The following is a 133,488-nucleotide window of genomic DNA, read 5'->3' as shown; positions in this document are numbered from 1 at the left end:
ACTTTGCTCATGATGGTTTATCAGATACCCGGAGCACAAGCTCCGTTTCATGGAAGGAGTGAGCCCAGGCGCAGCTGTCACGGGGGGAGAAGGCGCAGAGCGAGCCGGGGCTCCTTGCCGGTCTGAGTCGTGTGCCGTCTGTACTGCTGGGCCCTCGGGCAGCGGTCAGCTGGGATGGCTTTCCTCTAGGGCCCGTCCCTGCGGCCTGCGTGTATTTAGAGCAGCCTGAACTGTGGGCTGCTGGCCGGGCCTGGGGGAGGCCCCCTGGTTCCAGCACTGCCTTTCCTCGGCTCTGTAGTGGCTTCCTAGAGTGGGGACCCACGGCAGCTCCCCACGCACTGAGGCCGAGCCAGTTTTAGTGAGGCTCAGACACCAGGAACGTCAGGGCAGCCCCCTGTGCGCGGCCCGCGTGGACCCCCACCCTCTCTACCAGGCTGGGATGCTGCAGGGCATGGGAACGACTCGGGATGTTTTTCACCAGAAACTCTAATTTCGGCTTGCGAGTGTGAGTGGTCGTACCTGTACTTTCATGGAGACGCAGAAAAGCGTTGTCTCTGAATTTTAGGGAGGTTTGTTCTTTTTGATGGAGTCTCACTCTGTCCCCCAGGCTGGAGTGCGGTAGTGCAATCTTGGCTCACCGCAACCTCCGCCTCCCGGGTTCAAGTGATTCTTCCGCCTCAGCCCCCCGAGTAGCTGGGGTTACAGGCGTGCGCCACCAGGCCCAGGAGGATTTTGTATTTTTATTAGAGACACACCTGTGGGTGAAGGCGGGCCCGTGCTGAGGGTGGGTGCTCAGTTGCCCCCCGCTTAGAGGGCAGAGGTCCTTTCCAGGTGATGGAATGTTCTGGAGCCAGATAGAGGCGGGGTCCACACCACACTGCACATGTGCTGAAGGCCACGGAATTGTTCACTTTAAAACGGTAAGTGTTTTGTTCTGTGCGTTTTATGATAAGGAAATTACAGAGTGCACGGACCTCGTGGGGCAGGAGGACGGGCCGTCCTCCCCTTCCCCACTGGGGGACCCTGGTCCTCCTCGACCAGCCCCTACCTGCTTCCCCAGTCCTATGGTGGCAGCTGTCCCCTCCCCAGGCTCGGCAGCTTGCGGGGAGGGCCGGGTCCCCCGCCCACAGATGCTGTGCCAGGAGCCTATGGACAAACGTGGTCTGTGGACATCAGCCCCTGGCTAAGCCACAGAACTCGGAGAGAGTGGACGCCACCCCTAGTGTCCTTGTGCAGTGTCGGGGAAGGAAGCCACCACAGGGACGCACCTGAGTGTCCGAGCTGGTCCTGCGTCAGCTCAGGCGCTGCCCCTGCAAGGTCTTAGGAGCTGTGAGCCCCTAATGCAAGTCATTCTGATGCTGGCCGAGCCCCCACTCCTAGTGGGCACTCCACGGTCCCATTTACGATGCCACTGCTGGCCTGGCCAGGGTGTGTCCCTGTGGGGGCTGCCCCGGCTCTGAGGATGTCTGCAGCCCCCCAGCCTCCACCCACCTGATGCCAGCAGCATCTGTGATTCCAGATGGGCAAAAGTGTCTCACGTTGTCCTGTAGAGGCCTTGAGGGCAGAGACAGCAAAGAGCCGCGATGGGCACTGGTGCCAGTTCCGTCCGCTCCTCAAAGCCCTGCCTCTTACCAACGGCGGGTGATCAGCCAGCCATTTCTGCCTTTCCCCTCCCCCGCAGACTCTGTGCACCCAGAATGTGAGCGGCTGACTTCTGTTCTTCACCGTGAGCGCTTCCAGGAAGCATAGGGAAGCAGGATTCCTTCCTCCTCGTCCTCTGAGCGGGATGGCGGTGGCAGAGGGCGTCGGGGCAGCTGTGCTGCTTTGAGAGACTCAGAGGTCCAGGACCCACAGCCCCACCCTTCCCACATGGCTTGGTGAGCCTGCCCAGCCCAGCGGGAGGCCTCGGTTCAGGGACTGCTTCCTCATGTGGCAAGGGGCATGGCGGTGCGAGAGCTGCGAGGACCCACTGCCTCCGCACGAGGCCGTGCCCTCTGGTAGCTCGGGCTGGAGGGAGGTTTGCGGCTGCCAGACGTCTTCCTGCAGAGTCCCCGGGGAACTCTCCATTTCACTCACACTCCACGTTTTCATTAAGAGCCTTCACCCAGAGAAAATGATGGATGAGATTTTTTTCGTTGGAAATGAGCCCAATGAAATGAGCTGCCCCTCTCGGCTGCCAGCCTCACCCCTGCGTTCCTTCCCGAAACCTGCACTTCCCTGCCTCACTTCCCCGCAGCGGGGATCAGAGAAGGCTGGTTCACTCACAGCGGTGACAGGCAGCCACTTAAGGGAGGGTCGCTCGGGGCCTCTTCATCCCCTTCTGGAAAGCGCGTCCGATTTTTGTAGCTGAAAGCTGGCGACACATTTTCCCACGCAAGTGACATCAGTCAGATTCCTCATCCATCTCTCCGTCTCCCTCCAAGTTCTGGTCCTTCTTGATGTGCTCACATCTTCCCTCAGCCACTGAGATAGAATTTTGCGTTTGCCACAAAAGTGCTGCTTTTCGGCAGGGTGGGGTTTTGGGCTGCGTCTGCTGTGGCCGTCACTGTGTCTGTGGACGGTGAAATTCGAAATGAAATGGCATTTCTGACTACATAGTGCAAGAGGGAAAGGTCGCTCCATGCTGAGACGAGCTGAGACTGGCTGTGGCCCGTGTGTCCAGCGCGTCCGGGAACAGCGTCTGGCCGGGCAGATGCTGCTCACAGGATGCAGACCCCTTGGAGCTGCCGGGTTTCGAGGAATGTTGGTTTCTGCAAATTAAACCCCATGTGGACTGACTTTGGAGACGGGGTCTCACTGTCGCCCAGGCTGGAGTGCAGTGATGTCATCTTGGCTCACTGCAGCCTCTGCCTCCCTGGGCTCAAGCAATTCTCCTGCCTCAGCCTCCCAGATAGCTGGGACCTCCCATGCACACCCCAAGGCCTGGCTAACTTTTTTTTTTTTTTTTTTTTTTTTTGGAGACAAAGTCTCTGACACCCGGGCTGGAGTGCAGTGGCGTGATCTCGGCTCACTACAACCTCTGCCTCCCAGGTTCAAGCAGTTCTCCTGCCTCAGCCTCCCGAGTAGCTGGGATTGCAGCTGCGGGATGAGATAGGGGCAGTGGCGCCTGTGTCACCAAGGCCCCGGGGGACGGGGCGGCCGCCTTTTCAGCTCCCGGGGCTCGGCTGTGCCTTGCCTGTGGCCACGTGGCCGTAGCCTCTGTCTAGGTCGTCCTGTGCCGTCTCTTCTGGTTTTGGATTTCGGGTCTGTCCTGACCTCCCACGACTGTATCTTCACCGCATCTGCGGGGACTCGGGTGGCTTTCTGATCCGTGGTGGTCGGCGCGCTGTGCAGACCACTCTAGGGCTGACGATGTCTTGTCCCTGCATGAGAGACTCCACACACACACACGGGCCCCGTCCCTGAGCCACCGGGCTGGCCACCATCCCCTCCCATGACACCGCACGCCAGGCAGGGCACCTCCCGTGTGGCTCACGTGGCCTTCGGCCCGGCCTCTGTCCCGGGGACCGCACTGGGCTGGAAGGCGCTGCTGACGCGGGCGTTTTTAGATGAGCAGGAAGCTTCTGAGGGGAAGCTTTATTTTTGTTTAGTCCCAGCCTCTGGTTTTTGGAGATGGCCTTTTTTTTTTTTTTTTTTTTTTTTTTGAGACGGAGTTTCGCTCTTGTTACCCAGGCTGGAGTGCAATGGCACGATCTCGGCTCACCGCAACCTCTGCCTCCTGGGCTCAGGCAATTCTCCTGCCTCAGCCTCCCGAGTAGCTGGGATTACAGGCACGCACCGCCATGCCCAGCTAATTTTTTTGTATTTTTAGTAGAGACGGGGTTTCACCATGTTGACCAGGATGGTCTCGATCTCTCGACCTCGTGATCCACCCGCCTCGGCCTCCCAAAGTGCTGGGATTACAGGCTTGAGCCACCGCGCCCGGCCGTAGATGGCCTTTTAAGATTTGTTTTTGTTTATTATCTCGAAGACGCAGGAAAGCCCATGGGTGGGCTCCAGGAGGAACAGATCCAGGGATTTTTCCCGCTGAGCTTGGGGGTCTCAGAGGAGGTGTTTTGGCTGCACGGCCCTGGGGCTGCAGCCCCTGCCTGGGGCTGTGGGCCTGCGGCGGTTCTCCCGGGGCAGAACTCCTGCCTCTGCCTCCTTGGAGGGGTGAGCCCCACCAGGAGGAGGAGGTTGGCCTTTCTTGCTGGGCAGGTTTGAAAGGGGTCTCTGTCCACAGTCGCCATGGGTCAGGAGAGCCGCTGCCCTCCATCCTCCTGGCCCAGCAAAGGAGCTGGGTGCGCTGGGCTGCCCTGTTGACCCCCACAGGCTGCCTGCTGGGAACGGGTGTGAGGAACCCAGCCCCAGCACTGACCGGCGGGTGCCTGGGAAGGGTTATTCTTGGAGGAGCCCCTCCCCCGCCCTGTGGGTTTCTTCTCTGGGACACGGTTACTGTCCTGGCAGTTGGCCAGCATGGCACTTGCAGAGAAGGGCAGGGCAGCCTCTCGGCCCCTTTCTGCAGCCACGCCGCCCTGAGAATCGGGGGAGTGCGCTGAGCACAAGTGAGGACCCGGGGCCTCTCTGTCAAGCGGGGCCCCTGGGATTCGGAGACCCATCTCTAAGGCCAAGGTGGGGCCGGGGCGTTGACTAAATTCTTAGGGAAAAGCAAAATCAACACAAAAACAAATTGGTGAACTCAGCCACGGGTGGACCCCACCTGTGGACTCTCCCCGGCCCTTCCTGGGGCCTTTCCTCGGGAGACGCCCACCCTGCCCCGAGCCTCCGGTGGCTTCAAAAGCAAATGTTCCAGAGAGGAAGAGGAAGGGGCCAGGCAGGCCTGTCTCTGGGACCCTGCTCAGAGTGAACAAGGAGGCAAAGGGACTGGAGGGGGCGTGGGGCGGCGGAGGGGGTGTGGGGCGGGGGAGGGGACATGTTTTGGGGGAGGGGCATGGGTAAGGGGAGGGGCTGTGGACGTCGGAGTGTGGGGTGAAGCCACTGTGAGGCCACTGAGCCTGGTCACTCTTTCAAGAGAAGGATCTTGCTCTGCTGTCCTTCTGAAGTGCAGCGGTGAGATGGGGGCTCACTGCAGCCTCAGACTCCTGGGCTCAAGTGATCCTCCGGCCCCAGCCTCCCACAGTGCGGGGAGAACAGGTTTAGCTGTGGGGCGCTGGCGCTTGGAGAGGAGCTCTCAGGCCTGAGCTGACGGAGCTGGGAGGGCCGGCTGCGGGATGAACGGCGGGCACTGGTGTGGAGGGACAGGGCAGCTGCCACAGTGGCCTCTGCCCCAGCCAGTGCCCAGTCCTCGCCATCTCTGCCCTGGTGGTCTGAGCAGCAGTGACACCCTGTGCTGGCAGACACCCCTGGCCACCCCTTGGGTCTTCAGCCAGGCTGCTGCCCTGTCCCAGCCGTCCACCCTGCCAGACGCTTGTCCAGCAGCTCCGAGAACAGCTGCAGAGGAAAGTTACCTCCAGGAGTAGTTCTGAGACTGTCCCCTGGTGAGGTGCTGCCCCAGCTGTTTCAGCCTCGTAAAAGTTTATGTCCCCGTCAGGGGGCTCAGCGGGTGGGGACTGCAGAGTGTGAGGAAGGTGCCCTGTCAGCCGCCCTTTGTGAGCTGGCACCTCCTGCCACCTTCATGAGAGCAGCGGCTGCAGCCCCCGACCCCCTCCTGGGCTGGCTGTGCATGTGGATGGCTGCCCCCTGCAAGGGCGCCTGTTAACGGGGACTGTGGAACTGGGGGGGGGACTTGGGGCACAGGGAGCCGGGATTGGGTGAAACATCACTCCTTTCTGTGAAAAGACAGCGTTGGGACGACGTGGCTGGACTGTGTGAGACCGAGCGGGCGGAGCCTGTGTGGGTGAGAGGGGCCGAGGGCAGGTTGTGCCCGGCACAGGCTGGAAGTAGGGACACGGGTGTCCACTCGCCATCACCCATCCTGCCCGTCCCTCTCACAGACCCCTTTAGTCCTGGAACAGTGGGGTTGGGGTCTGTGCCTGGGATGGGGGAGGGCAGGGGGCTCGTGCCCAGGAGCTGGTGGAGGAATGCCCCTGCTCTGTGCTAGAGAAAGTTCCGCCCCAGCAAGGGTGCCGTCCACGTGGACAGCGCAGGGCCAGCCACATGGCGAGGCTGGGTAGGGGACAGCAGTCCCAGTGCCTCTCCCCAGAAGCAGCCTCCCCAAGCTGGGCCTGAGCCGAGGGCACTGCCCGGGTCATGTCAGCAGAGCCGTGGCTGGGCCCAGGGAAGGGGTCGGCCGACTCGGTGAGCTCCCGGCAGCTGCATGATTCAAACAGACCGAGCAGCCCGGAGAAGACCTAGCACACCCAGTACCCAGGGTGCACCGTTGAGGCAGGCTTGCCCGAATTTGTTTCATACGTTACGCATGAGCCTCTGTGTTTCCTGCCCACGGTTTGGGAGGAAGCAGCTGACGCTGTGACTGTAAATACTTCAGCGTCTCCCGAAGCGGGCGTAGTGCTGAATTTATTATGAGTAGTGCCGAATTTTGTCTAATGTCTGTTCCTGTATCTCTGAGAGGTATGCTTTTATGGTTTTTCTTATTGTTCCCGTTAGAGAACAAACCGAGTGAATTAGTCAACAGGTGCATTCATTCAAACACGAATCTGGGCCGGGCGCGGTGGCTCACGCCTGTAATCCCGGCACTCTGGGAAGCCGAGGCAGGCGGGTCACCTGAGGTCAGAGTTCGAGACTGGCCTGGCCAACATGGTGAAACCCCGTCTCTACTAAACATACAAAAATTAGCCGGGTGTGGTGGTGGCTGTCTGTAATCCTAGTTACTGGGGAGGCTGAGGCGGGAGAATTGCTTGAACCTGGGAGGTGGAGGTTGCAGTGAGCCCAGATTGCCCTACCGTACTCTAGCCTGAGTGACAGCTTTGTTTCAAAAAAGTGAACAAATTAATTAAAAAAAACCCATGTACAGTCAAAGCAGGAATGACATGCCGGGCGAGGTGGCTCACGCCACCATATTATAGTCCCAGCACTTTGGGAGGCCCCAGCCGGCCAGAGCTATCCTGAAAAAGATCAAAGCTGGAGAATCCCGACCTGCCCCTGAAGGACAGCGGCCTGCGGGTCCATTGCCGGCCGGTTCTCTTGGGGGAAGCCCGGCATTTTGACGCATCAGACACGTTGCTGTGCCGTCCGCCTTGTTCTCACACCCTGGGTTTCCCGTGAGCTGGAGGCTGAGCCACAGTCTGCACCCCGCACCCTCCGCAGCCATGTCCGTCCCGGGTCGTCCCACCGCCGACACCACGGCCACAGCCGCCCCTGCGTCGGGCGGGCCCCTCTCGCCCTGCGGTTTCTGGCATGGTTGCCCGTCATCAGTTTGGTCCCTCGGTGGTCCTGCGCCGTGGGCAGCAGAGTGGTCTCGCCTGGAACTTTGGAGGCCTCGTTGTCACAGGCTGATCTTTACTGGGGCCAAAATCTGTTCTCCAGTTCCCGACCAATTTAACAGCAGACTGGCTCTGTGGGACCAGACTGGCTTGGGGACCAGGCCGTGACTTGTGATGTGGAGGGAGGCAGGCGTGGCGGGGATGTGTGTGGCCCACCCTGCCCTCCCCACACAAACTCCTGGTTTCTGCCTGTGAAAGCCATCAGCCTCCAGGAGGGCCTGGGCCTGGGGCAAACCATTCTGGGGGCTGCAGCCCCCTCGGGCCCAGCTGCAGAGGACCCCACAGGTGGCAGAGCTGCAAGGTGGAGGAGGGCATCTGTCCACCCTGCTGTGGGCCAGACCCCAGGCCAGGACGGGGGCTGGGCCGGGCACAGGGGCTGCTTCTGGGCTGAGGCCCCCGCCCCGAGTAAGGTGGCCGTTCGACCTTCGTGTCGGGCCTTTGTCTGGGACACAGGGCTGTGGCCTCTCCTGGTCAGTGGTGGTGGCTGGCTTGTGTCGTTGGACTGTTTGCTCCCTCTTGGGGCCCTGGGAACAGTGGGGTGAGTTACCAGCCACGTGGCCAGACAGTCCTCCCGACACCTCGGCCTGCGTCCCTGCACCTCCAGCCTGGTGGTGCCTCGCTGTGCATACCTGGGACCTGGGGGGAAGCACAGCTCAGAAGGGGCTTTTCAGGGGTGACCTCGTGAATGCAAATGCAGGAAAGAGGGTGGCCAGGGACCGTTTGAAGGTCAGAGACGCCTTTTCCCTGGAGCATGTGGGAAATGAGCTCGGGTGGTCTGGAGGGTGTGTGATGGGGGTGGCACTGGGTAGTCCCCTTTTGTGGGGGCGCAGCTTCCACTGCACGGGGCTGTTTGTGAACAGGCCCAGGTGCTGGTGGGGCCCCTGCCTGGGCAGGCTACGGCCTGGGAGCCACATGAACTGGGGCCTCCCCAGCTGGAGCCCCCCCAGCTGGAGCCCTCAGGGTTTGCAACGGTGGTTCCTCAATCCGCTAACGTAGAATGTACGTCTTAAGTCGTAACTGGATGAGTTTTGACAACTGCTGTGCCAGTGACCCATAGCTCTGTCACCACGGAACATTCCCGTCACCCTGAACGTTCCTCGTGCCCCTCCGCAGGCAGCCCCCCAAGGGAACCATCGTACGTGTGTGTGTTTCACGGTAGGTGAGTTTCACCGTTCTAACACTTGCGTCCACTTTCCTCGTGCCATGCCCGTGACGGCATCCGTGCTGATTTCGTTCTTTCTGCTGTTGCTGATGATGTATTTATCCTTCCTGCTCCACTCGCCTGGCGTGCTGTGTGACGTGGAACAGAACCAGCGGGACGCCCGTGCTGCGCCTGCTCCCGGGGTGGACTTCTCGGTCTTTGCGCGTTAGGTGCTGCGAGGGCTGTGGGTTCTGGGGGTGCCTTTTATCAGTTTGAAGTTGTTTCCTTCTCTTCCTGATCCGCTGAGCTTTTATTATGAGTAGTGCTGAATTTTGTCTGATGTCGGTTCCTGTATCTATTAGAGGTATGCTTTTACGGTTTTTCTTATTTAGTCTTTTAATTTTTCTTTTTTTCTTTTCTTTTTTTTTTTTTTTTTTTGAGAGAGAGTCTGGCTGTGTCCCCCAGGCTGGAGTGCAGCGGTGCCATCTAGGCTCACTGCAACCTCCGGGGTTCCATTGCTTCTCCTGCCTCAGCCTCCTGAGTGGCTGGGATTACGGGCACGCACCACCACGCTTGGCTAATTTTTTGTGTTTTTAGTAGAGACAGGGTTTTACCATGTTGGCCAGGATGGTCGTGAACTCCTGACCTCATGATGATCCGCCCACCTTGGCTTCCCAAAGTGCTGGGATCACAAGTGTGAGCCACCGCACATGGCTGGCTGGTTTTCAGATTGAACCAGCCTTGCAGTCCTCACCCTGGGATGCCATCCACAGCCACTCAAGCATGGTGTCTAATACTTTGTATGTTCCTCTGATATTCCCAATTTGCTAATATTTTGCCAAGGTTTTGTTGCCTGTCTATATTCATGAGGGATATTGGTCTGTGCTTTTTTTTTTTTTTTTTTGAGATGGAATTGTGCTTTGTTGCCCAGGGGTGCTGGCCACACACTGCTCTGTGCCGAGTGGACGTGGCCAGGGCACATGGACTGGCTGGTTGTCAGTGCCGCCTGCAGGGCCTGGAACTCAGGTTCCCTATGTGAGCTGGGCACCTGGGGTTGGGTAATGCCCTGGGGGATCCTTGGCACTTGGCTCAGGGTGACGCCTGGGGGACACTGGACACTCAGGCCAGGGGGATGCTTGGAGGACGCTGGCCACACCGGCTGGGAGGATATCTGGGAGACACGGGGCACTCTGGTCAGAGGATGCCCTGGGGGACACTGGGCACTTAGCTAGCAGGGATTCCCAGGGGGACGCTGCCAGCTGTGCTGCCCTGCAGGCTGGATGGTGCTGTTGCCCAGAGCAGGAGGCTGGGCGCCCATGGGGCTACTTGTTTCTTCTGAGCAGCCTGGGTCAGGGGTCTGGGCTCGTGTCAGGCACACAGCCGTGCTGCCTGAGACCCGACAGGTGATTGTGACAACTGGCTGTCCTTTCAGGGTCCCAGGTGGGGGTGAGGGTGGGGCATGCCCAAGCTGTGGGTTTAATCCTCACCTGGCTGGCTCCCTGTTCCCTGTGGAGGAGCAGCCTGGCCTCTCGCAGTGGGGAGTGGTCTCCTTGCCCCTTGCTGTCCCCACCCCCAACCTGCCCCAGGGAAGAGGAGTCCCACTGACATCCGGCCCTCGGGGGAGCTGCCCACTGCTCTAAGCCAGAGGACCAACCCGAGGGGCGGATGCCCCAAGCCCAGGGCGGATGCATCCTGTTGTGGTTGGGCCGAGGAGCCCTGGGGGCTGTGTGGCCCCCTCCTTCCCTACAGCTCGGCCTCTGGCTGAGATCACTGGACTGGGGAGGGTCCACCCCAGGAGGTGTGGAGCCCTGTGAGGTGGCCACCGCTGGTCCTGGGACAGAAGGGTGAGGACTCAGGGACGTGTGGGCGGGTCCTGGCTGCTGACCGGCACCGCCTGGAAGCCCCCGGGCTTTGCTGCTACCCCAGAACCCTCGTGTCGACAGAGGCCCCAAGCCCATCCTGCTGGCAGCGGTACCTGGCACCACGCCCCGGGAGGCACGGCTCTGCCGGTGTTTGTGGAGTGAACACACGGGCCTCCCACCATGGGGGCAGCTCTGGGTAGGGGCTGGAGGCCACTGTGGACAGTGACCCTCTAAGGGGGTAGCAGACACTGTGCATGGACGGTCACAGCAGGATGGTCAGAGCGACTTGGGACTGAGGAGCCTTCAAGGGACGCCACACGTGCCCTGGATGGGGTGTCCACACCCCTGGGAGGCTGGACCCTCCTCCGGAAGAGGCTGTGAGTGCCACAAGGAGAGCTGCTCCCCAGGCGTCCTGTGGCTGCTGGAGGCTGACGCTCCCCCTCAAGAAAGCAAAGCCCTGGCCGCTTCCTCAGTGGGCATTTGGGCCTTGGGCCCGGAGGCTCCTCCCACAGAAGCTTGGCATGCAGGCAGCAGAGGCTGGACGCTGGGAGAGGGTCGGCCAGGCCGCTGTGGGCAGGGGCTTGTCGGGGTCGTGGCTGGTGTGTGGCCACCTCCGGGGTCCAGAGCACCCACCGGGCACAGGCTGAGCTGCAGGTTCCCATTTGCGAGCCACCTGTCCAGCCGATTTTGGTTTCCAGCACGGAGGTGTGAGCAGGAGTGCCCCGCCCTGGACCACGTGCTCACGTGTGCAGTGGGCGGCTGTGTGTACCCGTGTGAGGCGTGTTTCCACGCAGCTCCTGCGTGTGTGCACACATGTTCCGGCTGCCCCGGCCTGAGGGGGCGTCTCCGGCACCTCTGTGTCCTGGTGCCCCAGCCACGGCCCCTCCTCTTCCCTCCCAGGGAATGTGGGGTTTCTCTTGGTGATCCGGGCCCTTGGGGGTCTTCTCCCAGGTCCCTGCACGGGGCTGCCCAGGCCCCGCTGACCGGCCTCTGTTACCCCTGAACTCCCAGACTCACCTGGACCAGGGATGGCAGGAAGGGGCCACTTCCCTCCTTCCCCAGGCCCCTGGGGCTGGTCCTCTCAGCACCTCGGGCAAGTGAAAGAATGAACAGAAAGAACCGCTCGTACTGCCTCGTTTCAGGAGACTGGGGTCCTCACAGGCCTGGGGTGGCCTTGGGTGCCCTGACCCTGCAGCCCAGCCCCTAGTCCGGGCAGAGCCTTCCTCCCGGCGGGGCCCGAGCTTTTCTCACTGCCCGCTGTCTCGGCCTCTCCAGGGTCCCAGTGACCGTGCGAAAGGGGCAGCCTCTGGCTTCTGTGTATGGGGCATGGGGGGTGGGGGTGGCTTGCAGAGGCCCAGCCTGACCTTCAGTGTCGGGGCCTGACCCTGGGCCTCCAGTGGGGTGGCTGCAGGAGGCTGAGGAGATGGTGGGGCGTCCGTCTGGCTGCAGGAGGAGGCCGAGGGGGTGGTGGTGCTGCTGCTCCCGGGCTGTCTGAGGAGGGGCCTCCATGTCTCCTCTTGGCCTCGCCCGGGTCTTGGCACTCCTGGGCCTATGCCCCCCAGGGCTGCTGAGTCTCCCGGCCGCGGTGACACGTCCCTCCCAGCTCTGCAGGCATCCGAGTCTCTGGGTGTTGGGGCTGTGTCCTCTGCAGGCTCCAAGGACACAGCTTTCTGCCCCTGGCACCCAGTGCCCGGGTTGGGGGATCTGCTCTGACCTCCATCTTCACGGGCCTCATCCCCAGGTATGTGTCTGTTCCCTGGCTCTGAGAAGCCGTCTGGGGACCTGGGCCGGCTCTCGGTCCAGGGTGGCCTAATCTCACAGCCCTTCACTTACTCACGCCTGCAGAGACCCAGTTCCAATTAGGTCTCGTTCTGAGGTTCCGGGTGGCTGTGAATTTAGGGAGACACTTCCACCCAGCACAGCACCTTTGTTCTGAGGTCAAGGCCGACCCTCAGACCCTTCCCGGAGGAGCTGACACCCAGTGACGGGATGGAGGAAGGGAACGGCAGGGCCAGCAACACCTGCCCGCAGCCATGGTGGATGGACGGGTGGGTAGCTGGGGGTGGCACCCCTGGCCGGGTGGCAGTGACTCAGTGGGGGGCACCCCTGGGGTCAGGGGGTGTGCTGGGGCTCCCTGAGGACCGGCTCTGACCTGCGGGCTGTGCCATCCACCTCTGCCCGACAGGGCTGTGAAGGGGCAAGGCGGGCAGACGGGCCGGGGCCACAGGCTGCAGCTGTGTGGCACACAATGGGCCAGCCTTGGCGGGGAGGCGGGCCCTGATCCTGGCTAATGGGGCCTCGTATCCTTTGCATGGAGAAGAATTGTGCGAGTGTGGAGATCCTGTGGGGAGAGGAAGGCCACTTGATGGAGAGCCTTGAGCCCACCCTTTAAAGGAACAAGGCGTTTTTTTCACCCTTTTTTTCCATGTGGCTCAGACAGCTGGCTCCTTAAATATTAATCAGGGTCATTGAGATGCAAATGTGTGCCCGCCACAGAGAGCCCCGCAGCTGCAGGGCTGGCACCGGACGCCCCGGCAGCCCAGGTGCAGCCCGGACCGGAGCCGGGCGAGAGCCACCTTCCACGAGGACGGACGGGCACACGCACCCCTCGGCAGGAGCAAGGGTGGCGCAGGCCCGCTGGCTCTCGCTGGCTTTGGCAGGGGCTCGCCTGGTTTTCACTGCCCTTAAAACACAGTGTTCTGGACAGGCAGATGCCAGGACGCCCAGCTCTTCTGGAAGCCGTGAGGCTGGGGGAAGGTGCCTGTGTTCCCGCCTGTGGTGGGTTCCAGGGCTGTGCTTAGAAGGGCTGGGGGGCACCTGGGGGTGGACGCAGTGACCTGGCTGAAGGGTGGGGTGGCGCTCAGCCTCCCCGGGGTCGATGTCAGTAGAAACACAAAATGGTAGGGAGAAGGCAGAGACGCCGGAGCCGCGATGGCCCCTCAGTGCACAAGTTAAGAGAGTCTCCAGCTCAGCTCTTCATCATAAACTCACAGGAGGCTTTGGGGACTCAGAAGTGCAGCCCAGGCTGGTGCAGTGCCTCACACCTGCAGTCCCAGCACTTTGGGAGGCCAAGGTGGGCAGATCACGAGGTCAGGAGTTTGAGACCAGTCTGACCCACGTGGTGAAACCTGTCTCTACTAAAAGTACAAAAATTAGGTGTGGTGGTGGGCGGCTGTGATCCCAGCTACTCGGGAGGCTGAGGCAGGAGAATCACTTGAACCTGGGAGGCAGAGGTTGCAGTGAGCCAAGATTGCACCACTGCACTCCAGCCTGGGCGACACAGTGAGACTCTGTCTCAACATAGCAACATCACGGCACCAGGACAGGAGGCTGTCATGCTCCTGAGAGGTCAGAGAGGTTATCTGATTCTAACGGTTTCTGTGGGGATCGGAACATACACACAGCAGTATGCACAATCCACGGTGAGCGGAAAAATGTCCACGCCACAGGGTGAGCATCACCGTGGCCACCACAGGTCCCAAGCAGAGCAGCCCCCGTGGCTCCACCGTCTGTCCCCTTCCACGTGTGGCCATGGTTCTGGTGTGTGGGGCTGCCTGCTGTCCTGCTGCCTCTGAGCTGGGCCTTGGGCTTGTGACATGCGTGCAGACTTCCCAGTCGTGGCTGTGGTGCGGTGTGTGGAGGCTCCGTCCCCTCTGCCCTGGATGGCTCGTGGTCACTCACCGTCTTGATCTCAGGGCTGTGGCCCCCGGGTTTTGTGGCCCTGGAGCTGCCTTGTCCTGGTGCAGAGCCACGGGGCGTGGGCTTCGGCCAGGCAGACACGGCCCAGCTGCCCTTTCACCAGTGCTGTCTGCTCTGTCTCTCCCTGCATGTCGGCGGCTGTCGGAGTCCGGCCTGGTGCTGACACGGTTCAGCGCTTACTTCGGTATCCAGATCAACTCCTGAGGTGAGGTGGGCTCACACCAGCGGGTGGTGGCCAGTGGTGCATGACAGCTCCGTGCCGAGCGAGGACACGCTGGGGGCTTGAATCAGATGTGGGCAGGGGCGGTGTGTATGTTCGCATGTAGAGATGGAGTCTCGCTCTGTCACTCAGCCTGGAGTGCAGTGGCACGATCTCGGCTCACTGCAACCTCCATCCCCTGGTTCAAGCGATTCTCCCACCTCAGCCTTCCCAAGTAGCTGGGATTACAGGCGCGCGCCACCACGCCCAGCTAATTTTTGTATTTTTAGTGGAGATAGGATTTTGTTGTGTTGGCCAGGATGGTCTTGAACTCCTGGCCTCGGGTGATTCACCCACCTTGGGCTCCTGAAGTGTTGAGATTACAGGCATGAGCCACCGAGTCTGTCCCAAATTCAATTTTTTAAATCGTCATGGGACTCTTGGGTTTTCTCTGTCTTCGTCAGTTGTAGGGAGAGGGTTAGGGTTTGGGCTAGCGTTAGTTTTAGTAAACTGTGCCTTTTGTGGACTGCTTCTCATGTAATCTAGGACACCGAGTTGATCAGTATAAAGTTGTTCGTATATTATTGTACGATTCCTGTAGCTTTGCTGTGGAACTGTGGCGATGTCTCTTCTTGATATTGGCTATTTGTATTTTCTTCCTTTTTGCAGGAACGTTGCAGCTGGAGGTGTATCCTTGTTACTGCTGCTCTCAGAGCAGCAGCCTGGGATGCCTCAAGGTGGTTCTGTAACGAATGGGCCCTGGTTTCCTGCACACCTGTGTGATCCCCGAGTGATCTGGACAAGGCGCTGCCTCCAGCTGCCTCATGCGCTGATGGGGCTCAGTGCTTCTCCCTCCCTTTTCGGAGTGCTTTTTTCTTCTCTGTGGTTCAGGTGAGTTTTGTTTATCTTGCATCTGGCATGTCTGCTGGCTGCAGTGATGGGCTTTGCAGTAGGTTGCCATGGGGAGGTGTTTAAGGGACAACTTCCAGGTTAGGAAAAGGAAGAGGCAGGGGACACAGCCCCAACCAGCCACCCACCCAAGAAGAAAGAGGCTCGGGGCAGGGAGGAGGGAACAGGGAGGCTGGCCGTCTGCACACCAGCCTTCAGAGCTGACGGAAGCTTCCATGAACTTGCTTCCAGCAGTGGGCCAGTGACAGTCAAAGCGGCTGTGACAGCCAGTCCAGGGCTGGTTTTAAAGCTCTAACAGTCTGGACAGTGTGGTAGCATCTGGGCGGGTGTAGACCACCCGGGGTCAGGTGTAGACCCTGGAACAGTGAGCCGCCAGCCCAGACTCAGCAGGGCCAGCTGCGGCTCCCGGCCCTGCTCCCACGCAGAGCGAGGCCGCCATAGCCCTGCAGGGAGGGTGGCACCCTCTGAGACCCTCTGGTGCCTGGGCTCCTCTGCATGTGCTCAGACCTGGGGGTGGGCACGGAGGTCCCCATGCCTTCCCCTGCCTCAGGCCTGCGCTGCTGCTTCCCAGCACCCAGAGGTTTCCGTCCCTCCCGCACATGGTGCTTGGAGCAAGACAGGAAGGAGGGAGGTGGCTGGGCGGGGCTTCTTGCTGGGGAATGGGGGCCCAGCTGAATGCTGGGTGGTGCGGAGAGCCACCGGCCTGATGTGGGAAGGCCGTTCGCTAAGTGCTGTGTGGGTCTAGGTGGGCATCTGGAGCAAGCTGTCCAGGCGGTGACGGGCTGAGAATGGCCGGCATCTCCTGTCATTGGCTCACGCGGTCCTCGGTGATTTGATGTCTGCGTGTCTGTGACCTGGGCCGTCACCAGAGCCCGCAGGACCGTTGGTGGCTCTGCGTGGCACTTTAGGGGTAACCGGCATCCTCCAGGTGCCCCTGAGCCTCAGTCTTCAGTGGCTCCAGCCCCGGGCACGCGGCAGAGAAGGGACGAAGTGTATTCCCCGCTTGGCATCCTGAGTTCCACTGGCCTCTGGAGGGTGAGGCTCTGGCCCTGGGGCAGGGAAGCCCAGGGTCTCAGGACACTTAGGAGATTCTGCTTCGCTGTATTTGAAGACGTTGAGATGAGGCTGACACTTACATAAAATTAACCACTTAAAAGCCAGCAGTGTGGTGCATTTAACACATCTGCCACACGTGCAGCCGGCACCTCTGCCTGATTCTGGAAATTTCCATCATTCCCCCACCCCCAGAACCTCTGGACCCGTCAGTCATGCCTGTTCTCCCTGCCCCCACCAGCAGCCCCGAGTGTGCTGTCCGCCTCTTCCCTGCCACGTGGCCATGTGGGTTTCTGTGTCCACATGTTCCGGAGGTGGCATTGCCTGAGCAGTGTCCTCTGTGTCTGGCAGGTTCACCAGCACGGGGTTCTCGAGGCGCGTCTTCTTCGTGGCCGGGTAATGCTCACAGGTGACCACGCCTTGTCTGTTCATCTACTCATGGCCTTCTGGGCTGCTGTGAATGTCCCAGCGCAAGCATGCCGAGTCCCCGTCTCCAGCACCCCCCCCACCGGGGTCCGCGTGTGGACGTGGGGCTGCGGGCGCACGTGGTAATCCACCTACGCCGAACATTCGGAGGAATTCCCGGAGTCTCCACGTGGCCACACCGTTTTGAGGCACGGCAGGTGAGTCCCAAAGTGGAGCTTAGTCCGGGTGGGGTCTCGGCTTTGCACAGGAGAGTTCCATGTGAGCCAGACGTGGAAGGAAACAGCTTTACTGGAGAAGCAGGGTTACAGCCGTGGCTGTTCCTGTGGGGCTGGGCTACCCACAGACAGAGAGCAGCTCAGGGGTCACATCGTAGGCACCGTTTTTTTTTTTTTTTTTTTTTTTTAATTTTATTTTATGGAATCTTGCTCTGGTTGCCCAGGCTGGAGTGCAATGGCAGGATCTTGGCTCACTGCAACCTCTGCTTCCCAGTTTCGGGCAATTCTCCTGCTTCAGCCTCCTGAGTAGCCTGGACTATACGCACGCTCCACCACACCAGCTAATTTTGTATTTTTAGTAGAGACAGGTTTCTCCATGTTGGCCAGGCTGGTCTCGAACTCCTGACCTCAGGTGATCCACCTGCCTCGGCCTCCCAAAGTGCTGGGATCACAGGTGTGAGCCACTGTGCCCAGCCAGAAATGTCGCATTTTGATGAAGCCCGTTTATTTTCTCTTGTTGCTGGTGCTCTTGGTGTCATACCTGAGAACTGAATGCCAAATCCAATGTCACACAGATTTTCCGTGTTGTATTTTAGGAGTTTAATAGTTTGAGCTCCCATGGTTAGGTGTTGCATCCTGAGTTTTCTGTGTTAATTTTGTGTATGCTGTTAGGGAAGGGATCAGCTTCGTTCATTCCTTTGCATGTGGAGATCATTTTCCCAGCACTATTTGCTGGAAAGACTGTCGTCTTCCCATTGAACGGTCCGGAGCCCCTGCTGGAGGCCACCTGGCTGCAGGTGCAGGGTGATGGCTCGGGTCATTGCTATGCTCTGTCCGTCTCCAGGTCTCCACGCTGCTGCCACACTGTTTTGACAGGAAGCTTTGCTTTCTGCCACTGTAGGCCAGCTGTCACCATCTGTGATATTCTTAGGCTGAGCTAGAGCTCCACGCCCGTCCTGTGCCCTCCCCACAACCACCATTTTCCCAAAGCTTCCTGCCAAGATGGAGTCCTGGGCGGCCAGGGGCCAAGCTGCGGTGAGAGCAGCTGAGGGCCTGACCCTGCCAAGGAGGCTGTGCTGGGGACTCGGGCCTCCAGGTCACCTCTCTCTTCCCCAGGCCTGCAGCTGAGCCAGCAGACCCACGCTGAGGACCTGCTGCGGGACCAGGGGCAGCTTGGTGTTGGGGAGCCGGGGGCGGGGGTTGCTGTGTGGGTGCTGGCAGTGGCTGCTCCTGCAAAGGCCCCCCAGCCCTGACTGCACAGGGACCCCAGACATTTGGGGGTGATGGGCTCAGTGGGGTGAGGCCTCAGGGCCATCTGCCAAGGATTAATGGGGTGAGGAGAACCCGGCCTTGGAGGGGTCAGGCCTGATGGGCCCTGGGTCCGAGGAGAGTGCAAGCCATAAGCTCCAGCCAAGGCTGTCACGGCCTGTCCTCAGGTCACTTGTCAGCCCCAGGTGAGTGGGACTCAGGATCCAGCGACTCGACCCCCACCATGAGGGCCCCTCTGACTGCCGGGTGAGGGGTCTTCCTGAGCAGGGCTGGACTCTCAAGTGTCAGAGTCAAGGGCTCCCTGGAGTGGGTATCTGAGGCCCCTGGCTGAGTCCAGGGCCTCCCTCTTTTTGTGACCTTGGGGGGTGCCCAGGGGTGGTAGCAGATGTGTCCTTCACGGTGACATGCCCCCCAGAGGCTGTCTGAGGAGGGCAGCTCACACCATGGTCCCCAGGGGACTTCCTGCCCACAGGCCTCGGCCTGAGACGTGGGCACATTGGCCCCGTTGTCCTGGGACCCTCTGTCACACAGAGCACAGGTGGCACGGTGGGTAACCGTCTCTCACCGGCTCTGTGGGCTTCAGACGAGAGGGAAGAATCCGACGGGCCTGATGGGAGGGCGAGGGTTGTGATTCCGTGTAGAGGAAGTGTGCAGAGCAGGGAGGCCCACAGGGGAGGGAGGTGAGGGCTCTGGGGCTGCGCCGTCTGGAAGATGGAAATGCGCTGGCCAGAGTGAGTGGTGGCCGCATGGCCTCGGAGCACACTACACACCACAGGCTGTGGCCTCGTGCTGTGAGACTTGACCCCAGACGCCCCTCCAGTCATGCTGCCCGTAGGTCCCCTGGGAGTCACGGCTGCCGTCCCAGACGGAGGAGGAGGGTGCCTGCTCCAGGACTCTGCGGGCCCTTCCTATGGTTCCAGGACCGTGCTGTGGCGCCTCGGGGCTACCGGTTACCCCTACCATGAGCTCCTGTCCTGCCCCCCTGGCCCAGGACCTGCAGCCCCATCCCAGGGTCTCCGGGAGACCAGGGATGCACGGCTGCTCTGGGTCAAGAGGAGCCTGAACCCCAGGGCAAGAGGCCAGGGAGAAGGGGCTGTGGGATTGGGGGCCACATGGCAGGGCTCTGGGCAGGGGGCTTGCAGTGCTGCTGGCTCCTCCTGCCTCCCCGTGCAGAGGCCGGGTGGGGACACCCCTTAGCGCCAGCCCTTCCTGGGTAATGGGTCCCTTGCCTGAGCTGTGCCACAGGGCCCCGTCCCACCCACAGCAGAGTCCCTGGGACGGACCTCGGGGCCGACAGCTCCTCGTGGTTGCCCTGGCAGACTTGCTGGCTCCGGGCGCGTCCCTCTGAGGCCCCGTCTGTCCCTCCACAGACACAGGGCGCCCTGTTTCCCCAGGAGCTGGAACACGGGCCCTCTGTTCGCACCTGGCCAGACTCCCCCTGGGCGGGCCTAGGGGGGCTCCACACAGACCCACACTGTGCCTGGCCTCCTCTGCCTGAACCCGTGTTGTCCCCACCGTAGCCCCCACAGTGGCTCTGCCGTGGGCAGCGTTGCTCCAGGTGCAGTGGAAGGGGTGGGTGGCTGCCCCCCAGGCGGGGGGAGATGGGAAGGCCTCTGTCCTGTGGCGAGGCCCCCTCCTGACCTCTCCAGGGATGCATCCTGGGTGGGGGAAGACATAGCCACGCAGCTTTGCCCCCTTCTGCCAATCCCTGGCTGGTGGTTCTGCCACCAGCCCAGTTAGGTCTAAGGACTCCTGGGGCAGGTACTGGAAAGATCACCTGGCAAAGCCCCCTGCCCCCCCATCCCCCACTCACCCCTCAAGCCCGGGTACCACTGGGTCACCTGCTCCCCAGCAGTGGAGGGTGGGAGGGGGACACGGCCCTCACCGAGGGGAGGGAGGGATGAGGGCTTCTCCATCGAAGCAGTTTGTTTTGAAGCACTCGGGTCAATGGTACAGTAACAGGAGTAATAGAAAAATAAGCACTAGGTGCTGTTGTCCCCTGACGATGAAAAGGTGGCGGAGAGGCTGTCCTCCAATTCAGGCCTCGTCAAGGCCCCAGAGATAGCATGGTCCTAGCCTGGAGGGCTGGGCTGGCAACAGAGAGTCTGTCTGCCCCCCGCAGACCCCAGTCACCAGGGAGGAAATAGTCCAGAATGCACATGTGCGCCTGCAGGTGTGGGGTTCGAGGCGGCTCCAGGGGGTGGAGATGACGGTGAGGACAGAAGATGTCCATCCACCAACCCCACATCCTGGCCAGGCGCGTCCAGGTCCCCGTGGGGTAAGTGCTGGGCTGCCCCAGACACCACAGAGACTGGGCTTGGAGGGTCAGGCGGGGAACACACTGTGGAGGGGTGAATAGAAACCAGCCCCCAGGATGCTAGGGACCCCAAGAGCTGCGTGGCCTGAGGCTGGGGCTTCAGTGGAAACAGGTGTCAGGATGGCCACTGTTCTGACCTGGGGGGTTCAACAGCCCTAGGCTGGGCTGGGTGGACGGGAGAGCAGAGCCCCCGGAGGAGGCCAGGCTGCGGGGCCCCCACGGATCCTCTCTCCATGTCCCTCTTGGCGAGGCTGGGCCTGGATCGGGCCCAGGGAAGGGCAGACGTCGCTGAGCAGCTGCAGGGTGGAGTCTTCGCCTTTATTTCTGGTGCACGCCTAGAGGGGCTCGGGCAGAGGCTCCCCCCGGTCCCTGAAATAGGCCCTCAGCTCCTGCAGGCTGACTGGGGGGAAGTAGGTGCCGATCCTCTTCCGCACCCACCACTTGCCCTGTGCGGCGTGGCTGCCCCCGGGGCGGCTGAACTTGTATCGGTAGTGCTCTCCTCGGACCCACCTGCAAGGGGACAGTGTCAGCCTGGGGCCCCCCGAGGAGGGAGGGGCTGCAGGAGGAGCCCCCACACTAAGCACAGGCAAACCCAAGCAGCCCCCAGCAGGGCGACCATCCCCGTCCACACCCCAGCAGTGAGCAGCGCAGCAAAGCGGGGAAGAGAAGCCAGGGTTGGCGCGAGGCGGATACGGGGTGGCTCTGGGAGAGGAGACCCAGCAGGGACCACACGGCAGAGTGACCACCCGGGAAGGCCGGGGCTTCGTGGCTGGCACCGAGCAGGCCCGAGGCTGTTCCCAAGGCCCCATTTGAGTCTCGGGCGACCCTGGCCTGGGATGGTGCTGCCCACAGCGTGGCGGCTCCACCGTCAGGCCAGCCCTGGCTCGATGTGAACAGGGGTTTCTGTCCACGGGGCAGCCTGACGCTGCGAGGGAGCCAGGCCAGGACCCCAGTGCCTGAGCTGTGGAGACTCCGGCGGCCTGCTGTTCTTGAGCAGCACCCCATCTCCCCTGGGCCGGGGCAGTGGCAGGTCTCTCGGCTGAGCGCTGTGGACGCCCCGATGACTCCTGGTGACTGGGCCTGGCTTGAGCCCCCCCCCCCACCCCGGGCTTTGGTCCTGTGCTGGCAGGAGTCATCGCTGGGCTCTTGGAGGACGGGGCATTTTCTCCTGGGCCTGAGCCTCGGGATGAGATGAAGCCCCTCCAGTGTCAGGTTTGCTTGGCTGCCCAGGTCACCACTGCCAGCCCCACCCGTCCCTCCAGGCCCCTGCCCCAGTTGAGCAGCAGATGTGGAAGCTTCTCAGCCCCGAGGGCAGAGCTGGCCCCCAGCGGCTAGATGAGTGTGAGGATGCAACTGTCACAGGACCAGGGCCCCCGATGGCCCCTGGGATGAGCCCAGGCAAGTGCTGGTGGCTTCATAGCACCCCAGGGCCCGGGCCCGACGGTCTGGGGCGCTGTCATTGTCTGGGGCTTCCCTCGACCAGCACACAGCTGTGCCGTGGGGTGCTGGGTGGGGACCTTGGGCCGTGCCCCTTGGGCTGGGAGGGTGAGGACCTCTGTGCCTGCCCTCCCCCTCCTGGCTCTGGCTCTGGGTATGTGCGATGGATGACAGGTCCTCTCTCGGAGTCAGAACTGCCCAGAAAAACTGGGAAGGTAGAGACCCCCTGGGGCGGAGGGATCCCTGAGGCCCCTGATGGGAGAGAGGGATCAGCAGCTCCAAGAGGAGGGGTCGTGTCTTAGGAAAACCTGCCAGGCACTCAAGACTGAGGGCAGTGGGGGCAGCTGGTAGCTCCGTTCACTCCGGGAGGGCACTGCCCAATGCCCCAGGACCCCGGGGTCTTTCCTGGACACCCTGGGCCCGAGGCCGCCATGGCTTTTCCTGGCTCTGTGGATAGCAGTGGCCAGCAAGGGGACTGAGGTCAGGTGGCACCAGCCAGAGAAGTCATGCTGGACCCCACAGCTGCCCTCCGAGCAGCCCAGCAGCAGGCGGAGGGGCCAGGGGCTGGGGTGAGGGGGTGAGGGTGTGTAGCAGTGGTGGCAGCGTGATCCCCGCACATGCTCCTGGCCCTTGCTGGGGCGACGTGGAATCCACGCAGGTCCACCCTCTCCCAAACCTGCATTTAGCGGGCTGGGAGGGCGGGGGGGGGGTCCCGGGAAGGCCTCTGCGGTGGGGTTGCCCATCTTTCATTCCCACTCTCACTTTCTTCTCCTTCCCCGGACAGGGTCAACCCTGGGGGGACTGGGGCTGGTCTCTGACACCAAGAGCTGGAACAGCAGTTTGGAAAGGGTCAGAACCCTCTGTGCCAACTGGCAGGTCGGTGGGAAGGGGCCCCAGGCCCACAGCAGCCTGAACGGTTGCATTTCATTCCCACAGACAAACTACCCACGAAGGCCATGGCGCCGTCCCCAGCAGACTGCAGAGTGTTTAAAAGAGGGGATCTCCCAGCCTTTTAAAATTGGCCCACACTGGCACCATCTTGCCATCTTGCACAGCTGCAGTAGGGATCCCAGCCAGCGGCTGGACCCCGTGCCCTTCCACACCCACCCACCCCCCGTTCTGCTTCCTCGATGATTTCAAGAGCATCATCGGAGCGGAATCCTACAGCAGGTGCCCTCAGGACAGGGGCTGCTGGCTGGGCGCAGTTCTTGGCTTCCTCTGTCGTCCTCACCGACATGTCCCGAGGCGTGAGCGCGCCCTAGTGTGGGCGGTGGTTCTGCTGAAGGACAGCTGCGGTTTTTTTTTTTTTTTTTTTTTTTTTTGCAGTGTTTGCCTATTAAAGCTGCTGTAAACCTCAGCGTGGGTTTTTGCACGAACCTGGGTTTTAACTCTGGTCTAGATGCCCGTGGCAGCAGCTGCTGTGTCACGTGGTGACGTCCGGTTTTGTTTTTGAGAAGCCACACTCCCCTCCCAGCCACGCACGCGTGATGGGACTTCTCGGACTTGGTGTTGCTGTGCGAGGCGCCATTTTATTCCAGCCCCTCCGACGGGGTACGGTGGTTTCTCCCGGGGGGTCTCGCTTGCCTCCCTAATGACAAGTGTTTCTCAGGGGCCTCTGTGCCATCTGCGTCTTCGGTGGAGTGTCTCTTCCTGTGTTCGTTTTCTAATATTTCACTGTTAAATTTTAAAACTTCTTTACATAGTTCAGATGTTAGCCTGTTGTCAGATGTAGGCTTGCAAACGTTTTCTACCAGTCTGTAGCTTAAAAAGATGTTTCGTTGTCTTAACACGGGGTCTTTTACAGAGCAAATGGCTTTTAATTTTAATGAAGTTCTACTTACCAGTTTTTCCTTTTACAGACCATTCTTTTAGAATCAAGTATGATGGCTCTGCCTGGCCCAAGCTCCCAAATATTTTTTCCTGAAAAATTTCCCCAAAGATTGTATTTTTTTGAGACGGGCTTTTGCGACATCGCCCAGGCTGGAGTGCAGTGGTGTGATCTTGGCTCACTGCACCCTCCGCCTCCAAGGCTCAAGTGATCCTCCCACCTCAGCCTCCTGAGTAGCTGGGACTACAGGTGTGCGCCACCACGCCTGGCTAATTATTCATATTTTAGTAGAGATGGGGTTTCGCCATGTTGCCCAGGCTGGTCTCAAAACTCCTGAGCTCAAGCAATCTTCCTGCTCAGCCTTCCGAGGTGCTAGGATTACAGATGTCAGCCATGGTGCCCGGCTGTGGAGGCTGACTGTCTCATGTTCTACATGTAAGTCCGGGATCCACTCAAGCTACTTTTGTGTATGGTGTGAGACTTGGGCTGAAGGTTTTGTTCTGCCCACAAAAGGCCCGTGGCCGTGGAAGCATTTGTCCAAGGGGCTGCCTTTTCCCTGCTGGACTGCTCTTGGCACCCTGGTAAAAAAAAAAAACAAAACACAAACCAACCAGCCCCACCTCAGCCGGGCGTATTGTGTGGGTCTGTCTGGGGGTTCTCTGTTTTGTCCCATGGATCTGTGTGTCCGTCCCCTGTGAGTACCACACTGTACTGAGGGTTGTAATTATATGTCCTGAAACTGGGGAGAGTGATTCCTTCCGCTTTGTTCTTTTTCAGAACGGCTTCAGGTATTTTAGCTCCTTTCTCTTTCCATATAAAACTTGGAATGACTTGTCCTCGCCTATGAAAAACATGTTGCTGTGATTGGTTATTAGAAGTTGCGTTAAACCGTGTATCGACATGGAAGGAACGGTTGTGTTCACCGTGTTGACGTCCAGCCCTCGGACACGCTGTGTCTCCGGATGAGGCGTCTGCTGCTGTGTCTCAGCAGCACTGTGCAGTGTGCGGCACGTGTGAACATTCTGCTGGGTTTACATATAACGATTCACCCTGTGGAGTGGCTCTAAGTGGTATTGCTTATTTAATCCAGTGTCGGTGTGTTCACTGCTAGGACAGAGAAGTACTGTTGCATCATTTATGCTGTGTCTTCTGACTTTGCTGAACTCACTTATTTTTTTGACATGGAGTCTTCCTCTGTTGCCCAGGCTGGAGAGCAGAGGCGTGAGCTCGGCTCACTGCACCTCCGCCTCCTGGGTTCAAGTGATTCCCCTGTCTCGGCCTCCAGAATAGCTGGGATTATAGGCACCCACCCCCACACCTGGCTAATTTTGTATTTTTAGGAGAGATGGGGTTTCTCCGTGTTGGTCAGGCTGGTCTTGAACTGCCGACCTCAGGTGATCCGCCCGCCTCCGCCTCCTGACCTGCTGGGATGACAGGCGGGAGCCGCCACGCCTGGCCTCGCTTACTAATTCCAGGAGTGGTTTTGTTGGATTCCTCAGGCTTTCCTACAAAGACGATGGTGTCCTCTGGGAACAGGCACACCTTTGGTGCTTCCTTGGTGATCTATATGAATTTTAATGGAGTTCAATGTATCAGTTTTTCCTTTTACAGATCAGCCTTTTGGTAGCAAGTACAACAGCTCTGCCTGATTCACACCCTTGTCCTGCCGTGCCGTGGCGGCAGTCTGTCCAGTACCGCGCGGGATACCACGGTTAGTGCAGACAGCCTTTCTTGTTCTGGATCTCGGCGGCGGAGGGTGGATTCCTTCCCCGGTGGGGTTTCCACGGATGCTCTGCAGCCAGTTGAGGAAGTCCCTCTGCGTCTCTGTTTTTCCAAGAGCATAAATCGTGAATAGATGTGAGGTTTGTCAAGCGCTTTCCCTGCACCGATGGATACGATCGTGCAAATTACGTCTTCAGTTGGTTAACGTGGATCACATCCACTGATTTTCAAATACAGAACCATCTTTATCCCTGGAATAAACCTTACCTGGTCACGGTATGTTATATATTGCCAAATTATATTTAGTAACTTTTTTTTTTTTTTGAGACAGAGTCTCACTGTTGCCCAGGCTGGAGTGCAGCGGGGCTGTCTCAGCTCAGTGCAACCTCAGCCTCCTGAGTAGCTGGGACTACAGGCACATGCCACCACGCCCAGCTAATTTTTTGTATTTTTAGTAGAGATGGTGTTTCACCATGTTGGCCAGGCTGGTCTTGAACTCCTGACCTCAGGTGATCCACCTGCCTCAGCCTCCCAAAGTGTTGGGATTACAGGCGTGAGCCACTGTGCCCAGCCTATTTAGTAATATTGTGTTAAAAATTGTTGTGTCTATCCCTAAGGGATATTGGCTGTAATATTATTTTCTTATAGTATCTCCATATGGTTTTGGTATCAGAATCATTAACATCATAACATAAATTGAAGCTGGGTACAGGAGCTCATGCTTGTAATCACAGCACTTTGGGAGGCTGAGGTGGGAGGATCGCTTGAGCCCAGCCAGGGCAACATGACAAAAACCCTGTCTCTACAAAAAGTGTAAGAAAGAGGCGAGGCATGGTGGTGTGGGGCTGCAGCCCCAGGCAGCTGGCAGGCTGAGGTGGGAGACTCTGAGCTCAGGGGGTCGAGGCTGCAGTGACTCTCGTCTGTGACATTGCACTCCAGCCTACATGATGCAGTGAGATCCTGTCTCGAAAAAGAAGAAAAAAGAAAACATACATTGACGTTTTCCCTTCTCTTTTCTGGGAAACTAAGACTTCTCCAGTGAAACCATCTGAGCCTGGGATTTCTTTTTGGAGTTTAAAATTACAAATTCAGTTTTCCGTTATAGGGCTATTTCATACGTGGCTTGGAATTGTCTATTTCATGCGACGTGAGTTGTGGTAGTTTGTGTTTTTCAGAAATTGGTTTATTTGACCCAAGTTATAGATGGATGTTTGTAGAGATGTTTGTAGCATTCCCTTACTACTCATCTCGGGAATGCGGGGCCTGGACTGATACCTCTTTCTTCATTTCAAGACAGCCTCCTGCTGCTGCCCAGGCTGGAGTGCAGTGGTGTGATCTCGGCTCAAGCGATTCTTGTGCCTCAGCGTACCAAGTAGCTGGGACTGCCTGGCTAATTTTTTGTAATTTTTAGTAGAGACAGGGTTTCACCATGTTGGCCAGGCTGGTGTTGAACTCCTGACCTCGTGATCCACCCACCTCAGCTGCCCAAAGTGCTGGGTGACAGGTGTGAGCCACCGCCCCCAGCCTCTTCTTTCATTTCCGATATTGGCAACTGTATCTTCTCCTTTCGTCATTCTTACTAGAGGTTTGTTGATTTTATTGGTCTTCTTAAAGAACCATCTCTCTGTTTCAGTCAGTTTCGCTGTTTTTGGTTTCATTTTCCACTTGTTACTATTTTCTTACTGCTCCTTGCTATGAATCTTTTCCTGCTCACAGAATCCTGAGCTTAGATGATTTTTCTTACTTTTTAAGAGCTGGGGTCTTCCTGTGTTGCCTCATGGCAGGAGGCTGGCTTCACACTCATGGATTCGAGCAATCCTCCCACCTCAGCCTCCTGAGTCACTGGGACTACAGGCGTGTGCCGGCACCCAGCTGAGGCTGGATGACTGAGCTGAGATCTTCGCTCTTCGTTAACCTCTCCTGTCTCTTTTCTAACGTAGGCATCTCGTGCTTTCCCTCTCATCACTGGTTAAGTACATTCCACATGCAGTTAACAGGCATCAATATACCATGACATGTTACGCTTTTCACTGAGTTCCGTGGATGTCATTAGGGTGTTCTTTTATGTTCTGGCTAAATCTGCGTCTTGTGATTCTGTCAGCTGTTGGGGGAAGGGTGTTGGACCGTCCGAACATACTTGCTGATCTGTCCGTTTCTCCTTCACGTTTTGCCGACCCGTGCTTAGTGCGCGCACACTTCGGGGTGCTGCGTCTGCTTGGTGGGGTGACCCTGTTCTCACTCTCCGAGAATTTGTACACTGAGCGCTACCTCGACGTTGATACGATCACTGCTTTATTTTCATTACCATTCACGTAAGTTGAGTGTTTCTGTCCTTTTACTTTGAGCCTGCCTCTGCAGACGATCCCTCATGATGGTGGTTCAACGGATGGGTTTTCCACTTGGCAACGGTGTAGAAACTGTGCTTTGAGTACCTGTGCAACCACTCAGCTTTTCACTTTTAATACAGTATTCAGTGGATCGCGTAAGATACTCGACACTTTATTATAAAATAGACTGTGTGTTAGATGACTGTGCTCACTGTAGCCTCACGTAAGTGATCTGGGCCTGGCTGAGGTAGTGGGTGAGGCTGAGCTATGACTGATGTTTGGTATGTGTACTAAACGCAGTTTTGATTTATGTTTTCAACTTACAGTGGGTTTATCAGGGCCGAAGCTTTATACATATGTTTAAGTTACTATCTTCTTTTTTTTTTCAGACGGGGTCTTCTTGTGTCTCTGGCCGGGCGCAGTGGCTCATGCCTGTCACCCAGCACTTTGGAAAGATGAGGCGGGTGGATCTCCTGAGGTCGGGAGTTCAAGACTAGCCTGACCAACATGATGAAACTACTGTCTACTAAAAATACCAAAAAAATTAGCCAGGTAGTCCCAGACTGGAGTGCAGTGGCATGATCCTGGCTCACTGTGGCGTCAGCCTCCTGGGCAGCTGGGATTACAGGCACGCACCACCACGCCTGGCTAATTTTTGTGTTTTTGGTAGAGAGAGGGTTTTGCCATACTGGCCATTTCGAGCTCCGGACAAGTGAAAAGCCTGTCTCAGCTCCCAAAGTGCTGGGATTACACAGCACGTGGCCCATCGTTTAATCGTTTAGTCAGATCATTTATATTTAATATCAAGTCCGTCGCTGTACTTGTTCTTTTTCCCAACCTGCCCTCCTAGGGGTTTTGTAATTTCTTTCTTTTTTTTTTTTTTTTGAGATGTAGTTTCGCTCTTGTTACCCAGGCTGGAGTGCAATGGCGCGATCTCGGCTCACCGCAACCTCCGCCTCCTGGGTTCAGGCAATTCTCCTGCCTCAGCCTCCTGAGTAGCTGGGATCACAGGCACACGCCACCGTGCCCAGCTAATTTTTTGTATTTTTAGTAGAGACGGGGTTTCACCACGTTGACCAGGATGGTCTCGATCTCTTGACCTCGTGATCCACCCGCCTCGGCCTCCCAAAGTGCTGGGATTACAGGCTTGAGCCACTGCGCCCGGCCGGGTTTGGTAATTTCTTAGAATGCATTTTGATTTGTCAATAGGGCATTCCCGTGTTATCTCCTGTACAGGCTGTCTCCTGGCGGCTGCTCTTGGTACTGCATTCTACACATACAACGCTATACGCAGAGTCTGCTGATGTCATTTTATCAGCTCAAGTGAAGTGGGGACACCTCACCTCTCTATGTTCATTTCCAGTGACCTCAGATGCTTCCTCTACGTAAACTTGGGACGACTTCAGACAGTTTGATAGCCTTTGCTCCACCGTCAGCCATGACTGGGAACTCGAGGACGCCTGGCTGATGTCTGCATTTCTGTGGAGATCGGGTTTCTTAGAAATTTGGCGGATGTGTTCAGGGTTGAATTTCTTTGGGTTTTTCCTGTGGAGGGTTTACTCAGTTTATTGGCTCTGTAGGTTTGTTCCGTTTTCCGTTACGATTTCCTCAAGTCCACCTTCAGCCCTCGGCTCGCTCTTCCCTCTGGGATTTTGCCGGTGTGGATTCTGGATCTGCTGCTGCCGTCTCGTCGGCCCCCAGGTCCCGGAGGCTCTTGTGTTTCCCCAGCCTGCGACCTTGGTGGTGTTCCACTGGGTCCTTCCTGTTCTACATTGATTCTTTCCTCTGCATTCTCCATTCAGATGTTGAGTCAAACCGTCTTCTGTTGCTTTGCTGAGACCGTTTCGATCAGCTGTGTCTGCACCTGCTTACTGAACCCCTTTGTGACGACGGCTGCATCGCCGCCCGTGCGGAGTGGCTCCAATACCGCTGGCACCTTTGTGCTCTCTCACCTGTTGATTCCCTGAGTTCATCAGTTTCACATCGTCTTGGTTCTCGCTATGACAAGCGATTTTTCCACTGAAAACTCCACATTTTGGGTATTAGGAGATATTGGGTCTTATTTAAATCTCCTTCTGACATCATGCTGGTAGAGAAGGGGGTGGGGTCCTGCCTCATGACTGCCAGGTGGGGGTAGAACTCCAGTTGACACATTAGGGGTATTCCCTGCTGCTGCTGGGTAGGATGGCGCCTCCATGACGCCATGGCGGGGTGGCCTTGCCACTGCGGGGTGGTAGTGAAGGTTCTGACTCTCTGCTGGTTTTCACTTTGGACCACTCTGGAGAGGGAGGAGGTCCTCCTGTGGTCTCCACCGACACCATAGCAGCGGGGGTCCTTCCTGCCCACTGGGATGGAAATCTCAGCTTCCTGTTGGCCTCCTCTGGCAGCACCCCAGCGAGGGGAGTCCAGGCCCCTACCCCATCCCTTGCTGGGGCGGGTGGCCCGTGGTTTCTCCATGGTGCAGGCTGGAGTGGTGGTGACTTTCTCTAAGTTTTCTGCCTTCCTAGGCTGCTCTTGGCTGGCCCTTTACCAGAGAGCACAGACTTCTGTGGAGGTGTTTTGTGGTCTGTATCTGCTGGTATTACTGGGTTTCCAGCAATGAGGCGGAACAAAAACCCAGGCTGTCACCACTGTTTTGGGGCTGTGGCTCCGTCCTGAGGGCCCTGCTGCTGGGCTCTCTTCTCACCTTCAGCCTTGTTTCCACAGAGCGTCCAGGGATCCGCGTCTGCCCTGTCTTCCAGCTGTAAAGTCAGTGCTGTGCCCTGTCACAATGCCGCCTGCTCAGAGATGTGCTGTGTGGAGAGTTGGCACACTATTGACCCTTTCTAAGGGAGACTCTGGGACCCATGACATGGAACCGCACCTGCCCAGACCTGAGGAGCTGTTGCGGTGCCTCTTGGCTGAGAAGCAGATGATCCGATCTGCGCGCTCACCGGAAGAGGCTTCCCTCAGGTCTGAGGATTAAACCTTCCTCCGGGCTAGCTCCAGGGTCCCCAGGCACTGAGGCCGTGACCTGGAGTGGGGGCTGGGGGGACCTGAAGGGTGCCCTGGCGGGGGCAGTAACAGAGAAGACCTGCATGGAGCCTGGAAGGACGAGCCGTGGGGCCGGGACCCCGGTGGGCCTGGAGGGCAGCACCTGCCTCACGTGACCCTGTCTAAGGACACCGGCTGGGAGAGCAGCTACCCGCCCCCACAGGCTCTGGGATGAAGACTGAGGCCTGGCCCATGAGGAGGGACCCCCACTGCCCTATGCCCCAGCTCCCTGTACTGCTGGTGCTGGGGACGCACCTTGCCGGGGCTGCGTCCGTCCATCCCCGCCCTCCACCCTCCAGACAGCGGGGAGCAACTCCACGGGGTGCAGCCGTCCTGGTTCCCAGAGAGTGTCCCTGGAGGGAAAACCCAGAACTGTGTTTTCTGTCAGAATCGGTGGCTGATGGCATGGGAGAGGGGTGGGCAGTCCAGACTCCGCTCGATCCTACCATGTGGGGTGGGGGACACAAAGGCTTGTCAGCGTGGCCCCCCCCGCCCCAGGTCTGGCCACGTGGGAGTCTCCAGTGTTTCACGCCCCGCCCCCTCCCACACCCCAGTGGGGCCCAACCCTTGCCTCCTGCTCCCAGCCCTATGACATCTCCCTCTGCACCCCAGCTCTGCCGCATGGAGTCCAAACAAACAGTCATCCTGGGTCAGGGGAGGAGGGTGACTTCCCCCATGGCCACCGCCTCTGGCTCCTGAGAATCTGACCCTGCATTGCTCCGTCCTCTGGATGTCACCAAGTCACTGCCCAGGGGAAGCCAGCCTGCAGGGCCCACAAGGTTCTCACTTCGGTCCCCTGTCCATGAGCCAGAGCCCCACCAGGCAGTCAAACCACCACCCCACCCGACCTCAGCCCCAGACACTCTGGGCTGTGACATCCCAGGGTATGCAGGTGTCAGTCCAGCACAGTTCACCATGCACCTTGGGGGCGCCTCTGGCCATGGCAGGTTTGGTTTGAGGGAGGCTGTGAGGCAGGGGTGGGACCAGCCGGGATGCCAAGGCTGATGGGGTCCCCATTTTGCTCCTAGCAGGCCCCACCCGATGCCTGGATTTGGGGGAGGGCGTCCTACCTGGGCGGGGGCCTGCCCTCGAAGGGGCTGTGTGCCAGCAGGGACAGGGCCACAGCGTCGCCGGCCAGCAGCTTTCCTGCCAGGCGGAGGATCCACTCGTTGTGCTCGTACGTCTGGGAGGAGAGGGTGGGCTGGGACGCTGCGCTGCCGGCTGTCCAGGCGCAGCCCCTCCCGACACTCGGCCGTGCCCTCTGCTCCCTCCCCTGCCTGCCTCTCGGTCTGCCCGGCGGCGTGTGGTGCTGAGGCTCCCTGGGTGGCTGCGCCCCAGTTCTTTGGGGTCCCTAAGGGGCACCTGTGTCACGTGCTCCTGGTAGCCCTGACCACTCCTTCCCATGCTGGCCGCTGTCCTTGCCCCCCTGCCTGTCCGCCCCAGCTCACTCTGGGCTCTGCCTCCCTGAGGCTCAGTGTCCTGGTGGCTGAGACAGGGCTGGGAGGACGGAAAGAGGTGCTCGCTCTGTGGGTGCCCCAGCTGCCCTCAGCCCTGGGTATGCCTTCCTGTTTTCTGAGACGGTCTGGCTCTGCCCCCCAGGCTGGAGTGCAATGGTACCACCATCTGACGCGGCCTGGTCGGGCTCAGTCGATCCTTCTGCAGCTGAAACCCCAGGCGCCCCCCTCCCCTGCTAGCTAACTTGGGTGTTTTCCGTAGACAGACCGTCTGGCTACGGCACCCAGCCATGAGGCGCTGCCTGGCAGGTCCTGGGAGATGGTGGGGCTGGGCTGTCACATGAGGCCCCGCCTGAGGCTGGGCCTGGTCGTTGTGTGGGCTCAGCTCTCATCTCGGGCAGGATCCCAGATCCCCTGAGCCTCCCTCCCCAACCCCCTCAGTGGTTGCTCTAGGAACCTGCAGTCTGCAGGCAGCGGGTGGGATAAGGTGGGGCCGTGCACCCGCCAGGGACCGACCCCCACCTGGAAGGCGGCGAACCACATGAGCCAGTCCAGGCGGTAGTGGTAGGGGGAGATGAGGCAGGGCCGTCTGCTGGGGTCTCCTGGCTTACACTTGAACTCGTAGTCCTCCCACACAGCGTCGGGGGCACTGGCATTGGGGCTGGCGGTGCCCTGCAGGACCACCTCCGTCCGCTCCTTGGTGACACTGCCAGGAGACCGAGGCAGGTCAGGCCCACGTCACACACCAGCTGGGCTGAGTGGGGGGCTGGGGGACTCCCCGACGTTCCATCCTGGCCCATGTGGACGGCCTGCATCCCCCACCTGCCTCCTGGTCAGGGCCTACTGCGTGGCTGCCCCCAAGGAAGCATGGTAGGTGTGGCTCTGCCTGGGAACTCTCGAGAGCACTTTCCCTGCCCCTGAAAACGTGACTGGTGTGTGCGCCACACCCCTGAGCAGCTCAGGGGGTGGACACCAGAGGCCAAGGGGCCAGCCCCAGGGCAGTAAGGGCACCTGGATCTCGAGGCACTGCCTGTGTGCAGGCGGCACCACCCTGCATTCCAGGGCTGCAGCTGACCTCCCTGGTGACCTGGGGCACTTCCCTCACAGGACCGGCATGTAAGAGGCTGGGGTGGGGCAGGGGACGCGTGGGGTCATGGGGGCCCACACCCCAACCCCGCCTGGGTGTGGCTGTTGAGGGCCGACTCTCCCACGTACCTTCCGAAGGCCCCGTAGGTGTTGACGATGCGCAGAGGGTTGAAGGAGGTGTTCATGACCTGCCTGGAGCTCAGCAAGTTGAGGACCACGGGCACGCTGAGCCAGGCCAGCAGGACGCCCAGTGAGACGTTGGCTGCACGCCGCACCGCCGGGCCTGCGGGAAAGTTCTTCCAGGTGGGGCTCTCAGCTGCCCCCTGGCCCGCCCCTGGGGAGACCCCCACTGCTGCTCACTAAGGGCCAGCTGTCCCAGTCCTGGGGACAGAGCAACGCCTGATGTCACCATGCCTGGTTCCACAGCAGACGGGGCTGACTCACTTCCTGCTCTGGGACCCGCAACCCACACAGGCAGCCTGTCGGGCCTCCGGGCTGGCACGGCTCAGCTTTCCCATGCCCATGGGCCCTGGGGCAGGACTCCCTCCCCGCCACTGATGCGGCACAGCCACCTACCGAATCTGGGCTCAGGCCGGGCGCCTCGGGCTTCCCTCTGCATGTGCAGAACTCGGTCCTTCAGGCTGCCCGGACCGGAGGGGAACAGGCATGCCAGGGCGGCATCATCGAAGCAGGCCAGGCTGGGCACCATGGTCAGCCAGTTCAAGAAGCTGAGGTTCCCACTTACAATGAGCACGGCCTGTGGAGACACGGCCGCTGAGACTCGGGCGCTGGAACCTCGCTTCCCGGAGCGGGGGCCCTAACCCTTGCCACCCCCAGCCCTGGCATCACAACCCGAACCCAGCTGTGCCTTCATGGAGGGGGCAGCAGATGCCATAGAGTTGCCTTCCGGTAGGTGCTTCCAGAAAGTTCTTCCCATGACTGCACATGTCTGTGCAGGTTCTGTCTTAGTGATCCACAAGGCTGGGGCGGGACCAGACCCTGTGCCTGCCTGGAGCTCCTTACTTGTTGGGGGACGCCTGCCAGGGCCTTGCTGGAGGAGGCTGTGCTTGGAGAGCAGGTGCACGGGATGCCCCTCAGCCGACGGGCGACATGGACGACAGGAACTATGGGCACCACCAGGAACGCCCCCATGCCAAAATACAAAATGCAGGGAAGCGAGACATGGGCACAGGATGCGGTGCCACGGGCATGAACAGCAGGGGAGGGGAGGAGCCGCGTGCAGGGCTGGGGCACGGCGGGAGCGCGCCAGGGAAAGACGCAGGTGTGAGCAAAGCCCCACGACAGCAGGGACTCGGAGGGACTGGGCTCTGGACACCCCTGCAGGCCAGGGAGTGATCGCAGGTGGCAGCACTGGACACTGAGCTACTGCAGAGGTCACAGGAGCTGCCAGCCTCGCCCCTGCCACTGCTGCAGAGGTGTCAGGGAGACAGGTGGCCTGTCGCCCTGCATGGCTGAGGGTCTTCAGCTGAGTTGGGGAACTTGAGTTGGCATGGCTTCCTCGGAGGGCTGTGGTCGCATTCTGTCGGCAACGCCCAGCCTTTATCCCCATCGCCCAGGAGGAAGGGTGAGGGCATAGACACCACATCTCGGGAGGGGTCGGTGCAGGTGGAGCGTGTCAGTTTCATGGGTGATGACAGCTTTTAGCAGCTGCATTCACAGCTCTCCTGGGTTAATTTGGAAAAATGGCCTTCCTGGTTGTGAGCCCAAAAATATTTCCTATTCTCCCCTATTTACAATGTTACCAAACCCCTGTGCCAAAAACGGCTCCGCCACACCCAGACTGAGTGTGACCGGTGCTGGTCTGGGGCGCAGGGACGCCCCAGGCACCAGTGGAATGTCCTGCTCTCCAGTCTTGGTGACAGAAAGCGCGGGCCTTTGCGCCCCTTCCCTGTGGTCAGCCTGACTAGCAGACAGGACCGAAGCGATGTGGGGCCCAGCCTGCACCAGCGCCCGTTCTGAGGCCCGGCCACGCCAGAACCATCCAGAGCTTTGAGCTCTGAGCTGCCTGCCTGTGTTGGTCAGGGTAGGCCTGGCCTGGGTATATTTCCAAAGCCACCTTGGGTCATCCTGACATGAGCCCAGTGGGGGACCAGGGCTCCAAGAAGCACAGATCTGGGGGTGACATGTTTCTGAGGAAGCTCCAGGGCTCAGGGACATGGGACCGTGCTCCATAGGAGGCGCCCTGGCCACGCCTGTTCAGCCTCTCTGGTGCGGCTCTCGCCTTCCATCTGGTCAGCTGTTTTGTTATGAAAATGCAGTTCCGTAGAACGCACGGCCGGAGCGCTCCCGGGGGACCCCGTCTTCCGTGTTTTTCTTCCAGCGTCACTGGGCCATCTCCTCAGAGGGAAATCAATCTTCCCACAACCCTCCCCATCTGTGCTCGCCCCGGGCTGGCGGAGCCGTCGTGAGGAGAGGCAGCCCACAGATGACCTGGCCAGCACAGGAAGAGGAGCCTGAGTGACGGAATGCCGCACCCCAGAGACGCGGCCCCAAAAAGGAAGAGGGGCTCTCTGGATGCAGCCTCCAGCTTCTTCGCTGCCACAGGGAACAGGTGGGCTTGTGGGGCGCCTCAGCCGAGCACGTGCTGTGTTCTCAGGTGGGCACTCTGGTGGGCGTGAACCCATGTCTCTTTGGTGGGGGGCAGAAGTGGCAGGCTGTATAGAGAGAATCTGCCTTAGGTGAGGTCTGAGACGGGTCCATCGGCGTCCACGACAGTCCTGCTCTAGAGGCCTGGGCCTGACACATGGGAACGCAGCCAGCCTTGCCAAGGAATCGGATTCCAGCACGTGCCCCGACAGAGACAGACCTGGGGTCCTGACGCTCAGGGAGGAGGCGGGACATGAGGCACACATGGGCGGATGCCAGTGGCCTAGAACGTTGGGGCCAGGGGAATCCAGAGACGAAGCCCCAGTGGCTGGTGGGGTCCAGCACGGGGTGTGGGGGTGTGGGCACTTCTGGAACCAGGCGGTGGTTGGGGCATGCTCTGAACGCACTGGATGCCTCCGAGTTCGCTTCAAAAGCGTGAACTTCCCGTCATTGGTGGTGGTTCATCACAGCTCAAACAGCTGAGGGCCTGGGCCAGGGCTCAGAAAGCTGGACTGCGTGTGGGGCGGCCGGGGCAGGGAGCCCCTGTGAACAGCAGGCGCCTTGGAGGCTGCAGGCCTGAACTTACCTACTACACCTCCCGCCCTGGTGGAGGCTGATGGCTCCCGTGGGGTGCTGGCTGGGCAGCCAGGCTGGACAGTCACTGCTCACATGTGCCTCTCCAGGCAGGCAGTGGCCCCAGGGCCGTGCAGAACCCTCTGGAACAGCTGTGTAAACTGTGCGTGGGAGCAGGGAGGCTGCTCATGTCTCAATCCCACAAAGGAAGGAACATGGGAACACATGGAACCAGAACGGGCTCCAGGGAGGGGGCGCTCAGAGGCAGCCCTGGGTCTTGGGGTGCTGGGCTGGCACAGGCGAGGGCACGGCCCCAGGCGGGGGGCTGCAATGTTAGCACAGGTCACTGTCAGCCCCATAGCACGTGCCCCAAACACCCTTTGGCCTGTATGCCTGTGGGGGCAAAGGCCCTAGTCCAAGACCCCACCCTGCCTGTGAGGGGCCGGGCACATCGCAGCCGGGACAGCTGGCCGACCAGCCTCTCCTCCTTGGGGGATGCCAGGCCAAGCTGCAGGGCCCGGCTGTTTCCACCTCGTCCTGGAGAGGACACGGCCTGATCTCCGAGGCCCAGCTCTGTCCCCTCCCTTCCCTTCGTCTCCACTGTCCACCACCCACCCACCCACCAGGCAGCGGACTCCAAAACTGGGTTGGCGCCAGGGGGACCCGCAGCCCGGCCATCTCACTGGGGCTGTAATCCCATTCTCATCCCACCCCTGGGCCGGGTTCCTGCATGCTGAGGTACAGGACGGTTTTGAGGCCTCTGGTTCAGAGGTCCCCCCATTCCGTGATGGGGACACGTGTCATTTGTGGGAGTCCACAGAATGAGGGATGCCACGCATGGCCCTCCTATCAGCAACCACGTATCAACCCCTGCCCATCGACTTAACTGCCTCAGCCCCTGCAAGTCCCTGAGGGCAGGGAAACGGGGGACGGGGGGGAGGGGATAAGGGAGCTTCCGTAATCCCCACATGGTTTTCCTGTAAATCTAAAACTGCTAAACTAAGTCTATAGAAACGGAGCTGAAACACTGGAGCGACCGCCGCAGGGGGCTTGGGGTGGGCAGAAGACCTCGGGATCCTGGGGGCAATGATGCTGCCCACACCGAGACCTCTGGTAGGTCACCCTGGCCAATAGCCACTGAGGAAACGGTCTTCCTTCTCCAGAGGAGGAAACTAACAGGAAATGCAAGGGAAAGATACAAAGACTGTGAGCCAGGCTGGCGCTTGAATTCCCCATGCCCACTCCTGCTTCCTTCCTTCCTTCTGCACACACCCCACGCCAGGCGGGCTGCAGTCCCCGCCCACATTCCTCTCCTTAGGTAAGCAACACTCGCTCTCTAGCTTGCCACAGACAACCCTGCCCCTTCCCCTCTCTCGCGTGTGCCCACCTTATCTAGAAAAAAAGTTTAGTCAATCAAGTCTCTTACATTGTGTAGTCCAACCCCAGCCAATAAAAGAGACAACTTTCATCCTCCTTTCTCATGCCAACCAACCGTACAAGGACCCTCTGTGCAAAAATAAATTCACTTTGCTAAAAAAATCCTTTAAGTACTAATTTTCCTCACAACTCCACGCTCTATTTCTAACAAAAGAACGTGGACATCAGTCCAAGCATGTCCGTGGGGCTCCAGGGGCCTGTTACTGAGGAGGATGGCCAGGCTGACCTTGACAATGCCCTCATGCCCTGCTCCTCAGGAGACGCACATCCGTGAGGACACAGGCCCTGAGGCGGGGCGCGGTGGTGCACACTTGCAGTCATGGCCCTTTAGGGCAGGCGTCCCCAAACTTTTTACACGGGGAGCCAGTTCACTGTCCTCAGACCGTTGGAGGGCCGCCACATACTGTGCTCCTCTCACCGACCACCAATGACAGAGGTGCCCCTTCCTGAATTGGGGCAGGGGGCCGCATGCAGCCCACGGGCCGTAGTTTGGGGACGCCCGCTTTAGGGCGTCAGGCAGGAGGAGTGCTCAAGCCCCCGAGTTCAAAACCAGCCTGGGCAACACAGCAAGATGCCCAGCTCTACAAAAAATTAACCTCCAGGCATGGTGGCACCTGTAGTCCTGGCTACTTGAGAGGCTGAGGTGGGCGCATCACCTGAGGCAGTGAGCTGAGATCGTGCTACTGCACTCCAGCCTGGGTGACAGAGCGAGGCCCTGTCTCTTTAAGAATAAGGACACAGGCCGGGCACACTGGCTCACGCCTGTGATCCCAGCACTTTGGGAGGCCGAGGCGGCTGGATCTCGAGATCAGGAGTTTGAGACCAGCCTGGCCAACACGGTGAAACCCCTTCTGTACTAAAAATACAAAAATTGGGCTTGGTGGTGGGCGAATGCATTTCCAGCTACTCAGGAGGCTGAGGTGGCAGAATCGTTTGAGCCCAGGAGGCAGAGGTTGCAGTGAGCTGACACGGCACCACCGCGCTCCAGCCTAGGCGACAGAGGGAGACTCCATCTGAAAACAAAAAAAAAGATTAAGGCCAGAGGCCCAGAAAGAGATGCTCACAAATCCAGGTTCTATTATCAGAATATTATGACTTTTTTTTTTGCCAACAAATTTGAAAACAGACGAACAAATTCCAGAGAAAACGTTCACCACAAAAACTGCCTCAAGTAGTAGTAGAAACCCTGCATGTCCTGTGGCCCCCAAGGGGGAGCAGTCACGGAGGCACAGGTGGCCTCACGCGTGGACATGCCAGGTGTGCGGGATGGTCACCTCTGCTTTGTGACTCCTGCAGAGGAAGCGGCGCAAACGTCCTGGAACGTGAGCTAGCTTCAGCATCTGCAGCTCGCCGCATCACAGATTAAAGCACAGATGATCTCCTCGTGACTACAACTCAACATCCATTCATGACTTGCAAAACCACAAAAGAGAACTTAATAAAAGCAGCCACGAAACCCACAGCCGGTATCGTGAGAGGCAGGGTGTGGGGGCCCTCCCTGCTGTGGGACCCACGACCCAGGACGCCCAGGATCACACCTACGACGCGTTTTCGGGGGACCTGCGGCCAGACGGTTTGTACCAGAGGTGAGCCGAGAACGGCTGCGGTCACCAGCACCCCACGCTTAGCAACCAAGAGGAGGAAATGTACTTAAAAGGGCACCTGTTCACAACACCAACAATAAAAGTCACCTAGGAGTTGCTGCCCCCAGACACACGAAGAGTGTGGCCATACAGAATCCACTGGAGCATTCGAGGAGCCCCGAGGAGCCGCAGAGAGAAATGCGTGGTCCTGGATGGGAGACCCTCTGTGAGCAAGTCAGTTCTTCCCACTTAGATTCTCAGCAACATCGATGCCTGCCAGGGAATCTCCCCAGGAGTACCAGCACGGAAAAGGCCGAGGGCTTCGGGAGCTGCTCAGGGCCCGACGGCCAGAGCGAGGGGCCTTGCGAGGGAGCGGGGTCACGAACGGCGGCGTGGCCACCAGGACACGTGCAACTTCCAGTAAAGCGAATGCTCACGATACAGCAGCGCCCTTGAGAACATGTCCACGGGAGGACGAGATTGTGCGTGTGCACAGTGGGCTATGGTGAAAACCGGACGCCACCACGAGTCCACAGGGACGGACCCACCGACTGCAGGACGCGCATGCAGTCAAACAGGACCCAGCCAGCACCCGTGGGCGCCCCCGCGCGCACCAGCAATGTGGTGCGGCACCCACGCCTGTGGGCGGAGCTGTGCCCCTAGAGCCTGTGGTGCTCTGGCATGTGGCTGGAAAATTTCCTAAGTGCAGAAGCAGGAGACTGAAGCCTCAGCCAATTCTTCTTAATAGACTATAGACAGGAGAGTTTAGGAAAAATATCATGATTAGATATTAGACTGAGTATTAACTATCATGAGTGATTAGATATTAGTCCTGTTGAAAATTAAGCCTTGATTAAAGCCTTCTTGGACTTTACGCGTGATTATCTCGTAACTTTTGGGTTGCTGTGGTCAGAGACTGATGGGGACACTATGGGATGTGGTCGAGAGGCAGGAGCATTAATACCTGTGAACACCGACTGGGGCAGTCAGCAGGGACACCCTGTCGAATGCCGAAGCCCAGCCCCCCTCACGCCCGCATCATGGCTGCGGGAGGCCGTCTAGGATCTCTGTGGCGGCGCCCGCGCTGGGGAAGCACCGGCTACTCGGCAGACCGTGGAAGGGAACAGCCCTGTCCTCGGGCGAGCTGGAGAACACTCCACTCCCCGCGCTCTCGTGGAAGGGCTGAGATCGGTGAGCCCACCGCAGCTACCTGGCGCTTACCTGTCTCTGTGTGGCGCTGCTGTATTCGTTACAATCTGTGTCTGCTTGCCCTCCCTGCTGCTGCAGCCGGCTCCTCTTTGGTAGACAGCAAGAAGTGGCAGTTCTTGAAGCCTTTGTTCTCATTGACGGGCACAATGTCAAGTGCTGACACATCCCACTGCCCCCCGCTTCGGCTGCTTGCAAGCCCTGGGCCCCTGTCCCTTAGACAGGGGATTGGCTTGACCCCATCAGTAACTGTGGAGGACTCCCCCTACTTACCCTGCCCCCGCTGTTTTGTACCCCACAAAAGTCAGAGTGTCCAGGCACTTGGTGCCACGGCCGGTCTCCATGTCCTGGTGGTGGTGGACCCCTGGGCCCAGCTCTTTTTCTCTCGATCTCGGTGTCCTGTGTCTCTATTTCCACAGTCTTTTGTCTCTGCACCCGTAGAGAACACCCTCTAGACCCAGGCGGGCTGGGCCCTGCACTGGCAGGCGGGCAGGTGCGTCTGTTTTCCAGAGCATGTGGAATGCCACCCTAGGGCCGTGCACTGCCCTGGACGTGTGTTATATGTCCCTCAAAACACACGACTGACACAGAACCATCTTTAAAATCCCAACCACATTCTCCTTGGAAATGGACAGTCACAATGTCCCATTTATAGGGAAAAGGAAAGGCTGGAGATGGGCCCAGCCCTCCTGGAGGCAGCGTCGGTGGGTGGGGGGGGCTGCCCTTCAAGATGCCCTTGATACTGGGGGCTTGTGGGGCAGGGATGGCAGGGACTGTGGGCAGGACGGGGCTCAGGGGGGCCTGGGGCTCCCCGGGGCTGGGGGAGGCAGCTCCTCACCCACATTGAGACAAGTGACCTGGCCTCTCTCAGACCTTGATTCCTGGTGAACTGATATGAACATGTGGAAGGAAAGCTCCAGAGTGGCAGAATCTTAGGACAGGATCACAGGCATGTGGGGTGTCCACACAGGACGTCGGTGTGCCTGAGCCCCTCCCGCGGCCCAGCCTAGAATGTGGCCTCTCGAAGCTGTGGGAAATGCTCTTGAGAGGAGCCAGACCTTGGAGGAAGCCTGGGAAGGAGACCCTCGGCCTCCAGCCTGGGACAGGGCGGCAGTGGGGCCCCCACAGGGGATGCGGAGGAGCTGGTGAGGCCGATGCAAATACAGGCTGGTGAAGACAGGCTTTCCCCCAAAGGGAGCCGGGAACCCTCCAGGGGCCTCCCAGACAGCAGCAGCCAGAAACAGAGACGGGCCAGCGCCCCTACGAACACGGGCAGAGCGGGCGGCACGGCTCACCTGGAACAGGATCTGCAGGACCCCATGGACCATGCACGCCCGCCGGCCGAGGAAGAGGAAGAAGGGCACCAGGAGCTCGATGAAGTGGTTGCTGAGCGTCTCAAAGCGGTGGAACCACCAGGGTGAGCGGTGCAGGTAGTATGCCATGGGGTTGGGCACCGGCTGTGTCTGCAGGGACAGGAGGGGCTGAGTGTGGGTCTCCTGGCAGATCTCAGAGGGCGGGGCTGGGGCTGGGCATGTGGGTCCACAGCCCACTGACCCCATCCGTCCTGTACACAGGATCCCCTGACCCTGCACCCGCAGAGCCCACCTGCCAGGCTAAGAGCCAAAGGACATTCAGGGAAGGGAGTTTCTGAAGCCAGAGCAAACTTTAATTTTCTCAAAATCTTCACCATCTAAAAGTCACGAAGACACACCCTCCTGAATGAGAGACAACACCTTTAAACCATCTGTGCCCAAATCGAGAACACAGGCAGTGGGGGAATGCACTGCCTGCTGCCCGTGGGTGGACCCCCAAGAGCTGGGGTACACGGGTGGCTTCTCACCCAGGTGACAGGCACCTGGGTGGAGACCGGCAAAAATAGGAGCCTGGCCCTGCGCCTGCCCAGTGCAGAGAGCCCAGCTCACGGCTGTACATGTAAGACCTTGGAGCCTCCCAGGCCACAGGACCCACACATAGGGTCCCACGTGGCAGCCTTGTCAGGAGGAAGAGCAGGAGCTTGCTCTAGACCGTAATTCAGAACAGTCAGGGCCAGGCGCGGTGGCTCACGCCTGTGATCGCATCACTGTGGGAGGAGTGCCGTGGGGTGTGCACTCTGCCTTGCTGAGCAGGGGGCTTGCTGCATGCTGCTCAGGGCTGAAGGCCTCGTCGGCACAGCCCTCGGGAGCCACAGGGCCCCACAGCTGCAGAAACCCCACTAGGGAGAAAAATGAACACACTCAGCAGAGAGCCAGGCTGTGCTGCCAGCCCCCCGATGCCTCAGAGTCTGCACCCAGGTCCTGGGACTCCTGGGGTCCAGAGAGGCTGCGAGAAGGTCAGGGTCCTGGTGGCAGAGGGCGCGTGTGGGGCGGTGCGGGGCGGCGCTCGCTCTGGGGTGGGGGTGTGGGAGTGCAGGAGAGGTGGCCACGTGCACAGCCACGAGGGGCGTCCCAGCACAGAGCCTTGGTGTGCCCCGAGAGCCATGGGCTGTGGAGGGTCCTGAGCATCTGCTCGTTTGCTCCGAGGACAAAGGGTTATTTTTGTTTGCATGGAGGCTGGAAGGAAATATCGTGACGTGGAGCGCGGCTGTGAGCCGTGGGGGTGGGGTGGCTGTGTCACACTCTGCACAGCAAGGCCAGGAGCTCCTGTGCACAGGGACACTCAGCCCGCAGCCAGGGGAGCTGCTGGGTCAGGGCATGGCGGGGCCGCTGGCCCAGACCTCAGGAAACGGCCTGCAAACTTCTCCCAAAAAGATTATTTTAAGTAAGAAAAACGTGAGGAAGATGTGAAGGGGTGATTGTTTAGGGACTCAGAAGGCAGCAGGTCTGGGGGAGTGCGCATGCTCTGTTGGGGTCGGAACGCCCCGTGTGGGACCTGTCCTCCAGTGCCCACAGGGAAAGGCCAGAGAAGCGGAAGGCCTGCTGTGCCACTTCCCTTTCAGGCTGGAAGGTGTCTGGGGATGTGGTGAGACCCACGCGGGAGGCGGCAGGCTTGGCCTGTTGCGAACACGCGTCTCCAGGGCAGGCCACACCCCAAGTCCAAGCTCCTGGTCTGGCTTTTGGGCTGGGAGACTTTCACCTCTGCTCCCACCTTGCACACTGGGGGTGCTGACACATATCCTAGGGGGAATGGGGGTGTCGGCGCGTCGCTGAGCTCTGACCGGGAGGGGAGAGAAGGCTGCTTATGCTTATCAGGTGAGTGTCTTGGGATTAAGAAGCCAGGCCCCAAGTGTTCCAGTAACAAGCCAATTGCAAGGGTCCCTGAGCCCTTCCAGGCGAGCAGGTATCCTGAAGGCACAGTGATGGCTTGGTTCGGGGTCACCATGCATAGAGTGAGCACGGCAGGACACTGCTTCTGGGTCACGCTACTTAACCACTGGCCTCAAGTGCCCTTGTTCCAGGGGACTGAGGTGGCTCCAGGCAGACCCAGGAAACCCCTGTCCTGCAAGCCGATGCCCTGAAGGTCTGTGGTACATGGCCTGGTCCCAGCTGGTAGGCTGACTGGCAGGGGCTCCATTCCCATCATGGTATCTGTTTGCAGATCACTCACAGTCCTACATGAACACACCAGCCCCAATGACCCCAGATGACCCACAGCCCTACATGAACACATGAACCCCAATCACCCCAGATCACTCAGCCCTGAATGAACACATGAACCCCAATGACCCCAGATCACTCAGTCCTACATGAACACACCAACCCCAATCATCCCAAATCACTCACAGCCCTACATGAACACACCAGCCCCAATGACCCAGATGACCCACAGCCCTACATGAACACATGAACCCCAATCACCCCAGATCACTCAGCCCTACATGAACACACAAACCCCAATCACCCCAGATCACTCACAGTCCTACATGAACACATGAACCCCAGTCACCCCAGATCACTCACATCCTACATGAACACACGAGCTCTAGTCACCCCAGATCACTCACAGCCCTACATGAACACACGAACCCCAATGACCCCAGATCACTCACAGCCCTACATGAACACACAAACTCCAGTCACCCCAGATCACTCACAGCCCTACATGAACACATGAACCCCAATGACCCCAGATCACTCACAGTCCTACATGAACACACGAACCCCAATGACCCCAAATCACAGCCCTACATGAACACATGAACCCCAATCACCCCAGATCACAGCCCTACATGAACACACGAACCCCAATCACCCCAGATCACTCACAGTCCTACATTAACACACCAGCCCCAATCACCCCAGATCACTCACAGCCCTACATGAACACATGAGCCCCAATCACCCCAGATCACTCACAGCCCTACATGAACACACGAACCCCAATCACCCCAGATCACAGCCCTACATGAACACACGAACCCCAATCACCCCAGATCACTCACAGTCCTACATGAACAAACCCCAATCTCCCCAGATCACTCACAGTCCTACATGAACACACAAACCCCAATCACCCCGATCACTCACAGTCCTACATGAACACACGAACCCGTCTCCCCATATCACTCACAGCCCTACATGAACACACGAACCCCAATCACCCCAGGTCACTCACAGTCCTACATGAACACACGAACCGCAATCACCCCAGATCACTCACAGCCCTACATGAACACACGAACCCCAATCACCCCAGATCACAGCCCTGCATGAACACATGAACCCCAGTCACCCCAGATCACAGCCCTATATGAACACACGAACCCCAATCACCCCAGATCGCAGCCCTACATGAACACACGAACCCCAATCACCCCAGATCACTCAGTCCTACATGAACACACCAGCCCCAATCACCCCAGATCACTCACAGCCCTACATGAACACAAGAACCCCAATCACCCCAGATCACAGTCCTACATGAACACATGAACCCCAATCACCCCAGATCACAGCCCTACGTGAACACACGAACCCCAATCACCCCAGATCACTCACAGCCCTACATGAACACACGAGCCCCAATCACCCCAGATCACTCACAGTCCTACATGAACACACGAACCCCAAGCTCTAGATCACTCACAGCCCTATGTCAACATACGGGCAGTTGGTGGGAACCAGGGTGCTGAAGAGACTCAGTGTGAGCCTGGAGCTAAGCCTGTGTGGACACACCTGTCTACCTCCAGGTGATGATGGAGTCACAGTGCTGTGTGGCAGGGGCTGGGCACGCAGCCAGGAAGTCCCATCACACTCCTGTCAGGGGACAGTGGGGAGCTGCACACTCCAGGAAGGAGGGGCAGCCCGGAGGCCTGGGCAGGACCGAGGACAGCAGCACAGGCAGCCCAAGGAGAGCAAACCAGCTGCACTGAGACCAGGGAGGGCCACAGACTCCACCCCCACAGCCCCAGCAAGTGGGGGCACCTGCAAGCCCCTGTGTGACCACCTTGTTGGAAGAAAGGAAGGAGGGGATGTCCTGAGTCAACTGAGGGTGACCCTGTGATGCAACGGCTCGCCTGGGTGTGTGGGACTGAGCCCCACCAGGAGCGGGACAGGCACGGGTGAAGGCTGGGTGCCCTGCCCTCACCCTCCGTGGCGCACTCACCTCGTAGTGGAAGTCCATGCAAGTGAGGTCTCGCCAGCACCGGTCCCCCCGGATCTTGATCAGGCCCTGCAAGGAAGACAGCAGAAGGAGCATGAGGTATGGGGCTGGGGGTGCGGCAGCCCCAAAAGTAGCAGGTTCTCAGGGCTGGAGGTGCAGCAGCCCTGACAGGAACTGCTTCCCAGGACAGTCACGGGGTGGGGGCGCGGGGGCCCGAATGGGAACCGCTTCCCAGGACAGTCACGGTGTGGGGGCGCACAGCCCCGACGGGAACCGCTTCCCAGGACAGTCACGGGGTGGGGGCGCGCAGCCCCGACGGGAACCGCTTCCCAGGACAGTCATGGGGTGGGGGCACGCGGCCCCGACGGCAACCGCTTCCCAGGACAGTCACGGGGTGAAGGCGCCTGGCCCCGACGGGAACCGCTTCCCAGGACAGTCACGGGGTGGGGGCACGGCGGCCCCGACGGGAACCGCTTCCCAGGACAGTCACAGGGTGGGGGTGCGGCGGCCCCGACGGGAGCACCTTCCCAGGACAGTCACGGGGTGGGGGCACGTGGCCCTGACAGGAACCGATTCCCAGGACAGTCACGGGGTGAGGGCACAGGGGCCCCAACGGGAACACCTCCCTGGGATGGTCACGGGGTGGGGGTGTGGCGGCCCCGATGGGAACACCTTCCTGGGACAGTCACAGGGTGGGGGGGCGTGGTGGTCCCTATGGGAGCAGCTTCCCAGGAAGTCGAACTGTCCATGAAGGCTGTGGGCGCAGGCTGCAGGCGCCATGAGGAAGGCACCTTATGCGTGCAGCACTAGGGAAGGGGGATCTGGGAAGAGCAAGCTGGGGCCTGTTTGGATGAGCAGGAGTTAAGGGCTCACCACGGATGTGAGCCACAGCGGCTCCTTTCTAGAGTCAGCGCCCACCGCGCCTTTCCCAACACTAATTCTTAGGGCTCACGCGTCATCACGCTAAAGAGGTCTCGTGTCTTTAAAAATGACAGATTCGTCACATCCTGCACAGACCCCCAAGGACAACCTCGGAGGGAAGCTTCTCGGTGCTCCAGGGTGAGCCCACAGTCAGCGGGGAGGGCTCAGTGAACCTGCGTCTCAGCAGTGCCCCCTGCGGCACACAGGGTGCCCAGGCCCAGGCCCCAAGGTGACCTCGTGAGCTGCAACTCATCAGCTGTGAGGACACGTGGGCCACGGGAGAGGCCTGTGGAGCTGTCAGCACTGGGGAAGAGGGGATGTGGGCACGGAGGCTGGGGGGTGGGGGCTCTTCAGCACCCAGCCACAGCGAAGCGTCCAGGGAGGGGTTGGCTCCCACACCCTCCGCTTTCCCGGGGGCACTCACGGCTTCAGATGATTCCAAGTCAGAAAGAGATTGCCACTCCTCCCGCCCGTGGGAGACACACTGGCTGCATCGGGGGGGAAGTGCACACATGCAGAAGTGAGCGCCGCCTCCTCTGTGACAGGGTTTCTGCTGCTACAGCTACACCCAGTGGAATCCCATGGCCTCTGTCCCCCTGTCCTCCGCCCATCTGTCCCCAGTCCATCCGACCGTCCGCCCAGCACGGTGCGGTCCCGCCCCACCCACCAGAGGCCGCGTGCGGCGGGTGCAGACAGGCAGGAAGCCACCAGGCACGGCAGAGGCAGTGGTGGCATAGAGCAACAGGGACTCATCCCGCGGGGCTGGAGCCCGCGGCTGCGGCAGGCGTAGCATGGCGGGCCCCGGTGCGGCTGTGTTGGGCCACAGGTGGCACCTTCTCACTGTTGCCCACACGGTGGGAAGAGGGTGAGGGTCTCTCTGGGGACACCGTCGTAGCAGCCTCCTCCCATCAGTGAGGGCTCTCCTCCATGGACGTGTTGGGGTACCGGGCCTGCCTCCTGGTACCGTGGCACTGGGGTCAGGGTTTGCACGTGAAATTGAACTTGGGGAGCACAGAGCATCTGTTCCCCACAGGGGCCCGGCCTGTGCTCGGACAGAGCTGACAGGCCGACGTGAGCAGGGAGCCCCGTGAGGCAGGCGCAGGGATGGCAGTGAGGGAAGGCAGAGGAGGGTGTAGATGCCTTCCTCAGGCAGGAGTGTGGGGCACAGCAGGGCGGAGGAGGCCGCAGTAGGGGGACCCAGGAGCCCCCAGAGTGCAGGTTCCCATCTGCCCCAGCCTCAGTCCCGACAGCATGGGGTGCAAACTGAGGCCTGTGGGGGCCATCAGAGCCTCCAGAGCAGTGGCCAGAGCTGCTGTCGGGATGGAATTGCCTCCTCTCCAGGGAGCCCCAGTTCTGACCTCCCGGTTGGGTCAGCCTCAGGCCCCCAGTATCATCTCCTCCCCAAGTCAGCCCATCACAGGCTGGAGCCGCGTCTGTAAAACATTAACACCTCCCAGCAGCACGGAGGCCTGTGCTCCGGATGGACCAAGGACTCCGGCCCAGCCAGGCTGACACAGCCGACCACACCCGGGAGGGCCTTTGGGGTGGCTGTGGGCTCTGAGCTGGGTCCTCTAGTTACATGCGGCTGAGGAGGCAGCAGGCTCTGCCACCATCTGTGCAGGATGACCTGGGCAGGGTAGGGGCGCGTCCAATTCCGGCGTGTTTGCAATGAGGGACCCACGGGACTGGCAGGGAGTGGGAAGGCAGGGAGAGGCTGCACTGCGCCCTAGAGGATAGCACACGGGTGCAGTGCCTGCTGCCTGGAGGGCACACGGGAGAAACGGCAGGGGAGTATGGGGAAAAGCCCAGCCAGGCCCTACAGGAACACCGAGCAAGAGGTGCCTGCTCCTCACGTGAGCCACACGGACGCCACCCACACGCAGTCCACGGACGCGCCTCAGCGGGTCTGTGAGGCCCAGCCACCCATGCACTGCGAACGCTGCCTCTGGCGGGGCCCCGCCGGGTCCAGCACCGCCATCTCTAGGGTCTCGCCGTGTGCCCTGGCCCTCACACGCCCTGTGCCCCCAACGGCAGGAAGGGCTCTGGGAACCCAGGAGTGCTGAGGTTTAAAGACCTGAAGGGTGAACTGCTGTAAAAACCAAGAGCCAGCTCTTCTGGAAGCTGGGTTTGCTCAGATCACTAGAGCACCAGAGACTGTTCTGCGTGGGCTCCGGCCCTGCAGCCTACTTGTGCGTGAGAACAGCCTGGGGCATCCAGCTGGCCAGACGGCCCAGGCCCAATCCTTGGGGCCCCGTCCACGCCCAGGGCAGCTGCGGCTCCTGATGAAATGCAGGGCTCCCCTGGGCAGGGCACGGCCGTCACCAGCCCCTGCGCCCCGCTCCCCACCTCGTGAGCACCAGCTCTGCTCCCTGCAGAATCCGGGAGTGGAACTCTAAGGAGATTCAAACCAGGAAAAGAAGAAAAAAACAAAATAATTAAAATGTCATTCAAATTCTAAGCTGATATGAGACACTTAAAAATCTGAAAAATTCTTTCAGGAGCGGAAGATAATTATATTCCTCCCATCTATTGATTTCTTTCTGCATTGCAGATGTCAGATTTTCCACGGATTTTTTTTTTTTCTTCCAGAGCAAGTGTCACAGGAACAAAGCCTTCTTTGAGGCTTTTCAGCCCAAAATTAATTCTAAAAAAAAAAAAAAAATGGCACAGACAGGCCAACAACGCAGCAGACCCGGAGGAACCCAGGGACCCAGGGACCCACGCCGGCCGTGCCACCCTCCCGCGCTGCTCGGGACGCCACAACTTTCCAGGCTTGTTGGCAATGGTCCAGCCTCGTGGCGTGTCACGCAGTGGCTCCTCTCTGGATGCCCACGGGTCCCGGAACACGCTTCCCCAAAGCCGCCATCTGGAAACTGGTCTTATGTGGCAGAAGGAAACGCTCTGTGGAGTGTTTCCACACTCTCACTTGGCCCCAAGGCCTGCCGCCAACCCTGCAGTGACAACCCCCCCACACCTGCATGGTGGCTCAGGACAGACCCCCAGCCCCTACGCAGGGTCCCTGAAAGCACCGGCTAACATGGTGTCGGTATCAAGGAGGGGTGCCGCCAGGCCTCCCTCCAAGCCACAACCTCCTCCAGGCTCCTGGCGCCAGGGTCCCCATGCCCACATCAGGCCCCTCCTCCTCACCTGCAAACACAGGGAATTACTGGAAGCAGGTCCTGCCTCCACGGGAGAAACTCAAAGGGGAGAGCTTGCCGTGGAGCTGGGCCACAGCCTGGTGCCCCAATGAGCGGCTGCGGGGGTCTCAGGCTTGTCACAGCAGCCACCGCTTCTCCCCGAGTGCTGTGAGATCAGGAGGAAACTGTGTCTCAGGGTGAGTGGACCACTGGCGGGCTCAGGGGCACAGGCACCGTGGGGTCTATCAAGACCCTCTTGGCTCTGTATCTGAGGTGGGGCCCAGCCATGGCAGGGGTGGTGCCTGGGGTCCCACGTGGCCTTGTGGCTCTCCTGTCTTCCTGAGGCGGTGTGTGCACTTTCTCACCCTCACGCAAGAGAGAACTGGTGTGGAGGTGGCCTCTGCCCGTGAGTGCTTCAGTGCACACTTCCTTGAAGCACAGCCGCACCTGGGAGCTGAGAGCGTGGCAGGCGTCCTCTGGAGAAGGGACCAGTGCCTGGGAGTTGGTGCATGGCAGGCATTCTCTGGAGGAAAGGCATGTTCCTGGGAGCTGTGTGTATGGCAGGCAGAAGAGGGGCCTCGCCTCTGGGCCACTTCATGCCTCAGAACAGCGGGCTCAGCACCAAAGTGCGGTGGACCGGGGTCTCTGTGGCTCCTGACGAAGGGGACCCAGGGCCCCCATGGCTCCACACTGAGGACAAAGCTCTTTCCTCAAACACGCAGCTGACTGGCCGGTTGACACTGGCGGTGCCGCAATTTGCAGGCCAAGGGACCTGGGCCTGGGTGATTGCCCTGAGCTTGCATGCCGCCTGAAAGTGAATTCCCTTGAGTTTGAGAGCAGATGTTTGCTCCCCAGCCACTGGAAAGGCTGCCCCAATTACCGTGTGGGTCACTGCAGAGCCTAGGCAACCCACACTGTGGGCAGGGGCACTAACTTTCTGACCAACACCAGCCAGGACACCCTGGGCTCCCGGGACCTAAGGCCTGTTCAGAGAGACTTGTCTGCAAACACCCAGACTGCCCCTTCCCCCTGGCTCTGGGTGCCCTTGAGGCCTTGGCTACTGGGGTCTAGAGCTGCCTAGGTGGGGCAGAGCCAAGGGGTCGCAGCCAGGCCCTGCAGACACCAGGACTTGGGCCACATGCTGTCAGGTCACCAAACACGATGCCGACCCTGGGAATCACTGCGGCTTAGCCAGCTTGGCCGGGGGAAGGGAATTAGGAGGAGGGCGATTCTCACCACGGTGTGGCTTCTCCGAAGCACAGGCCTGCCCTAGAGCCTCCCAGCTGCCGGCCTCTCTGCTGCCCTAATCACTGTATCACGTAAATTCCTCTTGCTGTGTTCACGTTTGACTTAGAAACCAGACAGAAGAGATTTTGGTCTTACTGTATTTTAACTTTTGTTGACAGACAAAGTGCGCTTCCATAGAAACCTCCCTTGCGAACCTGGGAAGGCGTGTGCACAGTCAGCACAGTTGGGGGTTTTGTTACAGGGGGGCCATTTGAGCTGAACCGTGTGGCTGGGAAGAGGAACCACGAATGCTCTTTTTAGTGTTTTATTTTGCACCCCCACAGCGCAGGCGATCCTTTGGGAATTGTAACAGACTGCTGTCCCGTGTGCTTGTCCCGCAGGGGCTGCAAGGGGACCGGAGCCACCCTCACCCTGGGGTCTGATGCGCTTCAGCCATGAGGAGGCTCTCAGCTCCTGCCCCGGCTCTGCCCACAAATGCCCAGAAAGTGGGACTCCGGCCTGGGCCTCTGCCTCACAGGGGCTGCAGCTGGGGCCAGAGGGCCGCCCCTTCCAGGCACAGGGAGGTACCTGTCGCCCTGATGGCTACTGGACCTGAAAGAAGCCCCTTTCCTCTGAGCCACCCTGCACTGACACAATACAGCAAGGAGGGTGAATGCTCTTGTTCCGGGGCGTGGCTGCCCAGGACCAGGGCAGGCCCGTCGGGGTAACGGCAGCCACAGCCGCCTAACGCCGGCCTCATGGGGACGGGCTGCACGCCGACGTTCATTTCATTATGTTTAATGTTTTACCAGCGGCTCTGACGCCAAGTAACGGCCCGTGGACTTCAAAGCCAGCTTTCCTCGGGGCCAGCAGCCGCTCTGCATTTGCCATTTAGCACCACCCACGACCCACACCTCTCCTCATGGGCAGGGGTGAGGCACGCTCAGCGTAAACAGCTTTGCAGACAGTCCTGGGCCTGCGGGAAATGAGCAGTCACCGAAACACAGACCTGCTGAGGCCCCAGGAGACCTCCTTTCCCATAGCACGAGGTCCAGCCCCACAGCTGTGTGCGCACCGGGAGCTCTGGTTCTGGCTGGCGATGTGCAGTGTGGTTTACAGACTGGTGTGTGTGCTGCCTTCACAGGGCAGGTTTCTCTGATGCTGCTTCCTGTTCCGCTGTAGGAAGGGTCCAGCCCCACAGCTGTGTGCGCACCAGGAGCTTGGGTTCTGGCTGGCAGCGTGCAGTGTGCTTTAGAGATCCATGCCTGTCCCTGAGGCAAGCTCTGTGTGCACCAGGAACCACCAGTTCTGGATCCCAGTGTGCAGTGTGGTTTAGAGATCGGTGTGCGCACTGCCTTCACCAGGCGGGTCCCTCTGATGCTGCTTGCTGTTCCACCGTGGGGAGGCTCTGCTGTCCGCCCGCTGCCTCTGATGGCCATCTGGTGGTGTCCAGCGGCCCGCCGCTGTGGACGAAGCTGCTGCATGTCCTCTGTATGAGCCTCTGTGGGAGAACGGGCCTTCCCTCCCTGGGAGCCATCCTCAGGAGTAAAAACCGTGGCTCACAGGGCAGACATGCTTTTCACTGGTGAGAAGCGCCCCATGGTTCTTCAGAGGGGCGGACAGCACACGCAGGCACTGAGGTGCCCGCACGCACACCAACACCGGATGCTGGCCGGGTTTTGGATCCGGCTCTCCCGGAGGGCGTGAGATGGTAACTTCATGTTTCCCGTGCACTTGGCCATGCTGGTATCTTCATGTATAGAGCACATTCAAGTCCCCTTATCCACATTTTTATTGTCGATGTGTGTACTCTGGGTATTAACGTTTGTTTGTTTTTGTTTTTCTGTGAGATGGAGCCTCATTCTGTTGCCCAGGCTGGAGTGCAGGGGTGTGATCTTGGCTGACTGCAACCACCACCTCCCGGGTTCAAGCAATTCTCCTGCCTCAGCCTCCCGTGTAGCTGGGATTACAGGTGTGCACCACCATGCCCGACTAATGTTTGTATTTTTTTTTTTTTTTTTAATTAGAGATAGGGTTTTGCCATGTTGGCCAGGCTGGTCACGAACTCCTGATCTCAAGTGATCTATCTGCCTCAGCCTCCCAAAGTGCTGAGATTATGAGTGTGGACTGAGTCTGCCCTATTCATTTTCTTAATGCTGTTTTTATGACAAAAATTTCGTATCAATGAACCACAGTTTATCGATGTTTTTGCTTTAATGATTAGTACTTTTTGTCCTCTAAGAAATCTTTGCTAACCCAAGAAACTAAGCTATCCTGAAAAACCTGGCTGATTCTGGCTTTTATATATGTAAAAAGAAAACAGAAGTGCCTTGGTCACTTGACTGCATACATGTTTTCTTCCAAGAATTTTGCTTTTAAACTTAGGTCTATGATCTCTCAAAATTTTGGCATAGACAAAATAGCAGTTGAAGCCCATTTCATTTTTCTATGCAGATATCCAATTATTTTGGCACAATTTATAAAAGATGACTTTCCTTTGTCCATCAATTTGACTTGGTACCTTGGTTGAAAATCAATTGACAGTAGAGGCGCGGGTCTATTTCCAGATTCTATTCTTTTGATCTTTTTTTTCTAGCTTAGATCAATAATATACTTAGCTTTAATTTAAGCTGTAAATCAGGTAATGTAAGTTCTTCAATGCTTTTCTTTTTCAAGGTGCTCTGTATTTCCATATAAATTTTGGAACTGGCTTGTCAATTTCTCAAAAAATAAAAATAAAAATTAAAAGCCTGTTGGGAATTTGATAGGGATTGACTTGAATCTAGATAAAAGTGGGTCAAACAGACAGTCTGACAATATCAGTCTTCTAATCCATAAACATGGTAGGTCTCTCTATTTATTTAGGTCTTTTCAAACTCATGTCAGTGATGGATTGCCAGCTTTTATTTTCATTTTTATTTTTTGAGACATAGCATCGCTCTGTCACCAGGCTGCAGTGCAGTGGCACAATCTCAGCTCACTGCAACCTCTGCCTCTCAGGTTCAAGTGATTCTCCTGCCTCAGCCTCCCAAGTAGCTGGAATTAAAGGTGCCCATTACCACATCCCACTATTTTTGTACTTTTAGTAGAGACGGGGTTTTGCCATGTTGGCCAGGCTGGTCTCAAACTCCTGACCTCAAGTGATCTGCCCACCTTGGCCTCCCAAAGTGCTGGGATTACAGGCATGAGCCACCACGCCTGGCCAGTGTTTTGCCACTTTTGATGCATGTCTAATTGATGCATGTCTTAGACATGTTTCATCAGATTAGGAGGTATCTTAGAGTATCTGGATGCAACTGTAGACAGCATTTTCAAAAATGTATCTTCTAATAATTTGCTAATAGAACATGAAATACAGTTTACTGTTCCATCTTAGAGACAAGTTCTCGCTGACTCTAACTTTGAACTCTTGGGCTCCAACGATCCCACACCTCAGCCTCACAAGTAGCTAGGGCTACAGGCATCCACCACCATACCTGGCTAAGCTTCAGACATTTTTTTGCAGAGAAGGGGGTTCTGCTATGTTGCCCAGGCAGGTGTCGAACTCCTGGTCTCAAGCAATTCCCCTAACTTGGCCGCCCAAAGTGTGAGGATCACAGGTGTAAGCCGCAGCCCCCGGCTGATTTATTTTTGATGTGGACCTCGTATCCCGCAACCTTCGTCAGCTCAGCTATCTCCCCTAGCTGCTGTTCTTCAGATTCCACTGGTTTTTCCACGTGTACAATCATGCCTGCATGGGATCATTTTATTTCTTGTTCTCCAGCCTTCACTCCTTGTAATTCTTTTTCTTGCCTTACTGCACTAAGACGCCCAACACTGATAATCTGCAGTGAGAACAGATGCCCCCGCCTCGTTGTTTTTTTTTTTTTTTTTTTTGAGATGGAATCTCACGCTGTTGCTCAGGCTGGAGTGCAGTGGCGCGATCTCGGCTCACTGCAATCTCCATCTCCTGGGTTCAAGCAATTCTCCTGCCTCAGCCTCCTGAGTAGCTGGGACTACAGGCGCGCCCCACCACTCCCAGCTCATTTTTTTTTTTTTGTATTTTTAGTAGAGATGGGGTTTCACCATGTTGGCCTGGATGGTCTCGACCTCCTGACCTCCTGACCTCCTGATCCTCCTGCCTCAGCCTCCCGAAGTGCTGGGATTACAGGCGTGAGCCACCGTGCCCAGCTTTTGCCTGTTTTCTCATCTCACGTAAACACTGTTGTCGTCACACTGTGAAGAATGACGTGAGCTGCAGGTTTTTTCATGGATATCCTTCATGAGGTTGAACAAGCTCCCACCTAATACTCATTTGCTGAGTCTTTATCATGAATGGGTGCTGAATTTTATCATCTGCTTTTCACGTCTGTGAGATGATAACACAGTTCTTCATCTTCACTTCACTGCCACAGCGAATGACGCTGATTTTCACGTGGTGAGCAGCGCATGCGGTGCTGAGAAAACCCTTGCCTTTTTAATGGCCAGCTCTGACGTGCCGAGGTTCTGGGGAGTGCTCCTGTGCCTTTGCTCATGCGGAGCAGAGAGCTCTGGGCTTCCTCTCTGGAATGTCCTCACCAGGCTTTGGTCTCGTCGTTAACTGGTAACGTGACAACGCAGGGAGGTGAGGTGTTTCCTCTTCCCCCATCATTCCCTCCTTCAGTGTATACTGGGATTCGCCAGCGAAGCCATCTGGGGCAAGAGTTTTCTTTCTAGAATGGTTTTTAAATTTCAAATTCAATTTCTTTAACAGACATAGAGCTATTTAGATTTCCTGTTTCCTTCTGTCTCTGTCTTGGTAAGCTGCATAATTCAAGGGTTTTGTGTATCTTACCTAAGTGGTCAAATTTCCTGGCCTACGGCTTTTGTAATGTCCCAGGTAGCTCTTCCTGGTGGCATCTCAGTTATTGGACTTTCCCACGGAGCCTGTCATCACACAGGTTGGCTATGGCACCCTGGCCTTTGGTTGATTCCGACCTATAAATTATTGGTCCAGTGGGCTCACAGTTTCCACATTCTAGATGTTGCTTTTCTTGTGTTAATGAGGACCAAGAGAGTTTGCACACGGGGAGCACCAGAAGGCCCTATTTGTGGGTGCTGTGGCCATGTGTGAGCCCTACAGAGCCACACATGGCCACAGCACCCACAAGTAGGTGAGCCACACAAGTGTGAGTCCTACAGAGCCATGAGCCACACAGGTGTGAGCCCCACGGAGCCATGAGCTGCATAGGTGTGAGCCCTACAGAGCCATAAGCCACACAGGTGTGAGCCCCACAGAGCCATGAGCCATACAGGTGTGAGCCCCAAGGAGCTGTGAGCCGCATAGGTGTGAGCCCTACAGAGCCGTGAGCCACAGAGGTGTGAGCCCCAAGGAGCCGTGAGCCACACAGGTGTGAGCCCTACAGAGCCGTGTGCCGCACGGGTGTGAGCCCTACAGAGCCGTGTGCCGCACGGGTGTGAGCCCTACAGAGCCGTGTGCCGCACGGGTGTGAGCCCTACAGAGCCGTGTGCCGCACGGGTGTGAGCCCTACAGAGCCATGAGCCACACAGGTTGTGAGCCCCAAGGAGCTGTGAGCCGCACAGGTGTGAGCCCTACAGAGATGTGTGCCGCACAGGTGTGAGCCCCAAAGAGCCGTGAGCCACACAGGTGTGAGCCCTACAGAGCCATGTGCCGCACGGGTGTGAGCCCTACAGAGGTGTGAGCCGCACGGGTGCGAGCCCTACAGAGCTATGACCCGCACGGGTGCGAGCCCTACAGAGCTGTGAGCTGCACGGGTGTGAGCCCTACAGAGCCGTGTGCTGCACGGGTGTGAGCCCTACAGAGCCGTGAGCTGCACAGGTGTGAGGCCCCATGAGCCGCACAGGTGTAAGCCCTACAGAGCCGTGAGCCACATAGGTGTGAGCCCTACAGAGCTGTGTGCCGCATGGGTGTAAGCCCTACAGAGCCATGCACTGCACAGGTGTGAGCTCCATGGAGCCGTATGCTGCAGAGGTGTGAGTTTGGACATCACGTTTTATGTATTTTATTTTTGTTCCGAAGGAGTCTTGCTCTGTTACCCAGGCTGGAGTGCAGTGGCACTATCTTGGCTCACTGGCTAACTGCAACCTCTGCCTCCCAGGTTCTAGCAATTCTCCTGTCTCAGCCTCCCGAGTAGCTGGGATTACAGACATGCACCACCATACCTGCTAGTGTGTGTGTGTGTGTGTGTGTGTGTGTGTATGTGTATGTGTTTTAAGTACAGATGGGGTTTCACCATGTTGGTTAGGCTGGTCTTGAATGCCTGACCTCAGGTGATCTGCCTGCCTTGGCCTCCCAAAGCGCTGGGATTACAGGTGTGAGCCACCACGCCTGGCCAGACATCACTTTTTAAGTTTGCCGTTTTTGGAGTTACGAGTTATCTGGCTTGTCTTTACCCTCCCGTGGGTCTGCGATGCCTGTTGTGGGAAGCAGGAGACAGCAGCCAGGAGCGTTTGTACATCGGCAGCGTGCCAGGACAGCCATGCAGATGCCCCTCCCTCCACAGAGACGCCAGGTAGGGAGCGGGGGAAGGAACACAAAAAAGATTTCCAGCTGTTCAACTCTCCAGGGGTCAAACTCAAAATCAAGGGGTCTCCTCTTTGGTCCTGCCCAGGCCTGATATTTCCCAGCAACAAAGACCCTGGCTCCATTCCCAGAATGTCTGCAGCCGAGAGCTCCGACACCCGCAGCGGAGTTCACCAGGAGGAAGCCATCAAGGGCGGCTTTGCTGCGCAGGGCCTCACAGAAAAGCCACAGAAAACAGGTGACGCTGCCTGTGGAGACACCGTGTCAGGAGGCAGAGAGGGGCCGAGACACACAGCTGCAGGCCCCACCCACAGGTGTCCGCTGTGCACCGGCCACAGAGGATCCAGACCCACCCCCGCCCACCGGGATGCAGCTGCTCCGTCCTCGCAAAACCAAGACGGGGAAAGGGATTTTTTCAGGTAGCGTCATTAAAGGCACTCTGTTGCCTTAAACTCTGTGACTGGACAGCGACGCCACATATCACTTCCGGAGCGAGAGACCTTCACTCTGACACAACTGGAATGTACTCAGGTAAAGCAGAAAACCTGGCCCAAAGTCGAGGGAGGGATGCGCCAGGGCTCCGGGAACAGCAGTCTGTGCGCAGCCCCTGTGGGCCGGGCCGGAGCAGCCCTGAGTCAGGAACTCAGGTGAGGCCGTCCAGGCCCACGTGCCTGCTCCCTGCCACACCACAGCAGCTTGAGGCAAGCAGAGGGGAGAGGCGCGCCTCCCTGCCCCACCGTCGCCCTCGAGGGACCACGGCAACTCCACGATGGCTCCCGCTCGGGCCCAGGGAGCAATGACCCGCACAACCTGAAGATCCACGCAGCCCAGCCGGGGCCAGCATCGAGGGGTGGAGGGCCCCTGGTGCTTGTTCCAGGGCAGTCAGGTGGCACCGACCCATGCATGCCACCAGCCTGGACACCAGCACCGGGGCCCTGTGTGCTGCCCTTACCCTCTAACACCTAGTGGCACCAGCAAGCTTAGCTATCCTGTGCACGCACGGTCGCAGGTCAGGGAGAGGATGCCCACTACCTGCCGCTGCAAGGCCTGGGGGGAGTTCCGGGAGCCAGGCCTGCTCTGCCACACACCTGGGGTGGGAAGCCCACTACCGTGTGACGGTGACCTCTGTGCTGCTGTGGAGACACCCGTCTCTGCTGTGTGGTGGTGACCTCTGTGCTGCTGTGGGGATGCCCATCTCTGCTGTGTGGTGACCTCTGTCCTGCTGTGGGGACGCCCGTCTCTGCTGTGTGGTGGTGACCTCTGTGCTGCTGTGGGGACGCCCGTCTCTGCTGTGTGGTGGTGACCTCTGTCCTGCTGTGGGGACGCCCGTCTCTGCTGTGTGGTGGTGATGCTGTATGACTTCCCTGGTGCTCCTGCCAGCTCCTCCGCTGAACCTTGGGCTGACAATCGAAATACAGAACACTTCCATCACCCCGAAACTTCCAAAACGCTTCCTCCCGCTCTGCTCCACCTAAACCCCCAAGGCGCTTTCTCTGAGCGCGCCCACGACCATCCGCCTGTTGCAGGTTCTCTCACAGAAGGACTGGCTTGGTGCACACGCCTCTGTGTCTGGCTTCTCTCACTCGGTGCGGCTCTGAGACCACCTGCGGGTTTTCCGCGTCTGTGGCTTCTTCCTTCTCACTGTGGAGGGGCCGCAGCCGTGTGGGAACGTGGCCTGTGTGTTACCTGCTCTCCTGCTGTGGCCGTCCGTTTCCTGTCCACGCTCTTGCGGACAATGCTGTTCGATCATGGTTTCCCTTTCTCGAGCAACTATCTAGAGTGGGAACGCTGGGCTGCGGGTGGGAGCGGGCGAACTCTCTCCCAGCATGCTGGAGCACTGCACCCACCCCTGGCCAGGTGCCGCATCCCCCACCCCTCACCCCGCTGAGACGGGCTGAGTGCCTGTGTCCCCCTCAGTTCACAGGCGGAAGCCCTGATCCCTGAGACGCGACTGCTAAAGAGGTGATTAAGGTTAAATGTGGTCATGAGGGGAGGCCTTGATCCGACAGGGTTAGTGTCCTGCAAAGCAAGGCGGCATGAGGACATGGAGAAAGGCGTCTTCTCAAGTCACGAAGCCGCGCTTGCCGTAAACCAAACCATCTGGAAGAACTTCGATCTTGGACTCCCAGCCCAACAGCTGTGAGAAAACGAAGGCCTGCCGTTGAAGGCCCGGGCCTGCGGCGTTTTCCGTGGCAGCCTCAGTGTACTGACAAACTTCCGGAGTCCCCAGCTTCCGCCAGCCGTTTTGATTTCAGCCGTTCTTGCGGGTGGGAAGTATCTCCATGTGGATTTACTCGCTGAGCGACGGCTCAAGGGCTTATGACAGCCATTTGCATGTTTCCTTTTGTGAAGTGCCCGAGAAAATCCTCTCCCTCTTTTAAAAATCAAACTATCTTTATTATTGAACTTTATGAATTCTTTCTGTATTCCAGATCCTGGTTGTCAGGTGTGACTCACTGTGAGTATTTCCTCCTCATCTGTGCCTTAGCATTTTCTTGATGTCTTCTGAAGAACAGAAGATTAACTTTGAGAAAGTCCAATGTATCTATTTGTCTCATTATGTTGCCCAGCGTGGTCTTGAACTCCTGAGCTCAAGTGATGCTCCTGCCTTGGCCTCCCAAAGCGCTGAGATTAAAGGTGTGAGCCACTGCACCCAGCCACTTTTTTCTTTTACGGCTAATGTTTTCTGTGTCCTTAGAAACGTTTGCCTAGCACACGGTTACAAAACTATTCTATGTTGTCTTCAAAAAGTGTTAATAGTTTTGGCTTTTATGTATGCAATCCATCTGATATTAACATTTCTGTGTGGTGATGGAGGGGAGGGGCTCCCTTATCCCGAATGGATATCCAGGTGTTCCAGCTCCGCCTGCTGTAAAGGCTTCTTCTCCTCAGCTGAACTGACTTGGTGGCTTGTCAAAAACTCGTTTGATCCAGACTGCGGTGGGACTCCTTCCTTGATTCTCTAATTCACTGGTATAGCTATCTGTCCTCACACCTCATGATGGTTAACACTGAGCGTCACCTTGAGTGGACTGAAGGATGCACAGTACTGATCCTGGGTGTGTCTGTGAGGGTGGTGCCCAAGGAACTTCTTCACATCTGGGTCAGGGGGCCGGGGAAGGAAGGCAGACTTCTGTTCAAGTCTTTTGCTAAAACCTCCTATTTTATGGTTTGGACCATTATTATAAATGCTACACTTAACATTTTCATTCTCACATTTTCTGCTACCATGTAGAAATACAACTGACTTTAATCCTTCCTCTGGCAGGCACAATCTCATCAGCTGCCAGTGAATCCAAAGCAGGCAGAAGAGCGTGAAGGGTGAGCATGGCCTCACCTCCCAGCCTGCATCTCTCTCCTGGGCTGGATGCCTCCTGCCCTCGAATGCTGGACTGCAAGCTCTTGAGTCTTGAGACTTGAACTGGCTCTCCTTCTTCTTCCAGACTGCAGACCGCCTACTGTGGGACCTTGTGAGCATGCGAGTTAACTAAGCTCCCTTTTATATGCATATATATCCTATCAGTGCTGTCCCTCTAGGGAACCCTGACTGATTCATGCCTATAGCACACTTATCTCCATTACCATCATTTTCAGTCAATCTTGGAATCAAGTAGTATGACTCCAGCATCTTTATTCTTCAGAATTGTTTTAGCTATTTAGGTCTCTGGCATTTCCATATAAACCTAAGAGTTTATCTATTTCTGGAAAAAAAAATCCTTATGGGATTATGTTTGGGATTTCATGAAAACTACAGCTCAATCTGGCAGCAACGGACAGTTGGACAATATTAAGACTTTGATCCATGAACATGGTATATCCCTCCACTGACTTAAGTGTTCTTTACTTTAAGCAATGTCTGGTAGCTTTCAAGGCAGACGTGCTGCATTTCTTCTGTTAAAATTTCCTCTCTTATGGTTTTGAATGTTATGATAAACACTATCCTTAACATTTTCATTTTGACATTTCCTGCTAGCATAGAGAAATACAACCGACTTTTGTATGGTAGCCTTGAAGCCAGCAGCTGACGTCCAGCTCGGGTGGGCGCAGAGGCTGTGCCTTCTCCTTTCCTTCTGCTTGGCACCCTCACCTGTAGGGCCATGGGACTCTCCCTGAGATGGCTCTGAGGAACCCAGTGGTCAGGGCACTTCAAACCCTCCAGCCCACAAAACCACAGGTGCCGGTTTCTGAGTGGACCTGCCAGGCCGACTGTGTGGCTCTGGTTCTGATCCAGGCGCAAAAGTTGGGGGTAAGGGGTGTCCATGGCTTCCCGGCTGGTTCGGTCCACCAGGCTGCTCCTCACCAACAGGTGGACACTCTGCTGCTGTCGCTCTTTCTCGTCAACTCACCCTCTGCTTTCCACCAAAGGAACATGACTCAGACCCAACATACAAGTGTATCAAGTAATTTTACCTTTTAGTGCACCTGATAATTTCTTCTCCAGCTGGCATTAACAGTCAATCAAAATGCCATACAAGGTGCTTCCAAGGAGCTGATGAATTCCTGCATGCCCCAGGCCTTGTGGGAGCTGTTCCACTCTTGGCACCAGAAGCCTTGCACAGAACAGCCTGGCAGCCCCCCTGCAGGGCTGGCTCCTCTCCCCACAGCTGTGGCCTGAGACACTGTCTCTCCCAACAGGGCTGCCGTCCACACAGTCCATTGAAACAGTGTATACACTTCTGTGCATCTTCAAGCCAGCGGAGGGTGGAATCCAGAACTAAGTCCAAGACGGACCAGGACCCACTGCCTGTGAAAGCATCTGTACTCTGGCTGGAAACATCTCCAGTCTAATTCAATGGAGAAATAAATCCGGAGAGAGCATCCCACTTTCCTGTGGGATCTGGGCACCGGGCCATAGCGATGCTGTCCTCAAACAAGCCATGTCCAACCATCTGCGGCCGGTCCCCTACTACCTCAGCTGGGACCTTGCCTGAAACCAGTTCCAGAGGCTCTCCAGGGACCCCACCCAGCCATGCCTCAATCCCATGGTGCCACAGCCCCAGGACACCCTATCTGGCAGGAGGCAGACTGGCAGAGGGGCTGGACTGCTGTGTTCACACAGTAGACAGTGGGATACAGGAGGAGGAGGAGGAGGAGGAGGAGGAGGAGGAGGAGGAGGAGGAACCTGAAATGCTAACACACTAGACAGTGGGCTATGGGAGGAGGAGGAAGAGGAGGAGGAGGAGAAGGAGGAGGAGAAGGAGGAGGAGAAGGAGGAGGAGGAGGAGGAGGAGCCTGCAATGTTGACACAGTAGACAGTGGGCTATGGGAGGAGGAGGAGGAAGAGGAGAAGGAGGACGAAGAAGAGCCTGCGGTGTTCACACAGTAGAGAGTGGGCTATGGGAGGAGGAGAAGGAGAAGGGAGAATGAGGAGGAGGAGGAGCCTGCAATGTTCACACAGTAGACAGTGGGCTATGGGAGGGGGAGGAGGAGGAGGAGGGGCCTTCGGTGTTCACAGTAGAGAGTGGGCTACGGGGGGAAGAGAAGGAGGAGAAGGAGGAGGAGGAGGAGGACGAGGAGGACAAGGACGAGGAGGAGGGGTCAGCGGTGTTCAGACAGTAGAGAGTGGGCTATGGGGGGAGGAGGTGGAGGAGGAGGAGCCTGCTGTGTTCACACAGTAGAGAGTGGGTTATGGGGGTGGGAGGGGGACGGGGAGGAGGAGGAGGAGGAGGAGCCTGCAGTGTTTACGTAGTAGAGAGTGGCCTATGGGAGCAGGAGGAGGAGGAGGAGCCTGCAGTGTTCACACAGTAGAGAGTGGGCTATGGGGAAGGAGGATGAGGAGGAGGAGGGGGAACTTGCAGTGTTCACACAGTAGAGAGTGGGCTATGGGAGGAGGAGGAGGAGGAGGAGCCTGCTGTGTTAACACAGTAGAAAGGGGTTATGGGGGGAGGAGGAGGAGGAGGAGGAGGAGCCTGCAGTGTTCACACTGTAGAGTAGGCTACAGGAGGGGGAGCAGGAGGAGGAGGAGCCTGCTGTGTTGACACAGTAGAGAGTGGGGCTATGGGAGGAGGAGGAGGAGGAGGAGGAGCCTGCTGTGTTCACACAGTGGAGAGTGGGCTATGAGGGGAGGAGGAATAGGAGGAGCCGGCATTGTTCACACAGTAGAGAGTGGGCTATGGGGGGAGGAGGAGGAGGAGGAGGAGGAGGAGCCTGCTGTGTTCACACAGTAGAGAGTGGGCTATGGGAGGAGGAGGAATAGGAGGAGGAGGAGCCTGCTGTGTTCACACTGTAGAGTAGGCTACAGGAGGGGGAGCAGGAGGAGGAGGAGCCTGCTGTGTTGACACAGTAGAGAGTGGGCAATGGGAGAGAAGGAGGAGAAGGAGGAGGAGGAGGAGGAGGAGGAGGAGGAGGAGCCTGCTGTGTTCACACAGTAGAGAGTGGGCTATGAGGGGAGGAGGAATAGGAGGAGCCTGCATTGTTCACACAGTAGAGAGTGGGCTATGGGGGGAGGAGGAGGAGGAGGAGGATGAGGGAGCAGGAGCCTGCAGTGTTCACACAGTAGAGAGTGGGCTATGGGAGGAGGAGGAGGAGGAGGGGCCTGCTGTGTTCACACAGTTAGACAGTGTGCTATGGGAGGAGGGAGGAACAGGAGGGGCCTGTGGTGTTCACACAGGAGAGTGGGCGACAGGAGGAGGTGGAAGAGGAGGGGCCTGCAGTGTTCACACAGTAGAGAGTAGGCTACAGGAGGAGGAGGAGGAGCCTGCTGAGTTCACACAGTAGAGAGTGGGCTATGGGGGGAAGAGGAGGAGGAGCCTGCTGTGTTCACACAGTAGAGAGTAGGCTATGGGAGGAGGAGGAGGAGGAGGAGCCTGCAGTGTTCACACAGAAGAGAGTGGGCTATGGGGAAAGGAGGAAGAGGAAGAGGAGCCTGCAGTGTTCACACAGTAGAGAGCGGGCTATGGGGGGAGGAGGAGGAGGAGGAGCCTGCAATGTTCACACAGAAGAGAGTGGGCTATGGAAGCAGGAGGAGCCTGCTTTGTTCACACAGTAGAGAGTGGGCTATGGGGGGAGGAGAAGGAAGAGGAGGAGGAGGAGGAGCAGCCAGTTGTGTTCACACAGCAGAGAGTGGGGTATGGGAGGAGGAGGAGGAGGAGGAGGAGGAGGAGGAGGAGGAGGAGGAGACTGCAGTGTTAGTACAGTCGAGAATGGGCTATGGGGGGGAGGAGGAGGAGGAGGAGGAGCCTGCTGTGTTCACACAGTAGAGAGTGGGCTATGGGAGGAGGAGAAGGAGGAGGAGCCTGAAGTGTTCACAAAGTAGAGAGTGAGCTATTAGAGGAGGAGGAGGAGGAGGAGGGGGTCTGTGGTGTTCACACAGTAGAGAGTGGGCTACAGGAGGACGACAAAGAGGAGCCTGCTGTGTTCACACAGTAGACAGTGGGCTATGGGGGGAAGAGGGGGAGGAGAAGGAGGAGAAGGAGGAGGAGGAGGAGGAGGAGGAGGAGGAGGAGCCTGCAGTGTTCACACAGTAGAGTGTGGGCTATGGGGGGAGGTGGAGGAGGAGGGGCCTGCAGTGTTCACCCAGTAGAGAGTGGGCTACAGGAGGAGGAGGAGGAGGACCGGCCTGTGGTGTTCACACAGTAGTGAGTGGGCTATGGGAGGAGGAGGAGGAGGAGGAGGAGGAGGAGGAGGAGGAGGAGGAGGGGCCTGCGGTGTTCACACAGTAGAGAGTGGACTATGGAGGTAAGAGGAGGAGGAGGAGGAGGAGGAGGAGGAGGAGGAGGAGGAGGAGGAGGAGGAGGAGCCTGCAGTGTTAACAGAGTAGAGTGGGCTATGAAAGGAGGTGGAGGAGGGGACTTCGGTGTTCACACAGTAGAGAGTGGGCTATGGGAGGAGGAGGAGGAGGAGGAGGAGGAGGAGGAGGAGCCTGCAGTGTTCACACAGTAAAAACAGCAAGGTCCTATAGAAGTGTCCAAGGCCCCGCCACAGCCCCAGAAAACTGACCCGTCAGGGACACCCTGATGCCTGCCATCCACAGGTATGCAGCGACGTAGTGGACGTGTGCCCATCACTCCTGTGCAGCTGGGGCAGGAACACCCGGGTTGAAGCTGGCATGCCACAGAGGGCAGGGAGGAAACCGGGGGGCTGTCTGCCTGGGACAACCCTCTGGACGCCTTGTACTGCGGGGTATGAAGGCTCTGGTTTGAAGCCTGTCTTTGCAGGTCTCCTACCAGTGCCACCGAGCCTGCAGTGACAGCCTGGGAAGTGCTCATTGTGAGAGACCACGAAGCCCTCACAGGAAGGGAATAAAGGGAATTAGGGGCTTGGTCCCACCAGGGAGCCCCATTTTCCCGGAGAAATGGCCAGTCCACTCCATGCATGGCTGACGTTTCTGCAGCACCGGCTAAGGGCTGGTGCTGGTGAGACGCAAGGGATGTGGGTGAAGGGGACAGAGGAGGAGGGCACGGGAAAGACGGGAGTTGCAGGGGACGGAGTCCTGAGCTGAATGAGACGGAAGGAAGAGCTATGCCTAGACATGGACATCACGGTGCAGGGAACACATGGCGAGGAGTGGGCTCACAGTCCCTCACAGTGGGCAAACACACACTACACGCCACCCCGAGCCACGTTTCATGCTAGACTGAGCCACGCTACACCAAAGCACGATACATGATACCCCAAACCACGCAGAGCAGTTGCTGCCTCAATCCATGGCTGGTGCTATGTCAACACTGAGTGTCTGAAGCTTCGTGAGGGGAGAGGGTGACAGGGGCTGCGCAGCACTCGGGCACTGTGCCCAAGGCATGACCTGCAGCTGAACACAGGCGCAGCAGCCGCGCCTCAAGTCCAGGGAGAGAAGGAGGCTCCGGCCATGGCCCTGAGTGGGGCAGCCCACGGCCGGGGGTGGGGGCGACTTCCTTAGTGTTGTGTGCAACTCTTCTGTGCGTCTTCCCCGGGTCCTCCACCAAACACTGAAGGGCATGGGTGCTCAGAGAGCACATCTGACGTGACGACACGGTTTCCAGGGCAGAGCTGGAGGATTTCCTAATTCCAGCACAAAACTAGAATCTCACTAACAACTCGTCACGTGGCAGACAGTGAGAGCTGCGAAGCTCCGGGTTAGTACGTCACAAGTCAAAGGGCCCACGTCACTCCAACTGTTAAGTGCAGAACACGTTTCCATGAACTCAGAGGTCACACGACCGAAGCTGACTATGCAGCTGGCACGTGTCCTCGCCGTGTGCAGGGCTGACGAGCAGCGATGGCTGCCCCCACGCCAGGGCCTGGCAGGGAACCCGGACCGTCTGCCTGTCCTAAGAGACGGCGAAGCCAAGCAGGCCGGGCGTCCGGGAGGCACGCAGCCGACAAGCCAGTGAGGAGGCCACGCTTTCCCTGGACATCAGGATGGCGGGTCTCATGCCTCCTTCACCCTCGAATATATATGTCTGTGAACACGCCCACTGTGGCCTAAGACTCTGTCATTTAAGGACGAGCTCTGAAGTATCTTGGACACTTGGGAAAGCACAGGAGGGCTGGTGGGGGAGGCCAGGTGCCCAGTGCTCCTCCCTGTCTCCTCCTCAAATATACTCAACGGTGTGGTTCTTTCCCAGAAACAGGGATCACGAACCTGCCCGGGACAAACCAGCCGAGCCCCCAGCATTCAAACACAGGCCCCTGGAGGGCAGAAGAGCGTGCAGCTGGCCAGGCCGGGCCGACAGGAGGACGGCGGGCGGCAGGGGAAGAGGGAAGGCAGCCCCACGCCACCCAAAAGCCGTGCAGGTTAGAAGAGTCGTGATTCCCCAAACGCGATAGGAGAGCTCCACTCACCGCCCCGAGCATGATCCTGAAAATCAGCCAGCGGAAGCCCCACAGGACAATTCGGGACGTGGGGGTGTGCCGGGGCAGCCTCGAAAGCGTCCACAGCGGGCACAGGAAGATGCCCAGGAAGCCCGTCTCCAGAAGCTGGGACTCCCATCCTAAAATGACAGTCACACACACCAAGGGTGAGTTCATGGAGGCCACACGTTCCACACATCATTTCAGATCATCAGTTAAATGGAAACGGCCCTAACGCGGCGGACGCTGCTACTGAGAGGCACGAGTGCCATGTGTTAGTGTCGGCACCAACGTGCAAAGACAGGCAGGTCTGCGGGAGCGGGGGCTCGGAGCGCAGGACCCGGGGCCTGGGCTGGCACTTCCTGTCACCTTGGCACCCTCCGCCCTTGAGGGAAAGGCCCTGTTCTGAGGGCCACCACCTGCCACCCGGCAGGACGCTGTGCAGACCCGACATCTGAGCCCGCACCCTGTCACGTGCTGCCGGCAGGTGTATGGGGGAAGCCTTTCCCCTCCCGTAGCTTTGCACGAAAACAAAGCTTTCACCTTCTTCGCTGCCCTGCCTCCATGTGAAGCAGGGTCTCCCCTGGCTCTGTCCTTCCCGGGCAGGCCCGGAAGCCAGGCAGAGAGGGAGAGGCAGGTCGTGGCGGGTCCACATGGCACCAACACCAGTCAGCCCCTCACAGGCCCAGGAAGTCCCCCACTGCTAGCGGCAGGTGAAATCCCCCACTGCTGCTAGACGTGGGGGACTTGTGGGGACCCCACAGATTTTTCTCCCTAGAAACACGGCATGAGAACGCAGATGTGGGCCACCATCCCAGTGCTATTCTCAGAGGTGAGGCCACCGTGGATGTGGCTGCTGGAAACTGTCCACAGCCCACGTCTGTCCACGGCAGGTCACATCCCAGGGGCCCAGAGACCCCGCAGGCCAGGCTCCCTGCTGGGCTCTGAGGACGCCAGATGGGACAGAGGCCACCCGCTGCCCAGAGTGACAACGATCACACGACTCCCGACACCACCACGTCTATGCGCCACAGGGAGGAAGGGAGAGTGCGGACGGGCTCGTGGGGAGCTCCTTCAGCAACTCGTCCGTACCTGAGAAATCACGGTGAAGTCAAGCTGTGAAGAAGCTACTGTGGCAGCACTGGAGCATAACCCAAAGCACAAAATAAACGCCCGCCAGTGCACACGGACGCGGGGGCATCGCTGATCAAACACATCTGCGTGCGCGGAGGCAGCGTGGTCCTGCTCTGCTCTGAGCGGATAGACGGTCAGACTCACACTGTCCGGGCTCGTGGAGGGCACAGGCCGCGGAGCTGAGGCCCGGCAGTCTCACGGTGGGACACCCTCTGCCTTGCCCACGCCCCAGGCTCTCTGGGCCCCATGTTTCCCACAGAAGCCAGAGCTGCCGGGCTGGCTGGGCCCTGCGGCCGCCCTGGGAAGGAAAGGGTGGCCCTAGGCCCACCTGCTTCTGTTTTCTTGGCTCGGGTCTCGTGGAATTCCTGCAGCTGCGCGGCGGCACAAGGGCTGCATTGTTCTCCGCCTCAGCGTGGCGGACGGCGCGTCCCCGGGAAAGTCAATCAGCTGTGCACAGCCAGGGCGGCCTCAGCGCCAGGGCCGTCCCCGCAGCACCCACCCAGCAGACTCCAGCACCGCCTGAAGCCAGCCCCAGGTGCCCGAAAGAGGCGGCAACGTGGCCGGTGAGAGTGGCAGGCCACGCCCCCTGCACACTCTGCCAGGTGCACAGCTGCACGTACTGTCTTCCCGGCTTCAGCATCTGTGCCCTGCTACTCCTCAGGGGCCTCCCTTCCCTTTAGTCAGGGAGACGGCTCCAGGAAGGTCGCTGCCCTGCTCACTGCCTCCGGTGTTGTTTCCGCCGCCTGCTGGGCTGGGCCTTCCAGGGACAGAGCACCGCCCCGTGGGGAGCCTGGTGCGCTCTGCTTGGGGGCTGGGGGCAGCTCTCGGGGGGAACGTTCACTTCCACGGCTGCTGCTCTCCTTCCTGTGATACAGACAGCACTGGCCCAATCACCGGAGACGCTCCTGGGCCCCGCCCACTGGACAGGGTGCGACCCTTGGGGAGGCACCCAGGGCACCACCTTCTGGAACAGAACCCGAGGCCGGCTGTCTCCCAGGGATGTCCCCCAAGAGGCGGCACATCGGGGAGGAGACGCAACCTGTCCTGGGGCTGGGACCACACTCAGGGGACCCACAGGACCCGTCCCAGACAAAACCTCAAAGCAGCTTTGGCCTCAGCGGCGGCAGCCAGCCACCCTCACTGATGCCTCCAGGTCGGAGCCACTGCTTCCCACTGCGGTCTGCAGGCCCTACAGGCTGTCTATGGCTTGTGCCTCCTGTCCCGGCATTGTGCCCTCGCCCAGAGGCCAGGGCAGCAGCTCTGAGAAACGGCTGTGCATGAAGCTGGCAGGGTGACCCCCTGGTGTCAGGAAAGCCGTAGCTGCATCCTCCCCTTCAGGCATGCACGGCCACCTTGGTGATCTGTCACACTGCACTGAGACCTGAGGGGCACCTGAATGCCTGAGACCCAGGGGCACCAGCCCTGGGGTCCTGCTCACTCCTGCCCTGGCGCCTCACCCAATGCACTCGTGTTAATTGCTCATTGCCTGCTGGACACCCCGATGCTGGTGTGGAGTGATGCAGGTGCCCCAGCACCAGGCACAGATGGGCATGTCGCCTCTCAGCTGTCCTCCCCCTCAGAATTCACTCGGATCCACAGCCAGGCTGGTGCTCGAGGCAGGAGCCTGTGTTCTGCAACCTGGCTGGCGTTGCAGGTGACTGTACTGGGCCATTCACAGGGGTCTCGGGGCATCAGAAGAGGCAGAAACGAGTGTCATCAACGCCTTGCTGGAGACAGTTTAGAGCCTGGTGGCTCTGGACGCCAGGTGTGCAGCTGCGGGAGGCGTGGAGCACACAGGAGAGAGGCTTTGCCATGGGGCAGCCCAAGGTGCGTGGCGGGGCCAGGGCCAGACCTGCAGATGCCCGACGCCCGGACAGGGATTCTGAGGCCTTGGTTTATAACGGAACTTTTAAGATGAAACACTCGGAAGAAGCAATGTGCAGATGATAGCAACTGCCACACAGCACGTCTCAGAGAGGCGCCCACAGCTCCAGACTTTGGAATCGCTTCTCACCATTGGTGACGGACTTGAGGCTGGGGCAGCTGCAGCTGCACACGCCGTCATTAGAGGCCCCACGAGATGCCGAGCCCTGGGGACAGGGACACGCCCACCACCGTGCCCCAGGCTGTCCCTGACCACTCCCGGCAGGGGAGCACACATCCCCATCACTGCGCCCTGGGCCATCCCTGAACACTCCCAGGAGAGGCGCGCAATCCCAGCACTGCACCCCAGGCGGTCCCTGAACACTCCTAGAAGGGGAGCACACTCCCCACGTTTCAGGGTACTGCAGGTTGCTTCAGTACAAACCCTTCCAGCCCCCTGTGAAGACAGTGCCAACCCAAATGGGGAGAAAGCCAGGCAGGCCGAAACCCAGAGGCTCCTCACACGCAACCTTCCTGCTCTGCAGGACAGAGACCCGATGCTGGCTCACGGGTCCGTGAGAGAACGCACACTGCCGTGAGCCCTGAGCCTGTGATTGCTCCAGCTCTCCACATTCAAACCAGAAACGCTCTCTCCCTTCCTTTCCTCGACCACTGGTGACAAAATTTAATTATCCTGGACCAGATGGAAAGGTTGTTCCTCTGAATGAAATTTCCAAGTGCAGATCACTTATGTGAGGCAGTGGCTGAAGCAGAGGCCCTGAGGACACCCACCTTGCTATTCCCTGCTTGGCTGACCCAGGAAGGGCTTTCGAGCCCCAAGGGCTTGCAGGGTCTTCACTGTCCCATACATACCTCCTAGATGACAAGGTCCTGTGCTATTTGCTTAAACACTGACAATTTAAAAACAGCCAAAGAACAACTCACTTCAAAGATCCAGCTTCAAAGAGCTGGCTGTGGAGAGCCAAGGGGCTCCTCCAGGGGACATTCAGGCTGGACGGGCCCCGGGTGCACAGGTGTGAGGAGACATGGGTGTGGACAGGCCTCAAACACCAGAGAAGCCAGGCGCATGATGGCACAGAGGGCAGCCAGAGGCCACGGGGCGGTGCAGAGAGCCCTCCTCATTCTCACCATAGCCAGGGTCCCTCACTCCGCCACCAAACTCCTAGGTACCTGCTCCCCAAATAAAACCCAGGCAGAAGAGGTCAGATGCTTACACAACCTCTGTATTTATGGGAATCAAAGGTTGAGGAGGGACCCTCTGCCAATGAAGAACCATGAGATTCGCCACCAAGAGGCCAGATCTGCACCTGGAGGCCCAGGGCATGCAGAAACACGTGGAGGGACAGGGCTGAGCTGGGCGGCCAGCAGCACACTCATGCGACGCCAGACTTGGGGGCCCCAGAGGGCAGAGGGTCCTAGGCCAGCCTAGGGACAGGGTGCACTGTTGGCCAGGCAGGGCACTGGGGTGGAGCCTGAACTGGGGTTTTCCAGATCAAAGTCCTGGAGGTCAGCAGCCGTGTGGATGAGACACACGCAGGGTGAGAGACTGCAGTGCCTCAGGTGGGTGAGACGAGCTCCGGAACCAGGGGTCAGAGTGGGGGCCAGGGCAGGTGAGATGCGGGGGCCCGGGGCAGGGGAGATGGGGGGGCCGTGGCAGCTGAGACGGGGCCTGGGACAGGGGAGATGCCAGGGCCTGGGGCAGGTGGGACTCGGGGGCCGTGGCAGGTGAGACGTTGGGGCCCGGGACAGGGGAGATGCCGGGGCCTGGGGCAGGTGGGACTCGGGGGGCCATGGCAGGTGAGACATTGGGGTCTGGGGCAGGTGAGATGGGGGGGCCTGGGGCAGGTGAGATGCCGGGGCCTGGGGCAGGGGAGATGTGAGGTGCCGGGGGCAGGTGAGATGTGGGGGGCCCGGGGCAGGTGAGATGCCGGGGCCTGGGGCAGGGGAGATGCCGGGGCCTTGGGCAGGGGAGATGTGGGGGGACCGGGGCAGGGGAGATGCCGGGGCCTGGGGCAGGGGAGATCCTGGAGCCTGAGGCAGGTGACACCCAGGCACTGCTCGGCCACCAGTGAGGGCAGAGGCTTGAAGGGTGCAGAAGGTGTGCAGGGTGGGGGCAGCCGGCATCAGGCACAGGGGGCTGCGGGCTAGCGTCCCTGGAGCCAGGGCCAGGGGGCTGTGGGCTGAGCCGCCTCTGACCGAGGAAGAAATGTGATGTAACATGACGTTCTGGAGGCGCAAGTCACTGTGATGGCCACCGTAGGAGGAGAACGCCAGCTGAGGCCGAGTTAACTCTGTGGAAACTATTTTCGTACTTAGAGAGAGTAATTAAATATAGCACAGATGGATCCTTCAAAAATGACAGCCACCATCCGCGTTAGAAGCAGGAAATCCATTAAGTTCGCTGTTAAAATCGGGGACGAGGGAGCAGAGTGTTCCCTCCTGACTGCCTGTCACTCAGCTCTGCGCCAGGCCGCCCTCTGCCACCCCAGGGGCTTCTAATGGCGGCCCCAGAGAGAGCTGGGAGCTTTTAAAAGTTTCCTTAATTTTTACACGTTATATTTTAGGCTGCAAAGTTATGAAATAGTGTTCAAATCTGACTTTGCGCTATCATGGAACAGAAGGGCTGTGGGCTACAGATGCCCTTGGGGCTGGATGGTGGGGGCTGGGGAGTACACTCTTGCTGCCAGCCCGTGGGGAGGGTAGGCACTGGCAGGCACACCCGCATGGCCCTGGGACCCCAGGCAGCCTTGTCTGTGACCTGCCCATGTGCAGGGCCCCCGACCCTATTTCTCCACGTCTCTGGCCATGGGGAAAACATCTTTTGTGATCATGTTTGCAAAAGGCACACTTCGGAGGCGGCAAGTGGGGGCTCTGCCACCAAGGCCTGTGGACTTGGGACGCCTGGTCAGCTCCCCGGCAGCAACCGAAGGCACGTCAGGAACTGCCCTCTCCTGGCAGCTGACCACGTCCCGGGTGTCCTCTCGCAGACCCTCTGGGTCTGTTACGGCTGCTGCTCTGCACAGCTAGCTCTGGGAGCATGAGGGCTGCACAGATCGGGGACGGAGACGCCACTGGGAGCTGCCATGCTGGAACAGCATCCTGAAGACAGAGCTGAAGTCATGCCTGTGAGCCCATCTGCACCCCAGCACGCAGAAGTGATCCTGTGGGGAGTCAGGCCCAAAGCCCGCGCTCATGCTGGTTCCAGCTCAGCTGGCCAGAGCCCCATCCAGAGCCCGTCTGCCACCACAGTGGACGGGTCAACACTATCCCACCTCCCCCAAGCACACAGGCAACACATAGCCATGGTGTGTGAGCACTGACCACATGCTGCCCAAGTCCACGTAAGGAAACACCACATGAGTACACGGGAGGCAGGCACCATTCTCAGCCCTCGGTCAGGCCCGCTGACCCCTCTGGCTCACCGGAGATGAGCCACCAGGGCCGCCCTCCCCTAACAGCGATGGCCATCCCCGTAGCGGGGCTGTCTGCAGGGGTGCTGGGAGGTCCTGACGTCAGCCCCACCCCAGAGGTGTCCGGGGCACAGGAGCGCTGCTGCGTTCACCTGGCACCCTCAGCCTCCTCCTCACGGTGGGCCCCTTCCCGCCTCTGGGATCAGCCAGGCTATGTCTGGAGCGGTCTGCGGCCCCCTGGCTTTTGGTCGCCTGGAGCCAAGCTCTGCACAGGAACCTCCAGAACCGCCCTGAGCCGCCACAGCCGCGTCTACCCACTGGCCACGCCTCACGTCCTGAGGACGCTTCACGGGAGGGCCGCTGTTCTGCTGCCTGGAAGCCATACAGGTGCAGTGCTGGGGACGTGGTGTCAGGACGTGGCGCAGGGTGGCTATCGGGTGGCAAACGGCAGTGTATTTCCTATCGAGCAAACATCTCTGAAAGCGCAGGTGAAGGGCTTTGGAGCTTTAAATAAAATTAGGATAAAGTGCATGCTCTCGATTACGAGAAATCTAGCAGACTGTTACATACTTGAAGGATGTCCCTGGGCGCTGCCGAGAAACAGGAAGTGGCCTCTGTGGCCCCTGCACCCGGCTGGGCTTGTGAACACTTGGTTGCCGTGGCAACCAGACTTCCTAGCCCCAGGCGTCCCTGTGGCTTCGCTCTGTGCAGGTGTCCCCGGCCCTCGGGAAACAAATCCGTGGTAATGACCTGAGCTATCTTTATTGCCTTTGGATAAATATGAAAATGCTTCCCGTCCACGGAAATTAGACTTAGCGGCAGAGAGTGTTTGGGATTAATGTATTCCAAGTATTTCACCTACGTTAGGCTGGAGGGCGCCACACATTACCATTTCTTTGTCTTTTGTGTCCTGGGAGTGAAAACCAGCCGAAGTTTGCTAAGCCTCCAAGCGACTGTGAGACCCAAGAGAAGCACCGGCCATTGTGGGCTTTGGGGACGTCGGGCCCACAGAGCTGTCCTGGGTCAGGGCTGTGCCTCCAGGGCCCTAGCCACTCAGGCCTTGAAGCACTCAAAGGCAGCCTGCATGGCCAGAAGCACATTTTATACTGTATTTAACGTTGGTTCGGCTAAATGTGCACTTAAGTGACCATGTGGGGCCAATGTCCCTGAGGGTGCACCCTGACTCTCAGTCCTGGGGTGGGATCAGCATATGCAGGGGCGCACCCTCTCAGCCAGTCCTGGGGTGGGGCTAGCATTCCCAGGGGTGTACCCCGACTCTCAGCCAGTTATGGGGTGGGGCCAGCGTCCCCAGGAGTGCACTGTGACTCTGTGGAGCTAGTGTCCCCGGGATGTACCCCACCTCTCAGCCAGTCCTGGGGTGGGGCCGGCATTCCCAGGGGTGTACCCTGACTTTCAGCCAGTTATGGGGTGGGGCCAGCATCCCCAGGGGTGCACCTTGACTCTGTGGAGCTAGTGTCCCCGGGATGTACTCCACCTCTCAGCCAGTCCTGAGGTGGGGCTGGCATTCCCAGGATGCACCACAACTCTCATGTGGGGCCAGCCTCCCTGAGGTGCACCTAACCCTAAATGAGTCCTAGGGTGGGCACCTGCTCCCAGACACCTGTGGGGTGTGGGTTTCACTGCAGAGCAGCCGTGAGGTGAGCTCATGGCACCTTCCTGCCCTTCCCACCAGGGCACCCGGGCTCACAGCCTGGCAGCATCCCTGTCCCTGCTGTGACACCTGTGTGGGCAGTCAGCGTGTCAGCGTGGGCCCCCAGGCTGCAGAAGCAGGTGCTCTCCTCACTACACAGCCCCGGGGGACGGTCTGTTTTCAACTGCGGCTTTTCCAGGCCCTCCTCTGACACACAGCGGTCACACCCCGACCCACATGGAGGGCAGTGTGTCCAGGGACTGTGTGAGCTCACACACTCCTCGGGAAGGAATGTGGGGGTTGGCACACCTGGGAAGTGGGCGGGAATCCCCCACTGTTCAGGCACACGCCCGTGGCGGGGTCAGGGCAGGCCTGTGGCCTCTGCCTCCTCTCTGCCAGGAATGGTGGTAGGCACACAAAGCCCCACCCCACCTCCATCACCGCTGAGCCCCTCAGGGAGTCTCCAGTGAGGACAGCAGTGACAGGAGCACCAGGACACACGGCTGGCAGACAGGGGGCCTGGACACCGCTGGGGGCAGCCCGTCCACAGACCTGCTCTGGACAGTGTGTGCCCCCGAGGCAGGGAGGGTGTCCTAGGGAGTCTCATTCAGCTCACTCTCTGGGGGCCTGAGGCAGCAGCAGCTAAAGGACGCAGTGACCTCCTCAGGCCCATGTCCTGAATGTCACGGGGAAAGAGCCCAGAAATGTTTTCCTAGAAACGCCGCTGTGTGCAGAGGACTGGGTTTCTGCTACATCAGGTGGCAGAGGTGCCATGGGAGGAGCCTTATGGGGACCCACAGACAGAACGTGGGGTGAGGGTGACAAAGCCAGTACCCACGAAGGGCTCCGCACCATACGGGACAAAGACAGGACCCACTACGGGCTCCCCACCACACAGCACCAACCCAGAACCCCTTCCTGTGAGGCAGTCAGGCTCCGAACCCCAAGCACCGTCCCTCTGGCCTCAGTCAAGACCCTGCATTTACAGCCTGGCTGGACAGTCCATCCACACACCCCAACACCACATCCAACCCACCCCAGTCCATCCACACAACACCCCATCCACACCCACCCGAGTCCATCCATACACCACAGCCACACTCACCCCAGTCTATCCACACAACACCACATCCACACCCACCCGAGTCCATCCATACACCACATCCATACTCACCCCAGTCTACCCACACAACACCACATCCACACCCACCCGAGTCCATCCACACAACACCCCATCCACGCCAACCCCAGTCCATCCACCCACCCCAACACCACATCCACACCCACCCAGTCTATCTACACGACACCACATCCACACCCACCCCAGTCCATCCACAAAACACCACATCCACACTCAGCCCAGTCCATTCAAACACCCCAACACCACATCCACACCCACCACAATCCACACAACACTCCAACACCACATCGACATCCACAGCAGTCCATCAACACAACACCCCATCCACGCCAACCCCAGTCCATCCACCCACCCCAACACCACATCCACACCCACCCCAGTCCATCCACACAACACCCCATCCACACCAACCCGAGTCCATCCACACATCACAATACAACATCCACACCCACAAGAGTCCATCCACACACACACCGAATCCACACCCACCCAACATCGTCCAGACAACACCCCATCCACACCCACCCCAGTCCATCCAAACACCCCAACACCACATCCACACCCACCCCAGTCTATCTACACGACACCACATCCACACCCACCCCAGTCCATCCACAAAACACCACATCCACACTCAGCCCAGTCCATTCAAACACCCCAACACCACATCCACACCCACCACAATCCACACAACACTCCAACACCACATCGACATCCACAGCAGTCCATCAACACAACACCCCATCCACACCCACCCCAGTCCATCCACACACCCCAACACCACATCCACACCCACCCCAGTCCACCCACACAACACCACATCCACACCCACCCCAGTCCATCCACACAACACCCCATTCACACCCACCCCAGTCCATCCACACACCCCAACACCACATCCATACCCACCCCAGTCCATCCACACAACACCCCATCCACACCCACCCCAGTCCATCGACACAACACCCCATCACACCCACCCCAGACCATCCACAAAACACCAGATCCACACCCACCCCAGTCCATCCACACACACCAACACAACATCCACACTCACAAGAGTCCATCCACACACACACCGAATCCACACCCACCCCACTTAGTCCAGACAATATCTCATCCACACCCACCCCAGTCCATCCACACAACACCTTATCCACACCCACCTCAGTCCATCCACACAACACCAAATCCACATCCACACCCACTCAGTCCATCCACACAACACCCCAACCACACCCATCTCAGGCCATGCACACACCCCAACACCCCATCCACACCCACGCCAGTCCATGCACACAACACCCCATCCACATCCACCCCAGTACATCCACACACATCACATCCACACGAACCCAAGTCCATCCAAACAACAACACCCATCCACACCTACGCCAGTCCATCCACACACCACAACACCACATCCACACCCAACCCTGTCCATCTACACAACACCACATCCACACCCACCCCAGTTCATCCACACACCACCACATCCACACCCACCTGAGCCCATCCACACACCTCAACACCACATCCACACCAACCCCAGTCCATCCACACAAAACCCCATCCACACCCACCCTAGTCCATCCACACACCCCAACATGACATGCACACCCACCCCAGTCCATCCACACAACACCCGATCCACACCCACCCCAGTCCATCCACACACACCAATACCACATGCACACCCATCCGAGTCCATCCACACAACACCCCATCCACACCAACCTGAGTCCATCCACACAACACCCCATCGACACCCACCCCAGTCCATCCACACACCCCAACCCCACATCCACACCCACCCAGTCCATCCACACAACACCCCATCCACACCCCCCCAGCCAATCCACAAAACATCCCATCCACACCCACCGCAGTCTATACACACACCCCAACACCACATCCACACCCACCCCAGTCCATCCACACAACACTCCATCCACACTCACCCCAGTCCATCCACACATCACCACATCCACACCCACCCCAGTCCATCCACACACCCCAACACCACATCCACACCAACCCCAGTCCATCCACAAAGCACCCCATCCACACCCACCCCAGTCCATGTCCAACACCACATCCACACCCACCCCAGCCCATCCACACAACACTCCATCCACAGACACCCCAGTCCATCCACACAACACCACATCAATGCCTACCCCAGTCCATCGGCACAACACCCTATCCACACCCACCCCAGTCCATCCACACAACACCCCATCCACACCAACCCCAGTCCATCCACACACCACAATACCACATCCACACCCACAAGAGTCCATCCACACACACACCGAATCCATACACACCGACTTCGTCCAGACAACACCGCATCCACACGAACTCCAGTCCATCCACACACCCAACACCACATCCACACCCATCCCAGTCCATCCACACAACACCCCATCCACACCCACCCCAGTCCATCCACACAACACCGTATCCACACCCACTCCAGTCCAACGACACACCCCAACGTGACATCCACACTAACCTCAGTCCATCCACACAACACCCCATCCACACCCACCCCAGTCCATCCACACACCCCAACACCACATCCACACACACCCAAGTCCATCCACACAACACTCCATCCACACCCACCCCAGTCCATCCACACAACACCCCATCCACACACACCCGAGTCCATCCACACACCCCAACACCAAATTGACACCAACCCCAATCCATCCACAAAACACCCCATTCACCGTGACCCTAGTCCATACAAACACCCCAATACCACATCGACACCCACCCCAGTCCATCCATACGACACCACATCCACACACACCCCAGTCCATCCACACACCCCAACACCATATCCACATCCATCCTAGTCCATCCACAGAACACCCTAACACCACATCGACACAACACCCCATCCACACCCACCCCAGTCCATCCACATACCCCAACAGCACATCAACACCGACCCCAGTCCATCCACACAACAGCCCATCCACACCCACCCCAGTTCATCCACACAACACCACATCCACACCCACCCCAGTCCATCCACACAACGCCCCATCCACACCCACCCCAGTCCATCCACACAGCACTGCATCCACACCCACCCCAGTCCATGTCCGCACCCCAACACCACATCCACAACCACCCCAGTCCATCCATACAACACTGCATCCACACCCACCCCAGTCCATCCACACAACACCCCATCTACACCCACCCCAGTCCATCCACACAACGCCGTATCCACACCCACCCCAGTCCATCCACACACCCCAACACGACATCCACACCAACCTCAGTCTATCCACACAACAACCCATCCACACCCACCCCAGTCCATCCACACATCCCAACACCACATCCACACCCACCCCAGTCCATCCATACAACACTGCATCCACACCCACCCCACCCATCGACACAACACCCCATCCACAGCCACCCCAGTCCATCCACATACCCCAACACCACATTCACACCAACCCCAGTCCATCCACAAACAGCCCATCCATACTCACCCTAATCCATCTGCACACCCAATACCACATCCACACCCACACCAGTTGATCCACACAACTCCACATCCACAACCACCACAGTCCATCCACACAACACCCCATTCACACCTAACCCAGTCCATCCACACACCCCAACACCACATCCACACCCACCCCAGTCCATCCACACACCCCAACACCACATGCACACCCATTCGAGTCCATCCACACAACACTCCATGCACACCCACCCCAGTCCATCCACACAACAGCCAATCACACCCACCCCAGTCCATCCACACAACACCCATCCACACCCACTTCATTCCATCCACACACCCCAAGAACACATCCACACCCACCCCAGTCCATCCACACACAACACATCCACACCAACCCCAGTCCATCCACACAACACCCCATCCACACCCACCCCTGTCCATCCACACACTCCAACACCACATCCACACCCACCCCAGTCCATCCAAACAACACCCCATCCATACCCACCCCAGTACATCCACACACCTCAGCACCACATCCACACCCATCCCAGTCCATCCACACAACATCACATTCACACCAACCCCAGTCCATCCACACAACACCACATCCACACCCACACCAGTCCATCCACACAACACCCCATCCACACCCACCCCAGTCCATCCACACACCCCAACACCACATCCACACCCACCCCAGTCCCTTGACACAACACCCCATCCACACCCATCCCAGTACATCCACACACCACCACATCCACACCCACCCCAGTCCATCCACACGACACCCCATCCACACCCACCCCAGTCCATCCACACACTGCAACACCACATCCACACCTACAAGAATCCATCCACACACACCGAATCCAAACCCATCCCACTTCGTCCAGACAACACCCCATCCACACCCACCCCGTCCATCCACACACCCCAACAACACATCCACACCCACCCAAGTCCCTCCACACAACACCGCATCCACACCCACGCCAGTCCATGCACACACGCCAACACCCCATCCACACCCACCCCAGTCCATCCACACACCACCACATCCCCATCCACACCCACCCCAGTCCATCCACACAACACCGCATCCACACCCACCCCAGTCCATGCACACACCCCAATACCCCATCCACACCCACCCCAGTCCATGCACACAACACCCCATCCACCCCCACCACAGTCCATCCACACACCCCAACACCACTCCACACCCACCCCAGTCAATCCACACAACACCACATCCACACCCATCCCTGTCCATCCACACAACACCCCATCCACACCCACTGCAGCCAATCCACACAACATCCCATCCACATCCACCCCAGTCTATACACACACCCCAACACCACATCCACACCCACCCCAGTCCATCCACACAACACCCCATACACGCCCACCCCAGTCCATCCACACAACACCACATCCACACCCACCCCAGTCCATCCACACAACACCCCATCCACACCCACCTCAGTCCATCCACACACCCCAACACCACATCCACACCAACCCCAGTCCATCCACAAAGCACCCCATCTACACCCACCCCAGTCCATGTCCACACCCCAACACTACATCCACACCCACCCCAGTCCATCCACACAACACCACATCCACACCCACCCCAGTACATCCACACAACACCCCATCCATACCCACCCCAGTCCATCCACACACCCCAACACCACATCCACACCCACCCCAGTCCATCCACACAACACCCCATGCACACCCACCCCAGTACATCCACACACCCCAACACCACATCCACACCCACCCCAGACCATCCACACACCCCAACACCACATCCACACCCACCCTAGTGTATCCTCACAACACCCCATCCACACCAACCCCTGTCCACCCACACAACACCAGATCCACACCTACTGCAGTCCATCCACACACCCCAACACTACATCCACACCGACTGCAGTCCATCCACACACCCCAACACCACATCCACACCTAACCCAGTGCATCCTCACAACACCAGACCCACCCCCACCCCAGTCCATCCACACAACACCCCATCCATACCCACCCCAGTCCATCCACAAACCCCAACACCACATGCACACCCATCCGAGTCCATCCACACAACACCCCATCCACACCCACCCCAGTCCATCCACACAACACCCAATCACACCCACCGCAGTCCATCCACACAACACCGCATCCACACCCACCCCAGTCCATCCACACAACACTCCATCCACACACCCCAACACTACATCCACACCTACCCCAGTCCATCTACACACCCCAACACCACATGCACACCCATCCGAGTCCATCCACACAACACCCCATCCACACGCACCCCAGTCCATCCACACAACACCCCATCCACCTGCACCCAGGTCCATCCACACAACACCCCATCCACACCCATTCCAGTCCATCCACACACCCCAACACCACATCCACACCCACCCTAGTCCATCCAAACAACACCCCATCCATATCCGCCCCAGTCCGTCCACATACCCCAACAACACATCCACACCCACCCGAGTCCAACCACACAACACAACATCCACACTCACCCCAGTCCATCCACACACCACATCCACACCCACCTGAGTCCATCCACACAACACCCCATCCACACCCACCCCAGTCCATCCACACACCCCAACACCACATCCACACCAACCCCAGTCCATCCATACAACACCCCATCCACACCAACCCCAGTCTATCCACACAACACCCCATCCACACCCACCCCAGTCCATCCACACACCCCAACACCACATCCACACCCACCCAGTCCATCCACACAACACCCCATCCACACCCACCCCAGAAAATCCACACAACAGCACATCCACGCCCACCCCAGTCCATCCACACAACACCCCATCCACACCCACCTCAGTCCATCCACACTACACCCCTTCCACACCCACCTCAGTCCATCCACACAACACCAAATCCACATCCACACCCACGCATGTCCATGAACACAGCACCGCATCCACATCCACCCCAGTCCATCCACACACCCCAACACCACATCTACACCAACCGCAGTCCATCCACACAACACCACATCCACACCCACCCAGTTCATCCACACAACACCCCATCCACACCCACCCCAGTCCATCCACACAACACCAAATCCACATCCATACCCACCCAGTCCATCCACACAACACCCTATCCGAACCCACCCTAGTCCGTCCACACACAACACCACATCCACACCCACTACAGTCCATCCACACAACAACCCATCCACACCCACCTCAGTCCATCCACACAACACCAAATCCACATCCACACCCACCCAGTTCGTCCACACAACACCCTATCAGAACGCACCCTAGTCCATCCACACACCCCAACACCCCATCCACACCCACCCCAGTCCATCCACACAACACCAAATCCACATCCACACCCACCCAGTTCTTCCACACAACACCCTATCAGAACGCACCCTAGTCCATCCACACACCCCAACACCCCATCCACACCCACCCCAGTCCATCCACACAACACCAAATCCACATCCACACCCACCCAGTCCATCCACACAACACCCTATTCGAACCCACCCTAGTCCGTCCACACACAACAACCCATCCACACCCACCCCAGTCCATACACACACCCCTACACCACATCCGCACCCATCCCAGTCCATCCATACAACACCCCATCCACAGTCACCCCAGTCCATCCACACAACACCACATCCACACCAACACCAGTCCGTAAACACAACACCCCATCAACACCCACCCATCCATCCACACACATCCACACCCACCACAGTCCATCCACACACAACACCACATCCACACCAACCCCAGTCCATCCACACAACACCACATCCACACCCATCCCAGTCCATCCATACACCCCAACACCATATCCACACCCACAAGAATCCATCCACACACACCGAATCCACACCCACCCAACTTTGTCCAGACAACACACCATCCACACCCACCCCTGTCCATCCACACACCCCAACACCACATCCAGACCCACCCAAGTCCCTCCACACAACACCGCATCCACAACCACCCCAGTCCATGCACACACCCCAACACCCCATCCATACCCACCCCAGTCAACCCACAGAACACCACATCCACATCCACACCCACCCCAGTCCATCCACACAACACTGCATCCACACCCACCCCAGTCCATGCACACACCCCAAAACCCCATCCACACCCACCCCAGTCCATCCACACATCCCAACACCACATCCACACCCACCCCAGTCCATCCACACAACACACCATCCAAACCAACCCCAGTCCCTCCACACCCCACAATACCACATCCACACCCACAAGAGTCCATCCACACAACACCGAATCCACACCCACCCCAGTCCATCCACACACCCCAACACCACACCTACACCAACCACAGTCCATCCACACAACACCACATCCACACCCACCCCAGTCCATCCACACCCACCCCAGTCCATCAACACAACACCAAATCCACATTGACACCCACACAGTCCATCCACACAGCACCCTATCCGAATCTACCCTAGTCCGTCCACACACACCAACACCACATCCACACCCACTCCAGTCCATCCACACAAGAACCCATCCACACCCACCCCAGTCCATGCACACACCCCTACACCACATCTGCACCCACCGCAGTCCATTCATACAACACCCCATCCACACCCACCCCAGTCCATCCACACACCCCATCCATACACACCCCAGTCCATCGACACACCACATCCACACCCACCCCAGTCCATCCACACACAACACATCCACACCAACCCCAGTCTATCCACACAACACCCCATCCACACCCACTGGTCCATCCACACACTCCAACACCACATCCACACCAACCCCAGTCCATCCAAACAACACCCCATCCATACCCACCCCAGTACATCCACACACCCCAGCACCACATCCACACCCATCCTAGTCCATCCACACAACACCACATCCACACCCACCCGAGTCCATCCACACACCCCAACACCACATCCACACCCACCCCAGTCCATTCACACACCCCAACACCACATCCACACCCACCCTAGTGTATCCTCACAACACCCCATCCACACCAACCCCCGTCCACCCACACAACACCAGATCCACACCAACTGCAGTCCATCCACATACCCCAACACCACATCCACACCTACTGCAGTCCATCCACATACGCCAACACCACATCCACACCCACTGCAGTCCATCCACACACCCCAACATCACATCCACACCCAACCCAGTGCATCCTCACAATACCAGACCCACCCTCATCCCAGTCCATCCACACAACACACCATCCAAACCCACCCCAGTCCATCCAACACCCCAATACCACATCGACACCCACCCCAGTCCATTCACACACCCCAACACCACACCCACCACAGTCCATCTACACAACACCACATCCACACCCACCCCTGTCCATCCAACACCACAACACCACACCCACCCCAGTCCACCCAACACCATATCATGCAGGGACATGTGGGAAGCGGTGCTTTCCGGGTCGGCTGGCCCAGAGCTTGGCAGAGGAACAGAGCCTCAGAGGCAGTCCAGGCCCACTCCAGAGCAAGAAGTAAACCTCCAGAGCATGAACCCTCGTGGCTGAGCTCAGCAGCAGACAGCAGTGAACACAGAGACGCAGCCACCACGCCGACTCACCCCGGAGATGACAGGCTTTAGGAAACACTGAATTGCAGAAGCATGGGCCCCGGAGACTGGGGAAGGCAGGGAGAGGCCTGACATTTACGTCCGTGGAGCCACAGGAGAGGAGACAATGTCCGGAAACTCCCCCCAAAATATCGATAAAAAGTGTCCTAATTTGTAAAAAGTAGGTTCATCATAGTCAAAAATCTAGCAACCCAAAGTAAAATCTCCAAAACCATCAGAGGCAAACATCACGTGACACTGGAAGACCAGGAATGACAGCCGACTTCACATCCAAAACGCGGGGCAAAGGGAGAGAGGGAGCCAAGCGAGGGTCCTTCCCCCAGGGGCCCCTGCACGCGCAGAGCAGGCCAGGTGTCTGCGGGCGTGTCCAGCAGCGAAGGGCACTGCTGTTCTCCCCAGGGAGCACCCAGCATCATCAGCGGCTAGAGGAGGAGGGGACTCAGAGGGCCAGCCTCAGTCAGCAGGTGCTCCAGGTCTCTGCCCCCGTGCTCAGCAGGGCGAGGACAGGACAGAACAGCCATCACAGACTGCTTAGAAGGCACTCAGTAAAACATAGGCCATTTTCGTTTGGATGTACATCAAGGAGGCAAGCCTGTGAGTCAAGCACCTTGGATGATAACATGTCCGGGGGTAAGCAGGAAGGCGGGAGGAGGCTTCCGTAACGGCAGCTGCCCAATCCACCTCCGTCGGGGGTTCTGATTTCCCTTTCAGACAGCCCAGAGCTCTCCGGCAGGGAACAGCATTGCCGTGGCCCTTCTAGAGGGGCCACTGGGTCCAAGACCTCCTGGGTGGACACACAGACATGCGCTCCCTGCAGAGACGCTGACTGGCCAGGCCCTGCGGAAGGCTCACCCACATGCAGGGCATGGGTGCAAAGCCAGTACCCCTGCCGGAGCATCTGGGCACAGAGACAAACGCTCCATCAGCTCTCACAGGGACTCAACCTCACAACAAAGCACAGTCGTGTCTTTGTATACATGGGAGTGGCAACAAGTGGGGAGGAGGGGACTTTCTGGGGTCACAGTAACTTTCTATACCTTGATGGGCTCCTGTAAGTTCTTGATCTAGGGAAAAATTCAATGGTGCAGTGAGTTCCAGCTAATGGTGTGCAGGCCGAGGGGTCCGGGGGTGCGCAGGCCGAGGGGTCCGGGGGTGCGCAGGCCGAGGGGTCCGGGGGTGCGAAGGCCGAGGGATCTGGGGGATGCCCAGGCCGAGGGGTCGGGGGATGCCCAGGCCGAGGGGTCCAGGGGATGCCCAGGCCGAGGGGTCCGGGGGATGCCCAGGCCGAAGGATCCGGGGGGTGCGCAGGCCGAGGGGTCCGGGGAGTGCGCAGGTCGAGGGGTCCGGGGGTGTGAAGGCCGAGGGGTCCGGGGGTGTGCAGGCTGAGGGGTCCGGGGGTGTGAAGGCCGAGGGGTCCGGGTGTGCAGGCTGAGGGGTCCGGGGGTGTGAAGGCCGAGGGGTCCGGGTGTGCAGGCTGAGGGGTCCGGGGGTGTGAAGGCTGAGGGGTCCAGGGGTGTGAAGGCTGAGGGGTCCGGGGGTGTGAAGGCTGAGGGGTCCGGGGGTGTGCAGGCTGAGGGGTCCGGGCGTGTGAAGGCTAAGGGGTCTGGGTGTGCAGGCTGAGGGGTCCGGGGGTGTGCAGGCTGAGGGGTCCGGGGGTGTGCAGGCTGAGGGGTCTGGCGGTGTGCAGGCTGAGGGGTCCGGGGGTGTGCAGGCTGAGGGGTCCGGGGGTGTGCAGGCTGAGGGGTCCGGGGGTGTGTAGGCTGAGGGGTCCGGGTGTGTGCAGGCTGAAGGGTCTGCAGATGTGCAAGCTGAGGGGTTTGGTGGTGTGCAGGCTGAAGGGTCTGGGGGTGTGCAGGCTGAGGGGTCTGGCGGTGTGCAGGCTGAGGGGTCTGGCAGTGTGCAGGCTGAGGGGTCTGGGGGTGTGCAGGCTGAGGGGTCTGGGGGTGTAAAGGCTGAGGAGTCTGGGGGTGTGAAGACTGAAGGGTCTGGGGGTGTACAGGCTGAGGGGTCTGGTGGTGTAAAGGTTGAGGAGTCTGGGGGTGTGCAGGCTGAAGGGTCTAGGGATGTGCAGGTTGAAGGGTCTGGGAGTGTGAAGGCTGAGGGGTCTGGGGATGTGAAGGCTGAAGGGTCTGGCGGTGTGAAGGCTGAGGGGTCTGAGGCTGAGGGGGTCTGGGGATGTGCAGGCTGAGGGGTCTGGGGATGTACAGGCTGAGGGGTCTGGACATGTGAAGGCTGAGGGGTCTGAGGCTGAGGGAGTCTGGGGATGTGCAGGCTGAGGGGTCTGGGGATGTACAGGCTGAAGGGTCTGGACATGTGAAGGCTGAAGGGTCTGGGGGTATGCAGGCTGAGGGGTCTGGGGGAGTGTGCTGAAGCACCCACGTGGTGACAAGTGGACATGGGTGAGCAGACCAGCCAGGTAACAATGTAGAAAACCCTGTAAAACAGAACCTACAGCATCCAGGCAGTCCCTATGTGGGTTTCACTATACAATTCTTAAGAAAAAAGCCATGTAACTTATAAGGTTTGAAATGGAAAAAAAATCATTGACTACATAGAAAATGTATAAACAAGGCAAAAGTAAGAGAATCTATAGAAACAGGCTCAGCCACTGAGAGGTATCAGCAAAGGCTGGGCGAAACATTAAACAAGTGTGCGAGGGGGCCTGGAACCCGGGGTTCTCCCGCCGCTGAGGAGTCAGGGGACAGAAGCAGCCGTTTACCCCCAAACGAGTTCCAGAGTGACACATCTGAGCAGCCGCCCCGGGACAGAGGTGACGAGGGTGGGCGGCCTGGACAGGAAGCCTCCAAGCAGGTCGAGGATGCCCGGTCTCGCAGGGCCACCCAGGCTCCTTGGCAGCGACCACCCAGGGACTTTCTCACCGGCAGACTGGGGCAGGCGCTGGTCCCGTGGGATTGCATCTCCACGGCAAGGTGGGAGACGGCAGCCGCCTCCTGAGAGGGCCGCAGAGGGGTTCTGATTCAGGCTCGAGCTCTCACCCCCAGCCCACAGCCACTGGAGCCAGGCGGGCAGTGCCACCGCCTGGGAACTGACCCGCAAGGACCTGGGCAGGGAGGAGGCCCCAGTGTCCGCCAATGCCCCGGCCTTTATCTGCACAAACAGCCCAGGAAAGGGTTGCTAACCTGGAGCATGGGAGTGCCCGGGCAAGGCCCGGAACAGTGGCCTCAGTTTTAAGCTGTGATGACGGTGGCAGTGCCATGTTGCTTCAAAGACCCTGTGTTCATGTGTGCAGAGGCTTCTGCACACGCGCAATGTGATACCTGGGGTCTGCTTCCCGGTGACAGGGCAGGGGAGAGGCGGGCGAGGAGGACAGGCAGATGCGGCAGGTGCTGAGGCGGCACAGTGCACTGTGGCCTGCGGGGGTCCCTGGCCATCGATGGTTCATTCCTCCCCATTGAGTGGCTTCCTCAACTGCCATGTATGTCCTAACTCTGCCCACTGAGGGGCCTTGGAGCAGTAGCACCCCAGTAGCAAGAGGTGCCCCAGCACCCACATCCTGGTCTCTAAACAGCCCCAGCCTCCTCGGGGAAGAGGCTCATCCAGGGCTGGAAAGGTACAAACAGGAGATGGGCCTCCGGGAGCGAGGGACGGGCGGCAGAGGGCGAAGGGGCCCAAGTCTGCGTCTTTGTCTGCGTCTCTCCGGCCTGAGTGGTGGGACTGACCCTGCACCCGTGTCTGCATCTCCCTGGCCTGGGGGGTGACTAACCCTGCACCCACGTCTGCGTTTCCCCAGCCTGGGGGGTGGGACTGACCCCGCACCCGTGTCTGCGTCTCCCCGGCCTGGGGAGTGGGACTGACCCCGCACCCGTGTCTGCGTCTCCCCGGCCTGGGGGGTGGGACTGACCCTGCACCCGCGTCGGCGTCTCCCCGGCCTGGGGGGTGGGACTGACCCCGCACCCGTGTCTGCGTCTCCCCGGCCTGGGGGGTGACTAGCCCTGCACCCACGTCTGTGTCTCCCCAGCCTGGGGGGTGGGACTGATCCTGCACCCGTGTCTGCTTCTCTGGTCGCTGAATCTACACAAACAAGGGTTGCTGTTTGAACAGCAACAAAGCGTGCCTTCCTCATCTAAAATTTCACTTTTAAAACATCAAAGCACTCACAAAAGAAACCGGCACTGGCTGCTCCTGCGGGGCTGGCCCCGACACCTCTTCCTGTTGCCTGCGCTGGCCGAGGTCAGGCTGCCGACGCTGCGCTCTTCCCACATCCAACAATGGGGCACGGGAGCTAGGAAGCACCAGGGAGAGAAACCGGATTCTGAAGGGGCCAGGCCAGCCGGTGGCCACGACACGACCTGGTAGCACCAAAAGCACTTCTGGCCTCTTCGTCGTGCACAAGTCGGGACGTACAGGCCTTTGCCCAGCAGGGGAGCCGCACTGGCAGCGTGAGGATGGCGACAGCTCACCCTGCCAGACAGCGACCGGCCCTGCTGGACAAGCGGAGAGGAGAACCCACCTCAACAGCTGCTTTTACCTGTCTCTCCATCACTGTGATCAAGCAAAGGGCTTAAAGAGGGTCCCGGTGGTTTGCACCGACAGTCCCGGCTACTGTCAGGAGGCTGAGGTGGGAGGATTGAGCCCAGTAGCTGAAGACCAGCCTGAGCAACATAGCAAGATCCCAACTCTAAAACAATTCTCCTTAAGATACTGCTTTAGAAGGAAGTGGAGGATGGGATGTGTGGACTCTGAGCCTCACCCTCAATACAATGAGGTCACCTGCTCCTGGGATCTATCTTAGGACCCCTGGGATGGGCAGAGGGACAGACTCCTCAACGGCACCCCATCTGGCAGAGTTAACCTGCCCCACAATCTCCAAATCCAGAGGCCTACAAAGCATCTGCTCCAAGCAGTAACAATGAGGTCCTGAGCAGAAATCTTCACAAAGGAGAGAGAAAAAACTGACGGATTGTCTAACGTGTTTGAGTCTGAAAAAAAAAAAAAGCAGTATTGGAAAGGACTGACCAGCTGTGCTGGTAAAGTTGGAACAAATTAGTGAGATGTGATCAGAGATGAAAAACTAAGCCAATCAAAAAAGAAGAGGCAGCCGGGCACGGTGGCTCAAGCCTGTAATCCCAGCACTTTGGGAGGCCGAGATGGGTGGATCACAAGGTCAAGAGATCGAGACCATCCTGGTCAACATGGCGAAACCCCGTCTCTACTAAAAACACAAAATTAGCTGGGCATGGTGGCACATGCCTGTAATCCCAGCTACTCGGTAGGCTGAGGCAGGAGAATCGCTTGAACCTGGGAGGCTGAGGTTGCAGTGAGCTGAGATCGCATGATTGCACTCCAGCCTGGGTAACAAGAGTGAAACTCCGCCTCAAAAAAAAAAAAAAAAAAAAGAGGAGGCAACTATGGACTCCAGGAAAAACAAAGAGCTATTAGGAAAAAGGTTATTACAGCTCACTATTTGGCTCAGCAGTCACAATATTTACAGTCATGATACTGTAAAGACTATTAAACTAATAAAATTGTATTTGTGACATAGCTATGCTGAGACGATGATGATGGTGAAAGAACACCGGGGTGTGAGGGCAATCCCTGTCATTCACAGGAGGACATGTATACATGATGCCTCAAAGTGAAATGCCAACAATTCACATAAACCTATCAGAAAGACAGAGCCGAATACCAGAGGAAGTGCCGGGGGTGATGAAAGGTCTGGAGAACAGGATTTTGGGTGAGAAGTGGTAAAGCGGTACTTCTGTTCCTTATCATAAGTTGTTTAATACAATCTGACTAATCATGTACATGCCTAGCTTTTTTTTTAATAATTAAAAGAACAAACTTCAGGCCACACAGACCACCGTGTAATAAAGTCAAAGTTAAGGAACAAAACGTAAGCTGTAAAGCCCTGAGCATGCAGCACTTTCAAAGCTTTTCTCCGGGTGGCCCTCAGTCCAGAGGCATTAGCACTGAAGATTATAAAGCCCCACCGTCGGCCCCTGTCAAGGGGTCTCAGGTGATAGGGTGGGGCAGGGATGCGGCCGGAAGCGGGTGGCCAACCTCCAGTGGGTTTTCATTAGCAGAGAAGACGACTCAGAAAACAACTGTATCAACCGGCTCCGGGCACTGGAAATGATAAACCCCTTCCTCCCAGAAAAAGCAAGCGACCTACAAAAGGTACAAGTTAATGAGCTGAAATATACTTTAAAAACCTGAGAGATAAAACTGCTTCTTTGAAAAGAGCCATAAAGGGGCGATCTAGGGTGGTCTCGGCAACAGGGAGCAGGGAAGGAGGAAGCCAGTATTCAGCCCCAGGTGGGAGAAGGGACTCAGGCCTTCTGGGGGTGGCACAGCCCGTGCCCTGCCGCAAGGAGCCGTGGTCATGCCACACAGTCCAGCCTGGCAGTGGGAGGGGCGAGGGGAGGGCACGTGCAGTCTGACCCTCGTCCGCAGGGCGCCTGGAGCAAGTCCTTCGACACCCGCAGGGCTCGGCTGCCCCCTGCAGAATGGGTGCTGGTGCAAATGCCCTCTTCAGCCCCAACAGTACCACGCAGTAAGCTCCACACTCACTGTCACTGTCACAAATCCACTACGAATGAAGAGCAGATGCCACCAAACATCCCACATCCACACAGCCTAACAGAAATACAGCTTAAGAACAATGTCCCCCCTCACAGGCTAGCATAAATACAATTAAAAAGCACTGTCGAGGAGAGATCCAAGATGGCTGATCACTAGCAGCTCGGGATTGTAGCTCCCAGTGAAAGCGCAAAGAACGAGGGGACGTCACACCTTCACATGAATTCTTGTTGCTCACGCACCAGGAGATTCCCAGCGGAGGAGCCCCATGGGTCGCCAGCGCGACTCTTGTGACCGGCGAGGCAGTTTTGCTGGCGCCTTGGAGTGTCGGTTCTTGGTGCAGAATCAGAAAAGCACCATCAATCTTAACGCCGCTGATTTAGTCGGCGCAGTGGGTTGCTCAGATTTCGGCGCTGAGAATCAGTAAGTTGGACGTCCACTCAGAAACCCAATTACAAAGACGGTAAATACAAAGACCACAGATGGATAAATTTATAACAAACGGAAGAAAACAGCCAAAAAAGGCTGGGAATACCCAAGATCAGAATGCCTCTCCCTTAGCAGGGGATCCCAGTTCCTCATCAGCAAGGGAACAAGGCTTGATGGAGAACGAGTGTGTTCCAATTACAGAAGTAGGCTTCAAAATGTGGATAATAAGAAACTTCTGTGAATTAAAAGAACTTGTTCTAACCCAATCCAAAGAAACTAAGAACTTTGAAAAAAGATTTGATGAAATGTTAACAAGAATACACAATTTAGAGAGGAATATAAGTGAATTGATGGAGGTGAAAAACACAATACGAGAACTACGTGAAGTATGCACAAGTTTTAACAGCCAAATTGATCAAGCAGAAGAAAGGATATCAGAGGTCGAAGACCAACTCAATGAAATAAAACAAGAAGATTAGAGAAAAAAGGATAAAAAGGAACGAGCAAAGTCTCCAAGAAATATGGGACTATGTGAAAAGACCTAATCTACGCTCGATAGGTGTACCTGAATGTGACCAAGAGAATGAATCCAAGCTGGAAAATACGCTTCAGGACATTATTCAGGAAAATTTTCCCAACCTAGTAAGGCAGGATAATATTCAACTCCAGGTAATACAGAGAACACCACAGAGATATTCCTCAAGAAGAGCAACTCCAAGGCACATAATCGTCAGATTCACCAGGGTTGAAATGAAGGAGAAAATACTAAGGGCAGCCAGAGAGAAAGGTCAGGTTACCCACAAAGGGAAGCCTATCAGACTTGCAGCAGATCTCTCAGCAGAAACCCTACAAGCCAGAAGAGAGTGGGGACCAATATTCAACATCCTTAAAGAAAAGAACTTTCAACCAAGAATTTCACATCCAGCCAAACTAAGCTTCACAAGTGAAGGAAAAATAAAGTTTTTTGTGAATAAGCAAGCACTCAGAGATTTCATCACCACCAGGCCTGCTTTACAAGAGCTTCTGAAAGAACCACTACACATAGAAAGGAACAAACAGTATCAGCCTTTCTAAAAAACACCAAAAAGTAAAGAGCATCAATATAATGAAGAATTTACATCAACTAATGGGCAAAATAGCCAGCTAATATTAAATGGCAGTATTAAACTCACATATATTATTATTAATTCTAAATTTAAATTGACTAAATCCCCCAATCCAAAGACAGACAGGCAATTTGAATAAAAAACTAAAACCCACCGGTATGCTGCATCCAGACCCATCTCACATTCAAGGATACACAAAGACTCAAAACAAGGGATGGAGAAGGATTTACCAACCAAACAGAGAGCAAAAATAAATAACAAAAAGCAGAAGTTACAATTAAGCAACAAAGATCAAAGGAAGCAAAGAAGGACATTATATAATGATAAAATGATCAATGCAATAACAAGAAGAGCTAAAGATCCTAAATATATACGCACCCAATACAGGAATACGCAGACATACAAGACTTATACAGAGACTTAGACTCCCACACAATAATAGTGGGAGACTTCAACATTAATATTAGACAGATCAATGAGATAGAAAATTAACGATATCCAGGACTTGAACTCAGATCTGGAACAAGTAAATGTAATTAACATTTATAGAACTCTCCACTTTAAATATACAAAATATACACTCTTATCAGTACCACATCATATCAACTTAGAAGTTTAAACGAAATGTTGGTTGGCTCCTTGTTTGCTATTCTCTTCCCTCATTTTCTTTTATATCTCTATTATTAAGGACAATTATAGGCATACCCATATTTAGACTGCATTCTAGCCCGGGCAATAAAGCAATACCCCCATCCTCTCTCCCTCTTCCTCTTTCTCTTTCTTCCTCTTCTTTATTCTTTTTCTTAAAAAAAAAAAAAAAAAAGAAAGAAAAAAAAAAAGCACTGTCAGCCGGGCGTGGTGGCTCACGCCTGTAATACTAACGCTGTGGGAGGCCGAGGCGGGCAGATTGCCTGAGCTCAGGAGTTCGAGACCAGCCTGGGCAACACGGTGAAATCCAGTCTCTACCAAAATACAATTGGCTGGGCTTGGCAGTGTGCGCCTGTAGTCCCAACTACTTGGGAGGCTGAAGCAGGCGAATCACGTGAACCTGGGAGGTGGATGGAGGTTGCAGTGAGCTGAGATCGTGCCACTGCACTCCAGCCTGGGCGACAGAGCAGTGTGGAAGAGTCTAGATTGAGCCACCCAAGTGGGTTCAAGACTGAGAGTATGAATTTCAGCACCCAAACAGTTCTGCAGTAGTTTAGAATTCTGCGTAGTAAAGAGACAGTCATGTTTCAGAATGGAAATGGGTAACATCATGATGGGGGAACTCAGAACCAACGGGATGTTCACAGTCACGGGGATGAGACCAAACGGCCTTTCTGGCTGGGTGTGGTGGCTCCCGCCTGTGATCCCCTGGAGCACTCTGGGAGGTCAAGACGGGGGATGGTTTGACCCAGGAGTTCAAGACCAGCCTGGACAACACAGCAAGACCCTGCCTCTGCAAAACAGAAAATAAAACATTTAACTGTGTGTGGTGGTTCATGCCTGTGGTCTCCTGGCTACTTGGGAGGCTGAGGTGGGAGCATCATGTGAATCTGGGAGGTCAAGGCTGCAATGAGCCGTGACCGCGCCACCACACTCCAGCCCGGGTGACACAGCAAGGTCCCGCCTCTGACAAAAATTATATATATATATATAATTTTTTCCTGGAGAGGGAGTCTCAACTTAGTAATTTTCACCAGGTATTAATGAGTGAAAAAAGGAATGGAAGAAAGATATCTAATATGGCCCCGTTTGAGTCAAGCAGACATTTCCTCCTAAATCCTGTGTGTGCCTGTGCATGTGTGTGTGTGCGTGTGCAGGTGTGTTTGGATATGTCTGGGCTTGGGTACGAACCTGAGTTGGAATGAAGATAAGGAAGGACAGAGCCAGAAGCTTAACATAGGGTGGACAAAAATTAGATGAAAAAAGACGACCCTCAAAGCAAGTGCCCACCCAAGTTGCGCATGCACACGTGTGAAGGTGGAACCACACCACAGCACGCACCCTAAGGGGCCTGGCGTCTACCCAGAGGCTTCCCCTCCCCCTTCACCGTGCTGGCTACCCGCAGGATCCCAGGGAGCCCACAGGTCATTCACAGCCAGGATGCCGGCTGCTCCCTGGCCCCACTGGCCGCCTCTCCTCTCCCCGAGTCCTCCCTTCCAGCCACAGGAGTCCTCCCTGGGCAGCACCCCAGCCCTACGCTGATGTCCGGGTGGCCCAAGAAGACAGACAGCCTGACAGGTGGCGACAGAGAGAAGCCCCTAAGACCCCAGTGGAGAACACTGCGGGGTCCACATGGGCCACGGCGCCCAGGCGGACACCCAAGCCCAGAGGCTTCCAGAGGCAGAGCCGAGTCTGAGGGCACTCGTCCTCCCGTGGCCAGCCAAGGGCTGCTGCTGGTGAGGACACACAGAAGCCATTCAAGAGCCCTTTCTCACCTTGGAAATGGCCAGTAGAGAGGGTCACGGCCAGCACATGTTACGTGGGGACTCTAAAATTCACCCAAGAGGGCTTCCCTGACCTTCCTATGGAGGAGATGACCAAACACTGAGACTAGAGGCACCCAGGACCACAGTCACTCCGGGTGACAGGGAAGGGCTCTGCCTCCGGGGACCACAGTCACTCCGGGTGATGGGGAAGGGGTCTGCCTCCGGGGACCACAGTCACTCCGGGTGACGGGGAAGGGCTCTGCCTCCGGGGACCACAGTCACTCCGGGTGACGGGGAAGGGCTCTGCCTCCGGGGACCACAGTCACTCCGGGTGATGGGGAAGGGGTCTACCTCCTGGGACCACAGTCACTCCGGGTGATGGGGAAGGGCTCTGCCTCCGGGGACCACAGTCACTCCGGGTGATGGGGAAGGGGTCTACCTCCCAGGACCACAGTCACTCCGGGTGACGGGGAAGGGCTCTGCCTCCGGGGACCACAGTCACTCTGGGTGACGGGGAAGGGCTCTGCCTCCGGGGACCACAGTCACTCCAGCCCCAGGTGACGGGGAGGGGCTCTGCTTCCTGGTCTGAGGGAACCCTCCAGAACCGAAATCTAGAGGACGCTTCTCCCCCAGGGAGGAGCGGTGTGGTTAGATTAACACAGGAGCCTGAGAGAAAGGATGCAGAGAGGAGCCAGCTCAGCCTGCCTGCTGCAGCCCAGCAGCTGGGTGAGCTCGCAGCAGAGGTCATCGAGGACGCCTCTGATTAGGGAATAATTTAATCAAAAGAAACTGCATTCCTGACCCTGGGAGCTGGGACAGGGAGGGAAGGGCGGTCACTAAAGCAGGGGCAGGAGGGCTCTGTAGGCCAGGGATGGGAGGCTGCCGGCGGACCCCGGCACAGCCCGGGTGGCTCAGGGCTCACCCCCCATCCGCTTCCTGCGGGCAGGCTCTGCTCCAGCACTAACAGGGCTTAATAAAAACTTCCAGTTGGGCCAGTAAACCCCTCATTAAGCTGTTTTTAAAGCATGAATTTAAGAGCGGCAAGGGTAAAGGGTCAAACGGCTGGCAGGATGTGCTGCTGCAATGGAAATCACGCGAGCCCAGCATCTGGGGCCTGCAAATACCCAGTGGCACTCAGTTCTCGTAGGGACAGCCTCAAAAGCAGGCCTGAGAGGTGGGGAAGTGCAGAGCCAAACCCCGGAGGGGCCTGGTCCCCTTCTCCTTCAGTGTGCTGGCTGCACGCAGGACCCCAGGGAGCCCACAGCTCATTCATGGCCAGGATGCCGGCTGCTCCCCTGGGGGCCATTTGCCGCCCTTCCTCTCCCAGAGTCCTCTCTGTGGAGGTTGGGAAAGCCTCCAAATGTAGAAAACAGGGTTCCAGCACGACCTACAGTGAAACCCAGGCCGCCGCCTGCACAGGCACCGACTGGGACAGCTGCCCGTTCCACCTCCGAGGCTCCCAAGGAGCTCCTGCTGCCCTCACACCCGCCACGTGGACATCCCCCGAGGAGCTCCAAGAGTTTTCAGCTTAACCACAATGCAATCCCAACGAGGCCCAATGCCACCTGTGCGTTGGTACTGACACTGGGCCCCCCCCCCCCCGGAGGAAGGCCCCGGACCAGATGGCATTGGCCTTCCGGAAGACGAGGATAAGCCAATCATTCATCAATGGAAGATGAGGATGAATTAATCATTCCTTAATGGGAAATATGAAGAAAACCCTCATTTATCAATAGAAGACAAGGATCAACCAATCATTCCTTAACAGAAAAAATAAGAAAAACCCAATCATTTATCAATAGAAGATGAAGATGAACCAATCATTCATCAATGGGAGAGGAGAATAAACCAGTCATTCCTCAATGGAAGATAGGGATAAGCTGACCGTTGCTCAAGGAAGCTTCTTACTCCAAGGATCCCAACTTCCCTCAGGCCCTGACCTGTCCAGCTCTCACCTGGATGGGACAGCAGTGAGAAACAGAACCCACTTCCTACAAAAGAATATCCCAGGGGCGTGGAGCCTTCCAGAACCCTTCCCTGGGCACCAGCACCCTCACTCCTCTGCATGCCCCCAGCTGCCACCCTCACTTGGCTGCCCTGAGGGAGCAGGGGGGCAAAGGCATCCAGCCGTCCCCACAGGCAGTCACCATCAACAGCCTGGTCCCCTGCACGAGCCCATCCCGACGCCCCCACGGGGGCCCAAGGGTGCAAGGTAGGGGTGGGATTGCCTGGAGGTAGATACCCACACACATCCAGGTTCATCAAGCTAAAATCATAAAAAATTACAAAATGCTTTTGGGGGCCTGAAGCACTCCAGAGGCCTTGGGAACCTGTCAGTCTTCCTCTGGAACTCTATCTGCGTGCAAGGACCCTGCAAAATGGCCTGAGAGCTGAGCCAGGTGAAGCCCCGCCCCGCCCCCGTGGCCTCTGCCCCCCTCCTCACACAGGGCTGCCCCCGGTTCCAGGACTCCTCACCACAAGTCTCTCCTTTCCCTGGTCTCGTCCCAGTGGCAGTGGGGTCACGATGCTGTCTTGTCCGGCGCCCACTCCTCAAGTTTGGCCATCTCTCCCCAGGCCTCGGAGGGGCAGAAAGCAGCCTCTCCAGAAGCACTGGGGCCCGGCTCTGGTCTCAGTCCCTGAACAACGGCAGCGGCCTTTCTGTTTAAACCTAACCAAACTCTGCAGACGGGAGCCCCTTCCCAGAGCCTGCTCTCCTTACAGAACCAGGCACTAGGCCTGGCGCCCCATGGCGAATGGGGACCATGCTGGGGACATGGGAACAACACTCAGGAAACAGGACCACGCTGGGGGACAGGGCCCACACCTGGGGAACCGTGCGCTGCCGGGAGGGTGCGGGCAAAGGCAGCCTGGCCCGGAGGAGGGAAAGCAGGCTGCCCTGTGGACCCCCACTGCCCGCTGCGGCGGGTCCTCTGCGTTCCTGCCTCCTTTCCAACGTGCAAGGGCAGCTGGAAGGGCAGCTGGAGGCTCAGAGCCTCCGGGATCCAGGCTCACTGAATATCAAAAGGTGTGCTCCCTGCAGGGCGGCAGGAAGCAGGCACTTGGGGCTTCAGAATTCATGACGGGTAGGCTCCTTCTTTGAAGTGGATGTGACACACTCAGCAGCCCTCAAAGCTCAGCCCTATCTGAACTCCAGCAGAAACAGACGGCAGAACGGGTTTAACAAATACTGTGGTTTTCCTGTGTGCTGGAAAGCGCGGCCCCCACGATCGCAGCTTCATCCTGCCCAGCAGTCGCATCCGCCTGTGGCCAGGCCACGGGGCCCTGGGGCAGAGAGCCCAGGACAGAGCATCGCAGAGATGCCAACAGAAACCCAAAGACCAGTCTGGCAGCACAGCGGGACCGCGTCTCCACAAAACGTTTAAAAATTATCCGGCCATGGTGGCGCGCCTGTAGTCCCAGCTACTCAGGAGGCTGAGGAGGGAGGATCGCCCGAGCCCGGGAGGTCAAAGAGCTGAGATTGCGCCACAGCACTCCAGTCTGGGCGACAGACCAAGACCCTGCCTCAAAAGGAACACAAACGTGAACACTGTGGACGATGTGGTGGCCCTGGGAAAAAGGCAGACACCAGCGACCGGGCTGTGTCCACTCCCCAGCCAGCAGCTGTTTTCACTCAGCAGCGTCCCGCATGTCTCAGGGAGCTCATGCAGCACCGTGAGCACTCAGAGGGCAGGATTTGCTGCTGGTGAAATGTGAGCATCTTTGACCAGCAGCGTGCACAGGCTGTTCCGGGCTAAGAATGGTCTGGGGCTGGGCGTGGTGGGGCACGCCTGTAGTCCCAGCTGCTCGGGAGGCTGAGGCAGGAGAATCGCTTGAACCCAGGAGGCAGAGGTTACAGAGAGCTCAGATCACGCCACTGCACTCCAGTCTGGGCCACAAAGCGAGACTCTTGTCTCAAAGAAAAAAAGGGGGGGTCTGGGACCGCCCAGTGGGAAAGCCACAGCTACATGCGGCCACAGAGCATGTGGGGTGCAGCCCAGGCAACCAAGGACCGGAGCTTTTTAATTCATCTAGCTTAAATTAATTCTAAAAACACGTGTGCCCAGTGATACCCCCAGAGCTGCCTGATGTCCACCGAACCCCATTTTGCAAAATACAGACAATGAACGTCACTGAGGTGAGCACAGAAGCACACGTGCCGAGGGAGTTCTCCCAGGCGTCCCAAACGAGGCCTCAGACCAGGAGCCCGTTCAGCGGCCCAGCACCGGCGTCGTACCTCCGTCACCGGCTGCGCCGTGTCCTCTAGCATCAGGGAAGGCAGGACGCTGCAGAGCCGCGCGGCCGCTAGGAAAGGAGGGAGGGCACCGCCAAAGCCACGAGGCGTCGTCCGAATCTCTGAGCAACAGCCAAAGTGACGCGCTGAACCGCCGCAGGGCCAGACGCAACACGAAACTCAGGCTCACGAGGGCTCTCAGGAGGAAAACATTAACGCTAAGGAGCCAACGCTCCGCTTGAGTCCCTGGAATGACCACCTGCTAGAAAGGCTCAATTAAACTGTGTGAAGTACACCTGAACACGCCAGCAGTGATGGATGCGCGGCTTCCTTCGGCCGGGAGCACAGGCGCCGCCCTGACAGCGGCCACACGGGTGCACTCCCCAACTCCGTGCGGCCCGCGCTGCGTCTGCTTCAGCAAGTGGTTGGGGACACGCGAGGATGGATCCAGAGACACCTGGCCCCTGGACTGCCGCTGCCACTCCAGCACTGCCTCTGGGAGTCCACTCCCCAGGCGCTTCCCCAACAGCCAACTCCTGTGTACCCCAGGAGGCCTCACAGGCCAGGGCACAGGGAAGGTGGCCCCAGGCCCTCTCATCCTTGACAATGACTCCCATGGCCTCCATCCCAAGACAGGGCAGCAACTCGGCCTCACAGACCCATCCCTCATGAGGACACAAGAGCGTCAGCCACTGCTCCCCAAGCCTGCCCCAGGCCCCCCACTCACAGAGAACACTAGGCTTCAGCCATGGCTCCCCCAGCCTGCCCTGGGCCCCCCACTCACGGAGAACACCTCAGCTTCGGCCGCTGCTCCCCAAGCCTGCCCTGGGCCCCCAACTCATAGCCCTAGTGGCGCTGACCTTGTACACTGTGGGCTTGCTTCATAGGACTCAATTTTGTGATCACTGCTCAGAATTCCCAACATCAGACAGACAGCAGGAACTTCTCCCACTAAATTCAGGGGTCAGGGCCTAAAGGTTTCACTCCTCATAAGAACTGAGAAAAAACAATACTATTGCAATTTTAATTTGCAAACCTTTTTTGTAGCGATAGGGTCCTGCTATGTTGCCCAGGCTGGTCTCGAACTTGTGGGCTCAAGCAATCCTGCTTCAGCCCCCAAATTGCTAGGATAATTGGCATGAGCCACTGCACCTGGCCTGTTGTAATTTTTAATAAATAAAATTTACTAAGAAAAGATTTGTTTATCTGAATGTTGAAGGATATGGTTTTCTCTGTGGGCATTTTGACATGGAACGAATCCTGGCGCACTCCGGGGGAGGCCCAAGGACTCGGGGTACCACCAGGCGCTTCCTCAGGTCTACTGGCTCCATGCTCATGAGCGCTCCGCTCCCTTGAGGTGGCCGCACACGACTGGCAGGCACAGAGCCAGCCGGTTCCCACCAGGTCGTGTCAGATTTGCAAATGGAATGGGAATTCCTAAAATAATTCCTTGCTTTCTGCTTTAAGAAAACGTAAACATGAAAACAATGAACAGGTGTAAGCACGCCCTGACTGTGCCCTGAGCCAGGTGGAGCCCATGGGGCGGCCAGCAGCCAGGAAATCCATGAGTGACGGTGGCCGAGGCAGCCTGGTCATCTGCAATGACACGTACCTGCCTTTTAAGGTGATTATAGATCAGGAATAAGGTTCTTTGTATTTGCATTTTAACAAATTCTGAGGTTCTTCCTTTCTTTGATTCAGTCCCAATTTCGAATCACTGGTGCTCAATATTGAAGGAACGGAAATATGTGAGGAATAAAGGCATGAAGAAAGCGACCTTACTGCAAGGACCCAGGCCCTGAGGCCTGAGACTGTGAAGGGGACAGGCCGCCCCCGCTCTGCTGGTCCAGCAGTGAAGCAAGGCAGGAAGGGGGACGGAGAGCCAGGGAGGCCAGGGGAGAGCGCCTGAGTTCGAGGCACAGGCTGGGGCCTTCACCAGCAGAGACCGGCCCTTGTGCCTGCGCCCTGAGTCAGGGAGAAAGGTAGGGGTGGGAAGTGGTCATCCTTCCAAGGTCCTGGGTCAGGTCCACTTACCAACCCACCGTGTCCCACGACTGTCTGCAGGCCTCTGGGCCCACTAGAGGGCACACCCACTGTCCTCCCAGCCCTGTCCTGTCTCTTCCCAGCCTCCAGTATTTTCCATGTGGTGTGGGCTGGGGAGGCCCTCCCCCCCCTCCGTCACACAAAGCACAAGCCGAAGCGCCCGCCAGTGTCAGCGCGGTGAGTGCCACCGAACCCCTCCAGGCAGATGTGCACACAGCCCCCCACATCCACGGGGGGCGGGTCTGGGGGTGCTTTCCCTCTGCCCCGGGGAAGCGGTGGTCATAACACCTGTGAGACGCCCATGATCACCCGTGCGGCCGGCCGTCTCTAAGTGCCCGGGGCCTGGGAGCCCAGGAGCTCGCTCATCCGGGAGGAGGCATGGTCGGGTCACCAGCGCTCACCGCTGTCAGCAGTGCAGTTCCGGAAGGACTGACAGCAGAAGCTCGGGCAACAGGAAAGGCCAGACAAGCGCGTGAAGATACGTACCCAAATACAACGCTCCACTGCCACAGAGCTTTATCTAAATGGGTTTCACTTACCGAAAGAATACCTGAAAAGCAAAAGAAGAAACAGGTATAAAACTTTGGCTTGTTTCGATCCCAACCCACTGTGTTTCCCCGCTGAGCGAAGCCCACCCGGCACACCGAGGACAGTGTGGGTCAGGGAAGCCTGGCCACGAGGACTGGCCTGCCGGGCACTAAGGGCACAGGCGCCTCCCCACTGCCCGCACACGGGCAGGCCCAGAACAGGCAACCAAAACATATTTCCAGAAACACCTACTATGGACTCATAAAATTAAATAACATAGATTTTGGGGATGAGTGAATTAATACTTTTTTTTTTTTTTTTGCAGTGTCAATTATTTCAATCAAATGCCCCCAAAAAGGTCACACTCTAGAAACTGAATTTTTTTTGTTTGTTTGTTTGTTTTTGAGACAGAGTTTCACTCTTGTTGCCCAGGCTGGAGTGCAATGGTGCAATCTCGGCTCACCGCAACCTCCGCCTCCTGGGTTCAAGCAATTCTCCTGCCTCAGCCTCCCGAGTAGCTGGGACTAAAGGCACATGCCACCATGCCCAACTAATTTTTATATTTTTAGTGGAGACAGGGTTTCACCATGTTGACCAGGATGGTCTCGATCTCCTGACCTCGTGATCCACCTGCCTTGGCCTCCCGAAGTGCCGGGATTACAGGCGTGAGCCACCGCGCCTGGCCCAATCTGAAAGGACATCACATTACCTGGAGCACAGAGCATGAGAAAAGGGATCTTAAATGAAAGGAATTAGTGGGAAAGACTGGGAAAGGCCTGTGTCTTTACTAATCCATTGCAACCTAAAGGGGCTCTGTGGTGCCGTGACCCGCTTCTCACCCTCAGACAGCAAAGCCGCAAGCGAGGAGCACAGGTGTCTAGAGGACCGCACATCACAAACACGGAGCTCCCCATATGTACTGAACACACAACGTCCAACGCATCCACGCCTGCCTCAGCCTGTGGCCTCTCTAACCGGACCCTGCCTCACAGCAAAACTTACCCTTGGATTCTAGAAGGAACCCCTCTGCCACCTGTGGTCCCGCAAGAGGCAGAACACACTGCTGCTGGCGTGAGGAGGCCCCCCGCAGTGCTCGGTGCCACGTCCAATGCAGAAGGCACGGCATGTGGCTCGTGGACACGCAATGCACGGAACAGGCCAGTCCACAGACACAGGAAGTAGAGTGCCAGGTTTCTTCCGGGGGCAGTCAGAATTTTTTTTTTTTTGAGACAGAGTCTCATTCTGTCACCCAGGCTGGAGTGCAGTGGTGCAGTCATAGCTTACTGCAGCCTCAACTTCACTCCTGAGGCAATCCTCCCTCCTCAGCCTCCCAGCTGCTGGGACCACAGGCACGCACCATGATGCCCCGCTAATTTTTGCATATTTTGTAGAGACGAGGTGTGCCATGTTGCCCAGTCTGGTCTAAACTCCTGGACTCGGGCCATCCTCCTGCCTCCGCCTCCGTAGGTGCTGGGATAACAGGTGTGAACTGCCCCCGCCAGAATGTCTTCAACTCGGTGCCCATGGTCTCAGACTCCATGAATACGTACACTGACTTGCACACTTTACATCAGGCTGTCCAGTCTTTTGGCTTCTGTGGGCCACACATAAAATAGACTACATTAGCAACAGCTGATGAGTTAAAAATAAAACCTCATCATGTTTTAAGAAAGTTTATGGATTTGTGCTGGGCCGCATTCAAAGCCATCCTGAGCCGCACGCGGACAAGCTTGCTTTAAATGCGATTTTACAGTACATGAATTCCATGCCACTAAGGACGTGAGGAAGAAACGCTGCCTAGTGAAATCCACAGGAATGAAAGGCCACAGGTGTGGGGAGGGCCTCAGAGCCCTCAGGACCCACTGCCTGTCCAGTTCTGGGCTCCCTACGCCGTCCTGCCTTTGAATATGCCTGTGACTTTTCCACCCTGATATCACAGTATGAAGCACAGCGAAGGCAATGGTGACAATCGACACTGAGACCTGAGGGAGACGGCCGGGGACGGAGCGCCGACGGCTCATTCTTCAGCCGCATCAGGTGTGTGGCTGCCGTGGCGGCTCTGATATGGTTTCAGACCAACCTGTGCCCAGTGCAGAGCCACCTTACAGGTAAAAGAATACAAAGTCTGGGTCTGCTTCTCATGCCGGAGCAAGGAGGCTGCGAGGGAGGGAGGGAGGGCACCCCCAGGGCTGCAGAATGCACTCTCTGCCTCCGTTTCCACCACCAAAACCTTCCAGGCAGCTGCTGCACACAGTGGCTAATTCGAGAAGTAAATTTACGCCCGGAGTGTTCCCAATACATAATCTTCATTGAATGGAGAAAGGAAAAGGAGCTGATTTTAAAAAATCCATCAAGAATAAAAGCTTTGTTCTTTGACTGGCCAGGTGTGGTGGAGCATGCCTCTCGTCCCAGCGACTCTGGGGGCCAAGGTGGGAAGATCACTTAAGCCCAGATCGCGCCACTGCATTCCAGCCTGGGCGACACAGCGAGAGGCCCTGTGTAAAGAGCAGCGGCCTCATGCTTTCATCAGAGGGGACCAAGGCCCGAAGAGCCTCAGTGAGTCAGGGCCATCAAAGCCAAGTACCGTGCGGAGAGGGGTCTGCCCAGACGCGGCTGCCTTCACATCGGCTGGGGGTGCCTGAAAACACGTTCTCCTATAACCTCACCTGTTCTGAATTTTGAATTGCAAGGCTGCCTGATAAAAGATTCTTTAAATAGCAGGTTTTAGCGAAGCTGATGACATGAAAAACTAAAACGCCTTACTCCTTTCATAGCTTTTATTCTATTTCCAACAGCTAAAACTTACGTTAGACACTGACTGCCATGGAGTGATGCGGGGGTTTATTCTGTTCTTTAAAGAAATTCCAGTCCTCCTTTGGACGGCGGGGTATAGATCTGCTTTTGGATGGTTGGGTGGGAGAACGCGCCCCTCTGACGGCCAGGCGAGGCCCCATACCTGACTTACACGCGGTTGGGGTCTCTGTGCTGAGGAAGCAGAAAGACCGCAGTGCCCTGCGGACGCTGTACACGGCCCCACACAGGCCCTGCCCCCTGCACTTCACAGGGGCTCCCGTTTCTATAGGAAGCCTTTGATTTAAAGCACATTTGGTTCCAGCTATTTATAATCTGTAAGAAGGCTTCATGGATAAATACTTTTTAAATTTTATGCTCCCCATTTCTGGGCAGGCTAGTTGTCAACGTGTAAGAAATCTTCCACTTTCTGGCCTAACACAAAGAGCTTTGCTGGAGGCCTATTTAGAAAGCGTGTAGTAGGGACTTCATGACCCACCGTGTTCTCCTGAACCAGCCCCAGGTTGCTGACTTGTGTCTGCAGCTGATCACATCATCATGACTGAAGTCTCCATCACGTGGTGAAGGCCAAACATGTGGATTTCTTTTTTTCTTTTTTTTTTTTTTTTTTGAGACGGAGTTTCGCTCTTGTTACCCAGGCTGGAGTGCAATGGCGTAATCTCGGCTCACTGCAACCTCTGCCTCCTGGTTCAGGCAATTCTCCTGCCTCAGCCTCCTGAGTAGCTGAGATTACAGGCACGTGTCACCATGTCCAGCTAATTTTTTGTATTTTTAGTAGAGACGGGGTTTCACCGTGTTGACCAGGATGGTCTCGATCTCTTGACTTCGTGATCCACCCGCCTCGGCCTCCCAAAGTGCTGGGATTACAGGCTTGAGCCACCGCGCCCGGCCACGTGTGGATTTCTTAACAGAAATTACCAAAAAATGCCACAGGAAAAGAGCAGTGCCTTTGGGTGAAGGCAGCTGGGGGCCTTCCGTGTCTATCTGCCCTGTGGAAGAGGGGGTGGAGTGCCCACCAGACTGCTGTGCCTCCCACCCAGTCACTGGGAAAGGGTGCCAGCTAGTACTGGTAAGGCTGGGATGCTGGGTCCCGCTGTGCAAGACCGTGGCCTGTCCGGTACAGGGAAGTGCTGGACGGCGGCTCCTGGGGACGGCAGGGACGGGCTGGATGGTGACTCTAAGGGACAGCAGGGATAGAACTGAACGGCGGCTCTAAGGGACAGCAGGGAAGGAGCTGGACGGCGGCTCTTGGAGACAGTAGAGACGGGGCTGGACGGTGGCCCTCGGGGACGGCAGGAAAGGAGCTGGAAGGCGGCTCTCGGGGACAGCAGGGACGGGCTGGATGGCAGCTCTCGGGGACAGCAGGGACGGGTCTGGACGGCAGCTCTCAGGGACAGCGGGGACGGGCTGGATTACCCACCAGGCCGGTGGTGCCATTGAGGCAACTGGCTCACTGCCACCCTAATGTTTGTATTCATACAACAGAGAACATAAAACGGTAATAACAAGAGGTGTCTTCGCAAACATGTCGCCACTTCCTGGAGCTGTGAAGAGTTATCTCCTTTCTGCAGGTGCGTTTCTGCCTAGCAGCGATCCCTTCAGCCTGAAGATACGCCTTTACCATCTTGTACAGTGTGTCTGCTGGCCAAGACTTCTGTCCTTTTTCAGTCATCTGCAAATGTCTTTATTTTGTTTTCACTTTTGAAGGATATTGTCACCAGATAGAACTCTGGGCTGACAGTTGTTTTTCTTCCTTTTTTTTTTTTTTTTTTCTGAGATGGAGTTTCGCTCTTGTTACCCAGGCTGGAGTGCAATGGCGCGATCTCGGCTCACCGCAACCTCCGCCTCCTGGGTTCAGGCAATTCTCCTGCCTCAGCCTCCTGAGTAGCTGGGATTACAGGCACGCGCCACCATGCCCAGCTAATTTTTTGTATTTTTAGTAGTGACGGGGTTTCACCATGTTGGTCAGGCTGGTCTCGATCTCTTGACCTCGTGATCCACCCGCCTCGGCCTCCCAAAGTGCTGGGATTACAGGCTTGAGCCACCGCGCCCGGCCAGTTGTTTTTCTTTAAAGATGACAGTCCATCGTCCCCTGGCCTCCAGTGGTGATAAGAAGCCTGGCATATTTGAGTCTCCATTCTCTGAGTGGAATGTCTTTTTTTCCTGGGTGCTAAGAAGAGTCTGTCTTTGGTGTTCAGCAGTTTGACTCCAGTGTGCCCAGATAGGGTTTCTCTTACTTCTACTGCTCAGGGTATGCTGAGCTTCCTGGCTTTGTACACTTAATATCTTTCCACTATTATTTCTTTAAATATTTTCTGTGCCCCACTCTCTGTGTCCTCTCTGTGTGGGGCTCCAATCACCTGTCTGTTCGACCACCTGGTGCTGTCTGTCCCACATGTCACTGAAGCTCTGCTTATTTCAATCCTTTTTCTGTTCGTTCTTTAGCTTGGATAATTTCTGCTGAGTTCTCTTCAATTCACTGAGGCTTTCTTCTACCATCTCCAACCTGTTATTAAGCCCATGCAATAGATTTTTCAGTACAGATATTTTACTTTTCAGTTCTAAAATGCCAATTGCCTCTTCTGTAAAGATTCAGAGTCTCTGTTAAATTTCATGTGCTCATTCATTAAGACCACTGCTAGGCTGGGCGTGGTAGCTCACATCTGAAATTCTAGCAGGGAGGTCGAGGAAGCTGGAAGATCAGCAGTTTGAGACCAGCCTGGCCAACGTGGTAAAACCTCCTCTCTACTAAAAATACCAACATCAGCTGAGTGTGGTGGTGCCCGCCTATAATCCCAGCTACTTAGGACGCTGTGGCGGGAGAATCGCTTGAACCCGGGAGGCGGAGGTTGCAGTGAGCCAAGATCTCACTACTGTGTTCCAGCCTGGGCGACAGAGTGAGACCCTGTCTCAAAAAAGAAAGACGAACAGTTCCCTTGAGTCCTTGCGTGTTTGCAGGGGCTGCCTTAAATCCTCAAATCCTCTCTTCCTGTTGCGGGGTCTCGGTACTCACAGTCACCTTCTCCTGACCTTTGCTTTTCTTCCTGGAGAGGGATCATACCTTCCTGTTTCTTTACCTGTGTGGTAATTTCTTATTCTAGCCGACATTATGGAAGATGATGAAATCACTGAGATGAACTCTGCTGCCTTTGGAGGGTGAATGAGTCCGTGCGGTAAGCAGTTACGGTGCTGGAGGACGAACCTGGTCTTTCCAAGGCTTGCTTCTGAGCTTCCTCAGAGTCAGTGGAGAACAGCCCTCTTCCAGGGCGAGAGGAGCCCTTCCCCCAAGACGTGGCCTTTCTAGGGGTGGGGGCCGAGCGCCTGGGGTCTTACCCAAGTCATCTCCAGACTGGCTGATGGGAGGCTTGTCTCCTGGCTCTGTGGCACCCTCAGACTCACCGCAAAGGTCACTGCTCCCTACCTGCCACATCCCACCAGCCCTCAAAGACGCTCACCCTCCACGTTCACCGCTTAGAACAAACCCAGAGACTTAGGGGAACCCGTGTAGGTTCCTGTGGTGACGTCTCTGTGCGTTCCTTGACCCTGGCACCTTGCCACATACACATAAGCCACCCTCCACTCTGATCCCTCCTGAGTTCAGAGAGGCCTTGTGTTCTGCTGGGTGCCCTAGCTGCGGGGTAGAAGGTGCTGAGGCAGAAGGCTGGGGCCACCAAGGCCACCCGGTATGTATCTTCTTTCCAGGGGCGACAGTCCTGGGCACCTGTGCCATCTGGTATTTCACTTGCTGACAGTTTGGAGTAGAGGGCTCGTACTGCACCTGGTACTCCGCCATGGACAGTCACGGAAGCCAGGAAGGCACATTTCTTATTTTTAAGTATTGTTTCAATGTGAGACGTCCTCTCCCTCAAACCGCACCTGTCAGTGGGCCCCCAATCCCAGTCCGCAGGACCACAGCCAACCCCACGGGGGAGGGCCCCACCTGCTGTGCCCAGCATCCTTGCTGCCTGCTGAAGCCTCACCCGTCTACAGCCCCAGCATCCTGAAGGCCCGACCTCCTCTGAAGTGTCATCTCCGCCACATTTAGTGCACCCTGATGGTTGTGAGATGTACTCTTTGGAGTCAAAGAAATACGTATCTTTTGTTAAGTCGAGAAAACGGGGCTGGACGCAGTGGCTCACACCTGCAATCCCGGCACTTTGGGAGGCTAAGGTGGGCAGATCACTGGAGGTCAGGAATTCAAGACCAGGCTGGGAAACACAGTGAAAACCCATCTCTACTAAACGGACAAAAATTAGCCAGGGGTAACAGTGTGCACCTATAATCCCAGCTACATGGGAGGCTGATTATAGCGTGCACCTATAATCCCAGCTACATGGGAGCTCACCACTACATGTGGTGAGCTGTGACTGCGTGACTGCACTCCAGGAGGCTGAGGCAGAAGAATCAGTCCACCCAGGAAGCAGAGGCTGTAGTGAGCTGAGATAGCACCACTGCACTTCAGCCTGGGCAACAAGAGCGAGACTCCGTCTCAAAAAAAAAAAAAACTTTGGCTGGGCATGGTGGCTTATACCTGTCATCCTAGCACTTTGGGAGGCTGAGGCAGGAGTATTACACTTTGAGCCCAGGAGATCAAGACCAGCCTGGGCAATACAGTGAGATGACCACCTCCACAAAAATTAAAATATCAGCCAGGTGTGGTGCGTGCACCTGCAGGCACAGCTAACAAAGAACAAAAACGTCAGCCAGGTGTGGTGAGGGCACCTGCAGGCCCAGCTATCTGGGGAGCTGAGCTGGGAGGATCGTGGAGCTGAGGAGGCTGGGGCTGTGGTGAGCTGTGACTGCATGACTGCACTCCAGTCTGGTGACACAGCACGACCCTGTCTCAAAAAAGAAAGTTCAGCTGGCACTGGGTCAGAGTGAAAAACTTTAAAAAAAAAAATATTTGTTGACAAATGTTAAAGAGATTTAGGTTAAGAACGGAAAAGGCCACACAACCTACTGGGATAACTAGAAGGCCTTGGCAGAAAGGGCCGGGAAATGCACATTACACGCCTTCAGGGGATCCACTCGCACACCACGGCGACTCTGGAAGAAAGCTCTGGACGCAGGAGACTGGGTGACCAACCACCCGCAAGACCAGAAAAGCCTCAGGACATCGTGCAGACAGAGTTCTCCCTGCGCCGGCTGGCTGCGAGAAATGCTTCCCGAGAAGTCTATGCCGAGTCTGGAACCGGCTTCAGCTGTGCTTCTGCAATGACTCATGGGAGTCCCTTCCCCTCTGCAGTGGGCCCCCGACCACAGGCCCGCCAGGGAGGGCAAGGGGCAGCCTCAGCCACGGCTGAGGAGAGCCACAGCCATGAAGGGGAGGAGACAGCTGGGTGGCAGCGGACAAAACCACTGTGTGCTTTCCGCATTCGCTGTATTGTGGTTGCAAATCCCTGAAACCTCAGATGCCAACTTTGCCATTACAGCTCTGAGCAGGAGGGGAAGCCTCTGCAGAGAGCACCCATGGCCACACTATCCTGCGGCCACCATGGCCATGCTGCCCCACAGCAACGCTGTCCCATAGCCATGCTGCCCCACGCCACTACGGCCATGCTGCCCCACCCCACTACGGCCATTCTGTCCCACAGCCACACTGCCCCGTGGCCACTACAGCCATGCTGTCCCGCAGCCACTGTGCCACTATGGACATGCTGTCCCAAAGCCATGCTGCCCCGTGCCACTACGGACATGCTGTCCTGCAGCCACGCTGTCCCACGGCCTCCTATCCAAGACAGGGCATCTTCTGAGGCCACTGACCCAGGGTCAGAAGAGGCCTTTTAGGGGGTGAGGCCTGGACAGTCATGGTCTTCCTGCTGAGGCGACAGCAGACTTTCAGAGTAGACTGGAAAGGTGAGTGCTCACAGGGACGCCCTGCGGGAGTTCAGGTCTGCAGTTCACACTGTTCTGAAAGTGGCCTTAACAGAGAACATGAACGGGTCCACCCTCAAGCCAAATGACGTGGCCTCGGTCACCTACAAGGCCCACACCCTGCTGTGGTTCCTCTGCCTCTCAAGTACCTGGGCCTGACCAAGCTGAAGCCAGAGCGCCCCCTCTGCAGTGTCCACTGTGCCCAGGAGGGGCTGTGTAACCACCTGAGTGACGACCGCTGTGCCAGCAGACACACACAGGCTCCCACACGACAGACACGCCCACCTCCAGTGCTCTGTCTGGCCAGGACTAACCCCCGTCCGGCCAGGAGGGTGACGCTGTTTCCCGTCAGCTCACAGGCAGGAGCTGAGCGCTAGGCGGGAGTCAGATGTCGCAGGCAGAGGCCCAGCACGTGGCAACAGAGTCCGGCTTTTCCCGTGCCGTTTGGAAGTGGGACACGACCACGACCAGCTGGCAGCGACGCCCAGGGTGGGCTCCCACCACGGGGTCCCTGACCTTTGTCAAATGAAGGACTTCACTCTTACCACTGGAGACGTGTACGCCTTGTCAGATGCCTTCCCAGGCGCGAGCACACACAGAGGCCGTGCCCACCCGGTCGGGGCTGCGCGGGGCAACTGGTGGGGCAGGTACTGCAGGCACTTGGGGAATCGCCTCACGTTTCAGTCCCGGAGCCCACACACGCTGTTCACGGTCAGAGAAAAACGGAGCACGGACAGCGGTGTCCCAGGCGCTGGCGGCCTCCCAGTCCCCTCCGGCCCGGCGCTGCTCTCCACACTCTTTGAAGTGGACCCACTGCTCTCCTGCCCAGGAAGGAAGCGCCAAGGGCAGCCGCCTCCAGAGGAAGGAGGACCCCTGAGGTGTCCCGACCTCGGTCCAAGTTTCTGGGGAGAATCTTCCCTTCCTTCTGCGGTCGGGATGGTGGGGAAGGGATGGCCGCGCTGCTGTGCTGAAGAACAGCAGAGGAGCCCGCAGGGCCGCTGCCAAAGCCAAGCACCGACCACAGGGCCAGAGCCAACGTGCCAGAGAAGCTGGAGCGACTTCCCACGCTGGAGCAGAAGCTGTCTCAGGGCTGCGGCGTCCCGCGAGGCTGCCCGGCGCTATGAACCAGAGAGGCCGGCTCTCAGCACTCAGAGGCCGCTCCAAAATCGCTTCGAGTTTCACGCACTAATGATGACGCTCTGGCTGTCTCTGCCGTGTTGCCAAACCCCCTGACATTTACATTCCTAGATCAAGCAGACAGTGCCACAAAGTACCAAAACAAAACGTGCCGGTCCACGCTGCCACAAGCCACGCTCAGGTGAACAACAAATGAGAGCAGAGAGAAGCCTGCCACGCAGGGGGCTCATGACTCCTCAGGCCCCAGAGGCGGATGGAGTCTCAGTCCTCCAGTGAGGAATGCACACAGGGACGTCCTCATCAAGAGTGCAGGGCGAAGGGGAAAAGCCGCTTCAGCAGGCAGATGCCAACCAGCACGGCCCCACCAGGCCACCGTCAGACAGACCACTCACGTGGACCTGATGTGCAGGGATGTACATCACAGGCCCCGAGGCTTCAGGGAGCACCACTAACAGCCACGTGCACTCCCACGGGAGCGCTAGACCCCAACATGCCACTTGCGCCTGCGCCGACAGCTCACGGGTGCCTCAGCAAAGTCAGGCCTGTGTGCTGTGGACTGGCCCGGGGCGGAGCCATGTCATGGGTGCCAGTGGCGTCCCCAGGCCTCCTACCTGGCTCTGGTGACACTGTCTGACCTGCTTGTTGAATGAGATGACACACTCGAGTGTAGCTGAGAACTGATGAACCCCCAGCAACCGGACCGGCAGTGCCCACCCCAGCACAGCCACACACAGGGACCCCCCCATCCAGCTGCCCCGATGTCAGCTGCGGCCATCACCGCATGACCCGGCAGGGCCTGGGCTGTGGCGCCAAGTCCAGCACACAGACACCCACGCCTCTGGCCGGGGCACACAGGAGCGAAGGGAGCTATGCTCGGGACAGAGCCCTCGGGCTCCCGGGAGAGCAAGGGGAAGCACACGTGGCCAGACACTCCCACCGCAGCCCAGCCGCCCTGACCACGACGGAAAACACGGGATCCACAGCCCGAGGCGAGCCGGGCCTGCGCCACTCCACCCCGCAGGCTTCCTCCTGGGACGCGGTCCCGGTCCCGACCACACAGCCCAGAGCCCGCTGCTCCTGTCCTCCTTCCCTGCCAGACGCCAGAGCCGTCCTGAGTCTCCACGCAAGCCTGGCTGGCCCATGGTGGGTGGAACCAAGCTGGGTACACAGGAGCCAGTGCAGGCCGGCTTCCAACTAGGCCACAGAGACCACAATCCAGCCTCCTACACATCCACACAGAGCCACACCAGCCTGCTCCACGTCCACACACACCCACACCAGCCTGCTCCATGCCCACACACACCCACACGCCAGCCTCCTCCACATCCACACACACACCACACGTCAGCCTGCTCCACGTCCACACACACACCACACACCAGCCTCCTCCACGTCCACACACACCCACAACAGCCTGCTCCACATCCACACACACCCACACCAGCTGCCTCCACGTCCACACACACCCACACCAGCCTCCTCCACATCCACACACACACACCCCCATACCAGCCTCTTCCACGTCCACACACACCCACACCAGCTTCCTCCACGTCCACACAAACACCACACACCAGCCTCCTCCACGTCCACACAAACACCACACACCAGCCTCCTCCACATCCACACACACCAGCCTCCTCCACGTCCACACACACACCCACACCAGCCTCCTCCACATTCACACACACCCCCCACACCAGTCTCCTCCACATCCACACACACACACCATATCAGCCTCCTCCACGTCCACACCCCCCCACACCAGCCTCCTATACGTCCACACACACACAACCCACACCAGACTCCTACACGCCACACACACACCCCACACCAGCCTCCTACATATCCACATACACCCACACCAGCCTCCTACATGTCCACAAACACCATGTCCACATTAGCCACCTACACGTCCACACACACACACACCCCACACCGGCCTCCTACACATCCACACACACATCCCACACCAGCATCCTACACGTCCACACACACACACACACCAGCCTTCTACATGTTCACATACACACCCCACACCAGCCTCCTCCATGTCCACACACACCACACACCAGCTTCATCCACATCCACACACACCCACACCAGCCTCCTACACGTCCACACACACACACACCAGCCTGCTCCATGTCCACACACACCCACACCAGCCTCCTCCACGTCCACACACACATACACACACCAGCCTCCTACATATCTACAAACACCACGTCCACACTAGCCACCTACACGTCCACACACACACACCCCACACCGGCCTCCTACACGTACACACACACACCCCACACCAGCCTCCTACATATCTACAAACACCACGTCCACACTAGCCACCTACACGTCCACACACACACACCCCACACCGGCCTCCTACACGTACACACACACATCCCACACCAGCATCCTACATGTCCACACACACACCCCACACCAGCCTCCTCCACGTCCACACACACATACGTACACCAGCCTCGTACACGTCCACACACACACAACCAGCTTCCTACACGTCCACACACGCACACCCACATCAGCCTCCTACACATCCACGCACACACACACATCATCCTCCGCCAAGTCCACACACACCACCCACACCAGCCTCCTACATGTCCACACACACATCCACACCAGCTTCCTACACATCCACACACACACCCACACCAGCCTCCTCCACGTCCACACACACCCCCCCACACCAGCCTCCTCCGTGTCCACACACATCCACACCAGCCTCCTACACGTCCACACACACCCACACCAGCCTCCTCCACGTCCACACACACACCCCACACCAGCCTCCTCCACGTCCACACACACACCCCACACCAGCCTCCTCCACGTCCACACACACACCCCACACCAGCCTCCTCCACGTCCACACACACACAGCCACACCAGCCTCCTCCATGTCCACACACACACCCTACACCCCACACCAGCCTCCTCCACGTCCACACACACACACACCCACATCGGCCTCCTCCACGTCCACACAAACACGGAGCCGCTGCTTTTGCCTCCCTCTCCCAGTGCTGTGCCTCCAGCCCGCTAGCAACGCAGTCCCTTACACAAGGTTGAGCCACTGCAAAGAGTTGGGGTTTAACCCGAGGAAGAACAGCTGCTCTGGCTGGTGGACTGGCCGCTCTGCCTCGGCCTGAGTAAGATGAGGACACCCTCCTGAGTGACAGAAGCCCTGATCCCCAAGCACCCGCTCCTCCTACTCACCAGATCTGGCCCACATTGACCAGGGACGTGTAGAGGCCCCAGAGGGCCGCCATGAGAAGCATGTTGGCGCAGCCCGTGATCAGGACGAAGGCTGAGACGCCCAGTCCCAGGAGAGCCAGCAGGTCCAGGTTGGAGTTCATGTCTGACCAGTCCATCAGCCAGAGGACGGTGGGTGCATAGCTGAGGGCTTCCCAGCCCACCCTGCCCTGGAAGTACTGCTGGACGCTCCTCAGGTATGCTCTGCAGGGGAGAAGCCCCCTGTCTCCAATCAGCTGCTTGTTCTGATGGAAAGCCACCAGGAACGCCACAACTGGAAGAAAAAGAAGACCAAATGAGCGTGACTATGAACAAAACGTGTGGACCCCATGGGCGCTGCTCAGACGTGCAGGGCGGGGCGGGGCGGGAAGGGGAGGTGCCGGCTGGCCGACGGTTTGGGGTTCAAACCTCAGACTCAAGAGTCTGAGTACTTTCTCACAACCTTGGGGGAAATGCTGGAAAAGCCAACCTGCAGAAGACGCAGTGTGTGTGTATATGCAAACACGTGTGAGTAAACCAGACGTGTTCATGTGAAATCCATGCCTGCTGCGCACAGACAGCTGGCTGACCACCTGCCCTGTGGGCAGCATTCCTCACGATGAAACGCACCCCGCTGACCCAGGCTACGGTCAGTGGTGTCTCTCCCAGCACACTCCACAGGGCTCGGTGGCTACTGCCTGCAGGTAAGCCACACGCACCCTCCACGAAAACCACAGGCCTCTGGTTTCACGTCCAACAGTGCCCACCCCCACAACAGCACCTTCATCCTCAGTGTCTGCGGAACGCTGAGCGTCCACCCAGAGACGCCGACAGGGAGAGCACCGCGTGCCCGTGTGCAAAGGTGAAGAATGAAGGAGTAGGCTAAAAGTAAAAAACACATACCACCCAAGTGTGAGCCCCAGCCTGACCTAGTTCATGATGGCTACAAAACGTGTAACAACAAAGAAAAGAAAGCTGGAGTGGCTCTGTAACATCACAGAAAGTAGACGTGGCCAGGTGCGGTGGCTCACACCTGTAATCCCAGCACTTTGGGAGGCCTGAGGTCAAAGAGTTTGAGACCAGCCTGACCAACAAGGCGAAACCCCGTTTCTACTAAAAATACAAAGATTAGCTGAGTGTGGTGGCACACGCCTGTAGTCCCGGCTACTTTGCTGGCTGAGGCAGGAGAACCACTTGAACCCAGAAGGCAGAGGTTGCAGTGAGCCGAGATTGTGCCACTGCACTCCAGTCTGGGCGACAGAGTGAGACTCCATTTCAAAAAAAAAAAAAAGTAGATTTAAGAATAAGGAAGGACACAGGGATAAAGGAATATATTGCATAATGATACATAAAAATCACAAGAGCGAGCCCAAAGTACACGTGGCCTCCTACTGCGTGCAGGAAGCTGGTTTGGGGTCAGTGTCCGTGTAGCTGTGCATGCTGGTTTGGGGTGAGAGTCTGCATAGACACGTAGGAAGCTGGCACTTATACTTCTCCCATGCATTTATAAATCTAAAAAATGTAAACAGAGTCTGCATACGGAAAACTACAAACCACCGATCAAAAAAAAACCCAAACAAGATCCAAACCTATGAAGAGACAGACCATCTTCATGCACTGGAAGGATCAAAATCATTAAGTGTCCATTTTATTCATAAATTCAGCACAATCTGAACCAAAGCACCCAGTGTGTGCTTCTGCAGACACTGATAAGCTGATTCTAGAAGGTACACGGGAGGGCAAAGGCACCAAAATAGTCAGAATCATCTGGAAAAGAACAGAGGTGAGAACTCATGTTACCCAGTTTCAAGACTCAGTAAAAAGCTAATGGAGACCACATGAATACAGCATAGTGTTGGTTAAGAAGGGCCACAGAACTCAGTGGAATGGAAGAGGGGGCCCAGACACAGACCCCCCACCCCCGGCGCCCAACCCAACACGCAGAGTGAACACATGCTGACAAAGGTTCGAAGACAACTCCACAGAGAAAGAACAGCCTTGGGCCGGGAGCGGTGGCCCACGCCTGTCAGCCCAGCACTTTGGGAGGCCAAGGCAGGAGGACTGCTTGAGCCCAGGAGTTCCATAGCAGCCCGGGCAACGGCGTGAGATCCAGTCTCTACAAAATACTTAAAACACAAACCAAAGTCTCTGACAGTGATGCAGGAACAAATAGATGTCCACATGGAAGAAGACGGGCCTGCACACACTTCACAGCGTACACAAAAGCCAGCTGACAAAGGATCGCAGGCCTAAACGTGAAGCACGGGAGCGCGAGGCTTCCAGACGGAAGCGCAGCGGAAACTCCGTGGCGGGCCTGGCAGCCAGTCCTCAGAGGCGACACCAGAGGCATCATCTGGGAGAGAAAACTGTCAACCGAACTTATCAAAATGAAGAACTTCTGTCTGCAAAACCTGGTTTTCACAGAGTGAAGCAACAAGCCACAGAAGGGAAGAAAGTACTGGCAAATCACACTTCGGATAAAGGATTTGTATCTAGAATATTCAAAGTGCTCTTAACCTCGATCGTTAGAAGACAAACAGCCCAGGGTTAAGGGTGGGAAGAAGAGACACAGGCCACAGACCTCAACGGACATGGCAGCAGTCTGCTTCTCACAGGACAAGGGGTCCAGACAGCACATAATGTAAAAAGGCGCTCAGCGTCATGCGTCACGGGGAAATGCCGGCTAAAACCACCATGTGACGTCACCACACGTGTCCCTGTGGCCAGAGTGATTAAAAACGGACAGTGTCCCACGCTCTGGAAGGTTCTGGACAGCACGGGTGCCCTCGCTGTGCTGGGGATGCCTGTGGCATGCCGCCGTGGATGGCCGGCAGGTAACGTCTCACCCAGGGAATGAAGGGTGGCCTTACAGCCCAGCCACTGAGCCTCTCAGGCTCCACCTGGAAACGCGTTCACACCGAAGCCTCGTGCAGATGCTCACAGCAGCTCTGCTCATCGTCACTAAAAGCCAGAAACGAGGAAGACGTCCTTCAAAGTGGACGCAGATAAATCACCGGGGGAGCACTGGGGCCACAGAGGAACACTCCCAGGTAAGAATGCAGGAGCTGCTGGTTCAGGCAACGAGCTGGATGGATGCAAGTGCATGCTGCTAAGTAAAAGCATCCAGACCCAACAGGCTACGCGCTGTGTGAGGCCATTCGTACGTCACGCTGGAAAAGGTGAAACCGGAGGGATGGAAGACACACCCGGGCATGCCAAGGGCTGCTGGGGGTAGTGGTCACCCCCATGCACGGGGGACTTGGGGGCTGAAGCTGGGGGATAGAGCTCTCGATGCACTTGGCAAGCCCACAGCACTGAGCATTACACGAGATCAACTTTGACGCACACAAAGTACTGGGGAAAGACCCAACCAACAGGTCGGGGGACGCAGATGGAGTGCAGGCTCCACACGCACAAAGGTGAGTCAGACCACACCGACCAGAGGGCAGGAGCCGCCTGAGCAGCCCCAGAAACTGGTCTGAGCGAAGACACAGCACACAGAAGCTGTACACAAACGCTGCACGCCAGCACTCTTCCCGGGGCCTGGGTGGACAGTCTGTGCACATGCACCAGGGCTGAGGAAACGCTAGAGGAGTAGGGGGAGCCAGGTTCTCACTGGCAGAGTGGGAGGATTCAGATGAGCCAGAAGGGAAGGCTGCATACGCTGTATGCCAGGTGACAGTCAGAGACAGAGGCATGGACCAGGTTCACCGTCATACACTTACAGATGGGTGGATACGACAGAGAAACAACCACGTCTGCGATATGAGGCAGTGACAGAGCACAGCTCTGCCCAGCAAGAGGGCTAGCCGCCGTGACTCCCCAGTAGCAACGGCCCTCGCAGAGCCCGGATCAGAGTTTCTATGCTCCCCTAAAAAGAACCAGGGTTCCCTAGAGAAACAGCTGATTCTAGGGCTGGGCAGGGAAACAGAAGCTGGGCCGGCAGCATCCGGAAAGCTGGGAGGGCTCAAGTAAAAGAGGCACGCGAAAGACGCAGGAAGTACGGAGAGACACCACGGCCAAAGCCGGAGAGCTGAGCAGCAAACTCACAGTGATGACACGGGATCACAACCCGGACACAGACTCACAGTGACGACACTGGATCACAACCTGGACACAGACTCACAGTGACAATACCGGATTAAAACCTGGACACGGACTCACAGTGACGACACCAATCGCACCCTGGACACGGACTCACAGTGATGACACTGGATCACAACCCAGACACAGACTCACAGTGACAACACCGGATCACAACGCGGACACAGGCTCACAGCGACACTGGGTCACAACCCGGACACAGACTCACAGTGAAGAAACTGGATCACAACCCAGACACGGACTCACAGTGACGAAACCAATCACAACCCAGACATGGACTCACAGTGACAACGCCAGATCACAACCCGGACACGGACTCACAGTGATGACGCCAGATCACAACCCAGACACGGACTCACAGCGATGACACCGGATCACATCCCAGACATGGACAGACTCACAGTGACGATGCCGGATCACAACCCAGACACGGACTCACAGTGACAAAACCAATCACAGCCGAGACACGGAATCACAGTGACGACACCGGATCACAACCCGGACACGGACTCACAGCGACGACACCGGATCACAACCCGGACATGGACAGACTCACAGTGACGATGCTGGATCACAACCCAGACACGGACGGACTCACAGTGACGACGCCGGATCACAACCCGGACACGGACTCACAGTGACAAAACCAATCACAACCCGGACACAGACTCACAGTGACGACGCCGGATCACAACCCGGACACGGACTCACAGCGACGACGCTGGATCACGACCCGGACACAGACTCACAGTAACGACACCAGATCACAACACAGACACAGACTCACCCTGACGACACTGGATTACAACCCAGACACGAACTCACAGTCACAACACTGGATCACAATCCGGACACGGACTCACAGTGACAACACCGGATCACAACACACGGACACGGATTCACAGCGACAACACTGGATCACAACCCGGACACTGACTCAGAGTCACAACACTGGATCACAGTCCAGACACAACTCACAGTGATGGTGCTGTATTACCCACCAGAGTGAAAATAAATGGGCATGGGTCCATAGTGTCAAAACAAATGACCACAAACAGGTAACACGATCTCCTTCTCAGAGGGATTCCACATAACGTCCGCAGACAGTAATCCTGGAAGGCAGGGTCTGGACTCAGTGACTGGCACCAGAGGACAGAGTGAGCAGGAAACCAGGGACTTCATAGAGGGGACACCTGGCGGACACACCTTGGCCAGGTGATCAGAAAGCCATGCAGATGCCAGGGCCCTGATACGGTGTGACAGGAAGGGCCCTGCACCTCTATGGGCCTCTTCCAAAACCTATGACCCAGTGTCATCGTGAGAAACACCAGACAGACCCCACGTGAGGGACACTCTACAGACTCCATGGCAGGCCTGCTTGACATGGTCAAGGCAGTGAAACATAGGAAAGTCTGGGAGGCTGTCAGAGACCAGGGAGGATGGAGGAGATGCCAGGACAAAACTGGGTCCCACAACAGGAGGGGCACGGATGGGAAAGCCACTGAGCACAGTTTGGTGAATAGTAAAAAACGTTAAAAAGTAAAGGTTCCTTGAAGACCCTCTGCACCGTCAGTGCCTGGCATGAAGAGCTGGGAGCAGCCTCCCTGCAGAGCAGTGGGGCAGGGCCACAGGCAGAGCACGGCAGGGCACTGGGTGACAAAAGGGCCAGGCTGGTGACCCCTAAAGGGGTTGGGGATGGCAGATCAGTGGGGGGCAGCTCGAAGTGAGGAGGAAGAGGGTGGACATGGGGAGGGACACAGGTTGGACACAGGGTGGGACATGGGAAGGGACACAGGGTGGACACAGGTGGGACATGGGAAGGGACACAGGGTGGACACAGGGTAGGACATGGGAAGGGTCACAGGGTGGACACAGGGTGGGACATGGGAAGGGACCCAGGGTGGACACAGGTGGGACATGGGAAGGGACACAGGGTGGACACAGGTGGGGGACATGGGAAGGGACACAGGGTGGACACAGGGTAGGACATGGGAAGGGTCACAGGGTGGACACAGGTGGGACATGGGAAGGGACACAGGGTGGACACAGGTGGGACATGGGAAGGGACACAGGGTGGACACAGGTGGGACATGGGAAGGGACACAGGGTGGACACAGGTGGGACATGGGAAGGGACACAGGGTGGACACAGGTGGGACATGGGAAGGGACACAGGGTGGACACAGGGTAGGACATGGGAAGGGTCACAGGGTGGACACAGGTGGGACATGGGAAGGGACACAGGGTGGACACAGGTGGGACATGGGAAGGGACACAGGGTGGACACAGGTGGGACATGGGAAGGGACACAGGGTGGACACAGGTGGGACATGGGGAGGACACACGGTGGAGAAAGGGCAGGCACATGTCAGACACAGGGTGGGAAACAGAGCAGACATGGGGTGGGACATGGGGCACGATGCAGGATGGACATGGGACAGGACATGGGGCTGCAGAAGGCGGCTCCCCACACCCCTCCTGCCTCCACCACCAGCAGAAGGGACCTGAGTCGCGAGCCCTGACCTTCCTACTAACAGAGAGGACAGGCTGCAGCAGGGCCCCTCAGCCCCAGCAACCACATGTGCAGGGTCTGCACCAGCAGCTTCCACAGGAGCTCAGGCCGGTGTGTGTACCTGTGTGTGCAGGTGTCTGTACATATGTGCATATGTATACATGAATGTGCACATGTGCAGACATCTGTGTGTACATGTGTACAGGTCTGTGTGTGCACGCTTGCACATGTATGCATGTATGTGCATGTCCGAAGGTCTCCATGAGCGTGTGTACACGTCTGCAGACATATGCACACATGTAGGTGTCTGTGTGCATACAAGTGTGCACATGCATACGTTTATGTGCATATGTGCCGCTATCTGTGTACACATGCATACATGTATGTGCATGTGTACATGTGTGAGCCGTATGGTCTCTGTACACATGTGCACACACATACAAGTATGTGCATGCGTGCAGGTCTCCGTGTGCATGTGTCCACGTGTGCACATGTATGCATGTATGTGCGTGCACATATGTGCATGCATACATCCTGTGTGCATGTGTGTATGCATGTGCTCATGTATACATGTATGCGCATGTGTGCGAGCCTCCGTGTGTGCATGAGTGCACACACATACATGTGTGTGGGTCTCCGTGTGTGCACGTGTGCATGCGTATATGTGGGTGCATGTGCATATATCCGTGTGTGCACGTGTGCACATGCCTACATGTATATGCCTGTGTGTATGTGTGTACATGTATATACATGTACGCATTCATGTGCAAGTGTATGTGTGTGCACTATGCACATGTATACATGTATGCACATGTGTACAGGCATGTGCCTATGTATGTTTTGGCCTGTCTGCTGGTGGGAGAAACACAGGTGGTGACTGTTCAGCCCCTGCACACTCCAGGACCCAGCCCTCCTCGGAGCTGGGACCCCTTTCCCACAGGGACCTAATCGGCACTGGCTGGACGGTGGATGCGCCCTGTCCCTCACCACAGTGCAAACTCCGGGGCCACACAGGAAAACAAGATGTGGCCTCACCAAGGCAACAGCCTCAATCAGTGACTCCAGGGCAGGACACATAACCTACTTCCCGCTTATCCGGAAAAATGAAGACAGACTGAACTGAGATTTCAGCGAAAAAAGCTATTTCAATCTCTACTCATGTTATAAAAATAGCTACATAAAAAGAAGCAGCAAAAATGTCGAAAAATCACAGGCTCTCAGAGCAAAACTAACCAACCAGCCAAGCTTTGGAAAGCCCCCTCACCACCCCATGCGGAGGTGACAGGGAGCCATGGCGACCACCTGCCTCTCACGGGGACCCTTAGCCTGACCTGGGAGCTGCAACCAGGAAATACCATGTCACACAAGCAGCCAACAGCAGGCATGGCCAGCAAGGCGTGATGGCACACACCTATAATCCCAGCTACTCAGGAAGCTGCGGCAGGAGAATTGCTTGAACCTGGAAGGCAGAGGTTACAGTGAGCTGAGATCGCGCCGCTGCACTCCAGCCTGGACAGAAGAGCAAAACTCCATCTCAAAAACAAAAACAAAAACAAAGAATCAGAAAGAAAAAAAATTAGTTTTCTCTTTTTGGATAAATTGTTGTAAAATTAAAACAGAACCAGCCCAGAAGCGGTGTTCTCTGTTGGATGGTTCTTCCCAACCGTGGTCAGATGCTGGGCCTTTGCCCCGGGACCTCAGGTATTTTTTCTTTAAAGCATGTGCTGCAGAGCTCCAAGGTAGGGCAGTGCTGTCTGCTTTTCAAACGAGCAAGCATTTTATAGAAGAACTTGTAAAAGCAAGTGGTGCATTTCATTAGAACTCAAGTGGCCTGGCGAAGAGAGAAACAACTCATTTCCCATGAGCTCTTAGAGCCACGGAAAGCTCAGAACAAAACCAAATTGGGCACGGTTTCCAGTATTCTTTTTGGTTTCATTTTCTCCTCACATTTTCTGAAGAACAGCTGAGAGTTTAGCAAACACGGGTGAAACAATTCTGCCTGCCACGTCACCGCTGCCCCTTGGGTGCCATCTGAGGAGGATGCCAAGCTAGCAGGGCTGTGGCGAGACTCAGAGACACGCTACCCATCTCACCACGCCCGACCTCCCGGGACAGCTGCAGGGAGAGGGGCTAAAACTGCCCCACGTGGAACATGGGAAGGAAGGGTCGTGAGCGGCGCACAGTACAGACCACATGGCGCAGCGCACAGGCCTCCGCACCCGAAGGACAAAACTAGCATGGAGATCCCCTAGCAGTCGGATTTTCAAAATAAATCTACCCCAGGGACTCAACATGCCCATGTGGAGCTGGAGACGGCATGAAAACCTCCATTCCTGCCAGCGGCGGGCACTCCTTCCGCAGCCCAGCCTGTCCCCATTACTCCATCACTGTGTGCGTGGCGGGCGAGTGCACACCACACGGAACCCACCGCTCGCCTGGCTGGGCAACCGTGGGCAACCCAGGCAATCGGTGGGTTCCCTGTGGTGCTCGGCTCCCAGGGCCCGGGGGGAACCCCTGTTCTTCTCCACTCAGCTTCATCAAGGGACTTTTCCAGGTTCCCGCCCAAGCTGTGAAGCCAGACAGGAGAGCGGCCCCCACCCACCTTGGTCAGAACCCAGCTGGGGTGGGCGGTGTTTGGAGCATGTGAGCAGATTGGGGTGGGGCCAGAACAGCCTCATCCAGAGCCAGGACAAGTCTTGAGGTTGAAGAGCTCATCAAGGCCACTGTGAGAGAGAGAAAAAGAGCCTCAGAGACTCCTCGATAAATAATCAGGACAGAGAGCAACAGTGGAAAGCAGGAGGGCAAGGCACTGAGACTCTAGAAGCTTCCAGGGGGAAGAACAAGAGTCAGATGCTTGAAGATGCCTCCTGAATGTTGCAAAGCTCTGAGGGAAAGCGGCTTTGATGGTGAATTGCAGACCTGGGCAAGTGGGTCCTTTCTGGAAAAGCCGCCTGGGGATACACTCCAGCAAAAAGAGAATCCACCAGCAAACAGGAAGACAAGAGCAGCCCAGGAAGTACGAACGCAACCAAAGGAGGACTGTGGCCGTATCTGTCCTGCTGGGCCACACCTCAGGTCCAGAGGCGGGGGTGGGGGGCACATGGCTAGAAAAGTGTCCTACGCTGACACTAAGCCCTGGTAGATACCACCTGCTACAGGTTAGGCACATTTCACTGAGCGGGAGATGCTCCTAGAAGACAGGGGACAGAGGTCTGAAGAAAGCCCCCTCCCTGACTGCAAGCACTGGAGGGAGACAGGCACAAGAACAACACTGGAACCGGGACAATATCAGCCGTGCCAACAGCAAAGGGAGCAGAGAGCAGGGCTCCAGCAGCCAGCCCGGCTGGGGTCAGGAGCCCACACGTCACAAGGCCTAAGTCTGGTCTGAAGGCTACAGGGCAAGGGCAGCCACGGGGAGAACGAGGGCAGCTCATGCCCGGGGACGCAGAGGACACGGTCAGGAGGAGATGCCCCACGTGGCGGGTACACCGCGGGAGCAGTGCAGGCACCACGGCTCATCGGCTGGGGTTCTAGCCTCTCACTGCAACCAGCGCAGGCGACATCTGCCCCAGAGGTAGCAGGGGGCTTCAGCACTCACGCCCTGTGCAGGCACTGGGCGGCCAGCCCGGGCTGGAGTGGTCCCTCCTGGGCCTGTCCAGGGCTGGGCCCCAACAAACACGTGACCGAAGTGTCTCTGCACGGACACCATGGCACCCATGAAGTGCCAGTCGGCAAAGTCAGTCTGCAAACGCCACCACCGCCCAGCCTTCATTTCACCGTCACCTACAAATCCCATTGTAAAAATATCTCATAAATGTTTGGATGTCAAAGTAAATGTCCTTTCCAACGTTCAGATGTACCCTGGTTGCCTAAGAGCTGTCTCCGGGGCCAGCGTGTCCTTGGTCCGCCTTTCAGGAAGAGCGCATGCGGGGGGTCCCACGTCAGCCTCAGGACAGCCCGCCTGGTCACTCTCACCTCATCGGTGACAGGAAGGTCTTGATGAGCAGCTTGGCCAAGGCCACACAGCTAAGGCGTGGCTTCCACCTGTCACAAGTTTCCAGAAAGTTCTCTGCAGTGAACTGCAATCAACCCAATTCTGACCAACTGTAATTACAGCATTTCCAGATAACACCTCAGTTGTGAGGCAGTGGAAATGCACCGTGTACATATTCTAAGTGACTCTCGTCAGTAGTAAAACAGCATGAGTTCAGTCTGGAGAACCCGGCTGGCGTGGGCAGCTCTGGCCTAGGGCGTCCTCAGGAGCACCTGAAAGGCCGTCCTTCCCTCCGCCTCATCAGGGGCCCAGCTCTACCCACTGGAGCTGTAACAGACGCAGGGCTCCGGAAATTCCACGAGTCTAGCCCAAGCTGCCCGTGGCCGCCCATGGCCCGACCTGCCCAGGCCCCCTGGGAGGGATATTTCAAGCATCCAGGGGCCAGCCTGGCTGATGAGGCCCCAGACCAGCTGTCTGCCACACATGCCCTCACACTGCAGGGTTGGCCAGTGCCAGCCTCAATCTTCTGCAGGGCCACAAGGACAGCGCACGACCCTGGGGGGGCCCTGCCATAGGACAGTGAAGGTTCTGGCCAAGCTACTCTGCCCTGTCCCCGGGACCCTGGGCATGGTGCCCACTCTCGAGATCAGTTTCCTCACTGGGCACACAGGCGGCAGCAGGCCTGACTGCAGGAGGCCCCGGCACCCATGGCAGCCGGCACTGCCCCTACACCAAGAACACAGCACCCGGGTCCTGCTGCTCAGGCCGGAAACTCCTGTCACAAGCTTACTTATCTGGACTTCAGCTACTCCTGGGAGTGGCATCTGTGCCGAGGGGATGCTCAGCGTCTGCCGTCCCCAACCACCTCGGCAGCCTCGGTCCTCCCAGGGGCCCTCACGGCCTGAGAAAGCCGCTGCCCAGATGTGAATCCGGCATGCAGGACATACAGGCCGCACAGCACAGTTAATGAGGGGCAGGGCGGAGTTCCAGGGTCCATGGACACTTGCTGCACAGCCGGCCAGTGGCTGACCCTGCTTCCTCACTGTCCACCGGGGGTAGCGATGCTGGCACCAGGAGGTCAGCACCGGGCAAGGTGGTACGTCACCATCTGTTCAACTCAGTAATCGTGCTAGAGACTGCACGACGGGGGGCTTTAACTCCGAGCCTGGGAAAACGCAGCTTTCCGCCAGTAACACGCTCTGGCCCCCACAGAAGGCAGGGCAGGGCAGGGCAGACACCCCAGGACGCTCGCGGCACGCACATCCATGTGTGGTGAGCACACCCTGACACCTACACACCCACACAGCAGCCGGCCTCTGCGGGTCTGGCTTTGAGGCTTCTCTGACAGAGCAGGTGTTTCTGTGTTCTCCTGATCTTTATATCTTTATTACATGGCTGCTGAGACCATGTGCCCAAGGCAAGCCTGTCTCAGTTCAACATCTCTTAACAAGGGGAGTTTCTGCAGAACACATTTGGTTGTGTGTTTAATTACAAGTGTTTTGATAGCTACAAACATTGTAAAATTCAACATCCAGTGAAATATTTGGAGAACCCCTATGGCAACTTGGAAAACCCTGGGATTCTGAGGAACAGGGAGTAGCTCGCGGTCCCAGTAAAATCCAGAACCCTCTAGAAGGAGATAAGTGCAGGATGACTGCCTGCTTGCCTGGGCCATCTCAGCCAGAAAACCGTGTCCCTGCAAAATGGGAAACTGGTTCTTTGATACAGCAGAAAACACTGATTCTACCCCAAATGTAGTTACTCACAAGAGAGAAAAACTTGCATACGTCAAAGAGAAATGTTCAACGCTGGACACCAGCCTTTAAATATCCGCTTGGCCCAGTGGTTTAAAAGTGGTTCCTTCTGAACTGAACAGAGAATCCCTGCGGAGATCAAAGGAGCCTTGGCTCATTTGAAAGAGGCTCAGCGGGTTTTACGAAGCTGGGCTCAGGAGGCAAGGCCGCAGGGACTGCCCACTGTATCTCCGGCTCCCCTGCGGAAGGCCTATTAGCGCCTCGCGGCTTCGACTTTCCTTTCTCTCTATTTCCTTGTGTGCTAAGTGACAGCATCAACATTTAGAATGACCGTTTTATACTATGGAGGGAAGAGCTACCTTTTAAAATAATTACAGGCTGGGAGCGGTGGCTCACGCCTGTAATCCAGCACTTTGGGAGGCTGAGGCAGGCGGATCACCTGAGGTCAGGAGTTCGAGACCAGCCTGGCCAACATGGTGAAACCCTGTTTCCACTAAAAATATTTTAAAACACTTTGGGAGGCCGAGGCGGGTGGATCACGAGGTCAAGAGATCGAGACCACCCTGGTCAACATGGTGAAACCCTGTCTCTACTAAAAATACAAAAAAATTAGCTGGGCATGGTGGCACGTGCCTGTAATCCCAGCTACTCAGGAGGCTGAGGCAGAATTGCCTGAACCCAGGAGGCGGAGGTTGCAGTGAGCCGAGATCGTGCCATTGCACTCCAGCCTGGGTAACAAGAGCGAAACTCCGTCTCAAAAAAAAAAAAAAAAAAACATAGCCGGGTGTGGTGGTAGGCGCCTGTAATCCCAGGTACTCGGGAGGCTGAGGCGGAGAATTGCTTAAACCCAGGAGGAGGTTGCGGTGAGCCGACACAGTGCCACTGCACTCCAGCCTGGGTGACAGAGTGAGACTCTGCCTCAAAATAAAATAATTGCTTGAAAGAAAGAGAGATGGAGCGGACGCTGATATTGTAGTCTCACAGAAAGCCTCGTAGTGAACAGCGCATCTCTTTGCACCAGGAGGTAGCCTGTGTTACCACACAAAACGTCAGAGTGAGCACCGCTTCAGCACAGAGACACTACCAAACGTCCTGCGATATGTGTGGGACAAAAGCTGTGCAAAGGAGTGATCAAAGGAGATGCACAGATGCCCACAGCCTACAACCACGCTTGGGCGACGTCTGGGCCAGCAGCTCCGGAGCCCTGTGGAAGGGTGGCTGCCCACGCGCCCGCTGGCTGCATCTCTGCCTGGCACTCTCCCCTCACTTCCAGGCTCATTCGAGAGTTTCAGAGTTCGGCCTTCGTTGCTGCCAACAGATTGGCCTTATGAAACATGTACCCACGTGTCCACTGACGTCCCCATGATCACAGGACCACTCTCTTTCAAACCAGTTCTGGGCTGTAGGGACTGGGGTGGATGAAAGGGAGGTGGAATCGCCAGCTGCCCCTGGCCAGGGGGTCCAGAGGTTTTCAGCGTGAACTGACTTTACTCAGAACTCTGCTCTGCAGGCTGCACAGGTGGGCGCCACACAGCTGCGGGGTGAAGGGTCTCAGCCAGTGGACCGGGCCAACCACATCCCTGAGTGAGACGCAGGCTGAATCTGCGTCTGATGAGGTTCTGAGAGTTGCCCCAGGCCTCTGCTGGCAGGCTGAGTTAGTTGAGAACATTCAAGAAGAAACCCCAGCCTGGCCACCAGCTGTCGGGCTGCTGGGCCTCACAGGGTCGTGGGGTGTCCCTTATGCTGTGCTCAAAGTGCAGGATCCAAGGTGTTAAGAGACAGGACACTAAAGAACTGGTGAAGAGCAGCTGGACTCGGGGGGCCACGCCACCTATGAGCGGAGACAGGCGAGGCCCCGAACATGCAGAAGCATCTGCATTTATTAGGTACAGGCAGGGGGAAGGGTCCTAAGTGAGGTCATCATCTATAGGCTTAGTGATAGGGCATACATAATCATGTGAGTCACAAGAGAGGGGGCCACCCCTTTATGTCACCTGTGCAGAGAGATGGGCTGTGCACAGTACGTGGCCATGCTGTGCACAGTAGAGGGTTGTGTACAGAAAGGGGGTCCACCCCCATTAGGTCACCAAGGCAAGGAGGTGGGCTGTGTGCAACAGGTGTCGTGTGCAACACTTCTTATCTGGGGGTGGGAGACTTCAAAGTATTTCTAATAGGCTACTGTAAGCCAATGCAGTGGGAGCTGAAAGGCTTGTGCTCTTAAGATATTTATGGGAGGATGATTTGAGCTGGCACAGAAACGAGAAAAGACTGACAGGGTGTACAGCCACGTGACTGGTCACACCAGAGCGGTTCTTCTCCCTCGGTTATTTCCAGGATCTCAGGCCCGAGGCCGACTTTCCACAGGAACTGGATGCGAGGTTCTACAACTCCTTTATCAGGAGGAGCGCGGCTCTTGCTCCAAGCCTGCATACAGCATATGCCCTTTCAGACAGGGACGCCACCACTTGGGTCTTTGGTTCTTGTCCTGGTCTGGCTGTTTTCCCATGTATTGCTTCTGTTCTGTGACTGCTCTAGGCGTCCTCCTACTATAAATGACTACATGGTTCTACGGAAGCATTCTATAAATCAGCACTAAATGTGTCAGTACAGCTCCGACTACAATACCTGTATGATTATATAGAAAGGTTATATGGGACTAAGGATGCTAGATATAAGTACTAAGTATGATTATATAAACTGGATATATGTAAGCAGTCAGTTACACTGCAGGCATGAATTCTATACTATGTGATTATAAAGAATCACATAGAGGAAACCGCTGAGTAATAACACTGTAAACGAAGATATTCTTCAGGCACTAGTTGCGCCTGGGTCTGGGCAGTTCTCCTTGCTCGGTGCCCATGGGGGGTGTCACCACAACCAGCCAGTCACCTTCCCCGGGCCCTCAGGAGGCGCGAAGGCGGCTCCCCGGATTTTGGCAGGGGCTGCACGCGGTGCGGGAGTGGCAGTGGGCCCTGGGCACGGCGTGGGTGCAGGACGAGTGGGAGCCTTCACCACCAGCACAGCCCTGAGCCGGCCAGCAGGAGCCATCGCCTCTCCAGGCCGGCCGCCGCCCGCAGCCAGACGCGGACACGCGAGCTGCCCACGCACGCACGCGGGCCCCTCCACCTGCCCAGCTCACCTGCGAGCTCCTGGTCCAGGACCCGGCCGCCCCGCCTCGCACAGCCCCCAGCCGGTCCTGGCCGAGCAACTTGGGCGCTGCGCGTAGGGCCGGGAGCCCGGGAGCCCGGGAGCCCAGGCCGGAGGCTCGGGGCCGGCGACAGGGGCAGGGCCGGGTGCGCAGTCGCCAGCAAGCCTCGTCCTGCCCCACCCGCCCCGCCTCGCCCGGTCCCGGCAGGAAGGGGGTCTGCGTGGGGGGTTCTCGAGGGAGAGCGGGGGTCGTGGGGCGCGGAGGTGACACCGGCAGATGTCCCGGCCCGCCTGGAACTCACAGTACACGAAGGCTAGGGCCTTCAGGAGCACGATCCGGGTCAGCCAGAAGGTGCCCGCGTGGAGGTGAGCCGGAGAGCCTGCGGGGTCACACCCCGGCGCGGGCGGCGACTCAGGCTGCGGGTCCGAGTGCCCTGTTTTCCGCCTCCTCAGCGACTCCTCGGGCGCCGCCATTGCTGGGCCGTCAGGGCGCATGCGCAGGAAGGGCGCACTCCCAGAGGCCCCGCCTCTCCCTGTTCGGCCCTGCCCACTCCAGAGGCCCCACCCATACGCCCGGGAGGCCCCGCCCTCTCCAGCCGGCCCCGCCCCCGCAGAAAGCAGGTGCCCGGAGCCTCCGTCCCTCGCAGTCCTCGCTGGGCCCTGCTGCCGTTAGGGCGCGGGGCTGGGTACCTGGGAGGTGGTGCGGATCGCCCGACCCGACCTCACTGGGGCAGGCAAGCACGCGTGCTTTCTGTCAGTCCGCGTGGCAGAGGCCCAGATGCCCTCCCCCAGCCAGGCGCCTTCCCTCCCAACCCTCATCCTGGGGAAGGTGGACTGCGGACACCCTGGCGATGCTGCCACTGCATGCCCCTGCCTCACAGCTGACCCTCATTCCCACTCTCCACGGAGGGTGCTGGGGTGATCTTTGCAGCTAGCAAGACACAGAGTGGGCAGGGCAGGGCCTGGAATGGGGGGGAACCCTCCCCTTCCTCCCAGCCCCAGCACCCTTCCGCCTTTGCCCAGCCCAGCTCCTGCCAGCCCTGAGGACTGGACTTCAAGCTGTGGCAGAAGAGGGGGGACTCAGGACTCAGGAGGGAAGGATTGACTGCTCAATGTCCCAAACAGAACCTGAAGGAGGATGCCCGCAACTCTACACTCTGATGACTGAACGGGGAGTTCCAGGGGCTGCTAGGAAGTGGGTGCCGGGAGAGGCTGGAGTCACAGGCATTCCTTAGAGCAAAGAAAAAGAGTGAGGCTGGAGTAGGCACTGGAGACCTGGGGGTTAT

At 57.6% G+C, this 133,488-nt stretch overlaps 1 protein-coding gene across 5 annotated transcripts; it reads right to left on the bottom strand.

Moving 5' to 3' along the window:
* Positions 1-17,471: 17,471 nt before the first annotated feature.
* On the bottom strand, positions 17,472-132,728 carry LMF1 (lipase maturation factor 1). Of its 5 annotated transcripts, none has more exons than XM_010338982.2 (12): positions 132,505-132,728; positions 116,675-116,984; positions 103,621-103,631; positions 67,874-68,022; positions 59,200-59,511; positions 46,307-46,372; positions 42,061-42,228; positions 33,936-34,116; positions 33,489-33,642; positions 32,796-32,979; positions 31,890-32,002; positions 17,472-20,982 (listed from the first exon to the last, which is right to left on the bottom strand). In XM_010338982.2, exons 1-12 carry the CDS (start codon positions 132,695-132,697, stop codon positions 20,808-20,810), a joined length of 2,016 nt encoding a protein of 671 aa, XP_010337284.2. In that variant the 5' UTR covers positions 132,698-132,728; the 3' UTR covers positions 17,472-20,807. The 5 variants fall into 5 exon arrangements, with proteins under 5 accessions (XP_010337284.2, XP_074237915.1, XP_003928411.2 ...); XM_074381814.1 differs by lacking the exon at positions 59,200-59,511 and adding an exon at positions 31,075-31,172; XM_003928362.3 differs by lacking the exon at positions 59,200-59,511.
* Positions 132,729-133,488: the final 760 nt, after the last annotated feature.

This window comes from Saimiri boliviensis, chromosome 12 (genome assembly GCF_048565385.1).
Source record: "Saimiri boliviensis isolate mSaiBol1 chromosome 12, mSaiBol1.pri, whole genome shotgun sequence".
NCBI lineage: Eukaryota > Metazoa > Chordata > Mammalia > Primates > Cebidae > Saimiri > Saimiri boliviensis.
This window is presented reverse-complemented; position numbering and strand designations above follow the sequence as displayed.

Bases quoted from the DNA above. Each gene is read 5' to 3' on its own strand.
- LMF1 (XM_010338982.2), bottom strand. From the start codon at position 132,697: ATGCGCCCTGACGGCCCAGCAATGGCGGCGCCCGAGGAGTCGCTGAGG. The intron at 32,980-33,488 runs GTACGTGGGAGA...GTCTCCTGGCAG, and splicing joins ACCTACGGGGCCTTCGGAAG to TGTCACCAAGGAGCGGACGG. The intron at 20,983-31,889 runs GTAGGACGCCCT...GTCCCCTTGCAG, and splicing joins GAGGGCAGGCCCCCGCCCAG to GTGGGTCCGAGGAGAGCACT.